Genomic DNA, 144,179 nt, shown 5'->3' on the forward strand with positions numbered 1-144,179 from the left:
TGTGAGTGAAAATTTATGGGTTGTCCTTGATATTTATACAAATGCAGTTCATACATTAGAAGAGGCATTGTAATTAAACAAATGATAATAGACCCTATTGATTGAGGAAATGCTGACAATTATTTCCGCTGCGTTGTTTTGTTTTGACAACAAAATATAAAGAGTGGTATGATTGCTACTTACAAGCCTATTATTTGTCTAACTTTTATTGCAGTGATTTATTATACCTACTTAAGTATTTGTGACCTAAGAAATCTCCACGTTATATTCTCATTCGCTGCTGACTAGATAATGATTTTTTAATTATCACCTTTAAAATGCACGTTAATTACATCGATCGGCCGCCTGGTCATTACGCGCCAGGCGCGTCTTCAGCGTCCAAAGTATTAAATAAGGTGATAAATTTTCAATATCAGTATATTATGTAATATTTGTTTTCTGGCACAAGATACATACATGCCTATATAAATTCAAACTTACAGAATAAGTGATATAATAACTAATTAATGAGGTACCTAAGCGCAAGTTTCTCTAAAGTGTAGTAAAACATTGCTTTATTGTTCACTGGTGTGCTTTAATTTAAAAATTGATAAAACACAAAATATATATTTCGACTGGGAATTGTAAATAGTATGGTTACCCTGATGCCAGTAGTGCGAACCATTGTGCCCCAAAAGAAGTAAGAAGGATTCCCGATTCCAAATTAAATTTTATCACATAATAACTGAGCGGCGTTCGTCCCGCCGAACAGCGCAACACTTGAACGCTATTCAATTTAGAAAGCGACCCGAGGCACCACACTCTCCCCTTTCCCCATCTCGTGTGAATAATAAAATAAAACCGGGGGAAGTATGTTTACAATGGAACACATTATGCGAAATTGGCTGAGGCAGTTTCCCCTTTGGTTTCGCGAACAGTCGCGCTGTGTTGCCAATCGCAGTTTCGGCAACTTTTACGAACATACCAGCTCTTCCATATCACACAAGCTCGTATCTACATTTGTAATATTTCAAATGAGTCCAGATATTCCCGTACTGAATATAGGTATAAGGTGTAAAATAAAAACGTGATACAAACTAACACTACCGAGATACTTAGAATAATTCCACCTATGCACACAAAGTAAATAATATTATAATCTCTTCCTCAGTAGATTATAATGATTTTTTGTAATTACAGATAAATCATTCCCATGCTATTGTATGTTATTACCACGGCTTGAAATGGACCGAAACGCACCAGACCACAGCTCCATTTCATGAAATCCCAGAGATTAGAGAGTGAATCCGTCTCGTGGAAACAATAATCTGACCATATGAGATAATAATATTATGTAGGCTACGAGTATAATACAACAAAAAATTTAACACATTTACTTTTATAAAATATACATAACATTACAAGTGGATAAAAATGTCAATGTTTTCGAAACATTATCGAACGCTTTGGTTCGTAAAATTGTCCATTTCAAGCGCTGGTCACGTCGGGGTCACCGGTTTAAATACGAGTAGCTTGTGAATTTTATTTATTATTACAGTCATAATATAATATGATACTATGGGAAAGGATTATTAGACTAATTTTCCATTGCGATACCGTATTTCATATCGCCAATCAATCTGCTGATCCAGCTAAACAGTAAACATGTTTACCGTTATATGAGTCGCTGAGAAATTATTATTGCGGTCGAATAATTTGATACATTAAAAATAGATATTTGATCAATAATATACTGACAGCTACAGTGGCAATCTATTTTGCAAATGCTTGGTTTTCATCCCTTAACCCATTTTCTTCGCATGAATGATCCATCCATAATATTGATTGTAAAAACAGCATAATTGAAAATTATAGCACTTTAGGTAAATATTGTAATTCTGGACTCTTGATAATATTGTATTTTCGATCTCGATCTTGGAATTTCAAGATAGGTAAAAACGAAATTTCAATGTAGCACCATTTTTTTCCTAATGTGCAGTGACATAATAATATATTAGCATGTTGTGCTATTAAATAAAAAAGGGAAAAAACAACTTTTAAAAAAGGTAAATGCATCGATCATGCACTGTGGCCGGTTTAGGTCCGTGGGTATTCGAGGCGCTCGCTAATGTTGAGGCTCTCCACGATAACTCCCAACGTACCAACTAAAAATATCAATATATATCTTTGCTAGAAACACGAATAAGAATTATTCAAGATGAAAATGATATTATGGAATAATATTAGTGTTTTTTTGTGTATAATAAGTGCGTATATTTAGTTTGACTGTTTATATTACAGGTCTCTTTGACATTACTTATAGGGATTTTGTTATGACTTGGGCAATAATTTATGCGACTTTTCAAGATTTTGTTATAATTAAATTAATATTATTGAATCGGTGATTATTTAAACTATTACTGGATACTTTTTTAATTCTTCTAATTAATCGACTGCGTTATCTGCGCCAAAGAAAATTGCAGCTGGATGAAGCCATGCTTTTATTTTATCTTTAAATCCTTATTTAAAAAATAAACAGAAATAATATAACCTACTACTTAAGTAGTCGCTGTATCTCATTTTCGAGATACGAGTTTGTGCCAGTAAACAGAAGCTGTTGTTGCGATTTGTTGCTCTCCAAATGTGTTTATTGCTCTGGGGTGAGCGTTAACTTTGATAATAAACATTCGCAGTAAATAAAGAACATGCCCTTATAATCTGTAATCATAATAAAGATGACTATTTTTATGACGTCTTCGATAGTATATTATGCACTTAAAAGAATAAGAGCTGCTAATACATTAACCCGTTGTACCTGTCTATTTTCTTTTTTTCGATATTGTATATTTTGAATATTATTACTTCTTGAGGTATTTTTCCGCGTGTCCGGAAACTTATACGTATGCAGTTCGCCGTATCACACTTCACCGTGAAATGTTGTACCGGAAATATATAGCCGTATATTAAAGCCCGCCCAACCTCTTTGGGTCGTATCGTACTGTCATAAAGTTCATGTATACATTAAATACGGTTCTTGTCGGTTTACACTTTACAAGAAGCCAGCAGCAAACAAATATTGAAAATAACCGATATACCTACTGCATTATTTATTAGGTACGGTTAAGTTAGGTTAGGTTTTCATTCTTGAATTCATGAATGTTGACAAAATCAGCTATGAAAATTGAATTAGATTGGAGACCGTATAGTATACGGTAATTTCTCTTCTGTGCTCAAAAGCTCACGGCGAACTGTGCCACGGTGAAATGTTTTACGTACAGTTTACATGTAACCATTTTTCCGTGTCCGTTGATTTGTATGAAAAAAAAATGCCATCAGGTCGAATTGCAAATGGCAGAAAGGTATTCAAGTCGAATGGTTTTTTTTAAATTGATTAGCAGTTTTCCGTATGCATACGCAATGTATAGGAATTTATTAAAAAAACGCATTTAAAAATTATTTTCTTTATTAAACTCATACAAATTTTAAACATTCAGTATGACTGAGTAACTTAGTTAGATAAATACACAACTAAGAACTCAGAATAATTACTATAAAATATTCTTTTCGAATTAATGTTATATTTTAAAATTTGATCTTAGTGGAATATCATTTTTTGCAAATAAATTTAATATCTCATATAAATTCAGTGTATTTCTTATTTTAAATTCGTACACATTGAGCCCTCGACGAAATTCTGAACCATTAAAATGCTTTTCTGCCATTTCTTTAACGGCGCGATTGGTTCGGCCAATTTTTATTAGTACAAAGATTTTCATTACCTAACATTACATGTTATCTATTTTAAGTGGGCATATATGAGTGAATCTAGTAAGTGAAAAACGCAAAAAACTACTTTCCGATAAGCTACAGCAAATATTAGTACTATTTGCTACCGGCTCAGGTCGCATTATTGCTGATATAACAAAAATACCAATATTATGATGTAATACGAATAAAAGTAATAAGCCATGAGATAACAAATAAACACTAAAGGCCAATGTAAAAATAAAAGTCATGTAGACACACAATAAGCTAGATACTCGACAGTGTTATCCAATATCACATCGAGTTTTCAAGAGCTTTCGGTATGAATAGAACCACGCTGTATATCAGAAATGGAGCTTTTCATATTTGACTTTATTGGCCAGATGGAGGGTCAACAATGCATTTGATTGCTGATGCAATGAAATATTTATATATTTCTTCTGTAAAGGGTGTTTCTTGTTATTGAATAAATTGTGTATACGCTTTGAGCAATAAAACGGCTCGTTTAGTTATTATTTGATCGCTTTGCGTATTTTATTTAATTTTTAAAGCGTCCTAGATTTGTATCACGCAGTTGGGCGCTTTGAATAGAATGACAGGGAAGATTTTTTATAGTGTAATAATTATGTTACTGAAATTGGATATAAATATTTTACTGTGTATTGAATTTCATAATACATGCATATATTATGATCCCAATATTAAAGTTACTATAATTTATAGATTTATGAATTAAACTTCTTTATAGTAGGGATTTTGTGACGCTAAAATCCTGATATTAAATGATTCTATATATAATAATTATAATTACAAAATAGATTAAGACAAGCACTTCTCAATAAAATAAACAATAATTATGACAACCATTTAAAATTGTTTTTTTGATTATTTATCGTAAAATTGAATCAAGATTTTCATATTTCAATTTGCATAATAAATAAAAATATTCTCATAATGTAAAATATTATAGATACTATTTTCTTTCGTCACAATAACAAGGTTAATAAAATTTAAGATTACTGTTAAAACAAAAAGTACATACTCATGTCTTACTTATATTTTTCACGAACAATGCATTTATAATGAACACATCAATAATAAAGTCTTGCCTAGTAAGCCACAATGAAAACATAACAGTAATTTTAATGCGGAATAATTGTATAAATTTTGGTTAATAATTTGCATAAGTTCGTAGATATGTACAAATAATTACAAGATAAAAAATACTTTTTATATAAGTACAATGTTTTTAAATTTTCTGTTGAATCATATAAACTTGACTTGGCTAGCTTAAACGACCAAAAAAATTTGTACTTGATAGAAATAATACTGAAATGTCATTTTGACATGTCATATTGATTTCCATAGTAACGCAAGTATATATTAATAATTTAGTTGCTAGGACGCCAGACCCCTAGCAACCGATAAGAGTGGATTGGATTACGGATTTCTTCCGAAATAACTTTTCATAAAAAACAGAATTAACTGAAAATGAATTCAATTCTACTTAAGGATGGCTGAAAGCATTTAAAAAAATTTTGGCATCGTGTTCTGATATATTCTAAAAGTTTAAAATGTCTAGCTAGTCGGGAAGTTAGTTAAAAATCGATTGCAAGATTTGTACCGGACAAATAAGAATACGAGCTAAGAAAAACGTTGTAATAAAATATTAAAATAAATGAAACTGGGAGTATTTTTTACCCAATCAAGGGATTTAAAAAATACTAATCTCGATATCCGGGGATTCAGAAATCTGCCGTAAATCGAAGATCCTAAGTAATACGTTATTAAGGTTTATCAAGAAAAGACGATTGAACTGTTTTATACCTATACACCCAGCGGTAACCTACTGATTTTTATCATAATATAATATGTATTATTAATTTTAATAAAATGCAATTTTATCAAAGTAATTCGCTTTTATTAAAAATATAACTAGACAGCTTAAAGAGACAAAATCACTCACATATAAAACAAATACATTTAAATATCTTATCAAACAATATTATTACAATCACATTTAAGTAATTAAAATGAATATTAATATTTCGATATAATAAATCGTTAATTGGATTCTAAAATCGAAAATAGTAATTGTTAAATAAATTGTTAATTAATTATAACAATAATGAAATGACCAATTAATCACTAACATGCTTAGTATATTATTACAAAATAATTACTTCTTTAACAACAATATCTAACAGTAAGTATAATATTTAGCTTTAAATTTATAGCTCTCTTAGCTGAGTCTAAAAAAACAAAAAAATACGACTGTTTATCACATGATTATATTGTCTGTCCCCTGGGTTTTGAGACTTTTAAGCCCTGAGGATCGTTTGCTTTAAAGACAGTGCCTGAGATTGGTCATCGCTTGACTGATAAAACAGGTGAGTTCCGTTCAACTGAGTACCTACCTGAAACAGCGAATAAGCATAGAAATACAAATAGGTAATGCAGTCACTGTTTTAGTTACTCTTGAGGTATCCAGTGGACTGAAGGAGGTATCTTATATATTATCTACTTGGAGTAACCTAGTATAGGTATCAATAGTTTTATAATTATTGTTTTGTTGGTTTATGTAAATTATATGTACTTATATAGTTTAATTTTACACCCTTTGTCATTAATTTATTAAACTTAACTTTATTATTATTAATTTTTCTCTGTAATATAATGTATTAGTTTTATATAATATATAATTCTAAATGTAATGTAATATGTACCTAACTGTTTGCAAAAAAAAACATCCAAATATCATTATATTGTTATGTCAATTCGAGCAAACAATGGAATAGTATTAATTCTTACAGGTTTTTTTTTAAATAACAAAAGTAATTTAGTAGTATTTTGTTGATATTATGTTCTTTCCAGTTTCGCGTTTAATGCATAATGTCCCTGATCCATTGACCAGCAATAATGCGGGTTTTTTGGTTAGTCAGTGTTTTTGTATTACTCTAAAAGCGCTCTTTAAATAATGAGGTTCGTTATATTGTTTCAAACATGTTTGATACCAATACATAAGCTTGTCAGCACTCCGCACTTTATATCGAGATATCATGATTATTCAACGTACAAAGCATTGCTGGTTTTTCAATGGAAACAACAAAATTTGATAGAGTTGTAGATATAATTTAGTATAAATGTTCATACAATTTTATTCGTTATACATTCTTGTTTCTGGGCAATAACGATAAAAAATCTTTCTATACATTTATGTATAGAAAGCATTTTTGCTTATATCATACTTGTTACAACATAAAAAATAATTATCAAGATATTAATCAATTGCTTTCAAAATAGTAAGGTAATGTATATTATAGGTAAGTACATAATAATAGTTACGTATAATTTCATCATAAAATCTTAAATAAATATACAGCAAATTAAAAGTAAATAACTTGAAGAATATTTTTATCTATAATATAGAATCTATGTATTCTTTCCTTGCATTTTGCCTGTCGGCTAGACGGATAGACATTTAAATCATCTTATTAATAAGGATGTAGGGGAGTATCTTGGCACGAATATTTACGACCTGGCAACACATTACTTAATCAGGCTTGTAATTTGTGGAAATCCCCGAGACGCCGCACCATATTCTCGACAAATGAAATGCTCATGCAAAATGCAAACAAAATAATTCAGGGGACTCCCGATTGCACCACGACAACCCCTTGCGAGTTTTGTGATATTGGATTTCTTACCCTTAGTCCTTAGTGCAGAAGGGGGCAAACTGCGGCCCGCGGGCCGCATGTGGCCCGCCGGGTATTTTGTTGCGGCCCGCCATTATAAATTGTACTTCTGATTACGAATAACTTTTTTATAATTAAAAAAATAAATATTGACAGAGATTAAAATTTGTTTAGCAATAGTACGCGATCCATTTTCAATAGATATTGATAGTGTACCGACAGAGCTACAACTTGAGATTATTGACCTGAAGTGTGACACTGATTTAAGAGAATTGCATCGTTGTGAAGAAATCTCCAAATTTTACAATGCCCTTAATTCAGACAAATTCGAACAACTTATGCAAGAAAAATGTTTGTTATTTTTTGATCAACCTATATATGTGAACAAACATTTTCGATCATGAACCTCAATAAAAATTCTTTACGGTCAAATATCCCCGATGCCCATTTACAAGCAGTTTTGAGAATATCAACTACAAAATTAACACCTGAATTTAAAAAAAAAGGTTAAAAAATATACAAATGTTTCATTCTTCTCATTATTTTTTGTAGTATTTATTTTTCGTGATAATAAATAGTGTTTATCTAAAAATGGTATTTTACTTGCGGCCCGCCGCTCATTTTGAATTTTTGAATTTGGCCCTCCATCCAAAAAGTTTGCCCACCCCTGCCTTAGTGGATAATAATATCGCAATATAAGTATATACATGTACTGTACAGCAATTATATCCTACGTAAAATATACGTAGTGCGTTAAATAATTTAAATTGGGGTGTATATAATATTATGTTTCCCAATAAATTTACTTTATATTTGAAATTTTCAAAGATGTAAAGGAAATATTTTTTTTCAACAATAGAATAAAAAAATATTAGAATTGTAATTTATTGAGCATACTTACATAATTTAAAACAACCTTAAAAACATATATCAGTGTCGAAAGGTGGAGGTAGGCTGATAATATCCGACATAAATAGTGGACACTAATATTTGTCAGTCAAACGCATTTGATTTCATTGAACTAAGACTGCCTACAATGTGTAGATAGTATTAAAATTCAATTGAACCCTGCTTAATCCAAGCAATAGTAGATAATAGTCAAAAATATTCATTGAACTATCTCTAAAAATATGCCATTAAACCATAGTATATAAAAATGTTAAAAAAAACTAACCAACACTATGTGTAGGTAATATGTATTCTTAATTATTCAAAGAAAACAAATAGTATGACTGAAAAAGTATAGCGTGCACTATTAATGTCGAATCTTAACAGCCTACCTTCACCCCTCACTACTGATACATTATACAATAAAACAAATCCAAAAAAATAAATCTAACGAAACCACCATAATTTTATACAATTAGGTACATACCATTCATGCAAAAACTTGCAACTACGCATTTGAGGTGATTTATTGACTATTGACCTGTAATAAATTAAATGTGAACTAAACATATTAAAATTATGTTTTATTAGAACTAGATGGATATATTTTTAGGGGTAAATTCACGTTGAAAGAATCAATGTCGTCGCTTCAAAAACAAAGTCAAATAAACGCTGATAACTTTAAAAAGCGATGTGATGACATGGAAGTGACAGGAAAACTGAGCGGAAACATCGCATGCAAAACGCATAGGGGAAGCAGCGTAGTGCAGCTCGTGTAATAGTTGCATCAGTCCTCCCCTTACGTATTTGACATTGTATCCGACGCCCACAATCCACCCTGTAATGGTCTTACTTATTTGCTACATGTCAACGGTACTTTGGCCACCTATAACGTACCTACTGTGAACTGAATTGGAAACATCCCCAATATGACTACATGGTTAAGGGATGAAAATTTGTCAAAATAAATTTATCTGTGTCATCATCATGCTATCTTGTTTTTTGTACTTAGGCTCAGCATACCAAAAATTTTCTGGTTGGATGCGTCCATTCTGACCATACCAAAGCTTGATGAAATGTGAATAAAGATATTTCAAGATTAATACATTTAATTTTCCAATAAATTCTATTTAATAAATAATAAATGTAATAAGATAAACAACATTCAACCATGAATTATTCAAAAATCTCACCACAATCTCTGAGAGAACTTATCATACTAAATTTTAATGATAAACAGAATCGTACAAAATAATGTAATCATAAGATAAAAGTAGGTAGGTATTGAACGAACGTTAATTTCGTAAAAAAAATATTGATTTTTAGCTACGTACCTACCTATTTAATAACTTCAAAATGTAAATTGTATTAAAAATTGTTGGGAATAGTGGATTGTTTTGAGGATCGTAAATAAGCAACGTAGTTTTAATATACGATTAACTTTATTTATATTCAACTGCATGAATATTATTATACAAAAGATTACATTTTATATGAGCGCGTTACACTTAACCGAAGATAACTAACTAGTATCACGCCGCACACACAGGTGCGGCGTAATAGTGGGAAGTAGAATCTGTCTCCCTCTTACAAACAATAGTCGGTATCTAGCATCGGCGCAGCGAGTGCTCGGTCTCGACTCGTACTTCTTTATTATTATATTGTTAAATATATTATTTAATTATATTGTTATATTATTCTATTAGAGGGCTATCTCTGAACAAAAATAACTCAATTTTAAATTATGTCCCTAGATGTACCTAGTAACATCACGCTCTCAATTAAGAATTTATTGAACAACGTCTACTTAAACTTGCACGCACACAAGTGGAATATATTGATATCCAAAGTAATTTGATTGAACACGGTAATTATTACACTCCCAATTATTGGTGTCACGAGTTACATATTATTTTTGATTGTGTATGTTGACCACAGTTACAGTAGGTTACAAGACCCTATCCCTATTATAATAACCTTTAAATCTCTTGGTTAACACAGTATTTTTTTTGACTAAACGTCACTTTGTTGATTTTTTAACACTTCACTTCGATTTATCTACTCCCGAAAATCTTTTATTTGAATCGAATAGGTACCTATATTCATTAATATTTTCAGAGAAGTGTAATTTTTTAAATACTCATTCCTATCACACGATTTATACCTTTTCGTCAATCTGTCACAAATTAATTGTAATATCATTTAATATTTTCTATAATAATCGACATATTATATTCACACTATTATGATAGTATCATTTATTTTCTTTCACGACACGATTAAAATAAAGAATTTCTTTATTCATTATACACATATTTCAAATTTAGAATTTGCGTTTACATGTATGTTTAACACGTTTTCTTGCTGCCTCGTTCCCTCTTGCACATTTCCATTTGTTTTCTCTCATGCGTTACAGATATGGAAACGTGCATTTCTTACGTGTGATTTTTATAACAAACAAAATATTTTAGATGTACCTATATACGTTAAAGTTCCCACCACCACCCGTCATATATGCACAGCCGTAGATATGCACGGCCGCTTTCCATGACGCTTTAAACGTGTCTGAAAGAAGTGATTTTAAATGTTCATTCCGTCCCGAGACGGAGCCGCACGGGACTGATGCTGCAACCATGCATCGTAGTGCTTAAAGAAGAAAGTTACGAAAGATTTTTTTTGTTTTTGGACTGGCTCTGCTGTACGCTGACGTTAAGCGCCCTGTGTACCCGCATACTGAGTGTCACGAATTGAAATGGATGAGTCTACGGAGGAGTCGGGAGTATCCCGCTCCCCATACGACGCTGCAATTTTCTCGAATGCCGCAAAGTTGTCTTCGGTTACTATCAGATCTCCATGTCTAACATATATAAACAATACACATACTTCTCTATGACAACATCTTCTTGGCTACGTGTTAAAACTGTGAACTAACATGCTCCTCCCATTTTTAACCGCACTTCCATTATAAACTAACAAGCTCCTCCCATTTAGTAGACAACATCGCCTTCTTTTACGTAGCCAAGAAAATGTTCTCGTACAAATAATGCGTATTTTTTTCCAAAATAACGATTGCAATACCAATATTCTTCCAAAAAAATACATTGATGCTATGTTAATTTGACCTAATATTCTCTTTATACAGCAAGTAGTAGTAGAGAATTGAGAGCAAAATGAGACGCCTCCTTAACAATCGAGATCTTAACCTAGGTCTGAGACTGCGTATGGTACGTTGTTATGTGCTCTCAATTCTTTTCTATGGAATGGAAGTATGGACGCTAAACCAAGAGATGTCACGGAGACTTGAAGCTTTCGAGATGTGGCTGTATAGACGCATCCTCAAAATTCCTTGGACTGACCGGGTGACAAATGTTGAAGATCTCAATCGAATTGGGAAGGACCGAGAAGTTCTACGTAGTATCAAAACCAGTAAACTACAATACCTCGGCCACATTATGAGAGGACAAAAATACAGCATTCCCCAACTCGTCATTCAAGCAAAGTCAATGGGAAGCGTAGCAGAGGACGGCGCCGCATTTAGTGGCTTAAGAACCTCCGTGATTGGTACGAGTGCAGCTCCACTGAACTGTTCCGGGTAGTAGACGACAAAGATAAGATCGCCTTGATGGTGGCCGACCTCCGTTAGGGGATGGCACAATAAGAAGAAGAATTAGAGTAGTACAAAATTATCTATTCATATTTTTCTCCCATTTTATATAGGTAATATACATATTTTATTGATTTTATCAGGCATGAATAAGTGCAATTTCCATGACCACATGTTCAAATGTATAAATAGATTCAATTTGCTAAGGATTTATTAGGACAAAAAATGTAGGGTGATTATTGGATTTTGGGTAAAATATGCAACGATCTATTTGCGAGTAGAATAATATAATATATGCACATATTCAAACCAAACCAGATTATCCCACGGAGAAACAGTTTTATTGTACAAACAACGTTATTTAGTACGCATATGATGATTGTTGAAACATGTCTTTAGTTATTAAAAAAAACATCATTAAACTTACATTACTAATCCAGGTCAGTTTATAGTATTTTCGCGTCAAAATGAATTTAAATAATATGTATTTTCTAAAAGATTATTAATAGATAGGGTAATACCGTTGTTGATGAAATAAAGCATATATCCTAAGTAAGGCTTCACTACACTTTTCTCTTCTTATAATGAATATGTCTTATTATTGTTATATTGGATCAGACATCTTTTACCGGTTTTAAATTCATTTTTATTAGGCCTGACTTATATTTGATCACGTATTTTATTATTACATAATATTATATCTGTACGGAAGCTACGTTATGTGCAATGGAAACCTACTAAATTTTTATTACACTTCCTACAAGATGAGGCGTATATTATGAACGTATAAGTAGGGCATAAGATCTGCCGCTCAGCACCATTTACTTCACTTTTCTTGAACTTAAAACTTACAACGAAATTATATTAACCAATGATACTGTAGTGTTCTTTGTGTGGGTTATCACTTTGGGAGTCCTCGATGTGTCGTAGGTTATGGTGTTGAGGACGATAATGGAGAAGTCGAAGATGTATCCAGGAGCAAATTTTATTAGCCGTAACGGTTGGTAAAATAATATGTTACAGCAGTTATGTTACAATACAAAACATGTGATAAGTACAAATCCGAGGTCCGCATCTCGGTACAATCAGATGCTGGCGAAGCGATATAGACTATAGAGACTGCTACAGTAACAGACTGGAAATGTATATTCTAGTGACATTTTGATAAATCATTATTCGTAATTTATACAGTCGAAAGTAATACCTAAACATTATATATTTTTTTTTTTTAAAAAAAACATTATATTCCAGTATATAATTATATTGAACGATTTAAATATAAGTACCTGTGAATTTTATTTATTATTACCGTCATAATATAAGATGATACTATGGGAATGGAAATTCGACTAATTTTCCATTGCGATACCGTATTTCATATTGCCAATCAATCTGCTGACACAGGTAATGAGTTGTTTACCGGCATATGAGTCGCTGGGAATTTATTATTGCGGTCGAATAATTTGATACATTAAAAATAGATATTTGATCAATAATATACTGACAGCTATAATAAATACTATACAATAAAAAAAATCGATAATTTCCGACATGTTTCAAAATATAGTTTTTCATACCATTCAAAGTGGGCAATATTCAAATATTATATTTATTGCAGATCATAGTGAGTAAATAAAATTTTTTCAATACACTTGTCAATTCATCCGCAATTATTTATTATCTATCTCCCATGGGCACTCATAACGTAAAGTCCAGTAAACTCAGTCAAACCACACATGGGTGAGTGTATAGCATCCTCAATCATGAATAACTACTTTCCCTGACATACAAAAGTGCTGATGCTTCACATCGAAACGCAGACCTTCATGATTTGCCTGATTAAGATAGGATGTGGTGTGGGGTGACTTAATTTGGAAGATCCATATTTGAGGTCTGGATGCCTATTAAACATACAATGTATATGTAGATCTCTTCTCTGTCAAGGATCGTGACCACCATGAATACAGTCATATTCTAAGCTCTCCACCCCTCCGCTTTTCTCAGGCCAGAATTTAAGTAGGCCCCAGTAAGCTTACATGGTCGCTCGAAGCACAGATGCCCTTCCTCTGCTTTGCCTACCCTGGAAGCTACAAAAAACCACAAGTGAGTGACGACTCATAGAGGTTAACAGGTAATGCGTTGCTTAGGAGCGCTATATTATTAAGGAGGCAAATGAAGGAACTTATACAAATAATACATATTTTGAGAGCAGTGGCAGTTTTTCATGAAGCAAACAATGTGGTCGTTTCCAACCTATCGTATTTTTGTATTTAATTCATTTATCGCACAGGCAAATTTTTCACACAAGTATGCCTCTATTAATTAATGTATTTCTACACGTAGGTACATAAAACACTAAAGTTTGAGAATTTATTTCATGAAAATGCTCTAATTCTCAGTAAACGGTGTGTAAGATTTTCAGTCTAGACCACGTCGAATAATATATAAAAAAAAAAAATCAGCAGAATGCATCTCAAACTTTATATTGTGAAGAGCCATCCCTTTATCTGGGGTCTCTGGATAATTGTCCGGTGTATAGGTACATAAGTAATAAGTTAATTCATTAATTAATAAACCAACACTGTATTTTTCCGGAACTCAACTTTTCATACTATCCATTCAATTCTAAAGACTTCTAAGCATCTAACTAATTTAGTTTACACAACAAAAGCGTTTAATTTATTTTTCAATTCAACTAGCACAACACCTTATAAATAAATACTGTAGCGAAGCAATAAGCCCAAAACGACATTTTATTATTATTTCTTCAACACACAAAACTAAAAGGCGTTCCAGTACAGAAGAGTGTGTAATCGGTTCGCTCGTCGCGACGGGGGATCGAACCCTATCGCCGCTCCCGTGATATTTAAATTCAGTCCCCGGGGACGGCGGGCATTTAAATAAATTTAATTTTACATAGTTCCCTGCTGACAAATTGTCGAAACCTCAACCTAACCTGTGTGCGTATGTTGCGAGTGTTTATTGAAACTTCTTCCCGAGGGGCAATACTCCTTATACCTACATCTCCATTCACTTACTAATTAAGAAATACCCTATATTTACCCTTTCATTTTTATGACAACCTGATACTTCATCACCAGGACCTTGACAACCTGGAAGGCGTCTTATCTTTCTACAGCAACTATATCCATATATCATTAGTCAAAGTAGATATGATATCCGGCAAGTATTTATTGAAACTACTTACCGATTGGCAATACCTATTTCTCTAATTAAGAAAATTCCCTATACATATTCCAATATTATGAGAGCCTGATACTTTTATATAAATTCTGCATAATTTACTTATTATCATTAGTATCCCAACTACCCGGCACGACTACTGGATTACTGCAGCAACCCTTTCCATCTGCCTCTAAACAGAGTGTTGCATTTTATACTGCAAACGTGTATTATTAATCTCCCCGAGTGGTAATACTACGTACCTATACATATAATTATCTAAACTCATTTTATAATTAAAAATAAGCTATCCATATTTATTTTGATATTATGATAGCCTGATACTTTTTATTGATTATGCACAATAATATTAGTACATCACCATTAGAACCTCGATCCCCTGGGTTGCGTCCTAGCATCCTACAACGACTCTTTTCAATTATACCTCTCCAAAATGTGCGTATAGGTACTGCAAGTAATTACAAACTGAGAATAAAATTCTCTCTATATATTATCTCGACTCAGAATCATCGGCCTATACCTATTTCAATATTATGACAGCCTGATACTTTCATATCAATTATATTCATTCATTAATCATAATCATCACTATGTACTTTGAGAACCCGTAGTGGTTTTTAACTTCCTTATTTGTCAATATTCAAATTGGCCTTTCTTAAATTTGGTACCCTATGTGCACCACAGTTTACATTAGCTTCATTCAGTCAGTGATTTTTTTTATGCTCCATATTGGATCGCTGGTAGCTATTTCTCTCTTCAACGAATTGAGATCATATTACCTAATGCATGCATATTACCTAACCAGCGCAGTCTCCAATCCACTTTACTACACATAATATAACGATATTATTCTTAAGCAAGTGCTTTCTACTTCTAACGGTAAGTAAACATTAGATCTTTATAAGAAATATTTTTTATAATAATATATATTATGTAGCATCCCGGCTTAAGTCAGTCCTTGGCAGGTCTCGGTACTATCAGAAACAAAATCAAAAGTGGTCCCGCGTTGCAACGCAAACGTTCATAAACTAACAATTTTAATAGCTGTTTATTGGAGTTGATTATAATATATATTGTTAATTTATGAATGTGTATGTTACGAGTGTGCATGTCGTCAAGAGACTAAGCCGGAACGCTACATATGCTACTAAAACATCTCAGGGGCTAAGATATGCTCTGGCTACCCCCAATATATTATATTGCCAACACAGCCTTTCCTGTGCTAGGAACGATAAATGAATAGTCTTTTGGAAATACTTTTCCTTTTCATCCAGACACCGGAGTTGCGATATCATTTTTCTGACGCCCATGTCTGTCAAATGATTGTACATACAATGATTTTAGATGACAATTACTTTTCTATGTCTCCAACAAAACAGCTTTAATCCTACCATTGTAAAAATATGATAGAGAAGCCTCTCTCTCTACTTTTACTCACTCGCATGGTGGCAGAGACAACAAGAAAACACATCATACTATTACAGTTCGATACAGTTCATAGTTTTATGTATATTAGAAATATATTATGGACGGTCGTATGTTTTATCTTTCATCACAGTGAGTAAAAATATCATGGCTTCTACGATCATTTTATTTTCGCCAAATTATGATAATTATTATAGGTAAGGAAGAAGACAAAATATAATACTCGTATACTATGTAGTTGGTAAAAACCGGTGTCATTCAGTTATATCTTCAAATCATTCTACTATCATTAAAAAATATTTTATCTGATTTCTTAGAATACCAACATGTACGTCGATAATATCTATATTGAAAATGATCTACATACATGTATTAGATATTAAAATGCAAATGAGTTGACGGAATACTCCACCTTCTTTATTATAATCATCTTCCTTTGGTTTGCTAATCTCTTTGTTAATTTACCATCTATTGTATTTTTACTACCTCCATTGAATGCAAATTATTTCTTCACAACAATTATGGATCTCAGTCTCAATACTTATATGTTACACAAAATCAAAGTTAACCATGCATCTAATTTATTAATTCAATTTTGATTTTATTTCTAATGCCAAACAGTTCGTTACAAAGACGTTAAACATTTTATAAATTCAAATTGCAGTTTGATTTTATTTATAGCGTAAATAATGACACGGTATATAGTTTAAACATCAATTTTTATATTCTATTTTCAAAAACACTTTACATCAGTGATAGACAACATTATTTAATTACAAATTCATTAATTTTAACACACCTTAATACTTCCATAGATGCCAAAAATGGATTACTAATAATTATCTAAATAAGTAGGTAGGCAGGAATAATATTTAAATTTCAAATTTCTGGAAAAAATAAACAATATGCGAACTTAACCGATCACATGGTAAAAGAAAAAATATTAAATTATTTCATACATAATATTATTGGCAGTCTATTAGCTATCTCTTAGGTTCGAATCCTGGGCCTGGCAAGTACACATATTGTTTTTCAATTTGTGTGTGAGTCAGTGTATGGACCTAATAGGTTGAGCAAGTGGCTGACATCCATTTCTCGTAAAAAAACAAAATCTGTTAATACAAACCTCTACCCTGTGGAGGCCCATACGATCCTATTAGAATCGGACATAGTCGGAATTAGCTATATTGTAAGCCTAGTAAAATCAAAATATCTTCTTTAGGAGATATTAAAAGCTAATTATTTAACAACGTCTGTGTCAATGAAAATGAACAACGTCCCAATACAAAAAATGACAATGATTCCTGGTATTTAAGAGGTTTCTAAATTATATGTTGTTTAGACACATATTGTTACAAGTTGATTAGACGTGTTATGGATAGAATAATTATGCATAATATAGAATGACATTTGATAATACTGACGTATTCAATAAGAATACAATTTTTGACAAAAATGTGATTTACAAGTTTAGTAAGATAGACAATCGATATACTATTTATTACTTAACAGTCCCAAACTTGCATTAGCGTTAAAACCTTGAAATAATATTTATTTTCTATAAAATTAATCAATGTTATTTAGATAAGCAATCAGGATAAATCGCATAGTATAAACACCACGTCAGTAAGTAAACAGTCAAAGTAAGACGTTAACAGGTTGCCATTTTCTTTTTTACTTAAAAACTTTGTTTGAAAGAATAGAATATTATTTTTTTCGTTAACTTACTAAAAACGTCGCGACATTGCCCTAAAATCATATTACTCTCTCACGTAGGTACAATAAATAGTCAATATCTTTGTTGTTCATTCATTTCAAAGCAGACAACAGCTAAATTGATATACTTTGTCAACAATAATTTCAAACGTCGAATTTATATTTGATTGACAAAAAGTCATTGTGTCTCAATTAACCGCATTCACCGTGAAATGACAAAATAATAGTTTATCTTTATCTTTTCTTGCTCGTAAATCAATGGTTAATGATCGCTTCATTGGACAGATGTCCGTTTTGATTGGTGGAAGGACTTCATGATGTCAATATTGTCTATGGAAATCATCTGTCCAATCGCAGTGTAAACAACTCATTTCTGTAACAGCTAGAAATTATTATTCATAGGCAATAGACAAAGTATGTTATTATTCCATTAAATCGGAATATAATTGGAATTTATCAACGAGGGTAGGGTTGGGGAATGGAATAGTTTTTTAAAAGTTTTTCTTAAACGAAGAATGGGTAAGGCATCGATTGTCTTCAAGTACCTTCAAGTAACGGAATACTCATGAATGAAATATTGTTCGGAAAATAATACTATTGAAAACTATATATATATATAATAATATACATTAAATCAATATATTTATTTATTTATAAAAAAGAGTATTACGGCATTACAGCTATTGGCCAATGCGCCATAATAAATAATAAATACAAATATATAAAAATATCTTAATTACAAATAACAACTAATATAACAAGTGGAAAAAACAGCATGTTTAAATATTAAAGAAATATGATAATATATACAATTATAAATTTAACCTATTTAATACGTCCACAGACATTATATCTTAATATATAAAAATTAATATTTGTGTGTTTGTGTGTTTGTTTGTACGTATTTAATGCGCAGCCATACCGTTCATCCGATTGCGATAAAACTTTGTAAACTTATTGCTTGCACTTGCGGGAAGAGTATAGGCTATACTAATATATAAAAATGAATGTCTGTCTGTCTGTATGTCTGTCTGTCTGTGTGTCTGTCCCGTATGCGTTCCTATACCATTCATCCGATTGCAATGAAATTTTGGCAACTGGTTGTATGCACACCCATGAAGGTTTCTAAATTAGAAAAATCATCATCTTCTTCTTCTTCTTCATTCTATCTTCTTTTATTCGTATGGTCCCTATACCATTCATCCGATTGCGATGAAACCTTCATCAGTTGTTTTTGGTAACACCCGCAATGGTTTTTGAATTAGTACAACCATCTTCTTCTTATTCTTCTTCTTCTTCTTCTTCTTCTATTCTATATTCTTCTATTCGTATGCGTTCCTATTCCATTCATCCGATTTCAATAAAATTTTCGTCAGTAATTGTGCCAACACCCGCAAAGGTTTCTGAATTAGTACAACTATCTTCTCCTTCTTCTTCTTCTTCTTCATTCTATCTTCTTTTATTTGTATGGTCCCTATACCATTCATCCGATTGCAATGAAACCTTCATCAGTTGTTGTGGTAACACCCGCAATGGTTTTTTAATTAGTACAACCATCTTCTTCTTCTTCTTCTTCTATTCTATATTCTTCTATTCGTATGCGTTCCTATTCCATTCATCCGATTGCAATAAAATTTTCGTTAGTAATTGTGCCTACACCCGCGAAGGTTTCTGAATTAGTACAACCATCTTCTTCTTCTTCTTCTTCATTCTATCTTCTTTTATTCGTATGGTCCCTATACCATTTATCCGATTGCGATGAAACCTTCGTCAGTTGTTGTGGTAACACCCGCAATGGTTTTTGAATTAGTACAACTATCTTCTTCTTCTTCTTCTTCTATTCTATATTCTTCTATTCGTATGCGTTTCTATTCCATTCATCCGATTGCAACAAATTTTTCGTCAGTAATTGTGCCAACACCCGCGAAGGTTTCTGAATTGGTACAACCATCTTCTTCTTCTATTCTATCTTCTATTCGTATGCGTTCCTATACCATTCATCCGATTGCAATGAAATTTTGATCAACTGTTGTGCTCACGCCGCAAAGGTCTCTGAATTGTTACAACTATTTTCTTTTTTCTTCTATTCTATCTTCTTCTATTTGTATGCGTTCTTATACCATTCATCCGATTGCGATGAAATTTTGACCAGTTGTTGTGAGCACGCCCGCAAAGAGTTCTTGAATTAGTACAACCATCTTCTTCTTCTTCTATTCGTATGCGTTCCTATACCATTCATCCGATTGCAATGAAACTTTGGTGAGTTGTCATGCGCATGCCCACGAAGGTTTCTGAATTAGAAAATCATCTTCTTCTACTATTCGTATGCGTTTTTGTCAGTTGTGTGCGGTTTCTAAATTATTATTATATAACATACAAAGTTTGTTGTTTGTTTGTTCCATCCAATTTTGATTTTTTTTTTACTACATATTTATAACATTAATAACGTTTTCATATTTTGGATTCGATTTTAATTTAGTGTTCTTATGTTTGACCTTTACTCCTATTATAATTATTTTCATATTGCCATATTGTATTACACAGATATTTTAATATTAAAGAAATAATTACCTCTTATTATTTTTCAAATATCTAAGATAAATATAACCACGAAGCGACCCCGTGCGAAGCCGGGTACTTTAGCTAGTAGTTAATAAAAAACAAATCAACTTTTATGGTGCCATCAAATAAGCTAATGGCACGATACACAGCATCGTGAAACATAACATCTGTCCTGCGACGAGGTATCTTGAAGACCGTGGAGCTACGAGTGATATTGGTGGGAACATGAAAATTAATATTTGCACAATGATTAATTAATTGGTCCAGGAAAAGTATTATGGCATTACAGTGATTGGTCAATGTAGTAAAAGGCAGTATGTATTGATAATTATTATTATAATTAGTAAAAACATGCAATATATGATAAATATATTTAGTTCTAATAACCATAACATTAATAATATGATTATAATTGAGTGATGTAGAGAAAGAAAGTAGAAACAGATACTTATAGTTGATTACCTCATATAATGTATCGCTAGATTTCAAAATCAGCCAAGTCCATAATGTATGAATAGGAGTAAAACAGCTTTTTGTTTTCTCAAGTACATAGTCTCAAGGGTGAAATTTTATATTCTTTCGATTACAGAATATTTTAAATCAATAAGTTCCACATTTCGATAATGCAGAAATGTTAGAAAGCAGTAGTTCTTCAACAATTCAAAAAAAAGTCAAAAATACCTAAAGGTGGACTTGACTGATTTTGAAATCTAGCGACACAATATATTAAACGTATAAAAATAATTTACTTCACCTCCTAACTGAATAATATAAAGCTTTAGTATAATTACTAATGCATTAAAAACTCTTTACATTTATATTTGGCTTTCAAAAACATTGACTTTATATAACAATAGTCATGTACCTAAATGTTATGAATCAATGTTCAAATACTGTTTTCTTTTTTTTAATTTATTACAAAGTTTCTCAAGGAAACCCGAATCATAAAAGTTTTAAACATTAATATAACGAAGCAATAAACTATTAACTAACTAACAATTAATAATTCATCATTATTATATTATATCACTGGTTTCTAATACTACCAACAATAAGGCTGAAGGATCATTATTTGAAACCAGTCACTGCCATCATTAAATTAATAAAACCTGAGCATAACTTTTTGCGCAAGCAACGAGTGGTCCACTGCCATACTATGTATGCAAGCAGAGTTTAGTATTCTATAATGACTGAAGAGTGTAAGTAAATAAGTTATTAGTTATTGTCGTTTAGAATCGACTGTCACATTGACAAACGTCCTAGTGTATTATGATATTTTTATAAACAGAAGAAGTTTACTTACTTTGACCGTCACTTCCAATTATTAATAACACATAACCACTAAATCAGATGAACTCCAAGCTCTCCAAGATTCGTTAAAATAATCTGAAAGAAATCTGAAACAAAGAATAAGAATAAATGAACATGACGCGTCAGTATGAGCACTGTATAGACAATTACAGGCAATGGCAGGTCATCCATAGACAACTGGAGGGGTGAAAAGTTGGACCAGTCGTGTAATGTATCGGCTTCCTTCTTCAGTGGGCAATGAACCAGTACACTAAACTAAACGACTAAAAGTAAGTTGGCAGTTAATTATAAAAAAAAATATAATTAGACTTAATATTTAAATATAGGTATCACAAATACTGCATTTATTAATTGTTTAATTTCTTACAAATTATTATCGAATGCTTTTCTACCATTAATTATCTAATAGTTTCGGTCAATTTTCCTTCGTACAATGATATATAATATAATATAATCCACAAATCTAGCTGAAATACTAATTGTATTAACTACCTACTCACTAAATCATTACAAGTTAAGTAAACTTTTTTCGTTCAATCGATTACAAAACCAATAAATAACTATTATTTGACCACACACCAAAATGATGACTCACTATGACATACAATACAACCAATAATAATATTTGAGCAATAAATACAGCAAAATAACTTTATGGTCGAACAAATTGTCCCGGTCGCGCCCCTGTCAGATGGTTAGTCTCACCCAGAGACCGGCAGGTGACCGATTCGGTTCCCGGTTTTTATTTATGGGGGTTAATGAAATAATAACGAATACCTTTTCGGACCGCGCGGACGTTCGGACACCACGGAGTCACCACCCAGGGCGAAGAGAATGAGCCTCAAATGTTTAGGCATCCTTCATTTTGTGTTCAGGCGATCGATATGCTGAGTGTGGGCGTATATCGAATTAAAGTGATGTCTTTATTTTTGAGCTACATACAATATACTATAAGTATTATTATGATATAATCGCGTAAGAAAAAAGCAAATTACATTTTACGTCCAAAGTGCAGTATAAATATGGCCGTCAACAAAAGTTGTTTTGGATGTTACCTTGTGAAAAACAACATGTGAATTTTACCAGACGCAAAATATGAGTTAACAGTTTTACTCTGTTAAACAGTGATGGTAAGCTGAATAATGAATACAATATGGTTACATGTAAATTGTACGTAAAACATTATTTCACCGTACCACACTAGGTCGCCATGAGCTTTCTTATCGGAAAGAGATGATCGTTCACCAATTTTATTAGATTCAATATGAACTTTAATTCAATTTTCATTGCATGATTAACCTAACCTAACAAATAATCCAGTATATCGACTATTTTCAAAATGTGTTTGGTGCTGGCTTCTTGTAAAGTGTAAACAGATAAGAACCGTGTTTTATTTAGACATGAATTTTATGTTAGTATTATACAACTCAAAAAGGTTGGACGGTCTTTAATACTTTGGACGCTGAAGACGCACCTGGCGCGTAATGGCCAGGCGGCCGATCGATGTAATTAACACAATGCTTACGGGCCCTTTTAATTAATTTTGTAATTAACGTGTTAATTTGCATTTGAAAAGTAATTAGCAAAAACACAATTTTGTGCGGCCCGTAAGCTATTGGTTAATGTGCATTTTAAATGTGGTAATTAAAAAATCATTATCTAGTCAGCAGCGAATGAGAATATACGACCATATATTTCCGATACAACATTTCACGGTGAAATGTGATACGACGAACTGCATACGTACACGATACACTACATCGACCAAATATATCGCTTCCGGTAATTTCTTCCTTGACTATCATTTTTTCCGTCGCAGTTTTGAGAGGCATTGGAAGAGAGATAATGGAGTATTTTATATGTTTCATTAAATATAGAGAAGAACCCATAATATCTTGCGTTTTGTGCTAAATAAAATCAAAAAATGCACAATGCTGCAAACCTGTCCTGAATATGCAGTCTCTTCGAAATATAGTTACATATTGACTGTACTTATTAGAAGCAATCAGTCATGTAGGCGATTCAGAGAATCCTTCTTCAGCACCATGTAGGTATATAAATTGTATCGGCAAGTATAGAATTTTTCGCCCTCTGCCGGCTACATTTTCCGCAATTCTTATGAATACAATTCAGTGTAACATAGGTACTGTGAGGTCCCGAGACAAAATGCCGCCCATAAGCAGCGCCAAAATTCCGCCCCATTTTTTATACAATATTTTTTATCATCCTTTCATGACTCCAATATCTAAGAAATGTGTTATATGGATACATTGCTAAAATATATATATATTATATCGCACCGTGAGTGTAAAACCAAGGTACCTGCAAAAGACATATTTTGGATATATTAGGGTTTGAAGTCTTCGTTTTGTTAGGACAAATTAATAGAGTTTCTAAAAAAAGCATAATATTTGGTTTATATCTACATTATATTGCATGTTCTTTCAGTTACTTCACTTTTACATTATCAAGTTCACGACTTTTGCAGTTGTTTTGCATTTAATCTCGAAAATGAAAAATTTGCAGATGCATTATAGGTCACCACCTATAATTCAAATATACTTCGCAAATATGCACCTGCCATTGCTAGTCATCAAGGATGTGACGTCCAAGGACAACGGAAGTAAACTAGAAATCGCGAACCCGACAAAAAATCAGGCCTGTTAAGCTTTCTATGTTAATTAATAGGTACATTTTGTTTCTAATCAGTGAGGTCAATCTTTTAATGGAAAGATATTTCCGTTATTACTAAGTTTAGATATCTATTTCTATATACTTACACATAATAAATGATTCTCCTCGATTTGCCGCCCTTCGAGTAACTGCCGCCCCCAAGCGACGCTGAATCTGCCTACCCCCACGGGACGTCACTGCATAGGTATCACCCAAGGGAAGATTGAAAGTAGCCGATACGTACGAGTATCTAAGATCGCAATGCAGAACCACGCGTAAGTCTCTAGATACGCACATATCTTTAAGAGGCTAATATCGGCAACTCAAATTGTGTTGCTAACAGTACCCATACAATATAATAACACATATTATACAAAATAGTAAATCTACAGGAAAATGACAGTGGCCCAGAATAAAACAATTTAAAATACCGTCAAAACACGCTCAATTAAGTCGAGCTAAATTAGCAAGATGGTGTTTATTGCCAAGTTGATCCAGATGGTTAAGCAGAAGAAGTTTCACTTGGTTTAGGACTTAGGTAAACTGAAAATTTGTGGATTATAAACAGGAAAACTATAATTTGACCACAAATACGCCTAGCGTATTGTATCCAATTTCTAAATAATGATATACTATGTTTCAAATATCTGTAAATTTTTGGTCGTACCTAAGTTCAAACTAGTCAGGATTATTTTATGTACTTACCTATATCTATGTGCAGTTTTTTTCTCACAGATCAATTCCGTTTTATCAGCGGTTTATGTTAAGGTGAATCGAGCGATATTTGAATAAATAATAAAGCTACAAATCAATACTATTGTTTTGTAGAAAAAAAAACACCATCTGCTACCATCATGGTTTCAGTTATGACAGCTGATCAACACGCTTCAGTAATCCAATGACAAGGGGGATCAATATATTGGAAAATTGATCAGCACTGCAAAAACATCACAGAATACGACAACAGAATTGAAACTGATGCATCTAACGTACAAAAATGGTATTGGTAAAACTAAAACGATAATAGTGGTTGAAGTAAAAAGCAAACATTATGTTATATCGGTTCAATTACCCTTACTAAGCATTAACAAAACATAGATAAATAATTACATATTAATATTACACGTAGGTACCTACTATATAACTATAATATAGGATACACAATTAAATAACAATAATTGCATCTTCATTAATGGTCAAAACTAATCATTATGTCATAATTATATTAATTTACGTATCATTAATGAATACAAAATAAATAAACACGACATGATAATGTTAGTGATTCATTTCCTTTTCCGACAGATTGGCGCCGATTTTAAAACAATTTGACAGTTAAAATACAATTTCATCTTTTATGTAATTACATGACAATTTAGAGTCATTGTTAGCATATTAAGATTCTTGAACAGTGACGCTGAAAATTGAAATTATTTTAAACGTTACTTTTACCTACTCGTGTAGGTACTGTGTACTAATTTTTAATTGGTTTTAATATAATTTACATCATTTAATATGTATGGGACAAAACAGAATAATGACAAAACAGAACATGACAAAATAGAACATGACAAAACAGAAAATGACAAAGCAAAACATGACAAAACAGAACAATGACAAAACAGAACAGCCATGGAAAAAATGAAACATTAATTTTTGTGGAATCTATTTAGGTTATGTTAGGTCATTATTTCGTTGTACCTAGTCACCCAATCATTTTGAACATATTATAGTGATTAAGATGAGATATCTTAAGCTTGCCGGCAAATTCCCGTTTATTTGAGTCTTTCTACCGATTAGGAATGCATAAATTAGGTACATAATTTGATTTATTATGGCGTATTGAAAATCTGTGCTATTAAAAATCTGTCGACATAATAGAGATAGGACAATTTAAATATTATATTTTTATTTTTCCTGAAAGGTCATGGTTATATTTATAGTTGTTCTGTTTTGTCACGTCTGTTTTGTCATGTTCTGTTTTGTCATGGAACCGTCCTTAAATACTAAACTCACTAAAGTAGGTTATGGTCAAATCACCTGGTTAAATCTTAAACGTGGTTATTATGTATTTTAGTTAAAAGGTACTTAGTAGGGTAACCTATACTATACGGTCATAATATAAAATATATAGATAGCACCGAGATGAAAAAAATACCCGTTGTTTTGTATTTCTAATTTAATTACATACCTATTTTCCACTGTCTCTCCGTTGTATTTCGGTAGTTTTTATTACATGTTTTACGTACAAGTCGGTTTACGTATACAGGAAGCCAGGCGGGAACTGTGCACAATTTTCATAGCCAATTTTGGCAAAAATCGTGAATTCAAGAATGAAAACTTAACCTAACCAAACCTAACCTAATAAATAATCCAGTATATCGGCTATTTAAAAAAAAAAATTGCCGTGACTTCCAGTAAACCAGGGGTAGTCAACCTTTTTATACCTACCGCACACTTTTGTATTTCTGTTAGAAGTAAAATTTTCTAACCGCCCACCTGTTCCACAGTAATGATGATTTATAAAGTAGGAAAGTAACTTTACTTTATACAATTTATAAAGCAGAGTTACAGCAAGTTAAAGCTTATAATAATAATAATTACTTAACAAATACTTTGTCAGATTTTTGCTAAATATGGCAGAATAAATCTTTATAAAACAACCTACTGTAGTTAAATCTATATTTTTATTTATAATTTGCAAACATAGAAGCGTAAAGTCAGATGAAATTACATTTAATTAATTAATGTATTAATGAGATCCCTGAGGCTGATGCTTTTTTGTCACGGGGAATTCTATGAAAACATAATGAAAATGTTTTTAAAACCCCTACCTCCCACCGTGGAAGCTGGAACGCCCACTAGTGAGCGGTAGGGACCAGGTTGACTACACCTGCAGTGTAAACCGACAAGAACCGTGTTTTATTTAGACATGCATTTATCTCAGTACTATACAACCCAAAGATGTTGGACGGTCTTTAATATGCGACCATAATATATTTCCGATACAACATTTCACGGTGAAGTGCATACGTTCAAATTTCCGGACGCGACTTAGTGACTTCATTCTGATTCGAATTAATACTTTAGGCAATGAGAATTAAAACAACAAATTCACGGTATATTGATGTACATATTTATGTTTATTATTATAACGTTTTTCTTAGCTCGTATTCTTATTTGTCTGGTACAAATCTTGCAATCGATTTTTAACTAACTTCCCGACTAGCTAGACATTTGAAACTTTTCGAATGTATCATAACACGATGCCAATGCATTTTTTAAATATTTTTAGCCATCTTTAAGTAGAATTGAATACATTTTCAGTTAATTCTGTTTTGTATAAAAAGTTATTTCGACACCATTATTGGTTGATAGGGGGTCTGGGGTTTTAGCAAACTAAATTATGAATATATACGTGCGTTACTATGGAAAAAATTTTGATCGTTTAAGCTAGTCAAGACAAGTTTATATGGTTCAACTGAATTTAAAAACATTGTATATAAAAAGTTCTTTTTATCTTGTAATTATTTTATTAATATGCCGCCTTATTACTATAAAATATCAACAATGTATGGACAGAAATATTAAGTTCATTCGATAACTTACTATAATATTTGAACTGAAGACATTTTGACCGCAATACAACACTTTATTTTAACTTGCATCTGTGTTGTGTCGAAACCACACCAATATATTATTATAATATAACTACGTAGTAAGTTTTATATTTCACATTTAAAATTTCCCGCTTAATTTTATTTATTCCTTAACATTTATAAATTCAAATTTTTGATATAGCCATAAATCAATTATTTAAATATAAAATACTTATCGTAAGATAGATTATCAATAAATAACAATAAATTATTTATTACGAAATATTTAAATTATCCATTCTTGCTCAATAAAAGCTGCCGTATAGAGATATTACCATTATTGACAAATTATCGTTTTTTGATGTGAATTGATATGCTGGTAGCAATAATGTAACAATTGAAAAGTGAATTCAAAGAATAATTGATATTGTGATTTCTATCACTCTGCATACATTTATTATGAGGGCTTTTTAGACAATTGGGCAAATGATAGCTATGATAAAATCATAAATTTAATCATAGGTAATATATATTTATTTTATTTATAAACATATTATCAATTCAAAACTTTCACTTACGAAAAATACAAAGCAAAGAATAATCTTAGAAAAATAAATCATCCATATATATTTTTCCCAAACAAATACATTGGTACTGTATCACTAAAAATATCTTTATAAAGCGCATTGACTATTCGCGCAGCCCGTGCCTGATAAGCTTTATTTATAATAATTTATATGAAGAGTCAATTTCTAAAACCACAATATTATTACATGCCATATTATAATAGTCAAAATTTATTATAAATACGTGCATATTATTATGCTATAAATGTCAGGCAACTTCACAAAATAAGTAGGTAATGATTTAAAACTTCTAAGACCATGAAAGATATTATAAATATTTCAAAACTTGTAAAACAGAAATTGATTAGTTCAAATGATGTAAATAAGTAGCAATATGTCCAATTTTATTTTGCTTATAAATATCGCAATAAAAGGTTTATTTTCAAATAAAAATTGCCATATTTAAAATCTGCCTTCATGTCTTCACATCATTTTCTTATTCTGTTAACGTATCCGTTTAAATATTGCTAGAGTATAATAACATGCTTCATAACTTTGCACTCCGGCTCTAGTATATCTAATATATTCTAAAAATCTAATATATCTAATATATTCTAAAAATATATTTTTTACATTTTTTTATATTATCTGTCTATTTATTTACTACATAATATATTACGTATATACTACATACAAGTAAATGTCATTTGATCTAACTTTATGCGAGGTAATCAGGCAAAGAGGCGTATCAGTATAGTAAAGAGTGCAAAAAGTGCAAAGTTATATAACTCTACATACAAATATATTAAACCTACACAATGTGTGGTTTAAAAATGGTTCATATGTTTGGCTTAATATGCTGCCATTATATTCACGCAATTTTTGAAGTTAAAATGTAATTTGTTTATCGTTGAATTAAAAAAAATGGTTCTTGTCGGTTTAAGAGAAGCCAGCGGCAAACAAATTTTGAAAATACCTGATGTACCTACTGAATTATTTGTTAAGTTAGGTTAGGTTAGGTCAGGTAAGGTTAGGTTATGTTCGGTTAGGTTAGGTTTTCATTTTTGAATTCATAAATGTTGCCAAAATCGGCTACGAAAACTAGGGTGGTTCCCGCCTAGCTTCCTGTAAACCGACTTGACGTACCAAAAAAATATTTTCTTTTTAATGTTTTATATAAGTACCTACGTACCAGGTAATGATTATTTAACATTATTTAATATAAATTTTTCAGTACATTGTATTAAACTATAACTTTCGTATTCACTCCCCCTTAACAAGCAAAAGATGTCTTAAAATAAAAATAATAAAATGTAATTTAGGAAGTCGGTATGGAAAATGTGTTATTACTTAATTATTCCTCTTTTCGTCTTATATAATGTAATGGAATACACTTACTTAAGAGATCACAGTTTTTTTACCAAAGGCGGCGGCGCCATCAATGCATTTTTTTCATTACAAAAAAACATTAGTTACAAAAACGATGGCGTGCGTTGAAACAACGAGCATCTTCAGCCTTCATTTTAAATCCTAAAACCACGAGACGTCAATGACATCACTTCATATAAACATCTCACATTTTGTGGATTAAGGGGTATTCAATACCACGACATAATGTTACATTAATTATATTCTTCGTTCTATTATTAATTTATTTATTATAATATTTAAAGGTAGTGAGTAACTAATCTGCCAATCAAATTATAATATTCAAGACTTTCAAAAATGTTGTATAAAATCATAAAAGAACTATGTAACTAAGAACGATGGAAGTACGCCGAGTGACCTAAGTAGACCTTACTTTAAGAATTTATAAAAACCACATCCACGTTAACTCCTGGAAGCTGATGCAGGAAGAAAACTCCTGGTATTTTATTATTTATATTAATGTTTAGATACCAGCTTAATTGGTAAAATTTCGTCGACGATTTCGATGGATGTGGGTCCATTATTCACATTATTTTTTTGTAACATGTATGTTTCTGAGGATGTTATTCTGTAAACTTATGTGCAATACAGAATGTTACAGTTTTAAATAATGCGTATTATTCATGAAAAATATACTTAGATAATTATTTAAGGTTCTTGTCTGTTTAGTGGAAGCCAGCGGCAAACAAATTTTGAATATAGGCAATAAACTGGATTATTTTTTATAGTTAGTTTATGTTATCATCCTTGAATTTTGCCAAAATCGGCTATGAAAATTGCCGATGTTCCCATCTGACTTCCAATAAGCAGACTTTTCCAAAAATCACAATACTATTTTGTAAATTTTAAAATCATCATATTTTTTTGTTTCCAAAGGTTTCAATTTTACATTATAATTAAATAAGGTGTAATACTGTTTACTGGAAACCAGGCTGGAACAGCGGCAGTCTAACATAACCTAACCTAACAAATAATCCAGTATATCGGCTATTTTCAAAATTTGTTTGCCGCTGGCTTCCACTATACAGACAAGAATCGTGCTTTTATAACAAACAATTGAAGAAGTTAGTCAGTTTGTAAAACGCGGTTGAACATCTGAATTTTATTTAAAACACCTGATATTTTAGTCTTTTATTTTATAGTGCCTAATCCAAAATGCTGAGAAAGCCTTTAAAATATATTTTGTCTCTTTCTGATCTCTAGCCATACCTGAGACAAACATACGTGGTAATCGTATGACTAAGTGCGTGACGAGATAAGAACATAATGAAATAAAATTTTATTAACCCTTAGTTGCGTTGTTTTAGTTAACATTAAAAGCATAAAACCATTTATTAGTAAAGTTGATGAATTAATGTATTTAGCTATCCATTTCCAACGCAGTGTGCTATTCTTAAACATAATTATAACATATTTTCAAATAGTATTTTTTTTATATAATATTTTCTATTAAGAGATAAAACCGAGTGGCTAGATGAAGATTTATTTTTCGTATTACATTTTTTTTTTGTTTTGTGATTTTACCGAGGCTTTGACTGCGACTCGCTGTCATATCGCCTCTTCTCTTCTAGAAGGGGATCCGTCGATCAGGTCCTCACTCCTATTCTGTTAAATAGCTTTATAATTATTTTGCCTAGCTCTTCCGTCTTTCTTTCTTTCTTCTTTAGACGCCAGTGTTTTATGCACCAGAATCGCTACTCCTCCGTATCCATCCCCTCTGTTTTTTCGATACATCGTGTAATCATTGAATTTCAGATAGTCTAATTCAGACCTCAGCCAAGTCTCTGAGATTAATGCTATTGTTATTTTTTGTCTTATTGAGTAACGTTCTATATCATGCTTCATACTTCTGGCATTCCAATGTAAAATCCTAATTTGTTTTTTTATCCATTTTGTTGCAGAACCTCCCCTAGAATCTCTCCTAAATTTCCTTCTTTGAAGTTTTTGCATACCCAGTCAACTGCTTTAATTATAATTATATTATAATCGTATTACAATTAATATTGATTTTTTAAACCTAAACTAACATTACACACACGATGGATCGATATAATATCATCTCGAATGACATATTGAACTTGAATAGATACTATTATTGAGTGTAGGTACATATTTGATCTGTTTGTGATTTAGGTGATTTATGTATGATTCGAAACATTGACAACTAACAAATGAAATAACGTAATATCCACTAAATTAATACCCCCTTCCCCCACCCCTTTCGAATATTAGGCCGAAACTGACTTCTGATGGTCTTATTACAAGGTATTGGCTACAACTCAGATACGCATTAATATTACGTTTTATTTAAATAGTATAATAAATACCCAAAATTAGCCGTAAGGTGTGTAACAAACATTTTACCAGGTTCTATATTCCGCGAAATAAATATCAAATGAGAGTTTTCGAATTTTGTGAAGCAGCTTAATTTTAATTGTCGAAAATTAACATTATAATTAATTATAGGAAAGTATTACAAACTGTACGTTGTTTGTCTTGATCTTTAAAATATAAATCTCTTCCCTTCCCAGAGTTGTCCCTCATATAGAAATAAATAATGGCATGGTTTATGCGCCCAGTTATTGCTCTTCCGATTGGAATTACAAATGGCAGGTTAATAATTCTGCATCCTGAGAGAAAAAACAATTAATCAAACGATTTGTAATATAGTTATCAGAAACACAAGTAAACACTAGCAATAATAGAGTTGAATATCTTTTCGATATAGTTTGGAAAATAAATTCAAACTAGAGTACAATATCTTTTACATTTTTTTTATATCTTCGTCAGTCTTGCATCCATTACTGGTAATTTTCCAAAAAATCTTTCCATAAATTATACAGAATCCTTCATAGTAGCGACTCACTAACGACTTGGTACATTAAGGGTTAATGTCTCTGTTTCGGTATTTTATATCGTTTATTTTATACCTACCTACGATTCTATATCGATAATGTGGCGCCCAAATAAATTTCGACCCAAATGATGGATGTGTACATATAGATTTAAATGACCTATCAGGGTTTGACCCAGACTGTTTCTATTTTAACATGGCCAAAGATGTAATTTAAAACCGGGCCAATATAGTACCTAAATGAGAATATGTTTTGAAAATCGAATATTTTTGTGATTAAATCTAGTCTAAAAATTCAATATTATGAATGTATTATTTTGTTATGATTTAAAATGCGAATTGAGATTGAAAAATCATAAAAACAGAAAATACAGAAAATTGAATTTACGGTTATATTTTTGAAAAATTCACCCTATGGTTGGTGAATTCATGAATCTCTTAATTAGATAAACGAAAATGTACACTTAAAAATATTGTATAGTATTTACAAGTAGTGGACAAATATAAAACAAAGTACTTACTCAGATAGCAGTTTTCTCACAGGTGAATCAGGGTTCTAATATTATGTAACTGCTTAATATGAAGAAATATACCTGCTCATTTATTCTCAGCATTACATTTACCTTAATTATTTATATTTTTCTGTTTATGGGGGGGGGTCCCCCTCTTTGTGTTCATGCCTGATAGAGTTTACATTCTAAGCCACTTTAATGACGATTGTTTAAATTAAAAATAATAAAGATATTTGGTCTAATTTGAACTTTTCAAAGTGGCTCTTGTACATTTCAAAAATCGAGAGAAGCCATTTGGTTGTTACCTACGTAAATGTATTTTTGTTAATCATGCTAATCCTTAAATGCATGATAGTCTACCTTTTAAAACAAAAATATATACTTTTTCATATATAACGGATATGTGTGATTACGAGAAAAAATAAAAATAAATATTGAATAGTTTTTTTTTCGATATAGCTATTTTCACCCAAAAACACTTTGTAACTACTATAAAAATGCTGTATTATTTTTTTATGTTGAAATTATTTTTAACAATTATATTATCATAAATTTATTATCAATCAATTCACCATATAAAATCCAGTAATATTTTTTTCCCGATAAAAATCTACTTAATATGTTTATGGTTAAAACCGATTTTTTTACAACGTTTTTATTAGGTCATATTCTTGTTTGTGCGGTGGTTGTTTATCCAGTACAAATCTTGCAATCGGTTTTTAACTAACTTCCCGACTAGTTAAACATTTGAATCTTTTAGAATATACCAGAACACGATGCCAATGCATTCTTTTAATACTTTTAGCCATGTTTAAGTAGAATTGAATTCATTTTCAGTTAATTCTGTTTTGTATGAAAAGTTATTTCGGAAAAATCCGTAAAAAGTAAAACACCATTATTGGTTGCTAGGGGTCTGGGGTCCTAGCAACTAAATTATTAATATATACGTGCGTTTCTATGGAAATCAATATGAAATGTCAAAATGACATTTCAGTATTTTATTTATTCTACAAATTTTTTTGATCGTTTAAGCTAGTCAAGTCAAGTTTATATGATTCAACAGAAAATTTAAAAACGTTGTATATAAAAGTTCTTTTTATCTTGTAATTATCTTAACCCCGGTTCGCGTCGTTTGATTACAAATTGTATCAAACAACCACAACTCGCAATAACATCTATCGACATAATTGAAATAATGATTCCTACTTTACCATTGGATACAAAATGTATGGTAAAATCGATTTCTGTTTGTAAAAAAACTAAAACTAAAATTTTTACTATACGTAGTACAGTGTGCATTTAAAGGCAGATTTTATGTGAGATGATTACCAATAAATTTATAAATACATTTAAAAAAATTCAAATTACTTACTATAGTATACTGAAAAATGATCGTATTAAAAATATTCTAACTCGTTTCTCAATAAATTGACAGTATGTATGCAAAATACAACATTATTTATTTTATTATTCAACATCGGACTGTAGTTTCTCATTGTTGCACCGATAAAAAGTTACACGTTATACTTACAGTAGTTGGCCTGTATACATTAATAATATACGCGCATAACTATTGATTATTCTATATTAAAAGCAATATAAATTGCTTAGTGATCAGGAGCACATACGTAATGTTTATTATTTGTATGTAAGGGGCAGTATTCGAGATCCAGTATTTTGGGTCAAGAGTAGCCGGGAGCTGTACAGCCAAGCCCACTCCGTACATTATTAGGCGCATCTAGTCGAAAATCGACATTAAAACTCGAATTAAGTCCGAATTAGCATAACTTAAAACGTCCGGCATGACATTATTCTACACGGGGCGCAGGCGGCCGAGGAGGTAGAGATGCGCTGAGAGGTGTAATTACAATCGCCCATGAATAATTTTATTTGGTTCACATTTTGTTTACAGCTCGAATATACTCGTACATTGTCCATTATTACCGTGTTACCAACTCACGGTCCGTAGCACATGAGATTTTTTCTCCTTCGCTGTTAATAGACACGAATACACGAATATACGTTTTATAACTTTGCACTTTTTTGCATTCTTTTACTATACTGATACGTCTCTTTGCCTGATTACCTCGCATAAAATTAGATCAAATGATACTAACTTGTATTAATCTATCTAGTAATAAATAAACAAACAGATATAATATATGTAAAAAAAATATTTTTAGAATTTATTATATCTTTTCAACCTAGAGCCGTAATGCAAAGTTATGAAGCATACTATACTCTAATCGCAGCCGTCAGTGGTAATCATTAGAGAGCGGATTTGTATGCAACAAAAAAACATGATTATATGCATGCACGTATGCACTTAAGATCAATAAAATATGCACTAAAACCGAAGAAATATGCAGTTAAAAATTGACATTTTTTGTGGGAAAAAATTGTAAATACCCACCACTTTACTCAATATTACTGACAACAAATCGAATAACTAGTTAATAATTTTTCAACATAATACGATATCAGAACAAAAAAACACAAACAATGAATATAAAGTAAATCAATTACAATTTTCAAAATAGATTTTTCACAAGTACAACTAATTGAATAATGAATCCAATGTAAGCCAAACAACATAAAAAAACAAAAACGACACACTTAACTATTCCTAAATACTATTTTCTGTTTTCTGCCCGAAAAAAAATCACAATATTTGTTTCAAAATTATGCTCTGGCATTAAATTTTTCTGCATATGCGGAAAACAACCTCTCGTCCACGGAGGTGATTGGGCAAACTTTATAATAGTGCCCGAGTTGACTTCACTTTTTCTGATAAATTCACAGCTCGGAGATGGCATTAAAAATGCAAGTGCATCTGAACTATCTACCTTCCTAACTTAGTTATATTTCGATAAAATAATTTAAAAAAACTAAAATTATAAATTGAAAAGCTCTAAAATATGCATTTATTTATGAAATATGCACTAATGTCTCAAATATGCTCTAACGTCTCAAATATACATTTACATGTAAGTACAATAAAAATTTATTTTTGGATTCTGTGTATTTCAAAACAGATTTATGTGCAGCTCTCATAGCTGTGCATACACCCTAGCAAAACATGCACTAGCATATAAATCCGGGCCCTAGTAATCATACACTGATTATTGCCAAGTCCACTCTTACCCAACTAATTACCTTACCGCACCTCGTTGCTTTTATGAAAATTCTTCATACCTACCCTCGTGCATTCCTGCGTGCGTGTGTCTGGACTCCCTTCAGATGATTTGACTGTCGAACAGCATATGTACGGCTTATCCCAAATTCCACTCGGTATTCAACTACACTCAAAACCTGTGACCATTAAAAGAGTAGTGGGACACATAATTGATGCAGCTATCTGGGGCATCCAATGTTTGTTTTAATATTCCAATGCAGCATATCTAAAATACAAGACTATACAAGACATGGGGAATGTATCTGTACGAGTCACCATAAGTAGGTAGCTACTTTTTGGAGTTAATGTGGATGTCAGTGGCACCTCCACGATTTTCTTAACCTAGCAATTATCAAAATTATTATGGATATTTGTTTTTTTAAATGAACCCTTCCCCTTAAACGATTTTTCTGTGTACGTGCCTGACATGGAAATTCAGATGAATCCCAGGATCCCAGCTAGGACAGGGAGGTTTGTTGAAGTTGATCGGCATGCACTTCGTAGAAATAAATTAAGTTTAACACTTTTGGTTCTCGTGTATCATAGTGATAATAATATGACGCGAACCCAATGAACATTATGTCGTAGGTAAGCCCATACTTTAAACCAATTTTCTTCACCAATTCGGATTACACCCGTGCCAGTTTTGTAAACCACAGTATTCGCGTGTTGTTCGAATTTTTAATCTTGCCATATTATACCTACTTTTATTATACTAAGTTCATCTGGTTTAATGACTATTTTTTCTTTTGATACAAAGTAACTGTCATTGAATACCTAATACAGTGAATTTGCAATCCTGGAATTTCGCTCGAATTCCCGATTCATAGTTTATTTACTAATGCTTAAACTTTATTAAAATAAGCTAGCCAAAAACATTTGAAACTATAAATATTGCAATAAAGATAAAACAGCAACTTAAACTTTCATTTTTGAATAATATTTTTCCACATAATAGCATCCGCCTTAATCAGGTTTTAAGATTGTATAAGTTAGTTATTTTGTATTTATGATAATGTAAGGATTGTATTCCTTTACTTCGATAAGTAGTCTTGAATCATACATAATACGTGTTTCCAAAAATATATAAACCACTGTACTAATCCACACTAACGAATACACTAAACGTGACATCTTGTTTACCTTCATGACAAACATTCATAATATTATATTATATCCATTATAAAAATAAACAAATCTGAATTAAAACACATTTTTGTTAATCAAATATTAAATCCAAAATATACAAGATTGACTATTGTTTCATCCGGGCTTTGAAATCCCTAGAATGTAGGTTGAATACGATACGATATTCAAGCTTTGGCGATTGCCCAATAATAATATCATGTTTATAACAAATTTGGCTACACATACAAATAATGCATAACATGTGTATACTATAATGAGCTAAGTGCATGTTGGTTATTAATTAGATACAAATTTTGCGTGAAACTAGAGTAGTGTGTTATAATAATTCATAATAAATTGGTGCAATAGCCTTTAGAATAATTTACCCTAATTCGATCATAATTATTATGGTTTGTAATTTAAATAATTATTTATACTATTTGTTTACTATTACAAAGTAGATATTTCATAAAAATTTAGTCACTTTCAACCAATGACATTATTAAATGGACGACGCATTCAATACAGTAGCTAGCAAGTAAACTCGCGCATTCGCATGTTTACGAAGACGTCACGCAATTCCATTACGCGATATCACGCATCGGGAATTTATAGCAATATGACCTTTATTGTGATGGCGTCAGAGCAGTGTTTCTAATGTCAATGTTCATTTGAGCGAACCCGTTCGAGCCGAAACTTTCGGCAGACCCAACAAAAAGCATCTGGAATTTATAGCAATATCACCTTTATTGTAATGGTGTTAGAACAGAAAATGCCATTCGGCAGACCCGACAATAAAGTGAGTGTCATTTTCTTTTCCAGATGATTCGTCCATATATTAATGTCATTGCTTTCAACATACAAATAATAGTTCTTTCACTAGACCTTGTATTCAGCTGTTTATTACTTCTAATTATCAATACTTACTTGGATTCCAGTATCCCACACAGCTGCCGACTATTAATAATGTTTTCGGTAGTGCCATGGCATGTCCACTACTTACGCCGACACGAAAGAAGAAGAACACTGCAGTTAATAACTCGATTGCAAATGCTTTCGACTAGAATCTTCAATTGGATGAAAAAAAAACAATTAAAGATTTTAGTCGGATGCATTTGGTATCAAGTTCGACCTGCGTCAACGAACGCTAACTGCAGTGTCGTGTGTCTGAGACCTAAGCTTAGAGCTATCCCAGATAGACTGCAAGCAACCGCAGCAACTTGCGGCTGCTTGCAGTCAAGTGTTGCCGATTGTGGTTGCTTATGGTACGTGTAGACCGGGTTTTGGAAATACCTTCAAGACATCAGATGAAGAGTTCATATTGATTGAGGCTTTTACGGTTGCTTATTATCGCATTTTTTAGGTTGTTACCGTGTGTTCTTTCTCCTTCTTTTTTCGACAATTCCGACTCGTTGCAGATATTATCATTTTCAAGATATAGCGTCATGGCGTCCAACACTTTTAGCATAATAGAATAAGTATCTCTGGTCATTACAAATGACAAAGTACACAATAAACAACTAAACAAACCTTTTTGACACACGTAGACCAGCGTCCGCATTCATATTTATATATCAGTAATATATATACAATGACATTAACATGGACGAAGCATCTGGAAAAAAAATGACACTCACTTTTTTTGTCGGGTCTGCCGAATGGCATAATCTGTTCTAACGCCATTACAATAAAGGTGATATTGGTATAAATTCCCGAAACTTTTTGTCGGGTCTGCCGAATGGTTCGGCTCGAACAGGTTCGCTCAAACGAACATTGATACTAGAAACACTGTTCTAACGCCGTTACAATAAAGGTGATATTGCTATAAATTCCCGATGCGTGATATCGCATAATGGATATTGCGTGACGTCTAACTATGCACGTGCGAATGTCACTATGGGCGAATTTACTTTCTAGCTACTGTACTGAGTGCGTCGTCCATTAATAATGTTATTGTATATATATGAGTAAGTAGACATATATTTCAATTAAATAAACACATTTTGATTCTTTTACATTTAAATTTTTGTTTAATGTCTATTTCAAAAATATGTTGGTGCGAAATAAATGTGTATCACACATAATATGCAATATAATAACGAGGTATGTTGAACATCCCTGCTCTATGAAGATTATAAACCAAAGATAATCTTCATACATAACAACCGGATCGATCTAATTGTTCGATTAGCATTTTCAATAACAACCCACCACTCTTACACATAGGTATTATAATACTTAGAACGTATTCAAAAATGAAATAAAACAGCATAAGTTTCCTTGATGTAATATTATTTTTTACAAAACAGAAAAACATGAAAACACGAGTGTGTACTAAACACAGTATTAAAAATAACACGGTGATTATTTGATTGTAGGCAGAATATTATTTTTATTATAAGTAAAATAATTATAAACACAAGATTTAGGTATGTAACATTTTACCACGTTTTTATTAGCTCGTATTCTTGCTTGTCCAGTACAATTTTTTTCTTGTTTGTCCAAGATTTGTATTGGACGATTGAAGATTTTTAACTAACTTCCCGACTAGTTAGACATTTGAAACTTTTAGAATATATCAGAACACGACGACAATGCATTCTTTCAATACTTTTAGCCATCTTTAAGCAGAATTGGATTCATTTTCAGTTAATTCTGTTTTGTATAGAAAGTTATTTCGGAAGAAAATCTTAAAAAGTAAAACACTATTATTGGATGCTAATGGGCCTGGCAACTAAATTATTAATATATAGGTACGTTACTATGGAAATCAATATAAAATGTCAAAATGACATTTCAGTATTTTATATTTATTCAGTATTTCTATCAAGTACAAAAAAAGTATTTATTAATACATAGAATTGTCAAAATTATATGATTCAACAGAAAATTTAAAAACGTAGTATATGAACACCCACGGTGGCCGCGCGGCATAAGCGTTGGACTACAAAGCCGTGGGTCCCAGGTTCGAATCCTGGGTCTGGCAAGTACAAAAATTGTTTTTCAATTTGTGTGTGTCAGGGTATGGACCTAATAGGTTGAGCAAGTGGCTGACATCCATTTCTCGTAAAAAACAAAATCTGTCAATACAAACCTCCACTCTGTGGAGGCCCATATGATCCTATCAGGATCGGACATGGTCGGGGGAAAAAAATATAAAAAGTTCTTTTTATCTTGAATTTATTTTTATTGAACATCCATACTTTGAAAACACGACAGAGAATAATAAAACCATTAGAAAAAATCTTGTTGAAAAAATACGACGCCCAGCATTGTTCAATAAAAAATGTAAAATTCCTAAATATTCTGAATTATTCGTTGAATAAAAAAATATTATATAAAATTATTAACAAGTACAAGTACGTTATAACTAAAATTTGAAGAGATCCCGACACCGGTCAGTAATTAGGGTAATAATAATACTTTGATTTAAAATACAAAATCCGACTGTCAAAAAATTAACGCAATTAGCGCTTCAGAGAGTATTGTAAGAACTACAAATTAATCTCATCGCAATTAGGTAGAACGCACATAGCTTAGTTGGTAGGGAACACATTTTTTTTCGACCATGTCCGATCCTAATATGATCATATTATGGGCCTCCACAGAGTAGAGGTTTGTATTAACAGATTTTGTTTTTTACGAGAAATGGTTGTCAGCCACTTGCTCAAACTATTAGGTCCATACCCTGACACCCACAAATTAAAAAACAATGTGTACTTGCCAGATCCAGGATTCGAACCTGAGATCCACGGCGTGATAGTCCAATGCTTAAGCCACGCGGCCATAATACCAGAGGTGCGGATTCGAATCCCACGGAGCGTTGTTTTTTTTTCAAAACCATTTTTCTAGTTGGTATTTATATTTATCTGAAGTGTTTTTAAATTATATAAGATTAAAATAATTATAAGTACTTAATAAATAAATACTTATACTGATTGTATTTGATTTTTTTAAAATCAATTAGATAGACAATGGTTGGATATACAGAAAAAAAATTAAATAAACATATAAGATAAGATCAAAAAATATATATAACACTACTACAGACCATGAAGCTTAATGACAGCAGTATAGTGAAACAGTAGTTCAATAGTAAAAGCGAGACGATCACATTAACACCCAGACTTTGAGAAAACCACAATTTTTTTGCGACCTCATCGGTTATCGAACCCGGATCCCCCGGATGAGAGTCCAGCATCTACGCCCTATACTATGATGATTATAAACAATTTGATTTGTATGAAACAAACATTAAAATTCAATTATCTAGAAACTAATGTTTTGACATATCATCACACTGTTGCTTTCACATAGCGATATGCTCCGCTTAGGGTAGGGTAGTTTACTTACTTATAACAACATACAAGAATTATGAAGTACCTAGCTATTTAAGCTTCGTTTAATTTATTGATTATCTTATCCACATTTTATTTATGTAAGTAAATTGAGATATTTTTAATCTATTATCAGAATACGAAAATAGTAAAATATATTTAGATTTAGGTTGGAAAAGTTTTATGCCAGTATAAATAAGATTATATTTTAAGTTAAAATTATTACAATATTTTATTAAGTTTTATTCAAATCTTTCTTACGCCTACTTAGCCCACAGAAATATAAACTATACATTATTTCCATTATCTTCGAGCAATGATAAATGTTATAAGTATCTCAAAATACAAACCTCGCCCCACGTATATTTTTATTTTCAGCTTGAATACTGTTTCTGATTTTTCTAAACTTGTATAAGTATATGGAAAAACTTTTCCAAAGAAAATCTCTCGTTTATATATTTATAAGGCTTCCTGAACAACAACATAAGAATAATAGAAAACATATTCGTATATTTACCTACGTATGTGGATTTATTTTGCTCTTTACCATAATTTTCTTATTCGATTCCATTCGTTGGCATATTATTAACACTAATTAACAAAGTTTTTCTTTTCAGGTCTGCCAAAATTAATTACAATAATGGTTTGATTTCGAATGTAAAACAAAAACTTATTTTTAATATTAGTTTCTTTTGCAGTTTGTTTTAATTAATATTTTCTTGAGAAGCCAAAATTGTTATATTCTTTTCTAAGTCAAAATTGTTACACTAATAGCATTGAACACGAAAATCTGGGTATATAACGTGACCTTTATTTTAATGTACCCACTGCGAATGGATTGTATTCGTGCCGAGATTAACGAGTTGTTATCATTCACACTCTGACAAAATTGTGAATATTGTGAAATATAGTGAATAGAAATATACTTACTACCCTTATTTCACAGTTTCACACTATACGGTTTTAACCGTACGGAAAAAATCAAACGGTAAAAATCTGAATCGGCAGCAAGTTCACGGTCTTTTCACACGATACGGTTTATGCACGGTTTCTTTTCGTCACAAGCTCAGTTTGTAGTTGAGTGTTGTGTAGTGCCGTAAGATTTAAAACCGTCTAATACGAAAGCGTGTATTAGGTCACGTACACCACTGAGTCATCGGTGTCCGTCCCGGCACCATGAATACAGTGGAATGGCGCCGTTTCGGTTTTTAACCGTCGCCGTGTAATGTGAAAAGAGCAATGCTCTTCTTCACACCAGTAAAAGAATATCACCGGTCGATTTTTTGCCGTACGATCAAAACCGTATAATGTGAAAGGAGCGTTAAAGTAGTATAAAATAGGTAATAAGTTAGTTTATTTTCAAATAGATACATTTAAAAGCACACTCGCACGTCGTGTGTGTGTTTTCATCACAATTTCTGATATTATTTCCATAATATCTTGTTTTAAAATATAAATAGATAGAATAACTTCATTAAAACAAAATCAAAAATATTCCGAATTTAAAAAACTACATAGTTCATTAATGTGTACCAGGTAAAATATCGTCATTTATAGTTTAAATTAAAAAAAAAAACACTACAACTTGGGGAAGCACTGCTTTATTTAATCGGATGGCTAATGTGATATGATATGTATAGGTAATTTTCTTATCTAAAAAAATGTACTTAATGCTATCCACTTTTTTTAGAATTTTTTTAATAAAATTTTGTATTATTGTTACCTACTCACTTACATTCATGTTCACTGCCAAACTAATAAACCGTCCATAATATTATCGCTGTAATCCAAAATTTGACTTCCGATCGATCCAATGGATTGATATTTATTTATCACTTATGTACGTAAGTAGATATTGCAAAATGTTATTTTACAAATTACATCAAAAGATTCAACTTTCTCCATACATCTTCAGTTGGAAACGTCAGGACTCGGGTGTAAGGTTTTGCGATTATGATAGATTAAGACGATACATCAGTGAAACGGCAAATAATTTTCAACTATAGGCGCGACGAAATTTTGGACTCGCTGGCATTCGGAGAGCGAACGTCGAGGTGTGAATACTTCAATTTGTTTCGCGATGGCGACGGTGGTATTAATTCTTAAATCGTGACTATGATTATTAGTATGACTAAAAACGTTACCCATTTACTTGAAAAAGAAAACATGTCAATGAATATATTACTATTGTTACTAATAGAACAATAAACAGAACATTTAATGGACGCATGTTGGATTTAAATGACAAATTATATTTCGTTCGGCATGCGTTATTTGCACCCGCGACCCGCAATCCGCGCATCGCCTAGCCACGATCTTTTTTAGACCATGCCTACAGGTATAACCTTAATAAGGAAATCTTTCTTTATACAATCCAATCGATTTTCTTTGAAGAGTTAAAGAATAATTGTTTTTTTCATTCTCTTGAAAAAAGGACGTCTAATTTTTAAATAGAATACAACACTGAAAATATGTATTTATACATAGATTGACAGTTTTAAATATTACCTGTGTGTTCTATAATATAATTACAACTAAAAAATGTATAGATATACTTACTCAATTCAAATTTTAAATTATAAATTCCTTTGTGATAAAATAGTAATAGGAGATAATTTAATATGAAAACTAATAATAATCAACGACGATTTTGTAGTGATTGGTTTTTAATTAGTTGAATCGAATCGTTATTTTTATAAGACTCTAACATCTCTATTCCGGAGAAGAGACGAACATAAAATTTAAATAATATCGATTCTCCATTGATTTCCGGATACCAGGCTGTCATGCGACATATTTAGATAATGTTCAAGCCGTCATGGTCTCTCATCAATTGCATTACCGCGACAGCAATCTCATAACCAGTGATCCAATAAATAATAACCGCAACGGTCGGCAATCATTACTATTATTATAGGGACATTGTGATGTCGTCTAACGGTTCGCGCGAGCTGGTTGATATCATCAACCACTTTCCGCCGAACCGGTTGATTTTTTTTTTTTTTAATAATAGACACTTTCAATGTTAGGGCTATATTATTATGACGCTGTTTAATAAAGAGGTCGTCAAATATTGTGTGGATTTATATAAGTATAATGATTGAATTCAAATAAAAAATAAGTTTCCAAAAATACTTTATATTACAAAAAATTATAATCTAAAATGATATCTTTTCCCATTGAATCGATAAGTAGGGCGGCAACGCTTGTATTATTATTTTTTACCACGTTTTTCTTAGCTCGTATTCTTGTTTGTCCGGTGGTTGTTTATCCAGTACAAATCTTGCAATCGATCTTTAACTAACTTCCCGACTAGCTGGACATTTGAAACTTTTAGAATATATCAGAACACGATGCCAATGCATTTCTTTTAATACGTTTAGCCATATTTAAGTAGAATTGAATTCATTTTCAGTTAATTCTGTTTTGTATGAAAAGTTATTTCGGAAGAAATCCGTAATCCAATCCACTATTCGTCACTGTTCTGGCAGAAGACACTAATTCGAAAAAATGACATATTGAGTTAGTTATACCAAAATGTTCCTTATTTCAAACTTTACCATCTGGAAACCTTCTTAATAAATAAACAGTCTTTAGTTTAGAGTCATCCTTTTTACGAGTACTTAATAAACTCACATGATAGACCATTTCAAACATTTTAACAACTTCAAAGTCAAATTACTCAAAACTAGTATTCTCCAGTTAGTGTGTTCTGCCATAACAGAGACGTATTATTGCTTACTAAGTGGGTGGTCCTAGCAACTAAATTATTAATATATACGTGCGTTACTATGGAAATCAAAATGACATTTCAGTATTCTATATTTGTTTGTTTGTTGCAAAATAGCAAAAAAATGATTTGTTGACAGTTGCCTTATTTGTCCTAAATTATTAATACATAGAATTGTCAAGTTTATATGATTCAACAGAAAATTAAAAAACGTCGTATATAAAAAGTTCTTTTTATCTTGTAATTATTATATTAAATTTATATCTGAGATTTATCACGAGGAATTGATTAGTGAAAATTTCAGACCTACAAAGATAGTTTTTTTGGAACACATTATTATTCCCAAAAACAGTCTTGTGCTGAGTCTAGTAACATAACTAGTAAATTGCTTTAAGTATACATACCATAGTTTCAAGAAGTGAATAACTAAAAACATTAAATTCTATAAAAGAAATATTACTGTGAAAAGTATAAAAATTAATTTGTATTCAAATATGTTTAAAATTTGTAAACTTTAATATTCACCGCTTTCATAATCCGGCTTTCATCTTTAAGCATCTTCTAAGTGTCATCATCATCATCAGCCTGAATCTGTCCACTGCTGGATGAAGGCCTCTTCAAACTACTTCCACTTCTCTCGGTCCTGTGCATTGCGTTGTCACGTACTTCCGCAGAACTTTATCATTTCATCGATCCAGCTGCCTCTAGGTTTACCTTGCGGACGTTTTGTACTTCTTGGATACCACTGGATGACTAGATTTGTCCAACGATTGTCTCTTCTTCGAGCTATGTGTCCAGCCCATCACCATTTAAGGCTTTTAATAAACTCTATTACATCGCAAACCCTTGTCTGCTTCCTTATCCATTCATTCCTCTTTTTGTCCTTTCACAGGATTTTGTGATCACGGGAAGCACACACTGGTTGAACACTTTGCGCTTTAGGCACAGTGGAAGGTCACTTTTGAAGATATTATTCAGGCGGCCAAAAATATTATAATATTGATTTTATTCAAAATCACAGTAGATACTAGTGTTTTGCACAACTTTCCGAATAAAATCTTCTTTTCAAAATATCTAATCAACATAATAAAATGTGACATCATTTTACTCTATGGAATTAAATATTTTAATCCATTTTGTTAAAAAAACATTATTTAGAAAATCGTATAAAACGAAAACTTGTCATTAGTAAATATTGAATTTTATATTTAAAAATCTATAGCATATATTTTAGCGAACCAGTTGATAAATAATAGTGTCGCTATAATTGTCGTAATATCGAATAACTACGGTAGGTACCTACTCTAGTACCTGGCAGGTGCTCATCTCTGTGATTGTTTACGGATGAAGAGAATATTAATATCAGAAGTGGAACTGATTCGGTCGACGGGGCGGGCAGGTGCGCTGGACGGACCCTAGACTAAAACCTGGGACCCACATCGTCACACCACTATTACACGACACGAAGAGAAGGATGGTATTTAGGACATGGCAATAAAGTATAGATTCTAATACAACTGAAGCGTATATTTTTAATAACGACAAGTCCCCATATCATGGTAGAAATCTAACAAAAAACCATATTCTATGAGTAATTTCATATATTAAGTAAAGATTTATAACTTCCAAAAGCCAGTAAAAGCATAAGAAAATAGTTTAATCCTTTCCACGTGGACGGTACACCTGTTGTACACAAATTAATTTGCCATTCGATATAATTAGCGTGTTATTTAAATAGTAATTAAATGCTCTGCAGCCAACAAGATAAAAACTTTATTTATTGAAATCGATTAATTAAAATGATACAAATGCTACTGATATATTGAATTTTATTTTCCTTATGTGTATCTATTGCAATAAAGGGTTTCTCGGTCAATAAGGAAAGAACGTTGTTCTTATTTGCAAATAAATTAGAGTAGGTACTTATTAGTTTCAACATCGATAACCTCCATTTGTATTTTTTTTATTTTTCTTGATTTTGATTCTTAGGTACCTACCAAATTTCCAACGTATTAAGTAGGTATATTCATTAACTATCAAATCCATCTTAATTTTTTAGTTAAATAGGATTAAAACTGAGGTCGATTCCAATGTCGTTTAGACTCATTAACCGTATTTTTATAAATATTTCATTACTAGTTTTAAACATGATTTTTTTTTAATTTAATAACGCTAAGGACATTATAATATGTCACTATTTGTTTAGTCTAATTATTTACTAATATTCTTGCAGAAAGAAAATATTCTATTTAGAATTCTGAATATGCTTGACAGTTTTATGTAAATAACTCAAAATAAAGTAAAGATTACAGGCTTTGAAATTAACAGCCTCAAATACAATACAATAAAAAAAAAAACTATTACGCTTGAAGCACTAAAACGGCGTTTAACACAGATACTTAATTGTCGACAATTTTATTTTTAAACGGACTCCACAATGCATTGTTACAATAAAACTTGGTTTTCTCTCCAACACCCACATGAACTTTAGGATCATTTCAAAGTTGTGACGATAGTACCTATCACACGAGCAACTTACCAAAACCTTGAAATATTGGAGTATTTACATTATTTTATATTAATCAATGGTTGAGCTTTTCAATTCGTCACCGAACATGACACATTTGCCACCAGCCTGGCTTATCTAATTCCTTCCTTCCAAGCGAATTAACCGCCCTAGTAGTCAAATGCACAAAGCACTGGCTTCTTATACCAGGGATTCCGTGTGTGTTTCTTGGTGTGAAATAGTCTGTAATATGTTTAACTACCAACTATATTAAGGTGGTTGCTATAATGTGAAATTTTAAAAAATCCTGTATGCCAATCACGTCATCATCTGAGACTGATCCCAATACACAAAAACGCGGTTATTGGTTTTAAAAAAAAACCTTATAAATTACCAGCAGCCCATGGATCCTAGATACGGTCCTGTCAGCCGTCACACTGATCTGTCGTACATACCCGGCGCCCAAATACAAAAGGAGAAATGCCACCCGTATGTGGATAATCGATCAACCGTTTTACGGATGATTATCTACGCCGGTGAAAAGTAAACGTAAATAATATACGTTCACCTATTCACATCCTTGTGAATGAGCATTGTTCCTGTAATATGACATGAGTCTTTGAGATATTGAAATAAACATATTTTATTTTATTTAGGCATGTTACATATTGATTGAAAATGGTATACAGTATTATTTACTTAGTAGAAACTATGTTATCATTATCTAAGCGGTAAATATTAATTTCTTAATATTGTTCCTATTTATTTGATGAATATTCTTATGAGGAAACATGAGTGAATCTCAAAAATGCCAGGTTTAGAGTCACATGTTGCATATCAGACATCTAATAATAATAATAAGACATTCGTGAATAGTAACTATTTTTTTCCAAATTTTTGTTTAGTTATCAAATGTTATTTAAAAGTCACGTAAGCGCATATAACAAAGGTTTCAATATTGAAGAAAACATAATAGCAATCGTATGTTCTTTTTTTATAACTACATAAAGTACATATTGTATAAATTATATTAAACTATCTATAAACCATTTTTGTATTTAATTATAAATTGGATAAATTATATTACACATAACGGGACTATTTACAAGAAAGAACTTACAATTGAAAAATTACTCCGTATGGCGTCAGACCGTCTCTCAGATTCGTCAGTGGAGTTAAATACGTCTAGTAAAATTACATCAATTCCCAGTATACATGCCCATGGTTCTGATAGTAAATAATAACAAAAGTGCTAAAACGTGACTTAAAAACTCCATGATTGCACTAGAAATAGAAAAAAACAATTAATATCATTTTTTTAGTATGAAAATCACAATGAGGCTTAATTTAGTAGTTTAAAAAAATTACAGTTTTTTTAAAAACGTTCTAAAGATAATAATATGAACTCAATACCGGAGCGATGCTTTTGAAACTATGGATTCTATTGATTATCTCGGGTGCTTTCTCACAAATAACTCGTCAAATTATTGTATTATGTTGGTTTCCAAAAGCTTCTGAAAAACATAGCACAACCCAGAGGTGATAAGACCACGTGACGTATGCTACTTCAGATACTGCGCCGAACTAGTCACATGCGTATAATGCTGGAGGAGTAACCAATAAAGCGGTTTATGAATGCATCCCCTCAGGGTAAGCCAACTAGATGGCCGAAACTGTAATGGCTGGACACTGATCTGCGGCCATGTTAGATTTAAGAATGCTCGGCCAAATCAACAAGAAGACATCGGCGCTCAATCGTCCAAAACGGAAAAAGATTTGCAGGAGGCCAAGAGCGACTAATCGTTGTAGTACCATAAATGATGATGATGATGGTATTTGAACCGTCATAACCTATCTATCAAAGCTTTCTGTATGTGCATTCCCAGGTAGTCGGTTAAAAAATCTGTTTATAAACAAAGTTATATAGTAATATTATGGTTAGTAAAAAGATTCTCTTATACTGGCCAGTAAAATAAATATAAAACAGTAAAATTATGTACCTACCCAAACCTAAAGTTATTTTTAGTGAATTATTATAATAAAAACGCAATATGCCCTGTATACGGTTAGGTAAACTATGGAGTGAAGTTGGGTAAACTGTACCCGCGGGCAATATTTACCTACCGAGGATATTTCATCTGGCCCGTGTGTAAGCTAAATATTACATTTTTAAATTTACCCAGTGACATTTTTCACTACAGTAAATTCACCGCTGAAAATGTTACACGATGCTTTTTGCGTGCTGTATGTATTTTGCAAAAGTGTTAATTTTACTATGCAAATTTTGATAAGAATATTTTTTTGGCTTGACACAAATAATTACATCAATAACGCGGTTGGCCTGCACTAACAGCTACGCCATACCTTTTCATGTGTATACTTTGGAATAATAAATGAGAAGCAGACTTATTTTTGTGCTCAGAATTTTCTAGAACAATTTCCAAACAGAATGATTGACACAATTTACACGAAACAACTAGACGTCCCCTAATCGTCTTAATAATATAAATATCACTTTGAATCTATTCGATAAATGGGTGGTTCACAATAATTGTGGATGAAGTCTAATTTTCATAAAATTCGATTTTTTTTGTTTAAGTGGCTAGATAAAACTGTTTTATATATTCCGCATAAATATCAATACTCGTATTGATGAGACATCAAATGTATCGAATGTCAACCATGTCCATTTTGACTGTTCGATCGAGTGACGTCCCGTGGGGGTAGGTAGATTGAGCGTCGCTTGGGGGCGGCAGTAACTTGAAGGGCGGCAAATCGAGAAGAATCATTTGATATAGGTATATAGAAATAACTAGCCAAACGGAGTACCTATTTAATAACGAAAGTATCTTTCCTTTCAAAAATTCAGCTCACTGGTTGGAAATAAAATGTAATAATTAGCGTAAAAGGTTTAACAAAACTTTAATTTTTTGTCGGGTTCGCGATGCTTAGTTTATTTCCGTTGCCCTTCGACGTCATTGGTGACCCGAAACGACACGAGCACGGATGATAAAAAATATTATATGAAAAAATGGGGCAGCATTATGGCGCTGCTCGGGGGCGGCATTTTATCTCGAGACGTCACTGGTTCCATCAGCAGTATAAAGAGCTATTTTCTAACAATAATTTTCTAATATTAATAAAGCCTGAATATTCTTTATGTTTCGACTATTTATTTAAATTGATCCATGTACTATCAAAATATAGTAAGTATATATATACAGTAAAAACATTCCTGAATTTTACAAAAGGAGTTTTAACTTTAAGTCCAAATATCTCAGTATCCATTTTGATGGACTTGATCAGCGCCATCTTTAGATTAATAAAGCCTGAGCATAACTTTTTGCACAAGCAACGAGTGGTCCACTGTTCAGTTCAAAATCAGATCCCAGATTGCTTGACATATTGATTCACTTTTTCTTGTTTTAAATTGAATTATAAAAAATTCTCAAATCAAATATATTAACTATCAGTGTTATTTATAAATAATATACATTCCTGTTATTCATCAACTTTACTGTTAAAGTCAGACTAGTCCTTCACATAAAAACCAGTGGTAATATCGATTTCTAAAAAATATGTGGCATTGATCTATGCATTACATTTATAGAAGGAGTGTTAATGCTAGTGTATTATTTATCATGTAACAGCTCATCTATTCAAATCAAACCATTCCCTGCGTGAACACGTCAGACGCGTCAGTATAAGCACTCTATAGATAGAACAATGTCAAGTCATCCATAGACAACAACGGAAGGGGCGGAAAAAGTAGGACCAGTCGTTGTGAATGTATCGGATTTCTACTTGATTGGCAATGACTTGATCCATAATAATTATTGTGAACCACCCAAATGTAAATCGAAATAATTTCTATTCTTGCACGATCCGACTCGACAACTGCAGTCAACGGCTGAAGACACGGGGGCAGCCCACTTCCATACTACCGTCGTGCGTCTGTCATTAATTAACCTCACGATTATAACTCAGACATTATTCATTATTTGAACAGACATTACATTTAGTTACGAAAAAAATATATAAGTAGGTAATTAGTAAATACAATTAAAAAGTAATGTATTGCTTGTTCAAACACAATATCAAATAGTTTGCGGAGACATTTGAAAATAAATAAGAAAATACTTGGAAATACAGTTGTAGTGTAAGCAGCATGCTGAACCAACAAAATTATCAAAGCACATACATAAAAAATACTGTTGAGAAACCACATTAACCAAAAAGTTCTTAAAACAATTTAACAATTTTATTAAAATTCCTCCAATTTTAATTCATATAGAATGAATAAAAGATAAGTACTTAAGTACTTTATACTGTTATCGAATATTTAATTTGAAGTGTAACTTAAAATAAATGTACCTATCTCAATTAAATCTTCTTATTTTTTACCATTCTTACAAATTACCTACGGCTTAGCCAAAATGCTGATATATGAAAACTTCATGCGGCTCGAGTTTTCTGCGATTTCTGATTTTTCCTTCATGCAAATGTTTTCAGATAATAATAAGCCTTTGGAAAGCCGCATTAAGTAAGCTGTAACTTGATAATACCGCATTCAATAAGCTTTATTCATCGCATGCATTTCGAAATATACCTACCTACCTAAGTATATTATTTTATATAATGTATCTACCTAATATAATTGTGTTTGGGACCAATAAAATACATAAATTAATTTATAATGATGAGTTTTGACAATTTATTTTCGTAATTATTTATTTTGAATTACTTAACAAAATATAATTAAAGCCAATGAAAAAATTTGTTAATTTTTAAGTTAACGAACTTTTTAATGAGTTTTTCATCACCTTTAAAGTGGGATTGAAATGCTAGTTTCAATTTTAATGTCACGAAACTTAGTGAAACGGTCATTATAGTCTCTAATAATTAATAAATCTATTATAGCCGAGTATTTTTCCAATGGTTCACAATTCACATTAATTCATCAATAACCTTTACCTTCTAACTGGAGAAAATGTTTACTTAAAATTTCCTTTTGGAGAAAATTAAATCGATAAAGAAATAGCTCATGTGTGAAGGATTATTCAATGTAATCTTATATTAAGTACCCTTTTGTATTTAATTTAAGATTAAAGTTAGCAACATTAATTTGAAGTCATTTAGAAGACTGCAGAAATCGTCGACGATCATATCGGTATCCGAATCGAATAATAATTATTGACGATTACTCACGACGATCGTCAAGATGCTTTATGTAATGTAGCCATTACTTTTGTTAATCCATGCGAAATTTTATGCTTTAAGAGTTAATTCAAATGAAAAATGTGATATCTTGTCAAATTGGCATTAATCAGAATGAAATTCATCCGTCGAATTAATACAACAAAGGTATATATAAAAAAACGCAGAATGTGGCACTTTTTTATAATGTGTGCGCACATAAAAAAAATCAGAACCACGCTTTGTCCGCGCAGGCAGTGCCGGCATTTTTTATGACTCGGACGTGTAAATAGGGACCATAAATAACATTGGATGTAAAAGTAACACTAAAACGCTACTACTGCAATTAATTCGATGCTTTAAACTTAATGACAGCCAGAAATTTTACTTTTGTAGATACGGCTGAAAAATAATGGGCGACGGGATAGGTTGTAGAATGTTTGCGATTAAACTGTTTGATGACAAAATGCCTGAAAGATCAGCCCAGCACCAGGGTCCATAAAAATAATTAAAATCTGTTGTGTCTAATCTTCAATGACTACAAGGTATTGCTAGAGATATTGTCGTCAGACAACGGCCTTCGTAGACCAATGAGTAAAGCATTGGTTTCTCATCCAAAGGTTCCCGATTCGATTTCCTGTGAGGTCACAATATATCATCATTATATATGGTAGGTACTACAAACCTTGGCGGGTAACTGTATCATTCCAAAGCTTCCTGCATCCTGGGCAATCTAACGCCGACACTCTCCAGTTACTTCGGCCGAGCACTCTTAAATCTCCTGTGCCGCAGTCCATCCATCTTTAGCAAATACCTACACTAGGTACATCATTTTCCTCTGCAGGAGTAGATTCTTTTTTAATCACATAAGATCCTGAGACAGTGGCGGTTTTTCATGAAACAGATTAAGTGGTTGATTAGGCATAAAACACCAAGATGTCAAAAGGGTAGCAATGGATTTGCACTCTAGCTAGATAGAAGTCCTATTACACATTCCGTAATAGAAATTTTGAAGGAAGTTCGATTTTTGAATCAATCGATTGTAACGAGTTCATTACTTTCTTCTTCTTTTGGCTGCCCAAAAATAAAATAGCGAGTTCCGATCTGGTTTGAAGTCTGTTTTAGCCTACATAAGCATTTCTTGGCGTTTTACATGATTATTCGTCTTAAAAATGATGGTCATTATACACTATCCAATCTTTATGTATTCAGGCTTATTTTGGGAATATCTTCACATATGTTTTTATACACTGAACTCACTTTTTACACGGTTTTTTTTACACGATTTCGAAATAACACGGTGCAAAACCATCAACTCTGAATGCATGTTGGAGACCAATTTGGCCAGAATGTGTTAAAACATAGTAAATAATTTTTGTTACCTTTGATTTTTTAAAGTATTTTAGTGTATACTTTTTTTTACACGTTTTTTTTTAACACGGTATCGCGTGGAACCTATCTACCGTGTAAGTGGGGAGTTCAGTGTAATCATGTTTGTTTTTAACTAATTGGGTGAATCTGAGATTATAATGGAATAACATAGTAGAAATGAGAAATTTACTTCATAATGAACCTACAATACAATCAGTATAAGATTGTTTTTTGTATAAATTTCATACATGTAGGCTCCATAGCAATAGAAAAAGGTTTTTTTTAATCTTTGGATACTAGATATCTACGAAATATCTCGAGATAGATTACTGAACCATTTGTTTTAAATATAACCAAATGATCAGTACATAGTTGAATATTTTGATGTTGGCTTTGAGAAATCAATTAGGTCATATGTTGTAGGAAAATAAATGGGTACTGTTCGGTTATGAGGAATACAGCGGAAAACACATTTTGAAAATACCCGATATACTGGATTATTTGTTAGTTTGGGTTAGTTTAAGTTAGGTTAGGTTGGGTTAGGTTAACCTAACAAATAATCCAGTTTATCGGCTATTTTCAAAATGTGTTTTCCGCTGTATTCCTGATAACCGAACAGTACCAATAAATTTTATGGATTAAATTCACCACTTTTATGATTTTTAGAAGGGCGTTTAGCCCGAGTCGCCTTTTCTCATAGTTCATAATATGTTTTGAACGGCCGGCCACCTGTACGTAATCATATTTATAAACGTCGTTGTAAGTGTGCTTGTAAGTGAGTTTATTGCAATATGAAAAAGACTTGTTTCGCATTGCAAATCCTGCGCGGACAATAACAAATGGCGTTGTTAATAAATGATCGTTCCTTTAAAATCACAGGCTCTCAAAATATATCGACCAGTGTGCCTCGTGTCTTCCTTCATATTTATTAATTTATAAACGGCACATTCAGATCCGGTCCAACCAAGTGTGAGGCTCCCGTATAGATAGTGCTAATATTACATTTCTGTCCAATTGACGGTCGCTGCTTCACTTCATTCATTTTCAATTTTAAAGTCTTAGCAATAACTAGACAAATCACTAGACATTAAAACAACTTATTTTATTCACCTGAAAATATTGTTTCGTATTTCATCCCTCTTGGCGTCAATGAGTTCATTTTAAATATTGTGTTTTCCTGGATATCTCTATTAGATACACGTCGAAAATGTTCTTGAATTGCGGGGTTGAATTTTCCCGAGGATTCTGTGATTCTACTGCACAATACAAACTTACAATCAAATTATTGGAGTATAAACAGTAAAACAGAGCGCACAGACCATTAATAAAAATATTTATTTACAATAAAATAAAATATATAAAAAATACAAAAAATATCATCGAATAATAAATAAAAAAGAAAAATTAGTTACAATAAAGTCACCAGCATTGTGATAGGTACTATAAAAAAAATATGTTACATACAATAAAAAAAGTTAATTTACTACAATGCTTAAGTGTCTCAAAAAACTGTTTATTTTGCTCTAAAAGTTAACATATCCAAGAGAGGAGCTGTAAAAATATAACACTTTTTGTCAGTTTAGAGTCCCAAATTCCCATTTTTTTTTCTTGCGGAACCCGTAAAGCATTAGAATTATATAAAAATATCTCGATAAGTAATTAGATATTTCAATAAATTGTTATGAATGAAATATGTTCGTTTAATATAGTAGATAGTATAGGTACTTAGTATTACCTGCTTATTATGCTAGTCGAAGACATTATGTGAACACTTAAGCATCAACAATTTCTGATCGACCGCCCCAAATTTTCATAATATAATATAGGTACGCTCACAGATTTCAATATGTGTACCTACGGAATTTCAAACTCTGTGTAGGTACTATCACTTCCCTCCATTTTGATAAGTGAAAACAAACTGTCACTTTTATTTTGTTGTCTGATTTTTCGTCTGATTCGGGATGTGGAGGTGAACAATAACACACCGGAATTTGTTTTATAAACGGCAGGGTATATTTAAGTGGATGTTATATAATAGTTACATTTTTAATAATTTAATTCTACGGAGGACGAAATGTACGTGTTCGCGATTTAGCTGCTTGCAGCGTTCTCCGCGCCATCTTGTATTCCGCTTTCAACGGTTTTTTTCAAGGCGACGTTGCAATATCTCCAACGGTCAAAATTATGGCATTGTTGCCAGCAGATATTCAACATTATTTATTTTCGTAATCAGCGCTTTATTATTTGTTGGGTTTGATACCGATTCGGGCCTCTCCAAAAACACAGAGACATCCCCAAATGGGGTCCATACGGGGGTTCCACAGTACATACAGACGAAATGGATGATTTAAGACCGATGACGAACTAAATAAAAAAAAACTTAACAACAGCTTGCTTAAAGTTTTTAAATAATGAAAATAAAAATACGTAAAATAATGCGTTCACAAGCACGTTGAATTGCTCTTCCGAAAATCATAAAAAACAGGATCACTCTTAAGGAGCCATCTTCCTGCACTTGTATAATTTAAAAAGGTAGAATATATGCCCAATAGTTTAACATTCATTGATAAGCAAATCTTAAGTAGGTACTTTTTACAAAGCACCCGTGCCATACAGGGGCCAACTACACTTTTCCCACTGGGCGCAATTAATCAATGCGACCCCGCGATTGAGCATAATGCGAAACATACAAAATCAAAAATAGTAAAATCCGAATCTGTTGTATAATAAGATTGCTGTTTTTGTTAATGACGCGGTGATTATCAAAAACTATAAAGTTATTTTCGAAGTGCTATAAGTTTTGGTGGTTTTGATGTTGTGTTTTTAAAATGGTATTCTGTTTGGTAGCTCACGGTTCGTCGAGCGCATTAAAAACGTACGGACATTATTTGTGAAGGGAATCAAACTGGGTGATTTATCGGTACGGAATTGAGCACGGTGGATGGCGTCCGTGTGAAGAATGTGCGGATATCGCGAATGTGTTTAATAATATTACCACCAACATTAATGGATATTTTATAATTTAATTTTAAATAAGCAACTTAAATGGTAATTAATCAAAAATATGCCAACATTGCGTCGTAGAGGTACTTATATTTTTTTAATAATATGTATAGGAAATAAATTCCAATTAATTTTAGTTTTGTACTATTCTGGTTGCAACCCGGGTTTCGTCTTTCGGCATCTTCAAGCATTATGCTCAGTTACCGATGGTAATTACACAGTACACACTGACAACGAATACAGTTAGAACCTACTTTTGAATAATTCAGAACTTTATATAAATATATACGATGTGATTGTATTTCTAATTAACTTAGGTACATACCTGTTTTTTTTCTGTCTGTCCATTGTATTCCGGTGGTTTTATTACGTTTTTAAGTGTTATATTTGCATATGAATTTGATGTCAGTACTATATAACCATCAGTTTCCGATACAACATCTCACGTCGAATGTTGATATAGCCAACCGCATACATATAATTTCCAGACACGCCCCTGCACACCTTTGAGGAGTGCATCTCGTTTGTTACGCTACTGTATGCACATACACATGAAAGGTTGATGGATGCAATTCATCCGAGTTCAAAGTCATCACATAACCTATGACATTATAATATTAATAATTTATCATCCATGAAAATAATCATTTAAAAGAGAGGCCTAAGTATCTCATATCTACTAGTGTTTTTTTTTTTACAAATAACTCTTTTTCTTTACTATTTACATTGCGCACAATAATGGCCAGTGAATTTCAGTTTACTCCCAAACGCAATGATTTACTTTATAAGTTTGTGTTAATTAGCAATAGCTTTTATAACAGATAGATTCCAGTGTTTCTCTTCATCTCTTGTTGATACGCAATGATTTAAAGGGGTACCCAATTAAACTCTTACTTTCGTAAAGATATTTGATAATTTTATATGAAATTTCAGTATTGTCGTCTATTGTCGTCATTAGTGTAGACGTACGTCTACACTAACGTTAGTGACACGAATACATAAAACATCCTTCGCATGTTGGCTTCTCATAACTTAAAAAAGGACATACAAAATGTATTGGTAGGTTAGTTTGAGAAATACTGGTAGGTACACATATATATTTAGCAACAGGTTAGGTTACCAAATTTATTATAATTAATATGATTAGTAGTATTACAAAATTTATCATAATATAAAAAGTATCCGATTAAAAATTATGATATAACTGTATTTTAATATTATCTATAATTAAATTAATACATAATAATAATATTGTTAGTTAATAAATTATAATATGATAGATAGTTTTTTTCTTAATTTGAAGTATTGTGTATTAAGTCATGAAGTAATAATATTATTTCTATGGCATTTCATTAGAGTTAACTTTATCATTAATTTGAATACTTAAATAATAATTTATGCCGGCTTATTCGTATTTATCTAAATATTTTTGACAGATTTTAAATTATGCAAGAATCGCTAAACGCCTTCCACTTAATTGATATAGGGGCACATGCAATATATCATAACATTAATTTATTGAAGAAAAAAATCTAACAACTGTTTGATATATTATCAACTCATTAAGATTCGGCGATGAAATGACCAATACGACATTTTTACATAATCTAATGAGCCCGCTCGATAAAAGCTTTCATCGATTCCACGCGAAATTTATCAAAAGTCAATGGCACAATAAAACATAAACACACAAAAGATTTTCACGATATAATAAACTTTATGTGTTTGTTGAATCGAATTTTTGAGATACGTGTGTGTTATATGATCACGGTATATCTGCAGTATGACGCTACTTGTTGGAGGTTTTGACTTAGTTGGTAAAGTGTCGTACACAAAAGAAAATATCTTGTATGCATTGTAACCTTCCTCCATCTCGTTTACGTTATACAGCAATAATAAGCCAGGTCGCACATAGAGACTGCAGCACGTCGAATTTATCACATGAAATTTAATGTACACTTTTGGTAGAAAAAACACATCTGCTTGTCGCGCACAAATTTCCCTCGATATGGGCGCATGCGCAGAAGCTGATTTTTTATTCATTTCGGCTAGTCATTTGCCCACAGTTAAATTTCACGTGAGAACCACTGCTATAGATGCATGCATTCTTATGGTGCTCATTTACAGTAGCAAATCATGACACTTTATGAAGGCTCAGAGCAACCGTATACTGAGCTTCGTTAGCAGATGTTTGTGACGGATACTGGGTGTTCTGTGATATGGTATGACTTTAGGAGTAACTAGTAGATAAGAGAACGAGCCAAGTAGCCTTTCATCACTCTGAGAGTGAAGAAGCGACGTTGGACCTGGCTCAAATGCTGGCATGACCTGGAATGACTTAAGAAGACTAGCGAGCGACAGGGAGAAGACACCTTGTGGTATCCATATGATCCAGCTAAGGGGCGGACGAAACCAGAAGAAAAAAAATATTCCTTAGGTATATGTTTACTGCGTTTTATAATACCTAATGAATTGATCAACCATTATTATGAGAAGCAAAATGGTGATTTACCTATTTTTAAAATGTATTTATAGATTCGAAAATGTATGTTTAAAATGTGTTTCTAAAACTAGCTTTTGGACTATGAATAATACTAAACCATGTATTTTTCTTAAAGTTATTTCGAAGATAACCCGAATCAACTTTTTAAGTGATATGCTAAATAACTGAGATTGAATGGAAGATTACATTGATAAACAGTGTTTTAAATCAGAATGGAACATTATTTAATAGATTTGCGTTATTTACGGGCTCTGCAGGTAGGTAAATAGTGATTTAAATGAAAAGGCCGATATTACAAGGAAAGTTCAGTGTCCGACTTTCAACGGGCGATCAGGTAGCACTGTTTGACAAAGATCGAGAATAAATTACGGCAAATGTTAAATCTTTCGATTTATGATACCAGTTTTTGACTTGTAAGTATTTAACGAACAGGTGTAAGCAAATTTAATTTTTAAATATTTTTTTAAAAATAACTACACAACTAAAGATCCTGAGTTCTTTAAGTATGTACAGGTATGCACCAAGTGGGAGTATTGGGGATGCGCAGAACCCGACCGGCAGGATTTAGGGAGCGTAAAATACCTGGAAATCACATTTTTAATATCTACCTTATCATCATCATCAACCGGGGTCAATCCACTGCTCTCTCCACACTTCTCGGTCCCTACTTCTTTGCTTCCACGTACAACCACCGAACTTTATGAACTCATCTATCCAGCGGGTTTTAGGGTGCCCCTGAGTACCACTGTATGACGACATTTTTCCAGCGATTGTCACTCGCCGAGCGACATATCCAGCCCATTGCCATTTCATCTGCTAGGCTGTTTATTTTGTGATCTTTACGCGTAATGCCAAACATGTACCTTTCCATGCGACGCTGCGCTACTCGTAGTTTTTGAATTTCTCTTGCATTAAGAGTCCATGTTTCACATGCATACGTGAGCGTTGGTAGCACACATTGGTTGAACACTTTACGCTTAAGACACAATGGTAGGTCACTTTTGACGATACCAGTCAGGCGCTCAAATGCTCTCCATGCCAGTTTACTTACTATTAAACATAATATGTTATTAAATTCAATAATATAAACTGAAATCTTTCTAAAGCAAGTTAAATCGACGAATTAACGCAAAATATATTTTAATGTAGGTACATTTATAATAGTAATCATATTTAGGTTTTTTTTAATGACCTTGTTTAATGATAACATTTAGTTAAAAAATCGCCCGCGGTGCAATTTTCGGTCGTTTTATTAGACATCTTTATTAAAAAAAGACTAAATAGTTCGCCACGATCGCTCTACTGCGCAGGCGCAGATCGAAAATAATCTTATGACGTGTCAATGACATTGAGCTATTTTACGAGCTGCTTGTTGGCAAATTTACAATCTGCCTATAAAATCGCCCAGTGTCATCATCGAACAAGATAACAAGCAGATTGTAAACACTCTACCGAGAAAAGTTGATAGCCGGCCAACTTTACACGCTACACGCCATCGTGTGGGCCTACTGCGTCTGCGCAGTAGAGCGTAGTAGCGACTTCGGTAAAAAACGAACTACGTTCTGTCAAAATAGTCGCTAGCTTGTTGGCTTCTCAGCGAATGGAAAGTTCTGTGTGTCATCATCATAATCGCAGTTGCTGAATCGCCCGCTTTTAAATTCGCCAACAAACAGCTCGTAAAGTAGCTCAATGTAATGTCGTAAAGTAGCTCAACTGTCGCATTGGAAATTTGGAATCTTCCAATCGTGTTTGATTTATGCACGCAATCTTGCCAACTGCAGGATAATACATGTTTCCCCATACATTTTCTTACTGTGCACAGTACATCCATGCAGTGTAAACGAGGTATTAGTTTCATTCATTCATTAGTATGACGGTAGGATATACGCTATTTTTAAAGAGATATTCACAGAAACATATGCACATTCACTAAGACAAATTCACATTGACTAGAAATAGTTATCACTAGAGAGATCGATGAAGCCATAATCCATAAAATTAAAAGGTTTTTTAATTAAATTTGTCATTTTTTAATCCATAAAAACGACACGTGTATTTGATGAAATCAACTAATTTCACTGTCCATTAATATATAGGAGGGTTGACACAGACTGTGCTCTATTTATTTCTAAAAGGCACATTAATACCCACTTCTTCTTAATATAAAGACCATCTATATTCATCCGATTCGCTAAACCTTATTTCTATCGAATAAGTAGTAAATATTTACTATTTACACAAAAATAGATACGTAAAAATAGTTACTCGAGAAAATGTGGTGTGGTGTACGATTTGCTATTATTCAATAAAATGAAAAATAAAATTGTAGTAGGTATGTAGTAGAAATTTCAAGTTTGATTTCATAATCTAAATAAGTTAATGATGTTTTACTTACATTTTTGTTAGATGGCAATGCATCATAATATATCGACACATAAAATATATTTTTTAAATTCTCAGGTCACCCAACAATTAGTTTTAATATTATTTGCAGTAATCAATAAACATAAATACGTTTTAAAAATAATGCTTTCTGACATTAAAGAATTGATTGTCATTTTGTTTGCAATTGACAGAAGATGGAATAAGTATTCGTTTGTTTTTTTTTAAACTTCTATAAAATGAGTGGATAGTATACTACAAGTGACAGCATTTGCGATCCTCGTTTGTTTTTTTTGAATCTTGTATAAAATTTGTGGCTATTAAATCAATGCATTTTTAAATTTGGAATGGTTACATATAAAGATAAACACAATATGTCGGAATATACCCCTTCCAAATTTAATATAAGTAGGTATAATATTATGATTGTTCACAGTTTTCGATCTCTGCCAATTTCCATGTCTCCTATACTAACAAGACGATAATTCTCGCAAGATATATGATGCTACTAAGTCCCAACTTTACGAGACTAGCAAACGGATGTCAAATTAAGGTGTTTCATTAAAATATTCCAACTTTTTAAGCCATCCGAATCGTATATTTATGCGCAAATATCTCCGACTTTACGATCTACTTTGAGTTCGGGAAGTTACCGTGTCTTATTTTAATGCGCATTATTGCTCAATTCTGAGTCGGCCATCAACAAATTTTAATATCAGCGTAAATTTAATTGAAAATATAATCGTAAAAGCAAGAAATTCAATATCTCCCTAGGTCCGCGTAAATGAGGCGTAGGTATTATATGAAAGATAGCAAGCTCCGCATTGCGACAAAGACTAAGCAACGTGGAGAGTTTATATATAAAATATGTCAAGTAGATACACAGGCGAATATATTTTTATATTTTTGAAATTCGTACAAGTTACCGCTCGGTAAATAATGCTGTTCTATGAAAATTTTATCCGTTGTAAATACTTTTCTGCCATCTGGAATGGGTACACATACTTTCGATCATAATGTATAGTTACGTGCGAATTTAATGTAACAACATTTTTTTTCAGATCTCATCAGGCACTCATATTTTAGGATCAAGGGTTATCTATATCAAATAAGCTGACAATCTAACTGTCTTTTATGTGAATAATTTCTAATAACTTCACAATCTCAAATTCTGTCAAAAATGGCTTCAGACTTTCACGGTTAAGATTTGATTGTATTTGATTTTTGTGATATAGTGTTTATGATATTACTGACATGATTTAAGTTTAGTAAGTATTTAAAGTTTCTTTAGAAAAGGTGGTAAAAAATACTGTGGTCAAGAAATAAATAGTCAAGAAAAGACTGCAAATTTATTGACAGTACGCATGCAGTTTACAAGCAATGGTTGATAGTTGGTTTTAATATAAAAGTGGACATTGTAATATCTGTTGACGGGAAACCAAATATGAGTTTATATTATTTTTCCTTCCTAACAACTGCTATCAATTTAGAAGCAAAGCACTCAGCTCCACTTCAATTTTAATAATAAACGAAAATATTGTCTTAGAATAATAATTGAGATAATAAATGGTAGGCTTGATTATAAGATAACAATCAATTAAAAATAAACAAGCTTAAGCCGTAATTGATGCTATGAATATATATTTTTATATTGCGGGAAAATGGTTTATCATTAATTTCCTGAAATCTTTCGTAATGAAAAATAATATACAACCTTTTTTCCGTATCTACCAAAAACTCACAACAAACCGCCGACTACTTACCTACTACGATGTTTTTCATCTGCTTAGGTAGGTACTTTAACGTGAAAAATAAGAGCTCCCTGCACCATTTCGTATTTTCTTAATATGTCTGGTTTCAAGCTTACATAATATTATTATAATTCGACTTTAGAAAGTAAAAAAGGAGGTAACCCTCAGTTTTTTTTTAAATAGGTTTTATTGGATAATAACATTGAATACGACTAAATACACGCCGTATCCAAACGATATTAACTGCAAATGCTGAACTATTATCTATATTGAGCTTATTTTTTTTAAAGACGCAAGCGACGTGGGAAAAGAGACTTAACAATCGTTTTTATTAGGGCACCCGTAAACGAGCATCAAAAATTGCAGATTGCGATACAATTCTCAAAAAAATGATGCAACTATTGCCCAGTTGCTGGGCAATGTATGACCCGTCATCAGTGTCGGGCAAGTGAAGCTGATGTATTTTGTGCGTTCACGTGACAACAACGGCCGGCAATGAAGTTTCTGCACCATATAAAAAATAATCACATACCTAAACAAATTAATCCAAAATGAAAGAAGGATTTGGATCGGGTCCTACTTTTAAACAAGCGTGAAACAATAAGTAATATAAACCAGGAATTAGTTATTGATAATTATTTATTTAAAAACTTTAAAAGAATGTAAAAATTTGACGTTTAGTGAAATTTGACGTTTGTTCAGCTTTGTAGTTGGACTTTTCATATTATGATCATTTTATCGTTTGGATTCGATGTTCCATAGGCTCCGGACGTAAATAAACCTCATTAATAAGCTCCAATACCCTGTCGTTTGTCCATTTATTCATTGTACGTAATGTGAATTGACGATTAGTAATAACACCATAATGATATTAATAACGACACGGCGAAAAATTATAATAATGAATTGTCAAATCGGCTGTCACTAATGTTTTTATTGTTGCTAGAGGTGAGATCAAAAACAGAGACGCACATATGCAGAAGAGCGAGAATGAATTGCCGTATTTTCGATTGAGTTCGATATTCGATATATCGACCAACCATGCTGCCAGAAACAAAGGCAATAGATGTAAAGTTTCGGCAACGTAGACTACTATATTGTCGTGTTTTGGGGAACTATTAACGGCGACACAAATTGCCGTAAAAAGTGGCTCGTTTACGGGCCCCTTTAGATTTTCTTTAATTACTTCAATAATTAATATCAAATTGGCAACATAAAACACCAATTCATGCAAAGGTTGACTTATGTATTATATTTTATCTTTGACCGAAAACTATAACAAAAACGTTTTTGTGCAACCTGTAAAATTTGATTTGTGTGGGTTACGCATTTTTCCTTTCTAAAGTCGAATTATAAACACACAAAACACAAGGTACAAATCTAGAGAACGGCTATTATGAAAAGAAAGAGGCAAAGAGAGATGTTGAAGAACGCCAAGACCCACTTCAGGTTGTCGTACTCCTAATTTGTATGATTATGAACGAAGATTATCAATTCAAAAGTAAAAGAAACTAAATTATGTATTTTGTTGTTAACGATAATATAGGTGAATTTGTATTAGTTACGTTGTGTCCGTTTTAATGTCCGGCATAACTTAAGGCTTTGGGGCATACAGGAAAACACCAGGGAGCGTACATGCTTCCCTCCCTTTGTCGTTATTTAGAAAATATGCGCCAAACCTTTTTATTATTCACAAGTAAAACATACACCCACACTATCTGAACCAAAAATCGCTTTGAACACAATTTATTCATTACACATTTTAAAAATTTAAATGTTTCTGAGAATGACAATATATTTCACAATAGTAAATAACCGGATCTCATAACCGGATTATTGATTGAGTTTTACATAAAGAGTTAAAAACTTGAGGTACGAATACATCTTTGGGTATTACAATTCTTTTAAACAATGTCTTAGCCCGGTTGCACATACACACTCGTCTCGACTACAACACGTCGAATGTTTAAATCGAATCTTTTGCTGTCATTCACAAAACACGTCATGCAACTTAATATAATACAGTACTACAGAACAGATTAATAAATAAAATTCCGATAGGCTATATACCTATACAGTACATTTTGACGCAGGGTTTTGAATGTGTGATTGTCCTACGAAAATAAACTACATATTATAGACGTGCAATAGTGTGTGTTACAACCTTCATTACACCAATATTAAATGAGCATCAGTGCATAAACCGAGAGCAGTTGTCAGTATTCGACGTATGATGTATTCTTGACACGTGTTTAAGTTTATCCCGTATTATTCCATACTCGAGATCGGTTGCCTGCTTCTCCACACCTATTTAAGTTCCTATTATTTCTGAGTTTTCTGTGGAGTAGGTACATAGCGTCAGTGTAAAATTTTTGGTAAAAAACATCATATGTAACAGATTCTATTCGATATGGGCCAGAGGTAGAATAACAAAATGTTAGATCAGCTGCCAGTTGCAATGAGGCATTTATTTGCTAGCCACGTGGTGTCACTATCCCGGCATGTTCCCACCTGTGTGCGCGCAGAGAGATGCAACATTGCCGCCTATTTTGATTTATGACCATGTCGCAGTCGACACAATTTTGTATGTGCATATAACAATTTTATTAAGAATTGAATTTATAAAATTTGGCAGGTGAGTATGATACCGCTCGCTAATCACTATTTCTTGCTTGAACTGTAAGTTATTTATTTTTTAAGTAATTGTATGCCATTTAAAAAGTTGTAGTGAAAGTGCACAATAATTGAGGAAACTTTTCTGGAAACTTAAAATGGAAACGGAAATAAGCTTAAAAAAATATTTAAATTTGGAACATATTCTGTTATAATACTATCATCCGTACTTTCGAATATAATGAATATATTGTCATTATTATGGGATGTGTTGATTTTTTAATATAACTACATTACATGTGATGTTGATAGCCCTTATTATTTCCATTTGATCATTAGCCACTATTCAGTATTCACAGATGGTCAATAGGTCCATACGTATTGTATTTTAGACTGTAGACTGTAGAGGACAGTCATTTAATACTATAGCATCATTTTTTAAAGATTTATTTTTGTTTCAAATAGCCATGTTTGTCCTTGTTATATGACTATAATTGAAAATCTAATATGCAATAATTCTGCGAGTATTTTTTGTCCGAGAAAAACATCAGCCCGACAAAGCTTTTAAAAAAGGTATCCAATGATCTTCTTATTATATTATTGAATTTAATAGGTAGCTAACTCATAAACCCCCACGACACCCACGGTGGCAGCGCGGCTTAAGCGTTGGACTATCACGCCGTGGGTCTCAGGTTCGAATCCTGGGTCTGGCAAGTACACATATTGTTTTTCAATCTGTGTGTGAGTCAGGATATGGACCAAATAGGTTGAGCAAGTGGCTGACATCCATTTCTCGTAAAAAACAAAATCTGTTAATACAAACCTCTACTCTGTGGAGGCCCATATGATCCTATTAGGATCGGACTTGGTCGGGAAAAAAAACTCATAAAAATTAAAAAAAAAAAAAAAAAAGACTTTTAATTTGTCCGATAGAAATAATTATAATATACCTATAGGGGTTGTCGATGTGAGAGCCAATGGTGTTGTGACGAGGAGAGATGAGAAGTCGTTGTCGTGATTATGAAGGGTGTGAGTTTATTTAAATTGCGTAAGTACAGGTGTACAATTGTTACAATAATGTGAATCACAGCACAGAGCGATGTGCTTCGGTCGAAAACTTACAATCGAATAATTCTCTTTTTATCAATCATATTCATGACGTACTGATTATTATTTTATCAACTTATAGTTATGTAATAATTAGGCTATTAACTAACTAAGTGAGAACAGATATACAAAGATTATTGTCGCGGTCATTGATCTACAACGTTAGCTATAATTTGATACCTACATGGTAATGCCTATTAATTCGATTTGTAATATAGTAATATGTAATATCGCCATAAGTACAATAATTATTTCCAACCCAATTTTTACCAAAAAAACTATGGTCACCTTACCTATAAGTAATTATTTTCTTATGTAGGTATGTTATGATATGGTACGGTGTAATAGAGTGATAATTTAATACTATCCAATAAAATACAGTTATTATATCTATAAAATAAACAATCCCAAAGTGATGGCATCGTATATGGTGTTTAATTGTTTCGTGCATTAACCCACGGAGCCGCTCAATAGCTCCGTGGTTCATATATGGATAAATTTATATTTAATATAACACAAACCACGCAAATTCCATGCGGCACGTAATGTTCAAACATAAATAAATTAATTTCACTAAACACAATACAAAGACTCGATGAAATTTCATTAGCCCATTTCGGGGGCATTTTACACGCACGCCCTGCAGCCAGCGGCTCCCCAAACTGTTGGTCGACTCGATTTAATGTGACGGCAAAGCAAGCCGAAATAGTTTTCTCAATAATATGAAGAAATATGTTATAATGGATACTGTAACTAAAATTCACAAAATAAAGCATATACCTACACTGGTAAATTCTACCTCAAATCCACTATGACTTATTACCATCATGATAATACATAGGTAAGGCTTACAAAACAATAAATTATTATGAAAGGGGTAATTTTACTTGAAAAAAACCTAGTTTATCTTTATAAATTTTAAATTTCCCGATTTTTACATTTGCAAATTTTACATAAAGTTTGATCGGTCGAGAGAAGCATCCGAATTTCTTGGCTGCCTACCTGAAATTAATCAGCGAACGTCCGTTTTCAATTATTTAGGGTGGTAAAAATAAATTAAGTACTTTAACATGTAAAGCTATGCCGATATTCTTATCCGAAGACTAGGGGAGATATTTATCAATACATAAAGCTCCACTCTCTGGAATTAAGTTTAAAAGTCAGATTTTAAAATTTTAAATAAGTTACTTCATCGTACTTTTTAATCAACTACTTTCAAGGATTACTATTCCAATTAATTAAAAACCCTATCTCATTATGTCCCAAAATATTTTTGACTACTCTGAGCCCTGGTTACATTACAGAATCAACCGGAATCCTAAGTTTGAAGACCTCTGCTTTATTACAGCGGCACAGCACGCACCTATAATGCTTGTGTTTATCAGAATTGTGAGGCATTTTCGGTTGGGTAATTATCACGAAATTTACGGCACAAAATCTGTTATAAAGATGTCCGCATTTTTACGATCGACGTCGCCCGGACTTAGTGGTCACCTTTCGGCTCGCTTACCTGTGAATAGTGAACACTTTATAAGCAGCCGCAGCGGTCACTATTTTTGAGCTTTTGTGGCAGTTTGTGGCGCGATAAACTGTTCTCACACTTTGGTAATTCAGAATGAAAATTCCAAGTGAATTGATTAAAATTCTTAAATACTTAAGAATAGCGCATACTATAGTCGATCCCGAGCTAAAATTCTGATCCCGAGATTTCGGGATTACAATTTGACAATCCCGGGATTGGCATTTTTTTCCATTGTTAATATACATTTTTTATATTTACAAATGACATTGATAAAATCGGTCAAAAATAAATCTGGTATAATTTATACTATTTAATATTAATATATAATAATAATCTCCTATATATTATCTCCTATATATTATTATCCTAAGAGATTTTGGAAAATACGTCAACTTTTTTATTTAAACACCGTTTTGTTGATTATTAAAGGAATTCACTTCAATTTTTGGAGTCCCGAATCTACTTCCATTTGAATCGGGCACAATCTGATAAAACTCGACACAATCACAGATACTATCGTTTTTAAATCGCGTTTTACATCCGTCACCATACATTTTCGCATCTTGCCTTTCGTCTACCCCAAATCGATTATAATGTCGCTTAATTCTTTCTATATAATCAATATTGCAAAATATCTAAATTAATATTCCACAAAATTATTCAAATCTGTAAGTAGCACATTGGCGTACGAACAAGAAATAAATACATATTTCCTCACTAATTACTACGAAAATATAATCTAAAACCACGTCACTGCTATTTATCTGTCAAACTGAAATAATAGATGATTGATTTTCAATTGTTTTCTTTTGTGATATAAACAAGTTCATTTGACGTGTCAAAATTCAAATTTAGAATTTGCAGAAATAATCGAAAAATGTGACATTTCTATTAGCATATTAAATAATCAATTTAATCAAGACATTTATTGTTAATGTTTACGTTAATTGCATAATAAATATAATATTTTAATGTCTCTATAAACGAGCATAAAAAAACAATAGTCAATCACTTTCAGAAATACGTTTCCTATAGATATATTTTTGCCCATATTTAATCCGAAAATTCCTGGCTGTCACAAATCACACAACAATGTATTAATAGGTACGTCATTGCCTTGCCTCTTCACAATATTCGATGAGTTTATTTAAATTTAATAATAAGGCCACATTTCAACGATTATCATCATGATCAAAGATTAAAACTAAATATAAAACTACGTTGATTAATCAAATTATCCTAAAAAAATATTGACGGAGCATCATTTACGCATGCATTTTTATTTATTTTGAACCATAGACAAAATACTTTTATTTTAGCTGTCATATTCATAGACAACGTAGGTAGGTAAATTAAAAATGACGTTTACTATACGTAATTAATACACAAAGTTTTTACAATTTTATTAATATATAGTATTTATATAATGTTGAATTAAACGTTTTATTACACAATATAAGAAAAATTCATGCTTTATAGACAACTAAAAAAGTCAATTATGATCATTTCATCCCATAATCGCACTATGAAGTACCTACGTCATATTATTATCCACTATTTGCATCCATGTGGTTACTATATAGAAGAATCAATGTGTGTCACTATGCTTATTAGGATTCCACTGCTGGATGAAGGTTATTCCAAAGAAAAATCCATGTTTTATACAAAAATAAAAAAGTTAATTATGATCATTTCATCCCATAATCACACTATGAAGTACCTACATCATATTATCTATTATTTGCATTCATGTGATTACTATATAGAAGAATTAATATGTGTCACTATGCTTATTAGGATTCCATGCTGGGTGAAGGTTATTCCAATAATCCTCTTGGTTATATGAATTGCTATATCTATCAAAATTGATGTACCTACCCATTTATATCCTCATTATCACCATGAACCAGGATCAATCCACTACTCGATGAAGCCGTCTCAGAACTAATTCCATTCCTCTTACATACATTGCTGCATTTATCAAACATTTTTATATAATAATAATATATTCATTTCGTCGTTATCATAATTAGACCGGATCAATACACTGCTCGATGAAGGCCTCTCTAAGCTGAGTCCACTATTTTTTGTTCTATGAATTGAACTGAACCGAATTTGTGAAATTGCGTTTCCATGAAATCGAATTATTATTACATGAAATCGGCAAAATTTTGTCAAATTCATGAAAAATGCAAGCCCGTTGCCTTATTCATGAATTAGGCAAATTATCTGTCAAGTACGTGAATTCGGCAGGGTATAGAATTCTTAAACTGTCAACATGACAGTAGAAAAAGTAAATTTAATACGGATGGTTTTATTAGTTATAATTGGACATAATATTATAATATTATTATTAGGTTCGGTTAGGTTTTGTAATTCTGAATTCAACTGAATATCCATTTTAAGGTTACCTAACACCTGTCAACAAACTAACAAATTTAATCATACTATCACAAACAAACAATCGACTATTGCCTGATACCCAAGCACAAATCAAATCGCGAAAATACCTTTTAATAAAATTCTCCCGTTATCATATTATAGTTCTAGATTTTTTTGGGCATAGTAATTGGAAATGAACGTCATTGTAGTTATTAATAGGCATATTTTTATATAATCAATAACATTTGACATCTGGTTAGTTTGATTATTTGCAAAAAACACCACCGGAGCGCCACTATCTATATTGACCAATGCATGAGCATTTGACACATTTGGTTTAGTTGGAAAAAACACCACCGGATCGGAGCGCCAATATCTAATTTGCCCTATGCATGAACTAGGCAGAAAAATTACTGCCGAATTCACGCACTCGACAGATGTTTTGCCTATTTCATGAATAAGGCAACGGGTTTGCATTTTTCATGAAATAGGCAAAATTTAGCCGATTTCATGTAGGTAATACGCAATTTCACATGTAGGCGTAACATATACATACATATATCTACCTAAATATTTATAATGCCATTATCATAATCAGTTTGGATCAATACATATATAGACGAAGTCCTTTCTAACCCAATTACTTCCTCTCAGATCTATGAGTTCCTTCTTTTATCAACATTTGTTTCGATATTAACGTCCCGCATCGGGAAACATTATATAAAATGTTAATTCAAAATTTGTTTTTTTAAATATTATCTATAGCTGCAAGCATTTTTTTAGACAATTAAACAAAATAATTTAATAGTTTTATGGCTCAAGGGGATACGCGTGAGATTAATATTAACGTTATGTTATTGAATCGCAATCAAATTACCTGCTATTCTGCTAGGTCTAGCAGCCTGGGATGGTGAATCCAGAATAGACTCTGCATATGACGCCAAATTTATATCGAAAGTAACGACTTGCAAATTGTAAAAGTGAAAAATCAGCGATTTGTCAAACGGCGCCGTCTCTGCATACCTCACAATTTTATTAAAATTCAATACCATACATTAGGACGCTAAGCTGTCTGCAAGACCTAGCGAGACAGACTGGCGAGAGCCAGCTGGCTCAGCTAGTAATTTATAATATTTTATACATTTATTGTTAATATTGTATACGTTCAATCTTGGAAATGCATAAGTTTAATGGAGTAAATAATATTGTAATATAAATAATAATGTAAATTTAATATGAGATTGCTGTTTCTGATAGTAAAGCAAATCATGGTGTACTTTTGGCCTTTCCGCTTCACAAATCTAATTAGTCAGCCAAATATGAAACTGCCGTAAAACGTATGAGATCATGGTGGAATTACTTTGTTAATAGTGTGAAGCATTGTTTTTTTTCCAATCTTTCTCATTTTTATTAATTTATGTGAAAAAATAAAATGAATCGGCAACTTACACATGGGTATAAATCAAACTTAGTTTATTTCTAATGTAGTTATTTGTTATTAAAACATTTTTTCTGTTATATTTTCGTTTTGATTTTATTTTCCATAAAAAATGATAAAAAATCAATCCCGAAAGTTCCGGGATTATGTTTATCAATCCCGGGATTTATAGATATCGAAAATAGCTCGGGATCCCGGGATTGGAATCCGTAGTCGAGACAGTCTTCAGTCAGACTTGTCTATGTCGTGAATTATGAGACTAAAGAGTTTTGACTAGCACATAGCACACACTACGTCAAATTGACCGTCTTACGGCAAATTTCTTGGTTAGTATGAACGTGGCCGAGGCTGCAGTAACTGCCCTGAGCATCCGAGTATTACGGATACATAAACGAATACGACGTGATTATTGGGTGCATCCTATATGTATAGCCATATAGTAATCTGATTTTATATATCGGTAATATTCCGTTTAAATAGACCCTACTTATCTAGTTATGGTTGAGAAAATGCTGACCATCGCTTCCGCTCCATTGTTTTGTTTTGACACCAAAACAAGTGTGTCACCCTTGTAATGTTGAGTGGTATATTATCACATATGTACGTACATACAATAATACAAAATTATATATGTGCATACTAATAATTATTTGCCAAAATAATAAATAAGCCACGAGGATGTAAATGTTTCAAAATGCGTGCCCAGATACGATGTAAATAAACGATAATCGAAACATTGTTTTAGTTTTATAGGGGCACGTATTTTTACGCGCTATAAAATTCAATCAATCTGCATGCGTTGAGAGCATACTTTCATACACCTATTATAATTTTTGCGAAAACATTGTATTTAACGATTAACATAATTTTAAAACACATTAGATAAAATACTAGATACCTACTAGAAAAACCTTTTTGAAAAACCTGCATTCACTGGATTTGCGCCAATGTGCTTTCCCAATTGATCCATGTGCGTCATTTCTAATTACGACGAAATTAACTCATAGTTTTTATTAGTTAGCTTCACAAATTGCGTTAATTTTCGCAGTAGGCTTTTGTATTTTAAATTAAACTATCAATTACCTTAAAACTAATCAGGATCTCCCCAAAATTTTGTTATAAAGTACTTGCACTTACTAATAATTAATTAATAAACAATTTTTTCATTCAGCTCCACTTTAATGGTTGTTTATTAAATGTAATCTGTATAGATGAAGTTTTATACTCACCAACTTTTTTGGAACTATACTTAGTATGTACAAGTAGCATTATGAATATTCACAATAATATAATATACTTATACAAATAAATGTATTAAGTATAATGTACACTCTTAGGCTGCGGTTAGCGTACAGACGCTCATGCGACTCGCGTTGAAGTCTAGACTAATTATCCGCTCCAAATGTTTTGCCTGTCCAACGTAGGAGCGTCTTTTACCAGCGGCTTGAGCCAGTGGCACTTCACCTTTTCAATATAAATATTTATTTAATATATTTAATGAAATTGAGAACCTGAACAGACTTATTTGGATTATAACCAGAAGGTATTGTATGATCTTTTTGTAGAATACCCACTTTGTTTGTAAACTTATATCGCTTAACAAATGCACGTTACAAACATTTGGAAGTCTACGCACGTATTCACCTGCACACATTGTTATCAATTAAATGTAGTCTGGGCAGCCCGTATCATACAAATGTATGAGATTTAACCAAAACAACATTCGTCGAGACCACACGGCGTTACTTTTAGTGAAACAACATCTATAGACACGTCCACGCTCGCATGTTTCTTTGTGCGTTTGCATACGTTTTCTATTCGTGGCGAAATACAAAAAGGTGCACATTTGTTTAAAATATTATCTATGAATTATTGTTTTTATACAAATGTTTGCAAAGAATTGATATGCAACTTTAAAACTGTTTATATAATGTTTTTTTTTATTTATCTTGATTTGAGACTTGGCATAACTCGGCACTTGGTGGCGGTTCCACAACGTTTTTAGTATTTGTGAATTTGTTATCAAGTAAGAATTATTGCACCATCCATTCTGCCCTGAGAGAAGCTGAAGATCGAGAAGGATGAAAAGTCTTGGTCGCTCAAAGGATGACGAAATTCAAATTTGGTCACGATCCTCAGCCATGAGTGCACGATCAAGAAGAAGAATTATTGAGATCATGTCGGCATATTGAAAGATCTCGACTACACACGCCTACGTAAACAAGTGTAATTTTATAAAGTGTTCATTTTATTATACACGCAAAGTTAAATATTAAAAATATTATGTAAATAAACATAAATAATTTACATAGCCCGACAGTCACTAGATCAAAAGTGATATACAAAATAAGGTTAAAGTATATAATTTCCCACACAGAAGCCGGATTTTTTTTATTGTGTATGTAAAAATCCCGTATTTCACAAAAACAGTGAATTTTCAGCATACCAAACCAAACCAAACCATAAAAATTCCGAACTACTAAAAAAACAATAAGAATTGAAAATTTTGAAATGTTTAGTAACGCACAAGCGCATTTTTTGAAACGTGAATTATAATATTGTATGAAATCTGGTATAAGTTAATTAAATATTATTTTATTCAGAATTACATAATATAATAAAATAATAAAAGGTTTCATAGAACTGACCACATATGGTTTTGAAAAGAAATATAACGCCGTGCAATAAAATAAGAAATTTATCGACGTGCCGCGTATTATTATTAGTCTGTATTATTATTATTTTATCCGTAACACAATAATTTTGTCGCGAACAATATAAAAAATAATAATATTTCATTGTTTGTTCCGCATAATTAAAAAAATACACTGGAGGAGGTAATATGATAATAATAATGTCTTCAATAACTCAATTATAGTAGGTAAGTATTTGTATTTACTTAAAAATAAACTTTTTCCGAGACCATTCAAAATCACAGTATTTTGGACGTACCTACTATACCTATAGACATTTTTTATATCGTACATAGTGCGCGGACCAAATACGCCAAATAGTTCGGCTGGCAAAGAAACTTGGTTACCTACGAGGAACGGTTATCAGCCATTCGCCGAATTTATTGGAACCTTGCTCTGTTAAATGTTTTACCTTGTTATCAGCTCGCATCCAATCATAAACATTTAAGTTATTAGCAGTTACTTATTTTTCGTTCTATTTCGCTCAGAATAGGTCAAATTTATTCAGAGATGCGAACGAACGACATATATTTTTAATTTACCACCAATTTCGTCCGATATTTGAAAACATGTCTCACAATAACTTTGTATTTTGTTGTTTTTCAAGAATATATTGCATTTTTATAATATTAAAAAGTTTTAACACCTTGATATTGTCTACACTTGCAAGTTGAAAGTTGTGGTCTGTGATACCAAACATTAGTTATAATATTTTTTCTTATGTTGGATGACGTTCCTATTATGTATGTATGTATGTACCTACCTATGTGAAAAAGTGACGTCGAGACAGCCGTGTTTTCAGTTAGTATACATATTGACTTCAAACTAGAACTACGTATTTTCAGTACCTACCCAGTTAATAATATTAAATAGTATGTCTTTATCAAATCATTCTTGGATGTTATGTCATCTCGAAAGGAGTTCGTTTTTCACGTATGATATCTTAATGAACAGAACAAACATTCACGATTTGAACTGTGAAAGAAAAAGTGTAACATAAATACGTACCTACTTATGTACTTCCATAGTTACCTTGTATTTGAAGATTATTTGAATATCGAGCGTATTTTTTGCACTTCGTTCTTCGGTATCTGTTGATATAACTATACGAATGAAACCATAGTATATGTGCATACCTACTGTTATAACATTCCTTTGTATTTTTAATAATAATTCATTATACATATTGGAAACAATATGCACCACATACAATAAAATATGTTTTATTCAATTAATAATACACCTACACAAAGCGGTTGGACCGGGGATGATGGCGATGGGGCGAGGGAAATGGCACGACCTTGTGCTTTCCTTGCACTACGATGATTGAGCCTGATAGTGTTAAAGTAAGAAATATTTATCACAGTTCAAAAACATAAAAAAATATATTTATTGGGAATTCTGTGCTCCGTGGCCATAACTCAAAAACTCCTGGATGATGTAATGATTGATGAAAATCTTATAGAACACAACTTATAGAACAGCAGCTTATTGGTACCAATTTACTAAAGTTTCGTCTTCTTTTTGTGCTCCGAACATGTGGTCCCCAACCAACCTTCTTCCAAAAAACAACTTTATGTTTTTCATGCTTTGAAATCGTCTTCATAACATAAATAGATTTTTTGTACTAGTCAGTTTCCAGATATGAATTTCAAAAAACGATATTACGATTATTATTTCAATATAAATCAAATCAAGGTTAATGTGTATTTTAAATCTAAAACTAACTTAAATAAATTTCATCAGTCTACCTATATCAGTGGCGGGTTTAGAGACTTGAAAGGCCGATTCACTGACTGATGTTGAGGTCCCCCCACAATAAAGAATACTACCAACGTACCTAATAAAAATAACAATATATCTATTTCCCTATCCAATTATTATTGAAGATAACAGTGATGACACATAATATTAGTGGTTTATTTTTTGTATGTACAAGTACATGTGAGTTGGAGGAATTCTGCATCTCTGCATTCAACATCTTCAGGCAATATGTAGGTAATCTTGATTCAATAGCTAGGTAATAAGCTTTTCACCTACTTTGTTGTATTAATTTTATTAAGTATATAAGATATAATTAACTGCATTTGTTGATAATGTTTATTTACCTTTGGTGAGTGTGCATAGTACCTGAAGATGCCGTAAGTCAAAAACCGGGTCGCACAAAACGACTCAAATGGAATACATAGTACAAAACTTAAATGGATTAGATAATTTATACCTGTAATATTAAAAAAAAAAAAAACTTTAAGTATAGGTACATGCTAGTGTAATTTATAATACTATGGGTTAAGTAGGTATTTTTCTTCAAATAAAAATGAATAGCAAACTAAGACGCGCGTAAAACACAAAATGTTTTGTGATCCGAATTAAATATAGCAGCGGCTTCCCAACGCTACCGATTGCAGACGTTTTTGGAAGTCGGGCAAACGAAGGGCGAGGGGAACAGTCAATTTTGTTTGACACACCGCTTATAAGCCGCTGGAAACGCTGCAAATTCGACGAGCGGCCAGACTGTCTACCGCTCACTCTCCGCGCTTTCATGGTGGTCCCCATACATTTTTCGGCTCCGCTCGACCAGGCCGCTTGTAGGCTAGCCAAGGGCTTAGAGTCCCAAATGCCCTGCAAGGACTCTAATCCTCTTACCGTCCGATAACAACTGTTTCGTTCACATTTTATTTTTATTGACTCGCACGAAACTAAATATCTTAACGCTATTTTATTAGACTAGCTGAGCCAGCTGGCTCTCGCCAGTCTGTCTCGCTAGGTCTTGCAGACAGCTTTTCGTCATAATGGCATGGTGTTGGATTTTAATATAATTGTAAAGTATGTATAGACGGCGCCATAGTTTTGCTGATTTGTTAGTTTTGCGACTTGCATGTCGTCACTGCCAATTCAAATTTGGAGTCATATGCGTAGTCTATTCTGGAGTCAGGCCTTCACAATATTACCTGACACCACTTCAGGCTGCTAGGCCTAGCAGAACAGCTGGCAATCAACGATTGCTACCATTGACATTTTAATTTTAATACATTATATGTGTAGGTATGTGCATTTAAATATGATAAATAATTATACATCTCATTCATTCGAATATACAGCAATATTATGTGATTATTATTAAAAGCGATCCAATATATCCCAATATTTTTCTCTTTCGGGTCCCATTTACATAATAGAAAAAGATTAGTAGCATTAAAAACAAATTTAAACATTGTTTTGTTTCATTGTCTATAAAAAATAAATGCTTGCAGCCATAGAATAATATTTAAAAATCAAATTTTGAATTCAAAATTAACCTTAACCAATATAGTTTCCCTGTGCGGGACATTTATATCGAGACAAATGTTGATAAATAAGAAACCAATAAATATTATATCTGAGAGGAATAGACCAATTTTGATAATAATAGGAATTTATAAAACCTAAAAATGTGGAATCAGCTTAAAGAGGCCTTCATCCAGCAGTGGATTAATGACGATATAAATAGGTTGGTATATAAAATCACAAATTTAAAAAAAATATAGCAGTTTGTATGACTAAGAAAAGTAGAATTAGGTTGGCATAACCTTCATCCAGCAGTGGATTGATCATGGTCGATGATGATAATGACGATATTATGAATGGGTAAATATAGTATCAGCAATTTTGATAAATATAGCAATTCATATGATCAACAGAAATACAAACAACTTAGAAAGGCCTTCATCCACCAGTGGATTGATTCAGGCTCATGATGGTAATGGAAATATAAATAGATATAATATCACCAATTTTGATAAATACAGCAATTCAAATGACATAAAGGAGTAGAATCAGGCATGGGAGGCCTTTATCCAGCAGTGGATTAGTTCAGGGCGATGATGATAAGGACGATAGAAATAGGTATAATATCACAAATTCGGTAAACCTATATAGTAATAGAGTCAGATTGCGGAACCCTTCATCCAGCAGTGGATTGATCGTGGTTGATGATGATGACGATATGAGTATGTAGATAAATATAACATCACCGATTTTGATAAATACAGCAATTCATATGACATAAAGGAGTATAATCAGGCTATGGGAGGCCTTTATCCAGCAGTGGATAGGTTCAGGTCGATGATGATAAGGATGATAGAAATAGGTATAATATCACAAATTCGTTAAACCGATAGTCGTAGAATCACGTTACGGAACCCTTCATCCAGCAGTGGATTGATGATGATGATGAAATTCAAGACTATAAAGAATACAATCAACGTAGAGAGGCCGTCATTCAGCAGTGGATTTATTAAGGCTCGTGATAAAAATGGCATTATAAATATAGATAGTATAATATCACTGATTTCCATGCGTAAGTAAGGAGTAGAATAAAGCTGAGGAGGCCTTCATCCTGCAGTGGATAGGTCCAGATTGATGATGATAAGGATGGTAAAAATAGGTAGATATTATACAATATCACACATTTTGTTAATTATAACAATTCGTATTAATTTATTTCATTGTTTGCAATGGCAACTTAATATGACTATATCTATGGAAATTAGTAGCCTAGGTAATTATTCAATAAAAAAATAGTGCGTAAACAGCCACAAAGAAGTATTTAAAAAAAATCAAATTTGTTATTAATTAATAGAAAACTCATCTTACAATAAAAATGTCTTGATTGAAATTTTCTGCAAATTCTAAATTTGAATTCTGACACGTCAAATGAACTTGTTTTGCGAAAGAAAACAAATGACAATCTAAGTCTATTAGTTTGACAGATAAAAAGCAGTGACATGGTTTTAGATTATATTTTCGTAGTAATTAGTGAGGAAAGATGTATTTATTTCTTGTAGTACGCCAATGTGCTACTTACAGATTTGAATAGTTTGGTGGAATATTAATTTAGATATTTTGCAATATTGATTATATAGAAAGTATTAAACGACATTATAATCAATTTGAGGTACACGGACAGCAAGATGCGAAAATGTATGGTGACGGATGTAAAACGCGATTTAAAAACGATATTATCTGTGATTGTGTCGAGTTATATCAAATTTGTGCCCGATTCAAATGGAAGTAGATTCGGGACTCTAAAAATTGAAGTGAATTCCTTTAATAATCAACAAAACGGTGTTTAAATAAAAAAGTTGACGTATTTTCCAAAATCTCTTAGGATAATAATATATAGGAGACTAGCTGAGCCAGCTGGCTCTCGCCAGTCTGTCTCGCTAGGTCTTGCAGACAGCTTGGCATCCTAATGACATGGTGTTGGATTTGAATACAATTATTGTGAAGAATGCATAGACGACGCCATAGTTTTCCATTGTCACTGCCAATACAAATTTGAGGTCATCCGCGTTGTTTAGTCCGGAGTCTGTCCTTCAGAATGTTGCCTGATACCACCTCAGGCTGCTAGGTCTAGCAAAACAGCTGGCAATCACCGATTGCTACCACTGACATTTTGATATAATATGTGTATAGGTAATATGAATGTTTCGTTAAATCACGTGCATTTAAATATGATAAATTATACATCTGAACCGCTCGAATACAAAGCAATATGTGATTATCATGAAAATAGCGATCCAATATAACGTGAATATTAATCTCCCGCGGGGCCCATTTAGAATAGAAGAAGGTACATAAGCAATGTAAAAAATTAATTTTAACATTATTTTGTTTCAATGTTGGTGCGGGACATTCATATCGAAAGAAATGTTGATAAATAATGAAGCAATGTATACATCTGAAAGGAATAAATCAATTCTGATTAGAATAGTAATTTATAAGACCCAAAGGTATGGAATAAGCTTAGAGGCCTTCATCCAGCAGTGGATTAATCCAGATGATGATGATAATGACGATATTATGAATGGGTAAATATAATATCAGCAATTTTGATAAATATAGCAATTCATATGACCGACAAAAATACAAATAACTTAGAGAGGCCTTCATCCACCAGTGGATTGATTCAGGCTCATGATGATAATGGCATTATAAATATATATAATATAAAATCACCGATTTTGATAAATACAGCCATTCAAATGACAGAAAGGAGTAGAATCAGGCTAAAGATGCCTTTATCCAGCAGTGGATGGGTTCAGGTCGATGATGATAAGGACGATAGAAATAGGTATAATATCAGAAATTCGTTAAACCGATAGTAGTAGAATCAGGTTGCGGAACCCTTCATCCAGCAGTGGATTGATCCTGGTTGATGATGATGATGATGACGATATGAATATGTAGATAAATATAATATAACCGATTTTGATAAATATAGCAATTCAAATGACAGAAAGGAGTAGAATTAGGCTAGGGAGGCCTTTACCCAGCAGTGGATTGGTTCAGGTCGATGATGATAAAGACGGTAGACATAGGTATAATATCACAAATTCGTTAAACCGATAGTAGTAGAATAGAGGTTGCGGAACCCTTCATCCAACAGTGGATTGATCCTGGTTGATGATGATGATGATGATGATGATGACGATATGAATATGTATATAAATATAATATCAGCGATTTTGATTAATACAGCAATTCATATGACGGAAAGGAGTAGAATTATAGGCCATCCATGGACTGAAGCCGAATGCGGTTTCAAACCGTCTGCCATACTAAGCTTATCTTTTCTGGTCTTGGAAATTTATTTCCACAAATTATATTATAAGCATCTGATCATATCCGTTTATACCATACACTTACACTTACAAATTTAGTGAAAATATATTTTCATGAACAAAAATCATAAGTTTAGTATGGCACACGGATCTAAACCGCATTCGGTTTCAGTCCATGGATGGCCTCTTAGGCTAGGGAGCCCTTTATCCAGCAGTGGATTGGTTCAGGTCGATGATGATAAAGACGATAGAAATAGGTATAATATCACAAATTCGTTAAACCGATAGTAGTAGAATAGAGGTTGCGGAACCCTTCATCCAGCAGTGGATTGATCCTGGTTGATGATGATGATGATGATGACGATATGAATATGTATATTGGTTCAAAAAAAATAGTATTTATAGCCATACTTAAAAAAAAAGAACACTATGTGTGTAAACATTTTTATGATGACGTTACATTTATTTTGAGGTTATGGGTACCTATTTAATTTTTGAGACGATGTTATGAATTAATTCGCATTTAATATCTCTCGGGAACATGATTAAATCAAATAAAGTATGTGTATCAGTCGATCCGATGTTTGTCAAAAATGAATTTTAATTTTAAATTATATTTATATCCAGGCTTTAAATAATTTTCATTGGTTCAAAAAAATATTATTTATAGCCATACTCTAAAAAACAAAAAAAGAACACTATATTGTGTGTATACATTATGATGACGTTACATTTATTTTGAGGTTATGGGTACTTATTTAATTTTTGAGTCGATATTGTGAAATAATTCGCATTTAATATCTCTCGGAAACATGATTAAATTAAATAAAGTATGTGTATCACTCGACCGATTAGGAATTGTCTGTCAAAATGCATTTTAATATAAATATCGCACTCAAAAGTATATTAGTACTACATTGTTGCAAACCTGTAAACGTGACAGCCGTAAAATATTATTTAAAAAGAATCAAATTTGGAACACCAGTGGCGGACGTGCCTGTTAGATTTTTATTTACGTAGTAAATTGTACCAAAATTATGGTTTTTTCACCGGAAAAAAGTGCGCCAATGCCTACATTACGATATTTGAATAAAAATAATCGAATCTGTTTGTCAAATAAAGGATTAGAAGGTCTTAAGCGACGTAGACGTCATTCTGCGAGGTGTAAACAGTAAATATGGCGATTGCATACGGTGTGTAAGAAAATATCGGATATAAACGTCACGTACATGTAAAATCATGGAAAATTTCTGAAATGTGTTCAATTCAATCGGTAGATGAATCGGTAGCGCACATTTCGAAGTGAAGATGTAAAAATAACAATAAAATGTCGCTTAAATGAGCTGTTGGTGTATTTTCCAAAATCTCTTAGGATAATAATATATAGGAGATAATAAAATAATTTTATCTTCTTTAGTCTATCGTCAATTATTGAATATAGACAAAATCTAAATAATGACTTATAAACAAATGGTAGTAATTCATGATAAATTATATAAATACTTTTCGTATTACTTACCTGTAGAACATATCTATGAGTTAATATAAAATAATATTGTGTGTCAAGTTTTCTAACCAAAATTACCTACACAAAACACCCACACACTAGCGATCGCCCACGATTTGGAATACAAAACGAAAAACTGTATTGATATAGGTACACAAAGAAAAAAATAATTAGCAATATAAATTGTTAGAATTCCAGGCGCACGTTTATCTACCCTTATAGCACCTGTACACATGCATGTATTTACCTGCACCAATAGTGTGTATTTTAAACTATCCCGATAATAATTATTTACACGTAAAAGTGTTCACTGTCTCGCTAATCTCATTCTTCAAGAGTAAGCAACACGCGATGTTACCATTGTATGATAAGTACTATTTGACAGGTCATGAAAATCGGTAAATCTCAAAATGAGTCTGCACGGTGTAGTTCGTTTTTTTACCGACAGATTCGCCACTATCGTTTTACTGCGCAGGCGCAGATATCGCACTGCCAGCACAAGCAGTAAATCCATGCACGTGTAAGTGTAGTGTTTCTAATTATTGAGACAGAATTTGCCCGATTTCTAGTAGGGCGCTTCTAGACCTGCGTCTCACCCTATATTGTTGCGAGTGCGTTATTTTGGAGAAGTTTCTTCTGAGATATCGAGAACCAAAACGAACGTCTACTAAAAAGCCACTACGTTGGTGCAAATAATGCAATATATCATAAGTTTTGTAAGGTATAACCGAAGAAATGAACAGACAATTTTATTTTTAGTATATATTATATTATATTGTAATATGTGTATAATTATAAAGAATATAGTGCCCATTCAAATAATTATATCTACATATTTGACTTCGAATTTTTTCTCAGAACATAATATACAACTGAATAGACAGTAGCAGCAGTGAACTAATCCATACATATTATTATAGTTTATATCAGGGGTAGTCAACCTTTTTATACATACCGCCCACTTTTGTATCTCTGTTAGTAGTACAATTTTCCGCCCACCGGTTCCACAGTAATGTTGATTTATAAAGTAGGGAAGTCCCTTTGCTTTATAAAGTGTATAAAGCAGAGTTACAGCAAGTCAAAGCATTTAATAAAAATTACTTACCAATTACTTTATGTCAGACTTTGGCAGAATATATCTTACTGTAGTTAAAGCTATCTTTTTATTTATACTTTGCATAAATAGAAGCATGAAGTCTGATGAAATTACATTTAATTAAAACATAATGAAAATGTTTTTGAAACCCCTACCGGCCACCATGAAAGCTGGAACGCCCACTAGTGGGCGGTAGGGACCAGGTTGACTACCCCTGGTTTATATTATCGAAAAGTTTTTCGTCTCATATATCGTAATATTAAACTTCATGTGTGCTAAATATATACGTTATTGAATATACGTAACTCGGAAAAACCTCATGAACGCACCTAATATAGTCACTACCGTTAACTTCAATTACTAATTGACTGCTCAATAAATTCACAGAACTGTATTCATATATTTAGCTCAGGTTTGCGGTTTATCTCACATTCCTAGTTTCTGTATGTAACTGGAGATATCACAAAAACCACCCAAAAAGTGAGCACTTAGTTCTTACTCACCTAGTCACGTGACAGTTAGGCCGTTCTCATTACTGAATACGACAAACTGACATATTAGTGGCATAAAACAAAAAAATTATATGAAACATTATCGTCACATCCAATATTTTAAGAGTTTATTTAACTTTAAAAAAACCTAAATAAGATAAAATCTTGCACCGGGTGACATTCAAACAGACGTCGTTCGCTTGCCAGGCAAATTTTCTAGTCATTGAACTTCAAACTTAAATGCCTACCAAATCGATGTCGTCCAATTCATATAATTATTCTGTGGATCTTTTGCGTTGTCTAACATGCACCTCAGGAGAAGGCAGACAAGAGTACGCCATGGATAGAAGTCGCAAAGCAGATGAACTGGCAGTGGCCTGGACAAATCGCTGAACAAATGCCGTCATACAGCGGTGCCCACTAAACGAATACAAAATATACGTAGACAAGAGTACGCCATGGATAGAAGTCGCAAAGCAGATGAACTGGCAGTGGCCTGGACAAATCGCTGAACAAATGCCGTCATACAGCGGTGCCCACTAAACGAATACAAAATATACGTGGAATGTAAGTTCTAGAGGCCGAGAAGAGTGGAAGGAGCTAGAGGAGACCTTCATCCAGCAGTGGATCGACTCCGGCTGATGATGATGATAATAACATAACGTGTTTTAAATTGTGTTGTGAGTTGTGACTACCATCTTTAAATTCATATTTAAATCAAGGTATTGGCATAACATCATTTTATTCATTTACCATAGTTGTAAGGTTCTGGTAATTGCAAATAATGTTTAATTTAATAGTTTAAATAATTTAATACACACATGATTTAATATTGTACATTCTTTATTGAAATGATACGTTTTAAATAAATCTCTAATGTACCTACTAGGTATATTCAACCACTTCTATGCACCGGCTGAAAACGATGGAGTTATGGGGAGCCTTTCCTCCACAAAGGATTCGATCACGGTTAATGAGGACGATGATGACTATAAAAATAATGATAATATACCAGCTACTAGGTACTGGAAAATATTACTAGGTGATAGTGCCAAATGACATAACATTTATATACTAATTTGTATACTAATATGTCAAACTATTACGAGAGAATCCTATCATTTGTTTTCTTTCACGACCCGACTAAAATAAACGATTTCTTTATTATTCAAATTTAGAATTTGCGTTGACGTGTGGGTATATTTCTTTCACTTATCCCCATTTAATAATTCTTCTCCCTCTCTCCTACAAATTTATATATGTTTTTTCTCATGCTTTACAGATAAATAAAGACAAATATAATAATATATAATGTGATTATGAATAAGTTACTTTCATTCATGAAACCTATAATATGATAAATCGTATCTAGCAGAAGGTCAATATGCCCTTATATTGTGCGGGAGCTTTATATTATGGCTATTAAACCCTTTCCCTTAGTCCACAGTGTATGAGAGCTTTTTGGTCAAAAGTCGTTAGTATTCTATAGTAGGTGACGGTTTTATTTATTTCAAGAAATAATGATTGTGGGACCATCAAATTCTTTATAGTTAATTTCGATACGGTCAAGCATCTATCTGCTTAAGCCTCAAAAAGGTTTTGGTGATAGGGTGCATACGCTCAGTGAAACATATTATGCTTAAATATTTAATTATAATATATCGATTATTTTTAACATACACACAGGCGGTGGGTTTTCGAGTTCGGACCACCCCCCAAGAATCGGAAAGAAATACAAATTACTTACGTAAATTGCATATTAATTGTTCATCTTTTTCGTCAGGAACTCATGACTATGGGTCGTGACTCGTGACCCGGATGAAAATGTAAATTGTAAATCTCCTATCTGCATTATATGACGCGCAAAGCCTGTGCCAACTTGACGATCAATGGCACCAATAAATTGGTGCAGCTACCTGAAGGGCGATTCACGAATGAAGCACTATGACCGGTGCACAACGTAAACGCAAGCCTACTTCAACGAAGTATATTAAAAGTCGACCGGTAGTGTCGAGTACAGTATGCAATTGAAGTATACACGCTTTGACGGTAGAGGCGCTAGAAACTCTCCGTTTGACATTTATTAAACGTCAGAAATTCGTACGTAGTATAGAAGAGGCTGTCATTCTATTTTATCTATCTTTTACATAACTATTACCGCTGAAAGTATTATTTTGTGTTTAAATTCTCATTTAAATATTTATTGTGATTTTGTAATACAGAAACACACATGTTTGTTTGCAAAATACAACGGAAATTCCGTGTTGTAATATTGTTATATTGGAGACGTAACTAGCTTGTTTAAAGATTAATTGGCTACGTACTTCAACAATGAATGGTTTAATAATGCAACGTTAACGGTAAGTACTGATTAAATATGAAGTCATTACCAAAATGGATAACAATGTTATTTAATTTCCATGAAATTCAGAAGAGTTCCGTCATAACATGTTTACTTTCTATCTTACTCTAACGCATGGACATGAGGTATAAGCATGCTGAATGCTTTCTCACTCGCAATTAGCCATTTCGTTCGAAGCTCTATACACACAATATCTCCTGTAAAACTAAAAAATTTACGTACTTCGATGACGTGTTTTGCAGTCCTTCATTCGTGAATTGCCCTCTTGGACCATCCAATGTTTGCTTTAATATTCCAATGTGGAATATCAAAAACACGAGACAGCGCGGATGACACAAATTGACACTAGCGACACATGCGTATTCGATAGCCACTTGTGGATGCGACTGCTCGTAATAATTCTCAGATGAACACCCGTAGTTATACCTGTACACCAGGTATTTATCACTAGATACAAATTGTCTGGGTATGAAGAATGTTCCCGAAAAAATGCGACATTCTGTTGTTGACGTGACGAGAATGTATAATTACCTACCTAGTAGGCGGGTTAAATGTGGAAGATAGTGGCACATGCTAGATTTCGTTTACGCCACCCCCTCCCGACGCTTTAAGAATCAATGAAAAAATATTGTGGATGATTTTTCAAAATGGACCCCCATTTGGCAGAAATTAATTGACATGAAGGCATATTCTTAATTTTTTAACTTAAGAGCGGGAGTTTTTCATTAGTTCAAATTTTCTTATATTCATTCAATATGGTCATGTTTCGCCTTATCTTTGGTGTAAGTATCTTATATTTAATAAGTATTTTCTCGGCAACGTACTTCTAGGTATACTACAAAATAACTGTTAAATCATTTCAAATTATTGTGTTCGTATTTTATTAATTTTTTTTTGATTTTTATAAATATTTATATTCAAAAAAAAAAATTAACTAATTGGTTTGGTCACCACCTCCAATACAAAATATCAAAGTGACTTCGTATTAGTGTCAGATTTTTGAGACAGGTATTTCAAACGAAAAAGTTACCTGTGAGAAATATATCGACCGTCAGAATTATGATTGGTCTTTACAAATTCGAAGCATTAAATTTAATTTTAAAATAAAGCTATAAAAGTCTCTTCGATACTACTTTAGATATTAGAATTTCCTGTGAACGATTTAAAAAAAATACACCTGCTATTCTCTTAATTCTAATTTATGTTCATAATTTAATAATTTAACTTTTTAAAAAATAGCGACATGAAGAGTGTTGTATTTTCTTATATGAAGGATTAAACTTAATTGTTTTTTTAATCCTACAAAGGCAGTGATGTTTACTCGCTAAGGTTTTTGACCCCTTTGTTATTTTGTCTTATAATATTTTAATATATTATTTGTTAATTTTTATTATAGTGAAACTTAGATTATTAAAATAACATACAGATATTGCTAAACGAATGAGCAGGGCGGGGGGAGGGGGGTAAAAAATGTTATGACGATGGGTGAGGGGGATGTAAATACCGAAAATTGTGTGACTTCATTTATGGATAATCTTAAAAAAAAAAAAAGACATTGCTAGGTATCACAAAAGTTAAAATATGTGTGTTTTTTGATTTCCATAAATAGTAACATAGGTGGCGAAGGGAAGTAGGCTGTTAAGATTCTCTTCTCGTTGGTAGATACTTAATCATAATATGCACAATTAAATCATTATTTACGTGTGCATATTTAAATTCTCACCAAGTATTAAATAATAATATAATAATTTAAATATATATTTTAAAAGCATCTATAATTCACAACGTCTATTTATTTTCGAATTTCATTCGATTGCGTTGCGCCCAGTTGTCCCGGCGCCGAATCGTCCTACACCCACTACATACTACCGCATGCGAAGGATAGCCCCTATGTATCTCTTAATCCTTGTCCACATGGTGTCTCCCCGCCATACGCGGCGACTGCATGTTGACAGCTCAATGAAGTCACATGTACCTTGACCGCGCACGAGCAGTGGCAGGCGGCAACTACATGTGGACGGCTCAATGAGTGCACATGTACCTGGAATGCACGCCAATTTTTACGCTCGAATCTCGCCACGAGTGCATGTAGACACCTCAATGAGGTCACCTGTACCTCGACCGCGCGCGACAGTCATCACGGCGCGAGTGCGTATGAATAGCTCAATGAGGTCACATGTACCAGGAATGCGGGCGAGTCAAAACGCGCCATGTGAACAAGGCCTTATGTGTGCTAATATAATATCCAGAGAACTCAGAAATAATGGGAACTGAAATACATAACGGGTAAGGCGATAGCAGGTAACCGACTCGAGTAAGGAAGAATCCGTGTTAAACTTACACACGTGTCAAGAATACGTTTTACGTCGAAATTGCTCTTGGTTTATGCATTTACGCTCATTTAATGTTGATGTATTACACACACTATTGCACGTGCATAATGCGAGCTTCATTTTCGTAGGACACTCACACGTTCAAAAGCCTGCTTCAACACGCGGCGTGTTGAATATAGCCTATCGGTATTCTATTTATCCTCTGTTCTGTGCTAATATCAGATAAAATTAATTTTTACGACCTATTGAAATCTTTTAATTATAATTTTATTATCAATTATTGATTATAAATAAAAATGTAACATAAAACAACATGTAACAAAATGGTTTTGGTTACGTGTTCAAAGGCTGTTTCGATCTGTAACTTTCGTTTTCTTGAAATTAACATATTTTAGTGAAAATATTGCGTTTAAATTGTGTTGTCTCCATAAAATAATAATTAATAGATTTAGACTATCATGTTACATTAGAACATTATTTTAAATTAATACGTCTCTGTATTATTTATTATTCTGTAGACCTCCCGTTGTTTGGCGAACATTTGGAAATCTAAATACAGGATACATAGCCAAAGTACCATGTAACATAATACCCTAATAAAGTAAGAGAAATTGAATTTTCGCAATATATGTTTCATATTAAATTATTACAACGAAACTTACGTATTATGTTATTAATAATATTTTATTATAATTATTCATGTATAAAGATGAGATGATGCCAGTGACTGGGCGACTTTATTAAATCAGTGACTAATGTTAATAAAAAAATATATATAAACTGCCCGCCTTATATTTTTTGAAGCATATATACATATATAGTTTATACTGTCCTACTAAGTAAAAACACTGTCTTTTTACTTAACAGGGCAGTATACTGCCCTTCTAAGGAAGAAGGCAGTAACTCGCAAAATTTGTGAAATTGAGTTATGAATGCCACCCGTTAGGTAATTTTGAAAGCTTCATATTCTGTTCACTTTAAAATCAGAATTATCACTAAAATACCGTTAAAATCCTTAGTGAAAAAATGGACATCTGCTAAAATAATACAAATTTCTTAGCAAAAAGCCAGTAATTGGACCTATTTATTGCAGTTACTGCTTGTTTATTATTACTTTATTTGTATTTTAACATCCTACTAATAAAAATTATCACCATTTTTTATTAATTCACAGTACCTACTAAAGTTGGAAAAAAAACACATTATGTCATTTATCTCGAAAGTGTATGAGAGTCAGCTACTGCCTTCTTCCTTAGAAGGGCAGTATAGGTGCCGAACTATTATTTAGCAACAAGAGATTTTACAAGATTTGGGAATGTAATATTATTAAATTGTAGATGCATAATTTGCTAATACCTCATTTATTTACCCACTGAAAATACTTCACGTAACCAATTGAACGAGTGCATACTATCTAATTACGACGAAATTTACTAGTGGTTTTTAAATCTTGAAGCACTTAATAAATTGCGTTAATTTTTGGCAATCGCTTTTGTATTTCAAATTAAGGTCTCAATTATCTTTATTACGCCAGTTAGTAATAAATTAATTAATTAATTCAATTAATGGATTACTCGTTCAACATCTTCTTTTTTTACAACATAAAATAAGTAAAACAATTTTTAAAATAAAAATACAGAATGTGAGTTAATAATTCAATAAGTAATAAAATAAGAAATAAAATAAGAAAAGATATAAAAAAAGGTAGATGGAAGCACACAGAGTGAACTTTGATAGACCCTATCTTAAAAACTTATAAAACAACGTCCACCTAAATTCACCCTCACGTAAGTGGAATATATCAATATCTGATGCGATTTCATTAAACATGGTTATTGCCCTCCCAATTGGCATTACTAATGGTAGGTTAGTTCTGCACCTTGGGAGAACAAATAACGGTTGCCCTCGATTCCTAAGGTAATTATTAGAGACACAGAAGCCAACACCACCAAGAATGGCAGAGTTCACATTTACGCCGCGTATAAGTCTGAAAAAATAAGTAGCTAAATAAAGATCCCTTCTAAATTTAAGCTACAGTATGTAAGCATACCTAAGAGAAAGTCAGTCGGATAAAGCCACAGATAATATCCATACAGCCGAAAGTAAAGGAGTCTCAAAAATTTATTTTGGACTCTCTCCTCCATAAGGACGTACTTCAACTGATGCGGGGTCCAACCGACAGACCCACTCTGAAGTTTGCTTCTAACTAAGGAATTATAGAGATTTTTTTTAGTACCGTAACATCTAATTACTAAGTTAATTTCCACTTTTCGCAGTCTGTCTTTATGTCACTTGCGCTAGGGTAACCACCTGGTCAGGATCTTTGGTGTCCTGTCCTGCGGTCTGTCATTCTCTAATAAAGTAAACTGAGTGACCCTGTCTCAAGAATTTATAAAATAACGCCCAGCTAAATTCTCTTCACACAAGTGGAATATTTAGTTAATGGCAATAATTTAATTCTACTAAATTTTAATAGAACGTAATTACTGCCATCACAATTGGCATTACCAATGATAGAGAACATACATATTGTTATACTCCCGATTTATGATAGTTTTCATCAATCAATTATATCAAAAATATTATATAATTATAATCATATATAAATCTATCCACGCTAAAAATGAAGGCAACAATCAGCTGACCTATAGGTTATGTTTAAAACTGTAAATTCAATAACTATTACATAAGCATGATTCAGTTTCATGTCACGTTGGTTTTTAAAAGGCCAATTTTTTTAATGCATTCTTCAATATCAAATATTCATCGTCTTTCAATTAGTTATTCTATTGGCATGTTCAATACTTTTTTCAGGCACTCAAACATTGTAGTAGGTAATAACTTTGTTATTCATGTTATATCGACGTATATGTAGAAAGGAAAAATGGCTTAATCTACACAAATCAAATTTTACAGGAGGCACAAAAACGTTTTTGTTATGGTTTTCGATTAAAGTTAAAATACAAAATAGACATAACCGTGAAGTGCATTATAATTACTAATAATTTGATTTTTATATTCCTAATGTGATATTGACACCCACGATGGCCGCGCGGCTTAAGCGTTGGACTATAAAGCCGTGGGTCCCAGGTTCGAATCCTGGGTCTGGCAAGTACACATATTGTTTTTCAATTTGTCTGTGTCAGGGTATGGACCTAATAGGCTGAGCAAGTGGCTGACATCCATTTCTCGTAAAAAAACAAATCTGTCAATACAAACCTTCACTCTGTGGAGGCCCATATGATCCTATCAGGATCGGACATGGGCGGGGGAAAAAAATCTGATATCAATTATTGAGTTAATTAAAGAAAAACCAACAAATATGACGGTTAAGCCACTTCTTTCTTCTTTTTTTTTTTGAAATTACCAGTTAAATTTAGATAATAAATCGGCGTTTGCAGCTTAAATCCTTTGGACGCAACGTGTATTTAGTCATTTACAACGTTATTATCCAATAAAACTTATTTAAAAAAAACGAGGGTTACGCTCTTTTTTCTTTCTAGAGTCGATATGTACCTACTCAGCTTTTATTAACATATATTTTGTTTTTACCCAATTGTAATATTTTATTATTATAACTTTTCTAACCTACTGTGTTTATTTTTATGAAAATATATAGGTGTGTTATTTTCATGACGTGTATCTGAAATGTTACCCAATTTCTTTCTGAATAAATAACATAATAATCAATTAGTTATTCTTTAAAAAAAAATGATGAAACATTTCTGATAATATATTATCAATAACTTTTATAATAGATACATCATAAATTCAAAATTATAAATAAAATATGCAAGAAGAAGACAATATTTTAATTTCTTTTAGTAAAAGTCTTCTGCGACCAATACTAAATACACTTATTCTAATTATGATTAATTTTATTGCAAATCCTATGATAAATCCTCAATAAATTCATCAGAAAAATTAACATAAAATCTCACCAAACTTAATTTGAATGATAATATATAAATTAAAATAAGATATCTAAACGGCAACGAATAATATCATGATTTCAAGTAGCAAAAACAATTCCAAAGGTCAATAAGCCAAACCGGATATCAATGACGTCATGGTCTAGGGTTTTTATAATGATAGGCAGTGGACCATGATTAATGGCGAGATAACCTCTTCGCCATAAAAATAATCACTTTCAGTAGCCATCATTTTTTTTTATCTATTTTACTCTTATCATAAGAATATTCACCACTACCTACACATTTCGTTGTTTTCTATTTTGTTTTAGTATTATACAACTTATTAGGGTTTTATCGTTATGCGGTAGCTTGAAAATGAAAACCGCAAAGGAGGACGGTACTTCAGTGAAACGGCAAATAATTTTCAACTATAGGTGCGACGAAATTTTGGACTCGCTGGCATTCGGATAGCGAACGTCGAGGTGTGAATACGTCAATTTGTTTCGTGATGGCGACGGGGGTATTAATTCTTAAATCGTGTAAAGATGACTAAAAACATTACCCATTTACTTTACAAAGAAACCATGTCAATGAATATATTGTTATTGTTAAGAACATTAAATGGATGCATGTTGGATTTATATGACAAATTATATTTCGTTAGGCATGCGCCATTTGCACCCGCGACCCGCAATCCGCGCATCGCCTAGCCACGATCTTTTTAGACCATGCCTCAACTGAGGTATAGCCTTTCACAGCCAAGCTGCACTGTTTTCGTTTGATAGGACATGGGCCGGAATGTACATCCAGGCAAGACCATAAAGACGCTAAACACGTCGTTTGGGACTGCCCGCTAATGGGATCTGAGTGGAGCTATTTTCCAGGGTCCGTCCACACACGGGGCCGATCGGCCACGCCGACTTGATATCAATGAAGGCCAACTTTGAGGCATTTTAAAAATTTGCTGCATTATTTTGAGGACAGAATGATTTCGATTTTCGATTCACTTTCAATTACTGACTCCTCTGCTTCGGCAGAGTTCGGGTGCAGAGGACACTTCATGCCAATAAAGATAAATGACGGCAGAGCAAGTCAAGATTCTTTTTTATGTTCTAAAACTCTTTCTTTAAGCACCAAGGTGCATGGTTGCTACATCAGTCCCGTGCAGCTTCGTTTCGGGACAAGGTGTGGCACTTCAATCTTTTCATTCTGTCACGTTTATAACGTCATGGAAGGCGGCCAAGTACAAATCGCGGCTGCATATACATGGCGGGTGGAGATGGGGTAACTCAAAGCATTGCCATTAATCCCATAATAAAAGATAGATGAACTCATAAAGTTCGGTGAATGTAGGTACGTGACAGTGACGAAAGGGACCGAGAAGAGTGGAAGCAGCTAAGGGATGTCTTCATTCAGTAGAAGATCTATTATGACTGTTGATAATATTTAAAAAAAATATATATATACTAAAATACTAAATTATAATAATCTTTCTGGTATATACCTTCTGTAAAACAATTCTTAAAAATAAAACTATCTTTCTCACTAGGAAAACAAAGTACATAGGTAACCTATATACTTTGTGTGTATTATAATTCTGATTTTCTATGATCTTTGAACTTAATATGTTAAGTAAATTATCTCAATATTACTTGTTATGAATTTAATGTGTTTTGAAAATTTGTACATAATAAATGGAGTATTGTGCTTAGGAGCGACCCACACGCACCGTAAATTACTACATCAAAAATGCAATATCTTAGGACAGACAAAAACCAACGTTGCAATCTCAATCGTATCCCATTTATCACAAGTTACCGCATTTCAAACAGGGAATACAAAAATAAGAGATGTGCGTTTTGAGTGTGGCTGTAAGAAGTTACAATTCTCGAGAATGGAGAAGTATTTTATGTTATTTTCAATATTTATGTTTTTCTCGCATTCATAGGTATTGGAAATATTTCATGACCTGAAACTTCACTGAAAGCCTTCAAGGTTTCGCATTTCTATCTTATTAAACTGTTCTATGGTGTCAATATTCAATGTGTGTGAGCTTAGCCTTTGTCGCTAAACTGCAACGTTTCTTAATGTTAAAATATATACCTACATATATATATTTACGGCATTTACGTATATATTAATATTTTCCAAAAACATACTCGTACTGTCCCAGTTTTTTTCTTTAATACCAAACAAGTTTGAAATATAAAAAATGTTCTCACATCACCAATGTTTTTTATCGATTCCGATAGACATAAGTATTCCTACGTAAAAAAAATAAAACACAGTTTCGGTGTCAAAGACCCTGTGGCAAAATCTTGAATTTCCCAATAATGTTTTAATGACTAAACCCTAAAAATCATTATATATTGTATCTTGGACATTTATTGGCTACTTTGCAAATCTAATACATCACTTAGAACTTAGACATCAGTGGAGTTGGAGCGATAAACTTTTTAATATCCGTAAATTGATATCTTTTCGAATGGCCGCGTTATAAAACACAAACACAGAATACAGCCAACCCAAAGTAGCAACACAATATTAATTATTATAGAAACATTTTTCTGCCCAATATAACAATATGTTATAATAATACTGTGTAGAAAAATTAATCGGTAAGATTATCAAATTGCATCAAAAAAATTGTTACACCGTGAACTGTCACCGGAAAAAGATGGCGGTATAGCATTAATATAAAAAAAAATGACGCGTTGTTCATTGAGAATTGCAGACAGTAATGCTAAAATTTTATTATAATATTATCAAACATTTCATCAAATATTTGATAGATACAACTTGATAGAGAATTTACCTCGTGAAATTTTTCATATTTTAATAATCGCTTATGACTCGTGTATAGTTGTCTTAAAATATAGATCTTTGGGTAGTTAATTAAGTTTTTCATCTCCATATTTTCCTATTTTACTATTGAGACATTATCTTAATTCTCCCTCTTTAAAATAACCATTTTCTTTGTATATACCTGTATAATCATTTTAAATAAAAATACTATTGGGACCAACGTAGACAAAAACTAGAGTGATTTATAATATTTACGTTTTGTATTATAACATCAATGCAAATCAGTTGATGGTAGTTAAATTTACATATTTTTTTCTGATCAAGTGTAAGTAAGTATATAAAATTATATCGAAACCCATTTATGGTTTTTGACTGTAAAAAGTTTGTTACAAACAAATTTACAATGCGATAAATTAATCAGTACTCACAGTAAGTTTTTTTCAGTCTAATCTTAACACATTTATTAATCCTTGTTTTTTTATTTTCGTCAACGTTATCAAATTCAGGATTGAGTGTCACTAATTTTTTTAACCAATTTAATACGCACTTAACAATATTACTTTGATTGATAAAATTGCATCAGAACTTTTGGAAGAGCTGTATAAATATGTTTTCAATTTATAGATGAATATATATTCTGATAGACCGGTTATAAGCCCACTGTTTATTTATTTTCCTACATCTGTAGTCCGGACATCTTCCTCTAAACATGCAATATAATTTACGACCTCTACATGTTCACATTCCAAATACAATGCAAATGTCTTTGTTAAACACCAATAAATCTCTACCAAATCAATATATTTTTTAAAAACTCTATGCTGAGAATTTCTCAACACGTGAGTGAATAGGTAGATACGTACTTGCCGTTGGAAAATCTCAGACGCTATAATCATGTCTAGGGATGTAAGAAGGTATAGATACCTACTTAACTTCCAATACAATATCGGTAACTATCGATATATATTTTGTTAATATCGAATTGCGTATAATTATTTATAATGTAAGATTTTCCAGAGAATTTTATTGGGTATGAACCAGCGCTCGAAATGGAAAATTTTACGAACCGGAGCGCTCGATGATTTTACGAAAATATTAACATAGTTATCTAAATGTATGAGTATTTTATAAAAATAAGTGTTAGGTTTTTTGGTTTATGGCAGATCTAGTTCAGACGGTCAAATTATTTTCCTACAAGATTTTATTAATTGGAACGGCGCTCCTGTACGTTCCGGTCCATTTCGAGCCCTGGTATGAACTGAGAAACAGTTTTTCGAGAAATTCATGCGATATTAGTAATTACAAATATCTATCTATGCCTACTTTTAATCTGATAAAATAATAATATTGCTATTTTTTTTCAATTAGTTATGAAACCAAGTGTCATTAGTATTTTTTTTATATGACATCAGTGGACATCACTGATTATGTCAAAAAAATAAATTAAATTACATAAAATGTAAAAATTTCATACATCATCATTATATCGCATAAATTATTTTGACAACCGGTCATTGTATGAAGCAATAAACCTTCATATTATGTGAATTCTTTAAAAGTCACCAAACATTTTTGTGATATTTTTTGGTATTGGGAATGGATATTTTCCGTTGTACCATTTTGTTTGATGTTGCAAATCACGAAGGTTTTCTTTTTATGCCAGGGTTTTACAAAGTGGGCGATACCGCCCCCTAGGAATCACTGGAACGATCCAGGAGGCGGTAGTAGCATCGAAAGTAATAATTGTAACATACCGTTAAATCCATAGTGATTTCTGTACATATTATGCTATTTTAATTAATACACGCAAAACCCACGATAGCCACGCCGTGGGTCCCAGGTTCGAATGCTGGGTCTGGTAAGTACACAATATTGATTTTCAATTTGTATATAAGTCAGAGAATGGACCTAATAGGTTAAACAAGTGGCGGACATCCATTTTTCGTAAAAACAAAACTTACTCTCTGTGGAGGAGGCTCATAATATGATCTTATTAGGATCGGACATGGTCGAAAAAGAAACGCTAGTTATACCGATAAAGTTTATGTTCGTTGATAAGTTATAAGAAACAAATATTGGAAGGTGAGCATGTCGGCAGGAATATGTGCTACTGACAAAAATGGAGTCGAACATTGATGAATTGGTAGCAGTGCACCAGGGTTCATACTTCTCATTATAATCATTGTAATGTTGTTTAAAAATTTTATTCTAATTGTGTTGCTACATTTCAAAATCAGCCAAGTCCACCTTAAGGTATTTATGATTTTTTTGTGAATTGCCCAAGAACTATTGCTTTCTAACATTTCTGCATTATCAGAATGTGGAATTTATTAATTTTAAATATTCTATACTCGAAATAATATAAACTTTCACCCTTGTGACTGTGTTTTTCTTCTCTTTAAAAGCTGTTTTTCTCCTATTCATCTATTATGGACTTGGCTGATTTTGAAATATAGCGATACAATTATGTTTCATTCTCGTAATTTTCCGTACCTATTTAATTCAAATGTTTCTATGATTAATTTCATAATTTAAGCATCAGGGCATTTATTTGCAACATCTTTATTTACTATGGATCCGTATATAAAAATAAAGATACATAATATAACGTAAATTTATCATTGTATCTTTCTAGTTGTCTGCTTAAAGTACGAGTAGATAGATTTCTAGTGGGGGGTATCAAATATTTTTTTTCTGAGAAGCCAAATAAGTTTGGGAATCAGTTAGAATCTAAGCGATCCGCTTCCTATGATAATTTTCGTATAGTATTACGTTTATGAGTATGTACCCTTATTTTCGTACGATGTATTATTGTCGTTAGGCGAATAAGTATATCTGACCAAAACGGTTTTGTCTAGACTAGACAGGCAAGGAAAAAAACAAAAAAACATAACTAGACATACTATAAAGTAAAGTGTACGTATTACATTTCGCCGTGTCATAGTATAGGAAACAAATAGCGCGTTGTTCGAGAAGCATTCGATATTGAAGTTCCAATTTTATTAGATTCAATAAGAACATTAATTTTATATTAATTTGTATTAAATACCTAATAATAACGCTGTCATATTTATCAGGTAACTAAAACCTTATTCTTACATACACGTACTTGGTAGTGTACTTTTGAATCATTCGGAATTTTATACAAATATATATATACGATTTGATTGCATTTCTATTTTTCTTACATGTCGTTTTTCTTCTCTTTCCCTTGTTTTTCAATGGTTTTTTTACGTATTTCTAAGTGTTCTATTAAGAAATGAATTTGATCTCTTTGCCATACAGTCAACTGTATAATTAATTTTTCGGACACGCACTTAATGATATCTAATACGTTCGATAGCCGAATAAACTTTGAAAGTATTGATAATAAAGATAAGAAAGTGAAAACAGCTGGACGTTGGTGCTGGAGGAAGATGCCCCGAACTCCATAGACGGCTAAGCGTATAATCATATCTATCAAAAAAAACCTCATTCAGGATAAACTCTTGGCATTATGCATAACAATAAACAATACACATAATCGGTTTTTTGACCATATTGCCCGTACGAACACCAATAATATGGAGAAACTTATAGTCACCAAGAGGGTTATGCTTTATACTTATAGGACGAAGAGAACGTGAAGGGATCCCGTCGGCTTAAAGCAATAACGCTGGGGACAAGTAATCATTTGCAATGCCACCACCGGGGATTTCTGGAAAAAAATAAAAAGTATAGTTCGAATCTTTGTAGATAGCGCATCAAAGAACACCACAACAGTTTACGTCTCAACCATTCTTTTTGAGAGTTGTGAAGTCCGTTTCACGGAAGACTTTTGATAGGAATCCATATTACGCTGTTCGACGACACAAACCACCAGACATTGCGTTTCATCCCGCCGCATGCATCTCGACCCTTACGCCATAGGAAGTGTAGGAGCTAACCGGTTGGGTCGCCTGCGCGGGACATAGCAAATTAAAAACGCAACGACCCGTGGTTATGTCGGCGAGAGTGATATGATACATACAATCAACACTGATGAATAGTTTCATAACCACAGCCCATAATTTACATTATTATATTTTTTTATTATTCTGTAGTTACAACTCAGTGATTAATGTGTAGGTAAATAAATCCCTACATATTTCTTAAAGGCACATTTTGTAAGCACGTTTTACCTAACCATTCATAATAACTTTACTTTATTACGGTATCATAACTTCCATACGTGATGTTATGCTGTAAATACAGGTAGTAAAAAAATCCCTAAGAGACCTTTGCCATTAAAGATTGACGTAATACAAAAATGACAAGCGGTATATACCTACAGCTGGCTACTTACATTTTAATTTATTGATCCTTATAAAATATTTAAAATGTGGGCCTCTAACGATGTCCTGTGATCCACTCCGCCGGATTTTTATTGTTACAAGTTCAATAAAAGTGTAACAACGGAAAGACTATCCTTAATGGTTGTATTATACCACACCTCCTCAACAAGTCGTCTTATGTTTTATCTATTGTTCCTCATAATTAAATATTTTTATTTAAATAAGTCATTTAATAACCAAAATCCGCTTAGAAAGACATTGTCATCAGTCAAGCGGAAACTGGTCATGATACTTATTAAATTAAATATTATAATTTTTATTTTATTAAATATAGTGTATTTCTTCTTCTTGGTAGTTCCTTCATGGCTAACGATGGTGACCAAGTTGAAATTCCGTTATCTTCGGAGCGACCAAGACTTTCCACCCCTATCAATCCTCTACTTCTCTTAGGGCTGAAGGCTGCCCTCAGTAAGCTCTTTCACGTGGTCGCTCTAGCGCGACGTCACTCTTCCACTTTGCTTTCACTGACTACCCAAATCCACCAAGCTCCCTGGGTAATCCAAACAATATGTTAAAAAAATTGCAAAATGCGTCTCAAACATATTGTGTTAAGAGCCGTTCCTTTATCAGTAGTATCTGGAAAATTGACTGTCTCATCCTGTGCTCTCTCCAAGAAATACGAACCATGCGGCGCTGATACCACATTTCGAAGGCATTACCTTCCGCCCCTTGCCCTCAAGGTCCATGACTTGACACTGTACAAAAATATGGAAAACACTAATGTTTGCACAAGCATGATTTTTATGGCAATGGATACGTCCTTTTTTTATCTCTGCTTCACATTCGCCTTTATGTCAGCTATACAAGCTCGTCCACTGTTTATGTTTAAAATGTCTTTACATTAAAAAAAAAATGGCATTAGGATTCTATCCCAGGGAGAGGTATAGTTATACAAATTTTTTGTTTGTTAAATAACCAGAACTACAAATGAAAATGGATTTGAAATGAAAATAAATTTCGGGACACAATTTACTTTCCATTAATTTTCATTAGACTCCATTTTCCAGGTCCTATATCCCATTACACGGGCGAAACGACGTAGTTATCCATATAAGTAGGACACTTTGACTGAGGCAAAGTTTTTTGACATTTTATCCAGCTACACAAAAAAAAGGTTGAACAACGGTGAATTAGTGACAGGGGGGCCATAAAATGCTCCAACCCTAACCTTACCTCTCGCACGCCACTGACAGGAAATCAATACACAGTGACGTCAGAAGAATTCCAGAGCGCTTTATATTGTATAAAAAAAACATTACCATAAAAAGGGAAGACCAATTAATTTTGCAAATTTTATTTTTTATCTTATTATTCTACAATATGTAATTAATAACTTTTATCCGAATAAAGGTACCTATAGATTATATGATAAGCATCGGCGTGTAGCGTCGTGGGTCTCAGGTTCGAATCCTGGGTCTGGCAAATACACATATTGTTTTTCAATTTGTGTTTGAGTCATAATAAGATCATATAGGCCTCCACAGCGTGGAGGTTTGATTAACAGATTTTGTTTTTACGAGAAATGGATGTTGGCCACTTGCTCAACTTATAAGGTCCATACTCTGACTCATACACAAATTAAAAAATAATATATGTACTTGCCAGACCCAAGATTTGAACCTTCGACCCACGACGCTATAGACCGACGTTGAAGCCGCGCGGCCATCGTGGGTAAAATATATGTTATAACACAGGGAAAGAAGGGCAGGTTTTATTTTCACAGATATGTAAAAAGGGTTTGATGACCTGTTATTCTATTCTCCGTTCAAATGAGACTAGCAAGTCTTTCAATGTTTTTGGATCTCTAGTATGAATTTATATTGGGTCACACATTTAATTGGTTGACTGTTCATTACAAAGTTTGTGTTTGGCATCCCTATTTTTATTAATGTCAGCAGTTATTTACTACTTACATAAATATAAAATGTACAATAAGTAAGTGCACGTATATATTATAATAATGAGAAATAAATACAAAATACACACCTGCTTACTCAGGTACATTTTAAATTTATAAATAAACAACCCCATCTGCAAATATCTCAGAATTAGGCTAGATTATTGTGTAGCGTTCTTGTGATATTTTGTTGTTTAGTATTTCGTGAGGTGTTTGGGGGTATATTTTGTGATTATTTCATCTACACAGAGTTCCGAGAGCCCATTGCTCCTTTACTAGTATTAAGCAGTCGTAGATTTGAGACCTATAATATCTTATATGCTTAGGAAAAACATAAAATTATCAGTATATGAGTGATAATAAATATTTAGTTGAACACTTCTGCCACTTGCGAACATCAGCAGGGCATCGCATCGTTAATGTAATAAGCCCCTAATTACAATTTAGTAGACCTCTCATAATTCATTACCATCTTTTTATTATTTCCCTAATAATATCCTCAACTTAACAAAATGCCTGTATCGAATGCCATTTGTTCCGAAGTCAACATAAATCTCTAGCAGCGATATAATTTACGACGTGCCACGCACTGGCTTAATTAAAAACTTGTTTCCGTTTTTATTGTAACATAAAAGTAATTAAAAAATTATAACACATAATTTGGTAGTGCGCGGTGTTGCCAACCTAGCGTCCGGCCCACTAGCGGGCGGCCATATTTGTTCTAAAAGCGGGAATTTCGTTAAACGCAAGTAATTTAATGGACAGGCTGTAATTTTTTTACATCCCGTGTTCTTAATAGAAAAAAAAAACTATCATGAACACGGGTGAAATTTAAGTGCGTTTTCGAACACAATTAAAACGTTAACGTTCACAAAACAGTTAAAAATAATCATTCATAGTAGGTATATATAGCTAAGCAGGAAATTCTTTCCCATATACTAGATACAAGTAAGTAATAATTAAATATTTGAAAAACTTTAATAAGAGGTCATCCATGGACTGAAACCGTATGCGGTTTAGATCCGTGTGCCATACTAAACTTATGATTTTCGTTCATGAAAATATATTTTCACTAAATTTGTAAGTGTAAGTGTATGGTATAAGCGGATACGATTAGATGCTTATAATATACTTTGTGGAAATATATTTCAGAGATTTTAGAAAAGACAAGCCTAGTATTTATTGCACACGGTTCGAAACCGCATACGGTTTCAGTCCATGGATGGCTTATAAAGCTGTGTACACACTGTGAAAAAGTCCACATTTCCAACATTACAGGAGAAACAAAATTGTGACAAAATTTTCACCCTTTAAAAATTTGGTATATGTTAATAATATGATTTAAAATACCTACATTTCTTATCTTCATGAGAGGTACATATTGTGTTCCTGCCAGATTTAAAATATTTTTTTGGTTTTTAGTTTTTTTAGTACAAAAATAGGTATTTTAATACGTTCCTCCTATGACATTTTAATATATTTCTTTGCTAATTAACATGTTACAAGTTACTTATATGTATCACTATGGAGCACAGAAAAATAGATACATAACAAATGGTAATAATTCAATTTCACCTAATTTAGACTAACCGTAACTTACCATTTATATACGGAGTTGAAAACCTCATAAAATATATATTATAATAATTATAACTATTAAGTTGCCAGTATATTATTTATACTAACGACAACTACATTTTTATTCTTTTTTTCCAAAATATAATAGGCGAGTCAAGCCATGTTGCCGAGTTGCCGTTGTTGTGATGTTATCTACTTGTGTATGTACAATCTTTAATATTTCATCATTAGCGTTTTAATGATTTTCTAAATTACTTTACGTTTACTTTAAATTAAAATTCTAATGGATTTAAGTTTTGCACTATACACATACACAAATATATATATATATACCCAAAACCCCGATATTTTACATAACAAAATACAAATAGTTTGTAATTCTGAAATATATTAAACCTGCGCAATGTATTTTGGATCCAAATAATAAGTGGTATTGTTTTCTCTCCCTTCCTCTTTCTATATACTTACCCTTCCATTCATTGCGAACAAGGGTGAAACGAAAGGTTGAGAAGCAACTTTTAAAAATAAATCTTTCGAAAAAGGTGGTAGTAGTTCGCCAAACAATTTAAATTTCATAAGTAAAGCTAAACAGTGGACGAGTTTGTATATCTGTTATCTGGGATCTACCATCAGTGGAAAAGGCGGATCTATGGCTGAGATAAAAAAAAGCACACACATATTGCGAAAAATGCGATGACACATCTTAACACTATATGAAAGGATCGGGGTATTTTAATTGCCACGAAAATGATGCTTGTGCAAACATTAGTGTTCTACCCATGGCCCCCACAAGGGAGAGGCTGACAGGGCTCTAGCCTGAGGGCCCGGGCTTAGGAAGGGCCCGGCGTGGTGAGTCGACCAGATAAGTGATATAAAATACACATCACAAATTCTCTCTAATAGTAAAAAATGCTATTTTCCTTCACTAATGTTATTATTTAAATTTTTATTTGTGTATCGATACTCGACAACTCCATAATTCAATTGGATGTGTTAAAATATTAAAAAAAAAAAAACACTAAAAATATACACATTAATTCTACCGCGTACACCATTTGGAAAACGCTACTGTGGAGCGCTACACTGCTTTTATCCTTAGCGATAGATAGGGGGGGGGGCGCCAAAGTTCCTAACCTGGGGGCCCGCTTGAGGATATGGGGGCCATGAATACGACCCAAAGGTTGGACGGTCTTTAATATACGACCATATATTTCCGATACAACATTTCACGGTGAAGTATGATACGGCGAATTGCATACGTACATATTTCCGGACACGATTGATTATTGTTATACTTTTCGTCTATTATAATCGTTTACCTTTGTCAATAAGCAGTCTTCGCCACTGGTATAAAGCGAGGTGTCAAATATATGTGGTCGGAATATAGACATGTTTGAGATTGAAATAATAATTGACCGTAAAAGTATAGCAATAAAATATACTCATCGGCGCTGCTGCATTTAACTCCCAGTGGCGTAGGAGTTACGACGTCACCTGTAAAAAAAAAGTAACTGTTTATCAGACTAGTTTTAATTTAGAGCTGTCAAATTTCACGACCGCGACGTTAAATACAAGCGTGAAAAAAAATCAATAAAAATAGTTGAATAAATTTACCAACATATTAGGAGACATAAAATTGTTTTAATATCCCCAGTGCAAACGGTCCGTCAAAATATTGAAAAAATATTATTTATCGACTGTGGCAACGCCCCCTGACATTTCTGAATTATTTTAATTTATAAATTTATTACGCGCTGTCTTTTATTTTTTGATATATAGAAGAAAAAACTTCGCATCTTAGTAATGAATTCATTGGCGATATATCATATTAATATGTTAGTTGGGCCGTGGGTGGAAACATACGTTTGCAAAACGTTAACGAATATTTATTTTTCTCTACGTCTTTTGCAACCTATACATTGTAAGATTTCGAAATAATTCCATAATATTTGAGATCAATTTCTTATATGTCCAAAAACATTATTATAAACATTACTTCTTTCGTTTCTTATAAATTATCCAATCAATTATATCCATACACGTAACATTTCCTTATATGTTTGGCTTATTATTAATTTTGTCTGATACAGTTAAGGCGTGCCTTGACATATATTTTGAAAAACAAATATTATATTACCTACTGTATGCAAAATGAAATTAGAGATACGTTTAGTCACTTCTTTCACCAGAGATAAAATTTACAAAATTAATATCGGGTAATCTTTGCTAAAGAATCTCCATATTATGATGTTTATTCAACAATAATGCACTTCACTTTTTTATAGTGGCGTTGAATACGAAATTACAAATGGGTGATTCACTATAATTATGGATTACGTCCAATTTTATATGTTTAGTCAATATGTTTCAGTGGCTAGATAAAACAGATTTCTATATTGTGTGTTAATATCACAATCGTAGCTCTACAATTTTCCACATAAACGGCAATACTAGTATTGATATGACAACAAATTGAATGTGAATCATGTCCATTTTGACAGTTCCTTCAGCACTATAAAGAGGTATTTGCTAATATTAATAATGCCTGAATATACTTTATGTTTCGACTATTTATTTTAATTGATCCATGTACTATCAAAATAATATGGTAAGTATATAGGTACAGTGAAAACATTCTTGAATTTTTTAGGTCCAAATATCTCAGTATCCATTTTGATGGACTTGATCCATACCTACTTATTTTGAACCACCCAAATATTAGTAAGCCCCCGGTTATGGGGGCTCACATTGTAGCTGGTTCAGAGACGAGAACAGTTACTTTCTGTGGTGGTGGTAGGACATGTGTCGCTTAGGGGTGGCAAATGAAGAAATTAATGCGATCATTACAACTTCTAAAAGCAGTGGTGATTTTCCGTGAAGCGGGCGATACAGTCGCTTCGTTAGAAAGTACCAAGGTCATAGTTAATTTAATATTAAAAGGGGGATTCCAAACTTGTCAGAGTCTCAGACCTTTACGTACATAAAAATACCGCTGTTTGAGAATATGTTTCGTGGAAATGCTGTCTGTAGATGATGTGTACCTATGTATTTTTTTAAAAGAATTTGGTTCAATTTATCTGTTTATCGAATTATATGTTGTATAATGGCCAAACAAAAATAATAAAATAGGTATCCAAGGTATGTTGCTGCAATTTTGCGTACATTTGAGATTAAAAATTTAAAGGGTTGGCCTAAGGGCAGCACTTTGCCTGGTGACGTCACTGGACTAATCTCGCAGCCCTCAACCCGCAACCTTATAAACCTGATGCAAGGACACAGTTTTGATCCAAAAGAGATCTTGGCTGCAACTACCTAGGTAAATTAGAGAATATATGTATTGAAATTTATCAGAACGTCATAATTATAAACTATCCCACGTGAGAGCAGGAAAAAAAACTTTAAAACAGAAGCTTCAAGAATGTGAAAAGCAGCATGCCTTGTTGTAAAAAAATATTCGTTTGAAGAATAAATATTATCGAAAGGAAAATAGTTATATACTTTTTTTCTGAAGACGCTTTAAAATGAGCTTTTTTGTACATAGTGGTACTTCACCTATTTGATGAGATGTACAGTAGAATATCGAGCGCTTTTCAAGGGTTGGTGAAAAAAAACCGCCGACTATGTTATTATATCGAATACAGAAAAAACAAACAGACTCGAGCATTCATAATATTATTACAAGCGCTGATTTTTTACGCTTTTGCGTATGGTTATATTGCCCCATAAATGAGTATGTAGATATAAAACATATAAAAAATATTACATGAAATAAAATTTATTCGCATTCACGTGAAACAAAAGGAAAGAGGCTTTCACGGAAGCTGGCCACGTAAACAGTTCCGTGTTCCGCTCCCGAATCTGAAGTGGAAATTCTAATATAAAAAAAATGTTCAAACGCAATTCATAAGCTCGTTTTTCACGGTGGTCGTAAAGAACACCAGTGCCAAAGGCAATAAAAGATTCCCTTTCGCCAGGCACTTTCAACTGGGGACCGCGTTATAAACCTTCCAATATTTTAATTTAAAATGTAAATCGGGACAAAGGCAAGATCCTCACAGATTTTTAGATTTTTCTTATATCTACTTTTATCGCTTCTTACGACGCCAGATGTCGGGAGGCCCGATGGAGGGCGATCCGATGCTACATGGTGTACTCATTGGTCAGTGGTGCAGTGGACCTCACCCACTTCAATAATATGTTACTCCTAAACCGTCACGTGAATAAAGAGAATTATGTCGCTGTCATTTTTAACGTAAAAACTAACGAAACTAGTAAAATGGACGTAAAATGTTAGGGAAGCTCGAGGAAGGAGGAATGTTTAAGTTTATCACATATTTTTCCACGATTAAGACTTGTACCTTCTTATAGCCACACCGAAAAGGTAACACTCTTCCACTATTATTTTTCATTTTAATCAACAGACATGACACATCTAACATTTGTTACCTAAACATCCCTACGATAGAGTAGTGGTATAGTATATGTTTCTCACTCAATAAATTACAAGTACATATCCCACGTCAAATGTTATTTTTCAATGCATGACCCAATATTTTGGCCGAATGGCTTACAACTATCCCGTCAATATGACTTCTATTATATTGCGCTTATATTTTTCACATACACGTAATTCATGTGTTGGATTACCTATTTGTATATTCCAAGCTTTTTGCTAATCACACATATTATCTGATAAATATAAAGACGGTACTTCAGTGAAACGGCAAATAATTTTCAACTATAGGTGCGACGAAATTTCGGACTGGCTGAGAGCGAAAGTCGAGCTGTGAACACGTCAATTTGTTTTGTGATGGCGACGGGGGAATTAATTCTTAAATCGTGTAAAGATGACTAAAAAACGTTACCCATAGTAATTGAAAAAGAAAACATGTCAATGAATATATTATTATTATTAGTAATAGAACAATAAACATGACATTAAATGGACGCATGTTGACTTTTTATGACAAATTATGTTTTGTTCTGCACGCGTCATTTGCACAATCTTCGCGTCGCGTAGTCACGATCCTTTTAGACCGTGCCCCAGCTGAAGTATAGCCTTAAAGAATAGCGCCCAGCGAAGCAACCATAGATTTTTTTCAAAGCTCTCTATTTTCGTAATTTTTATAACGCCTGGCTTGGAATAAGCGATGTGATTTATTCACTAGTCAAGGAATAAATGGTGAAATCGTCTCTGCCAAGATCATTACCGAGCCAGCGAAGTAAAAAATTCTTTCTCATTAGATATTAAAAAAAAGGCATCTATCATTCCTGATTGCAGTTGATCTAAGGCAGATTGCTCTCCATGAGACATCGGGAAGTAAATCTTTCAACGCAATTATTATTCATTACCTCTCTATAATGAAATTTCTGATGGTTTATGACATCGTTATTACGGCATCTGGCAGCAGTTAGTTATAAATCGGACCAACATCAAAAGGATTTTTTTCTAATTGTTTTTACAGCATTCATAATGAAAATATAAATGTATAGTAATTATAATATAAGAGTAGAAATGGTACCCTAAGCGATAGTGCCCATAGAATGCGTCGAGCGGGCGAAGTCGGCGTATGAAGCGTTTATTCATAACCATAATCACACGTCTCTTGCCGCTCATTACCCTTCACCTATGCAATAAGCGGCCCAAGCAGCACAAAATAATTATTATTACAGCGTCTCTCATAACAAAGCAATAAAAATATTATATTATTTCGGGGCTTGTAATTAATATTTACGACGACATTATTCAACCAGCGAAATATAGGTCATGCAATAAAATTAAACAATGAGATCTTTGTTATTAAATAATGACTTCTCGCCCGTCGATCGACGACGCCGTCCAGAGCGTGATTTTGCTCGCTGTGTTCAATGAATGGACTCCATTGTATTTTCTTTCATTCGTATCGCCGAGAAGCGGTGATTCGCGAAAAAACGATGATTCATGCGGCGGGCGCGTATAATGCGTCGTCAAATCCAGTGGGCGCTGGCGTATTTGATTACGTTGTATTTTCGTTGATTTACGCGCCACTTGTGAAATTTTGCGCGAGAGCCACACTTGCTGCGTTAAGTGGGTTTTACGCCTAAGGCGATACTTTAGTGAAACGGCAAATAATTTTTTCAACTATAGGCGCGACGAAATTTTGAACTCGCTGGCGCTCTGAGAGCGAATGTCGAGGTGTGAATACGTCAATTTGTTTCGTGATGGCGACGGGGGTATTAATTCTTAAATCGTGTAAAGATGACAAAAAACGTTACCCATTTACTTTAAAAGGAAAACATGTCAATGAATATATTATTATTGTTACTAATAGAACAATAAACAGAACATTGAATGGACGCATGTTGGATTTATATGACAAATTAGATTTCGTTCGGCATGCGTCATTTGCACCCGCGACCCGTAATCCGCGCATCGCCAAGCCACGATCTTTTCAGCCTCAACTGAGGTGTAGCCTTAAGTAGTTGTGTAATGTGTACGTATCACAGCAACTAAGTTGTTATCATTCACTACTTCAAGATACCTTCATAACTTACTTAGGTGCATACTTACGATGGCGCTATAGACCAGCCAGGTCCATAGCCGACTGCACAACCATCTTCCAGGAATCTCTATCCCGAGTTCTCTATTTCTCCAATAGGCCAAACTCAGCTTCTCTGCGTCCTCTTGACTTCGTCCCAGGGTCTGAGTACCTAGTTACATGAACTCTATGGATACCCCTAGATACATCGAATATAACAACGTGAGCGTCCCATCTGAGTCTTTTCGTCCTGAAGACATTGACTATAAATATTGGGGTTAAATTGTTCGCAGAGCTCAGCTTTGTGAATTTATTTCGACATATTATTTCACATTACATAATATTATCGTCACTGTTCTGGCAGAAGACACTAATTCAAAAAAATGACATATTGAGTTAGTTATATTTACCAAAATGTTCCTTATTTCAAACTTTACTGTCTGGAAACCTTCTTAATAAATAAACAGTCTTTATTTTAAAGTCATCCTTTTTACGATTACTTAATAAACTCACATGATAGACCATTTCAAACATTTTAACAACTTCAAAGTCAAATTACTCTAAACTAGTATTCTCCAGTTAGTGTGTTCTGTCAGAACAGAGACGATATTATCTTTAGAATAATGCTCGATATAAATAAAAAAGATTTCTAGTTAAACATATTTTTCTTTTCAACTTTTATTGTTATCGATGTTTTTTTAAATCAAAAATAAAATACATTAAAGCAATAAAGTATATTACCCACTTGCTCAACTTATTGGGTCTGGGTTCAAACACATATTGGAAATACTCGGGAAAATACGGGACTCACGGCATTATAAGCCGATACGTTACCGAGCGGTCATCGTTAATGATAATACAATAAAATAAATACAATAAGATGAAACAGTTAAACGTATGCAAATTTTGTGACAATTTTTTTTATTTATTTTTATTTATTCGATTTATTTTTATTTTAGATGTTTTTAGATACGTTCATAAAAATACGTGAAAACGTAATATTGTCAGTAAATTTTATTGAATTGCATGCTTCGTATTCTGTTGCTAGATGTCTTTAGTAGATCTACTATATCACTATTATTTACCTTAAGTAAGCGTGGTAGTGAATTTATAAACATAACTACCTACATATAAACGATATTTAAAAAAAATATATAATAAAAGCTGTATTTAATAATCGTGCAACTTTTCTCTTTTTCAGTAATTTTGTGAATTAATAATAATATATTAAAATATGAGTGGCTTAACCGTCGGCTTGCAATGTCGTGGGCAGTGGCGCAACCAGGATTTAATATTGGGGGGGGGGGGCAAGGAGGAGAATGTAAATTAGTTCCATAGGATCTTTTTCTTCTTCACAGACTAATTTCTCGTTTATCGGCCTTTTGTCTATTGCACTCGGTGTACCTACACCATGGTCCTCACATCCTGAAACGGGCCCTCAGGCTACGATATTTGGCGGCCCCCTACCTACCGCTAAGATTAAAGGCAGTGTGAAACACTACATTAACGTTCTTCAAATTGTGTTTGAGTTCAAATTAAGGGTACTTATACAGTGAATTATTGGCGATTTTTAATACATCTACTTTAATAATGGAGCTGTTGAGTATCGACACATAATAATCAAAAAATATATTGCGCTATTATATAAGTAATTGAAAATGTTCATGGCCATGAAGTATAATAGCGGCGCAGGCGATTTTTTTTTTTTTGCTATTAAAGCTAATTTATGATGTGTGTTTATCTCACTTATCTGGTCAACCCGACACGCCGGGCCCCCCACAGCCCGGGCCCAAAGGCTAGAGCTCTGTAAGCCCTCCCCAGCCATGACCTACACCACTCCGGAATTCGGGTGGACACCGAGAATTTTTTGACAGTTCCATTAGGGATTGTGTTTCTAAAAAACCTGACATTAGTGTTTCGAAATTTTTGTGTTAGCAATTAAAATCTAAGAATTTTTTCTAAAAAGGGTGATGGAGAATTATTATAAATCATTTTTTTGCCGTGTCTTTATTTGCTTAAGCCCAAAGGTATAGTTTATTGGCTTTCAATTTCAATGTTTAAAATCATTCTGATAATTTTCATTTTTGGGGGGTGCCAGGGCCCCTTGCCCCCCCCCCCTCCCTGGGTGCGCCACTGGTCGTGGGTCCTGGGTTAGAATCCTAGATCTGGCAAATACACATATTGTTTTTCAACCTGTGTTTGGAGACAGAGTATGGGTCTAATTCTAATAGGTTGAGCAAATGGATAACATCCATTTCTCGTAAAAACAAAAATTGGTACTGTTCGGTTAAAGCGGATACAGCGGTAAACGCATTTTGAAAATAGCCGATAAACTGGATTATTTGTTAGTTTGAGTTAGCTTAGGTTAGGTTAGGTTGGGTAAGGTTAGGTTAGGTTAGGTTAGGTTAGGTTTGGTTAGGTTAACCTAACAAATAATCCAGTTTATCGGCTATTTTCAAAATGCGTTTTCCGCTGTATCCGCTTTAACCGAACAGTACCCAAAAATTTGTTAATACAAACCTTCACTCTGTGGAGGCCCATATTATTATGATCCTATTAGAATCGGACATGGTCAAAACTCAAAAGATAGAAGAAAAATATAAAATCGTCAAAATAATACAGGTATACTAGGTTCAGTTAGGTTAGTTTAGGTTAGAGTAGGTACTTGCTCTTATTGTTGAAAAACTAAAAGCTTTGCAATATTATTATGTAATTGTAAATATATATTTATATATGGTACAGATAAATGTAATTTATTTTCTCTTGACGTATGTGGGTAGACAGACTTACTTTTGAATCGACGATATATTAACATCCTGAAGAGGGTGCGCTGTTGGCCACAGGGGCGGAAAGGGTCTTTGAGGAGCAAGTGGAAAATGAAAAGACGCAAAAAATTACAAGTCAGTAGCAATAATTATATATTTTGTTATTTTATTAGCCACTACGTATTTTATCTAGCATATAAGGCACTAGCTTCTCACTTGGTGGCTCCGGATTAGAAACCCAGTGAAATCACAACACATGTAAGTATGTTATTTTCATTTCTTTTATTACGACGTTTTTATTAGCTCGTATTCTTGTTTGTTCAGTACAAATCTTGCAATCGATTTTTAACAAACTTCCCGACTAGCTAGACATTTGAAACTTTTAGAATATGACAGAACACGATGCCAATGCATCTTTTAGCCATCTTTAAGCAGAATTTAATTCATTTTCAGTTAATTCTGTTTTGTATGGAAAGTTATTTCAGAAAAATCTGTAAAAAGTAAAATACTATTAGGCTAGGCTAAAATACTACTAAGGCGGTCCTAGCAACTAAATTATTAATATATACGTGCATTACTATGGAACTCAAAATGAAATGTCAAAATGGCATTTCAGTATTCTATATTTGTTTGTTTGTTTGTTTTTTTATTTACTTTATATCAAGTACAAGTTTGAGCATATTAAGCAAGTCAACAGAAAATTTAAAAACGTTGTATATAAAAAGTTCTTTTAATCTTATAATTATTTACTACTAAACTACTGTTTCATTATACCTACTTGTGTTATTGTACCTCATGGCTTGCTGTAGTGTTAAATAATATATTTTTTATTATTATTATTATTATTTAAAATACATTTTCACACTACAATTCATCAATCAATTTAATTTTATTATTATATAGTTGTTCTAGACACATATTTTTCGGGAGAGGCTGTTGAAATAGAAGTAGACATATTGATAAACTATGATCAACGTATTTCAATTAGCTTATCACTCTGTCACTGAATTAAAAGCTTCATATTTGACATGTCAACGTCTTTTTCAATAAAGCTCATTCAACATTCAATTATGCAGAACGCCTATAGTACCTACCTTACTCTACATCATAAAGTTTTCGGTTAAAAATCTTTTCAGATTTTCCTACGGCCAACTTACAAAGCAGCGGTTATAAAAAGAAACGAGTTACATGATAAACGAATGCAGAAATTTTAAAGATTTCCTCCCCAAACTTGGCACATACCTCACCCTCTTAATGAGGCGTGAAATGCCCCGGGCTTCCTCCACTGGGTACTTTTGGGACTTTCGGTGCTCCGGATTCTTCCAAAGTAAAAATGACGGCTCGAGCGCTTTGTGGAAAGCTCTGGATAAACTTTTAAGTCGATAATTTCAATTTGGCGGATTGATATATACAGCCATTTAACCAGGAAACTTTATAAAGTATAGATTGAATATCACGTCTGACGACTACGAGCCATTTGCATAAAAATATTTTGTTATTTATTAATTATAATATTAAAACTGTGAATTTAATTATTTTCCATGGAAACAGTGCTGATACGAACTAGGTAACATTAGAAGTTGAACGAAACAAATAATATACCTACTTATAATTCTCCTCTTAATCAAATTTATAGTATTCTATTATTATCATTTCTATTTTTACAGCGTTTTTCTTGGCTCGTATTCTTATTTGTCCGGTGGTTCTTTGTGCGGTCCAAATCTTGCAATCGATTTTAACTAACTTCCCGACTAGCTTGACATTTGAAACTTTTAGAATATATCAGAACACGATAACAATGCATTCTTTTAATACTTTTAGCAATCTTTAAGTAGAATTGAATTCATTTTCAACTAATTCTGTTTTGTATGAAAAGTTATTTCGACACCATTATTGGTTGCTAGGGGTCTGGGGTCCTAGCAACTAAATTATTAATATACACGTGCGTTAGTATGGAAATCAATATGACATGTCAAATACAATTTTTTTGAGCTAGCTAGTCAAGTGTATATGGTTCAACAGAAAATGTAAAAACGTTGTATATAAAAAGTTCTTTTTATCTTGTTTTTCATTTTTATTTCACAATTCAGATATTAAATAATTTTATTGTGTAATATTTATAAGAAACGTGTTTCTCACTTTTGGAAAAGCGGTATAATTCTTGATTTAACTTTTGGACGAATCAATATTGCATTATAATGATTATTTTTACGAAGGAATTAAAAGAACATATACTTAAAATTCAAATGATGAGCAGTACAATATTAGTTACCTTCTACGTAGGGATGGCCCTCGTTGTCCAGGTTTCTCATCCGGGGGCTCCGGTTTCGATTCCTAGTGGCATCTTGCCAAACCCTACAATCAGAAAGCAAGGCAATTTTCGCACCTACATCCAATGTAGCTTTTGGTGAGTGTGTGTTATTCCATAACGTAGTCGATATGTCAATGTGTTGGCTTTATTGATTTATTTTTAAATACATCAAAACAATTAGTATTATCCAATAATTGTGCTAATAATGCAATTCTAATATTATACAACAAGCCAAGTTGAATTTTATTCAGTAAAATGAAAGTAAATACAACAGTCCAATGTTTATTAACGTTTTACATCTGATAATACAAAATAATAAAAAAACTTATGTTTAGTTTGGCCTATATTTAGTCATGGCATTTTTTAATATCAGTTTTTAAAAAAAATAGGTTGTATGGACGACATAGAAATGCGGATTTTTCTGGTGATATCACAATGTTATTATAATATTTAGGTGGTTTTCTGAAAGCCTGGGTGTTTATGTGATCATTTCATTCATATTACTATACTATCATTGTATATCATAGTCTGTTTTAATGTCAAAAACAATATATTATATAGGTAGGTATTTATAAAAAAATATATTAGCTATTTTGTATAATTATTATATTGTGAATGTCATCACCAGCCACTTTTGATCCACTGCTGGATGAAGGCATTTCTTTGTGGTCTCAAATCTTCTCAGTCATTAGTTTTTCATTGCGATCTTCGGCAAAACTTGATTATCTTATCGGGTCACCATTATTATGTACATACTTATGTATTATTTTTATTTAGATATATTGAATTATTACATTACTTATACATTATGTTACAGTAAACCATCACACATTCATTATTAACTGTTTAGAAAATGATCCAACAGGCAGTTATTTAGATTTCGGAAAACTAATTCTTTGTTAATGTGGTGTTACCATGTTCGATCTAAAGAAAATCATATGTGCCTCCATAGAGTGAATGATGCTTTAACCACTTATTCAGCCATTTAAGGTCCATTCTTTGGGTCCAAACACACATTGGAAACGACATGTAATTTTGTTCTAGACCTAGGATTCGAACACGGGATCCATGGCATTATAAACCGACAATGTAACTGCGCGGCCATCGCGGGCGTTAGTTGTCTATATAAAATTTAAAAATGTTCTATTTTGATATATGTAGATATATACAGAAAAGTTTATATTTTCCAGTAGTAGATACCTACATATACGTGAAGCGTAATTAAGGCTTGCCGTTTTTTGAAAAGCCATTCTTACTCGAACTTTTAATTACTCCCAGAAAGTGAAAAAAAAAAACATTTATTCTTTCAACGCCGACAAACGCCATACTGTATTGCATTTTCTCTCTACAAAAAAAATGGAAAAAAAACGTATCTCTAATGTATATAATATGATATACAGATATAGTATCGACAAGGCCCTAGTCACAAGGCAGACAAGAGACCCTGATTGGTTTAGTTAACAGTCGGGGTGGTTTTCGATCCTCGGCGGCGCCGCGACGGAGGACGTGACTTGAATCCAGCCGTCGTAGAAGTCGATCGCCGCCATTTTTTACGGCGCCAGTTGCGTTGAGCTTTTCCAGCCACCTACGTGAGTTTTTCATCCCCTTAACTAGCGGGTATCGTGGACGTTAGTGCCATGCCACACCAGCGGTACCCGACGCACTTTAGAAACAATGAAAACAATTAACTTTTCCATTAATTATAATACTCGAATATTACTTACATTTACATTCTTTATATGATTTCTTTTTCCCTCTATTATATAAATGATTTAGAAATTTAGTGGCGAAATATTATTTCACTAATTGTATTAATTGTAACTCTCTCAAAGAAAATATGATAATAGTCTACTACCATTGAAGATTGAAACGGAGTACATAGTTTTACCTTTCCTTATCTTGTACCAATCTGTAATTTTAGTGTAGAGACAATTTCTGAAACCTTAAGCCCAAAAGTGTAGAGGTTTCCCCTAGCGTCCACTATTCTACCTTCTATTTTTGCTGGGACTTGTGAATAAAAAAAATGTTGGTTAATAAATGTTTTGGACACCCATAACCACATATTGCCTTAACTTACAAACTGTTATTTTATAAAATCTATTAGTATACCCTAGTATATTTTAGATTAAACATCAAACTTTGCTCCACACAATTTTATTAGTCAAAATTACAAATTTAAACCTGAGACGGGACAAAATTAAAATGTTACGGGACAGTAAAGAAAAGTCTGAATCTCTGAATAACAAGATATATCAAAATAATCAATAGTGGGGGGGGTTCATCATAATGGAATATTTGTAATAGCTCCAATGCGATGATTACGTGCATGGCCCCACATCCTGAAGCGGGCCCCCAAGCTAGGATCTTTGGCGGGCCCCCCTACCTATCGCCAAGGTTAATCAAAGACAGTCTAACGATATACAGATTTCGTATTCCAAATGGTGTTTGACGTAAAATTAAGGGTATTCAGTGTATATTTTAGCGATTTTTATTGTATTTTTGAATGCACTCACTTGAAGGAATTATCGAATATCGATCAACAATAATAAGAAATTTCATCGCATAACCAAATATTTTTAAATGTTAGTACATACATAAGCTCGACGAGAAATAGCGTCGCAGGCAACATTTTTTTATTATTAGTGATATTTTTTTATGTCTGCTTATCTCACTTAGCTGGTCGATCCGCCATGCCGGGCCCCTCTTAAGCCCGGGCCCCCAGGCTAGACCCCTGTCAGCCCCTCCCGTGTGAGGGTCATGATTACATACCTCTCTCTATATTGTAGATAGTTGTCAGATTGAGGTTTATGTAAGTTTTAAATTTTGAAGAATTGTATACAAACGAACAGAAAATATATGTTAAAAAATTAGTATGATACGGTGTTTAATGGAACTTATTTTCTCAACTAACAAAAGTATCAACGTTTCCAAAAAGAAAGTTATGCACGACTCACGCTTTTTAGATCTATAAAAATGATTGTTGACACAACTGAAAAAATTGTGTGACTTGAGCGTGAGTTTATTGTCTGGGTCCCACGTCAGTTGAAGTACGGCCTTATGGTGGAGAGGGTCCAGACGAATTTGTTGAGACTTTCGGCTGTATGGATATTATCCGTGGTTCTACCCGACTGGCTTTCTCCTGTATGATTACATACTGTAGCTTAAAGCTTATAAACGATCTTTATATAGCCATATATTTTTTTCTGACCATTAAATTGAAACTCTGCCATTCTTGGTAGTATTGATATGTGTATCTCTGATAATTATCTTGGAAATCAGAGATATCCGTTGTTTGTTCTCCCAAGGTACAGATTCAGTATCTGCCATTAGAAATGCCAACTTGGGGGGCAATATCTATGTTCAATCAAATCACTTCGGATATTGATTTATTCCACTTACGTGAGGTGAGTTTAGGTGGACGTTGTTTTATAAGTTTTTAAGATAAAGTCTATCAACTTAGTTCACTTGGTGTGCTTCCATACATTTTTATTTTTGTTATATTATTATTTATGTAGGTACCTACATACTCTGTATTTTTACAACGTTTTTCTTAGCTCGTATTCTTATTTGTCCGGTGGTTCTTTGTCCGATACGAATCTTGCAATCGATTTTTAACTAACTTCCCGACTAGCTAGAAATTTTAAAATTTTAAAATATATCAGAACACGATGTCAATGCATTTTTTAATACTTTTAGCCATCTTTAAGTAGAATTGAATTCATTTTCAGTTAATTCTGTTTTGTATGAAAAGTCATTTTGACACCATTATTGGTTGCTAGGAGTCTGGGGTCCTAGCAACTAAATTATTAATATATACGTCCGTTACTATGGAAATCAATATGACACGTCAAAATGACATTTCAGTATTATTTCTATCAAGTAGGTACAAATTTTTTTGATCGCTTAACCTAGTCAAGTCAAGTTTATATGATTCAACAGAAAATTTAAAAACGTTGTAGGTATATAAAAAGTTATTTATATCTTGGAATTATTATTTCAATATTGTTAACACTTATGTTTGTCTGTCATGTCGGGAACACTTTGTATTTATAATTCCTCATTATAATTATGTAAAATAAATAAATTTCAACTTGAATTTGAAAAGACTTCTTTATAAATGTGAAAAATTATTTGTTTATTTAATTAATCATAATATGAGTTATATAAGTCATTACGTTTGGATGCCTGATCCCTGACATATCAGCCTCAGAGCAGTCAATCTGATAACAATTTAGTTAGAGTAATTTTGTGTGTACGCTAGGGCTGAAGCTAAACGATTTTGTTCGAAGGGAGATAGATATAACGTCAATTTTTCCCACCTGCGCGGGAAATTCATCAGATTTTTGTTCAACTTTACTTACGCAAACAGTAGACAAACACACCCGTATCAATCTGGCGTATCAACGAATTTCGAATTATCAAAGTTTCATACTAATAGATATATTAATAAAATATCACATTCGTAAAAAAAATAGAAGTTTCGTTTATAAGTAAAATAAAGCATAATAATATACTTAAATACAAGAGAAGAATTATCACTTGAGAATACTCACTAATAAAACAATGCTACATTGCTACATATTCGCCCATGGTGGCCCGTTGGCATATTGCGTCGTGCGTCTCAGGTTCGAATCCCGGGTGTCTATGTTGTAACTTGTGACATGTAGTCACCCGACGACATGACATAATTGTGACGTAAGCTCAACACACGCATCGAGGCGAGCCGCCTAATGCACACGGCTCACCATAGATATTATTATGCTGAAACACCCATTTGTGTATGGGGACAATGAATAACGCCAGTATTAGAGTAGCGTTAATTTCTAGAATGCAATTGACTCATTCCGGTAGTACATCACAATGATGTCATATGACGTCATGTCGACCGGGCGGCTTCAACTCGCAAGTTACAACATAAGGCCCATGGGTCTGAAAAATACACATATTGTTTTTCAATTTGTGTATGAGTCAGAGTATGGACCTAATCGGTTGAGCAACTGGCTGACATCCATTTCTCGTAAAAACAAAATCTGTCAATACAAACCTCCACTCTGTGGAGGCACATATGATCCTATTAGGATCGGACATGGTCGAAGGAAGAAAGACATTGCTACATTGTAATTCATAATTCATAATTCATAATTCATAATGGGTTCATTTACAATCCGCATATACTGGCAAATATTAATTTTCATGTTCCCACCAATATCACTCGCAGCTCCACGGTCTTCAAGATACCTCGTCGCAGGACAGATGTTATGTTTCATGATGCTGTGTATCGTGCAATTAGCTTATTTGATGGCACCATAAAGGTTGATTTGTTTTTTATTAATTATATAATGTTTGTAGACGTTTTAAATAGGATAAATTTATAATTGTATATATTATCATATTTCTTTAATATTTACACATGCTGTCTTTTCCACTTTCTTGTCATATTAGTTGTTATTTGTAATTAAGATATTTTTATATATTTGTATGTATTATGTATTATGGCGCATTGGCCAAAAGCTGTAATGCCGTAATACTCTTTTTTATAAATAAATAAATAAATAAATAAATAAAAAAAATAAATAATCTTAATTTAAATCACGGGTATTCATATATTCTCTTTCTCTCACTCCTGCGATGTTACGCGGGGTTCTTCGTGGTTAATTTAAAAGGTAAGCTGGTTAAGGAACTAAAAATGGAAATGGTTTATGCTTCCCTTTTAAAATCTTAATGAAATCATACGACGAAATTTTACGACACAATTGACTCTGACCTATGGTGCGATAGAGACGTTGGGCATGCCTGATATACTTAGATGAAAGTTACCTTCAACATATTTGAATGATACTAATATATATAAATAAAAGCTGTTAGAGTATCCTCCACGTAACTTTGCAATTGTACACAGTGAAACGATTTGTGTGTAATACGCACTGCGTATAAGTGTATTAGTAAATGCCAGGCGCCTGATTGTCTGATTTCATCAAATAATTTTTAAAAAAATCTATTTCAAATTTCAAGGTTACGTGGAGGGTAGTATACTTACCTACTATTTATCGCATATCTCGTAAGTGAAAACATAGTCATTTATCCCCTACTTTTGAAGTAGGTACCTACTGACAGCGTTCGCTGGTGTCAATACAAACAGACGCCTGATTGAGTTATAATGGTTATATCGACATAAAAAATATATTTCACTATAACAATTGTAATTTTTATGACACCGATCACCTTGGCAGACGATGCATTCTTTATTAGTCCTGAACAGCCTAAAATATTTAAATACTACCAGGCCCCTACACACAAAAATCTGACCCCTTATCCATGATTCTGCATACTCAATGTCAAATCAGATTCTTTATTAATTTATTACTTCCGTTAATTAGTATATTTTTGTATATTACTTGTAACGTGATTTAAAACTAGTTCAGTATAGAATTGCTAGTTGGATGCTCTGAAGTTTGCATCAGAATGGACATGTTAAACATTTTCATGCATGTATTAAATTGTAATTTATTATTAAGTGACCGTTTTTTTTAAAAAGACATCCGCTAAATGATGCTAGTAAATGTAACTACTTAAAAAAACATAGATACCAATAGACACACATTAAGAAGTTACTATGTTAATTTTTTTTAGTAAAAAAAAAGTTTTCAGCCTGTTCTCAACAATTGACACTAATTCGGCTAACTCTGTGCCACAGTCTTAAGTCCAGTTTTGTCAGAATATATTTGTTTTAATCTAAATTACAATATCTTCCAAACGCACGGCACTGCTAATTACAGCTCTTAAAAATCATTCTGATATAAAAGGTTACATGTAAGTTGTACGTATGCAGTTCATCGTGAGAGACTTATTCGTGCGCCGCAGTACGTGGAACATGAGTTCGTATAACTATAACATGTTATCAAATGACGAGTTCTTCGTTGAACATTTCACCGTGGAATACATTTGTACGTATCTCACAAAATGCGGCGATAGTTAGCAAATAGTACTGTTCCAATTAGATTAACCCTAACCTAACCTAACCTAACCTAGTAAATACATCTCCACATGTTGTAGCATACGTACAAATATACTCCACGGTGAAATGTTCAACGAAGAACTCGTCATTTGATTAAATGTTACACGAACTCATGTTTCACGTACTGCGGCGCACGAATAAGTGTCCCACGATGAACTGTTTACGTACAAATTTCCTGATACGGATATAAAAATAAAAAAAGACTTAAAACAGAACTCGCAGATTCTCTTAATTAATTAATAGTCCGGATTATTTATGTTCTTCGATTATCCACGATCCCGCCGCTTCATACGGATAATTGGGAGTATGCTGTATATGTAATGGATGTTGCAGAGGTTATTTAAATAATTGCTCTAATTTTATGAGAGTACGATAATAAATATGTTTTTCCCATCGTGCATGCATATCGATAATACACAATGGCGTCTCATACATTTTTTAAATTTTTATTCCATTTCACATGGCTTCCTCATTACCTGTCGTAAAAAAAACAATAAAAAATAATAACGTATCTCCTAAAAATATCTAATCACAAAACACCTGTTATGTCATAGAGTTATTACGCTGACGGCATCTTTCTTTTTCGATACACTTTGCTTTCATGAAAGCTTTTTATAAACGATACTTCAGGAAAGTTGAGCTCCAAATCTTGTCGTAACTTTTGTACAGATTTTTTAACTCTTTCGATTTAAAAGTTAATACACATCATACAGATACTTTATTTCTGACGAATAATGCGCCCACGGTGGCCGAGCAGTAACGTGTTTGGCCTATAATGTCGTGGGCAGTGACGTCCCTAGACAAAATACCTCCCCTGGACAGCGCCAAAATCTCGCCCCATTTTTTTTCTACAGTATTTTGTATCATCCGTGCACGGTGTCGTTTCTTGTCACCATGGACGTCGAAGGGCAGCGGAAGTAAACTAGACATCGCGAACACGACAAAAAAATACAGTCAGTAATTAATATATTTTGTTTCTAGCCAGTGAGCTGAATTTATTAATGGAAAGATATTTTCGTTATTACTAAGTTTAGGTAGCTATTTCTATATATACGGAATGATTCTCCTCGATTAGCCGCCCTTCCAGTAACTCGCCCTCAAGCGACGTCACTAGTCGTGGATCCCGGATTCGAATCCCAGGTATGCAAAATTCATTTTTTTTTTCAAATTGTGTATGCACCCAGAGTGGATAACATCATCATTTATATCGTGATATGATTGTAGAGGATAACATTATGTTTACTAAATTATTATAATTTACTAGTGCACCCAAACCCCTACCATCTCATCACTACACGCCACAGAACATAATATAAATTAGATAAAAACGTAAAAACCATCGCAATGAACGAAGGTTTTGAAGCAAGGAACTTTATGACGTTTAGGTCATAAAATCCAAGATTACATAGTGCGCCTACTACCCTCAAATGTTAAATGCACGTTACATTTACATGACAAACTGTAATGCATATTATTATGATACCGACTTAACTATCGAAATAACATATTATTTAACGCGTGTTTAAGTTTATCCCATATTTTCCACACTTGAGATCCACATAAACCATACCCAGATGATTAAGCTAGTTCCCATTAAATTTGTGTTCCCTATGATATGCACACCAATGCAATGTTCTATTTTCAATAATTAATTCATGACATTTTTTAGTTTAACATTTGATGCAATTCCAGATCAATTTTAGTATGATTAGATTGGTTATTGTTATTATATAACAATTTTTTTTATAAACAGTGTTATTGATCTGCAATGAAAATCGACTTTCAGCTAATTTAAATATCAGTCTAAGGACCTAACCTTTTTTCAGCTTCAGTGTTATATTCCAGGACAATCTATAAAGAATCGTGTCCGGAAACTTGTACGTATGCAGTTCGCCGTATCACACTTCACCATGAAATGTTGTATCGGAGCATTGATATACTACTAGATGAGGAGTTCCCATACAAGTGTCATTTTAAAAATGAACCACAAAAGAAGATATTATGAATATCGTATTATAATATTTCCTTGTAGGTATAATGCGTTAAGACCGTTAACATGGATTCTTGAATTTCACCCGTATTGCCATGGCTGTAAAACTAAATTTGCGTTCTTGGAATAGTGACCCTAAGGGCATCATTTTAAGAAGCATATGATTCATCTATTAGTATATCAATGTATCGGAGATAATATATAGCCGTATATTAAAGACCGTCCAACCTAATTGGGTAGTATAGTACTGACATAAAATTCATGTATAAATAAAACACGGTTCTTGTCGGCTGACACTTTACGGAAAGCCAGCAGCAAACAAATTTTGAAAATAGCCGATATACTTGATTATTTGTTAGGTAAGGTTAGGTTACTTTTGAATTTTGTCGAAAAAAGGTGTAAATTTTTGAAATGCAGAAAAGTATTGGTCATTCAATGCGTACCATATTTTTTTCAGAAATACTATAATTTTGGAGGCTCTGTACTATAATTCCACTTTGAAAATATGGCAACATTGATCCAATGTAAAATAACCGGTTCATATCATGATTGAAGTATGGTATTTCTATTTTTTTATCATTATTTGCACGTGCATAATATTTGATTTTTGCTCCATAAAATTATAGACTTACTATTTCAAATCAATATACAGTTATTTAAAATATATATTATCTATAATCATAAGTCACCTCTACTGTGGCATACAATATGATTCCATCGAGTTGAATATGCCATAAATAAAATATTTATAACAGTCGAATTGAATAATAGATTTTTTATTACAGGTTCGATAATGAAATAATAACATCTAATATTTTCCTTCAATCCGTGTACAAAATTTTTAACAAGGAATATGCCGAACGGATACGGCAAAACGACATTTTTTTTTTGTTTTCTATTTAATAAAATTGTATTAACTAAATTTCATGTCGTTATAAAAAATAAATAATAAATTATAAATATCATTCACTATGCTGGAAAGCGATTGCTTTTTATTCGTTTTTCCAAGATCCTTTTCAAACAAGAGTGCCACGTGGGTTTTCCGCTGTAGGTATATCAAGAGGTGTAGAGCCGAGCCACGTGTAGGGTAGCTTTCCGGCGACTAAATCATCCGGGTCGTGCTCCTCAGTTATGAGATCTAGAGAGAAAAGATGAAAAATTATGTTATCAAACAATTAATACATTCTTAGAAGTCAATATGCTTATATAATAATAGTTCCTACTCGTATGAAAATGAGTGCTTGCACGTGGTATCTGTCAAATACCATGTTGATAGAGTGAAGATGGGTTCCACGACTACTTCCGTATATACTGTATACCAGGGGTTCCCAAACTTTTTTTGCAATGGAACATTTCGCAAACCCGGAAATTTTGACGGAACACTTAGCTTATTTTTTAGGTTGGGTAATTCAAACTAGTAAAAATTAAAAAAAATGTTATTAAAACATATTATTTATTTAGTAATTATTTTTAAATCTAAAACTATTATATAAAACATTAAAATATGAATAAATAAAGTACTTAATGACATTGATGATTTTCAGTCCTTGAATTGCATATCTTCTTGATATCAGATACAATATTGGTACCTAAGTTGCATTCTAATATCTGGTGTGGCGTCGAGCCTATTCCTGCAATTTGACTTCGTTGCAGCATAAAAAGAAAATCCTGCTTTGCATAAATAGGTTGTAGAAAACGGAATTAAAACAATAATAGCTTGTTTTGAAAAATTGGGGTACTCTCTGACAAACTCGAAATCATTTATAGGCTGACCTAATTAAATCAATTAAATGTATTATTACTCAATTAATATCGGCTGTGCTACCCGCTTGCTCGCCTTTCAATATGAAGTAGATTCTTTACTTCACTTATTTTAGTTTTACTTATTTTACTTCTACTTAGTAGAATGTATTGCAGTGTATAAAATCTTTCCAAATTGTCGCGGAACATCTATTCAGGTTCAGCGGAACACTGGTGTTTCGCGGAACATAGTTTGGGAAACCCTGCTGTATACTATCGTCTCAGGTAGATGGATCACAAAATAAACTGCATTTTTCATAATATTGTGTATTTATACCTCCCCCACCCGGTCACGTTTGGCCAAAACCTACTTATCAGAAGGCAATTAAACCTTATTTCAAAGTCATTTTCTAATATCAGTTTTAAAATAAAACGTAAAATATTATTTAATTTTGCTCCATTGCGCGTGTGTGGGAGGGATTTGGTATTAAATTCTATAAGAACAGTGACAGTGTTCGTGCCAAAGGCTACCGCGACGTACTGATTTCCGTTACGAGGGCATGGAACTGTAGTCTGTACAGTCGGCGTTGAAATGCGGTTGTCAAAAGCTTGCTATAATGTCGATGTAGGCGCGAAAATTGCCCTCCGATATGAACGTTTTGGCAAAACGCCACCCGGTCAAATGCTCTTCTTGAATTTCTTCGTGAGGCGTCCTCGCTTTGCAAACGATCGCTGTGTCATTTGTGTTTTTTTATTATTTTACAACCATACGTCTCAACCGTTTATATATTTTAAACGCGAGAATTACATCGATCAGCCGTCTGGTCATTACGCGCCGGGTGCGTCTTCAGCGTCCAAAGTATTAAATCTCGTTAACCCATTCATTAATTCCTTACTATCAGAAACAGCAATCTTATATTAAATTCACATTGTTATTTATATTACAATATTATTTACTCCATTAAACTTATGTATTTCCAAGATTGAACGTATACAATATTAACAATAAATGTCTTAAATAGTATAAATTATACTAGATTTATTTTTGACCGATTTTATCAATGTTATTTGTAAATATAAAAATTTTATATTAACAATGGAAAAAAATGCCAATCCCGGGATTGTCAAATTGTAATCCTGAAATCCCGGGATCAGAATTTTGCGTCGAGATTGGATTCCCTAGTTATGAGTGAAGAAATGCTGAAAATCATTATCAATCTATAGTTTTGTTTTGACAATAAAACATATGTACCTACATATTATAGTAATACTGAGTGGTATAATTTATACACGTTTAGTAGATTTTGAGTCGTCGCCATTGAAAGTACCTTACTAAAGTTTCATTTTGCAAGCTTTTTTCACTTATCTCTTATTTCGTCTCACCTTTGTACTATTTTCGACGATACACACGTCATCCCACCATTCCAATAATTTTCAATAAACTCGCAATTTTGTCGAAAAGACGGCGCGTAAAAAAACGATGACTGATTAGGCTCTGCGATAAGGTCTATTCGTTACCACCTGGTCACGTCATTAAATGAATACAAATAGCTCAGAAAATGAAATTGTCAACGTTAAAGTCACCCGCCTGTGTGGGCGAAATGGTTGAAAATGATTAAAGCAGCGATGCCCAACCTTTATTACCATTATTACAAAAATTCAATATTTATTTTAATTTATGTTATATACAGTACAAAAATGTTTAGTATCGTCAACTTACGAAGCGGAAAGGAAGCGAAAAATAGTTTTATTTTAATACTCAGCGCCGAAAACCAAATTATAGAGAGAATAATCAACATTCGTAATTAAATTAAGTATGTGGATTAGGTAACTACCTATTATATAGGTAAGTATCATACATATTAGGGTTAGCCGTCACTCACATCAAAACTCATCCGTGTGCCGAACAAACCTTCCGAGAACCAAGGTCCAGTGTTGCTTGTGAAGACCGCGCACATTTAATATGACATCCATAGACTGAAACCGTATGCGGTTTCGAACCGTGTGCTATACAAAGCTTATATTTTCTGGTCATGGAAATGTATTTCCACAAAGTATATTAAAAGCATCTGATCGTATCCGTTTAAACCATACACTGACACTTACAAACTTAGTGAAAATATATTTTTATGAACAAAAATCGTAAGCTTAGTATGGCACACGGATCTGAACCGCATACGGTTTCAGTCCATGAATGGCCTCTTTACCTAGCGACCGTCACGCGTAGTCTTCGAAACGTATAGATATTTGAATGCGGTGATCAACGAGCCCGTATCCGTTGAGGAATGACCAATTCGTATGTGTTTGTATGTGACTTCGACTCTTTGACTCGAAGCCCGAGAAGGATGCAACTTGTGGATTGCAACAGCTAGATATTTATCAAAGAAACAGTCGCATTCGACTAATCTGAAAAGCTCCATTTGGCAAGATGTGTTTTGTTTTTTGTGTTGAATAACGATGACGTCACATCGACGTATTCGACACGTTTTAGGCGAGAGGAGTTTTTATGTGAGAGCCGGCTTACATGTAAGTTGTACGTATGCAGTTTGCCGTATGATACTTCTTATTGAGCCGTTATCCTTGAAACATTTGTGTTCGTTTAGCATTTAATCAAATGACGAGTTGTTCGTTGAACATTTCACCGTGAAGTATAATATTGTACGTATGTTACAAAATGCGGCGCTAGTTTGCAAACAGTAATATTCCAATTAGATTCAATATGAATTTAATGAGATGTTTTTGTTGGTTTTAAATAATAATTTATTGATTCAACTCATCATTTTGATTAAATGTTATACAAACACATGTTTCAAGAACGACGGCTCACGAAGAAGTGTCCTACGGTCAATTGAATACGTACAAATTTCCAGACACTGCCTATTAGAAATCATTGACATATTGCGCTGAAACATACTTTTTAGAGTTAGAAAAACACCAGAACCATTTTTAGGTATATATTTGTTAAAAAAAATGTGGAAACATAATGGTAGTTAATGGGTGGGACTCGATTGTGCATTCATCGAATTCCGGTTAATGTGCTTTACCAATTAAGCCTATAGTCTATATATATATATAAATAGTCTAAGATATCTACTGTATGCTGAAATTAATTAACTATACGCCCAAGATGTTATCTCAAATTTAGTCAGTATTGGCGAATATTGTGCAAATTTTAGTTTTAAGTACCTAGATAAAACAAAACAATGAAGAATATAGCATTCGTTTTTTTTAAATAAGCTAAAGGGGTTCGTAAACGAGCAACTTTTTACGGCAATTGTGTTGCTGTTAATAGTTCCCCAAAATACGAAAATAGGTCTACGTTGCCGAAACTTTCCATCTATTGTCGTTGTTTTCTGGCAGCATGGTTGGTCAATATATCGAATATCGAACACAATCGAAAATACGGCAATAATTGCTAGATAAATCTATTTCATTCTCGCTCTGCTCCATACATGCGTCTTTGTTTGACCTCACCTGTAGCAGCAATAAAAACATTGTAGTGACAGCCGATTCGACAATACATTTTTATATATATTTTTTAATATGTAAGATCGAAGCCAAACTATATACCTAATGATCCTAACATGAAAAAGCTAACTATCAAAGCTGCACAAACGTCAAATTTTGACATTTTTTTAAAGTTTTTAAATAAATAATTATCAATAACTAATTCCTGGTTTATATTACTTATTGTTTCACGTTTGTTTAAATAGGACCCGATCCAAATCATTTTATTATTTTGGATTTGTTTATGTGATTATATATATGGTGCAGAAATTTCATTGTCGGCCGTTATTGCTTTATCTCTAGTCACGTGTACGCATAAAATACATCAGCCTCACTTGCCCGACACTGATGTCAGACCATACATTGCTGGGCAATAGTTGCACCATTTTTTGACAATTGTACCGGCAATCTGCAATACGGGCCCCTTAAGTCGTGGAAGATTCCTAATTTATACTTTGGCAGATTACTTATTATGAAATAATATGTTTATATTCAATATGAAAACATAATTATTAATACCTCATATATATAATTCTCTATTTCTTTCTTATAATCTTCTATTTCGACCACTGCAAATTTTATGGTACGAGTACCATCTTTGGAAAGTCGACGTTCTATATCTGATCAATATTTTTTTTTTAAATAATCAATGGTTTTGTTGACTCGCCCAGCCTACTCGAAAGGGTGGGTTTCCATTTTCCATCAAGATTTACGCGAAACCAAACTTTGTACCATTTCAGTCGTAGCGGTTCTAATTATGCACAAAACTCTTTTATTCGGCGCTCTTGTTTAAATTATAATATGTATTTCTCCACCGTTGATCCTTTTAATAAATCACCTGTTTCATTTAAACGCGCTATCTCCAAAATTTGTATAAATAAATATATATATTTTTTTTTATGTTACTTTTTTGTATATAATTTAATTATTAATTATTCTTCCTCATTTTTCTCATGTAATTTTCTTATGTAAGTTCTTTATATTTATGTTATTCTTAATCTCTATCTTATTAGGCTTAACTATATTATAATGTATATATGGAAACTTTGCTGGTTGCAATAACTTTTCATTATTATATTTTAAATTTTTGTAATCAATATGTAACTGTTTGTTTCCTAAATAAATAAAAAACATAAAAAAATAAAATAAAAAAAAGAGAAAATATTGACATTCGTCAGATTCCAGTCAAATAATCATATACAGTAACGAATGATACATTCTTCAATATTGCGTATTATTCATTTAATGAAACATAGTTTTTACCTATGATACATTATTTTTCATAAAATCACGATAAAATTTTAAAGTTATGATATAAACAAATGAAATCACACATTTCAGTGAAAACCTGGTCTACGTAATTATTATTTGAATAAGCTAGATTTATTTTTGTATAAGTAATATAATTTAGTCCGTAGGCCGCAGTAAGCGACATGGCGGCCTATTGTTTCTACACCACTGGTTTAAATTAACTGAACTGACCTGAAAAGTGTATTTTCGCACTACACTGTTGGCATTGAAACATTTCTTTTCTTGTTAACCTTTTTTTTCAATAAAAAAATATTAGCATTTATAATCTTATTTATTTTCGTGAAAATTCATATACTTATATTATATGTTACTAGGGATTCCAATCCCGGGATCCCGAGCTATTTTCGATACATATGAATCCCGGTATTGATAAACATAATCCCGAAACTTTCGGGATTGATTTTTTTATCAGTTTTTATGGAAAATAAAATAAAAACGAAAATATAACAGAAAAAATATTTTTAATAACAAATAACTACATTAGAAATAAGCTGAGTTTGAATGAAGTTTTATTTATACCCATGTGTAAGTTGCCGATTCATTTTATTTTTTCACATAAATTAATAAAAATGAGAAAGATTGCAAAAAACAATGTTTCGCACTATTAACAAAGTAATTCCACCATGATCTCATACGTTTTACGGCAGTTTCATATTTGGCTGACTAATTAAATTTATGAAGCGGAAAGGCCATACACCATGATTTGCTTTACTATTTAAAATCTTGCTAATCCATTCATTAAGTCTTTGCTATCAGAAATAGCAATCTCATATTAAATTCACATTATTATTTATATTACAATATTATTTACTCCATTAAACTTATGTATTTCAAAGATTGAACGTATACAATATTAACAATAAATGTCTTAAATAGTATAAATTATACTAGATTTATTTTTGACCGATTTTATCAATGTTATTTTTAAATATAAAATTTTTATATTAACAATGGAAAAAAATGCCAATCCTGGGATTGTCAAATTGTAATCCCGAAATCCCGGGATCAGAATTTTGGCTCGGGATTGGATTCTCTATATTATGTTACACTCAATCTTCATTTTGGGCTATAATTATCGCTTTCAAATGAATTAATATATCAATAATATATTGTTATGTTTTATGTTAATTATGTGTCTGGTATGTTTAAAAGACATTGTGTATACACTGTATATAGGTATATAATATATTGCGCTTGACTCACCATATCAGTAAAACAACTGAGTATCAAGAATATTTCAAAGTTTTTTCGATGTTTTATTAGTTTTTAATGTCTGAAAGGTTATCAAAGAGACATTTTTTTACATTGTAAATGAAGATAAATTGCTTTTAACAATAAAACTTTACGAATGATATGTTCATCATTTTTTATATAACATTTTCATATAGTAAACATGACATCTGCACAAAAAGTAGTTGGACTAAAATTTATGATAGTATAAAAAAAATATCACCTCTGGATCATTCCACTATTCTCTGTCCTTAGTTCGTCGTTATCGATTACTTCCGACGAAGTTCGTTAATCCAGCGGATTTAACTGCAGCTTTGTGCTTGTGTAGCGTGACTTTGGTACCACTGTGCATGTGTCCAGCACTTATCCACTTGAGCAACCTGTCCACCCTGTTAATATTTCATCAGCTTAAAAATCAATATCACATCGCGTATTTTTTTCTAGCTTCTTATCCATTGGTTTATTTTTTTATTCTTTACGAGTTATGTCCAACATGCACCTTTCCGTGCCAGGTAACGCTACTTTTTTTTTTTTAAATTTAAGTATCTTAAATTGAGTATGTTGAAAGAAAAATACACAACAGGCACTCTCTGAAACGTTTTTTTTTTTTTTTCTTTATTTGGAAGCAATTGAGCTCTTCTCTGAATGGAAGGCTATTCTGCTTTACAATGGTTTACAAAAGTATACATACATTTTTTTTAACGACAGGCATAAATAGTTACATTATTAATGATACAAAATTACATTTTTGTTACACTATACACTAGACATTTACGTTACATTTTTGGAGAAATTCATGTACAATTTTCATAACTGAAATATTTGGTTTTGCCAGGAGCGAATTAATCGTAAAAGGAGGGTATAACCTGCATCTCTGAAACGTTTTAAACCAAATTCTGTTTTTTTTTTAATTAATGGTCAAAGAAACTAATTTTCCTAAAAACCTATCAGAACTATGTGATCATTTTCATACCCATATCTAAATGTGTCAGTGATGGAGAGAAACTGTTTTGCTTTTAACCTACTCAATTAAGGATCCAACATCCAACACACATTCAAACATACCAAATTTAATACTAGCACTAGGCATGTAATATACATTTTTTTTTGAAATCATATTTTTGTTTGAAATAAAAATATAATATAAATGATTAGGCACTACTACGTATTACATACACTAGTTTCTTTAACAATTTCTGCAGATAAATTTATTGCACGGTTTCTTCCTTAAGTCTTTCTCATGGATAAATAATAGTACCCTAGTAGTAACACCACTCCTTCGAATAGTAAGAAAGGTATAGTAACATTTTCTTACATCTAATTTTTAATTTCTACCATAAAATCAGTAACGGTATTTAAAAAACACTATTATTATCACAATCTTTGAACCTCACTTGACACGTGTCAATATTATTCAACGATCAAATTAATATTAATTACATAACTATTTGAGAAAAACAAAGTCATATAAATCATTATTTGTGGATTCGGCATAATTAATTATAAATTACGTTTGTATCATCATCAGCCGGGCTCAATCCACTGCTGGATGAAGGCCTCCCCAAGCTTCTTACAACTCTCTCGGTCCTGTGTCGTTCGCTGCCACGTATTCACGCCGAACTTTATCAGTTCGTCAATCCGGCAATTAGGGCGACCCTGTGGCCGTTTCGTGCCCATTGGGTACCATTGGATGACGGCATTTGTCCAGTGGCCGTCCTTTCGGCGAGCAATGTGCCCCGCCCATCTCCATTTCAGCTGTTTGGCAACTGGAAAAGACGTGCGGAGGACCGTTCCGGCTGGAGGACAGCGGTGGAGGAGGCCAGGGCTCGACTTGAGCTGTAGCGCCATCGAAGAAGAAGAAGAAAAAGTTTGCACTATTTTTCCTAAACTAGTATGGGTTGATTTTGGCAGGGTTTAAATATAATTTTAAAAAAAAACTAACTAGCACCATATACTCATTGTAGTCATTCTTCAACGAAAACAAATAGGTTTGACTGACAAAAATTTGTATATTTATGTATGTCGGATCTTAACAGCCTACCTCCACCCTTCGCCATTGGATCATACGCATAGCCACTTGTTGATGCGACAGCTCGCAACGACTTACAATTATTGAACTTAATGTGATGTAAGAGCAGAAATCGGTGGTTAATGCTTGCTGTGGACTTTCTGAATTCCGTATCCAGTTGCATCCGGTTCCTATGCATAGTTGCCGTATCTGCACGCACTATAAACCTCTACAGTAGAATAATCAGAATGTTAAGTAGTGTAAAAATAATAATAAATAATTTAAGTCTTAACTCTCTGCCTACACATTATTTGCCTAATGCATTGGCGTGCGGTTATGAGATTGTTTATATCAATTAAATGCGTCGAAGACACGCGACCGTTCCGCCAGCCACAAAAGCCTGAACAGATTTAAATAATTAATTATCGGTAGAAAAAACCTCATGATTCTTTTTTCATTTTCTATCAATATAGCTAAAACACTTGCGTGCAATTTGATCGTTCAATAAAATAATTTATACCGAAATAGTACATTATGAATTTCGTAGCGGTGAACGAAATAATAATCAATGTTCTTTCCTATACATTTTTAATATTACCAACCTATAGTTTTTTTTATTTCTTTCGTATGAAATATATGATAATACAGAAAACACACACATGATCAAGTGATCTAAACATAGTCAGTAACCAGTGGTCCGCGGGCTGCATAATATAATATAGTAATCATACTAACACAAAATGCGAAAAAGCTAAAATTCAGAAGAAGCTTTATGGCGATAACCATACCTCTGACCGTCCCACCCGAAGAAGATAACTATCCGCATGGGAGACGAACCTAGTCTCTGACGGTCTCGAACATGGTCCCCACATCCTGGAGCGGGCCCCCAGGCTAGAATCTTTGGCGGACCCCCCTACCTACCGCTTAAGTTAAAGATAGTGTGAAGATCAACAGTTGTGTATTCCAAATAGTGTTTGAGGTCAAATTTAGGGTATTTTTTTAGCGATTTTTTGTATTTTTTAATACCTACACCCACTTGAATTATGGAGTTATCGAATATTGACAAATAATAATCAAAAATTGCATCGCACAACCACATAGGTAGTTTTAATTGTTACTATGATCTATAAAATAGCGTCGCAGGCAACATTTTTTTAACTATTAGTGTAATTTTGTGATGTATGGTTATCTCACTTGGCTGGTTGATCCGCCAGGCCGGGCCCCCGGGCTAGAGTCCTATCAGCCCCCCCTTTGTGGGGGCCATGGTCTCGAAGATTGGGTAAAGCCAGGAGAGCATCTTTCACCCGGAGCCAGTCTCGGGTATCGTACATGGAAAGCCCTAAACAGACTGAGAACCATGGTAGGGCGCACTAGAGACAACATGGTGAAGTGGGGGTTCTCCGATGACCAAACTTGCGAGTACGGTGAAATACAAAGTATGGACCACCTTTTTTCATACAAGGGTTGCCCAGTAAGCTGCAATTTCGACGGGATCCTACAAGCCGAGGAAAATTGTGCTGCCTTCGCCAACTTCTGTAGCTATTGAAGATCCGACACGACGAAGAACTGAAAATGCGATCCGTACTTATGCAGAATCATTTAAATAATAAATTTTATTTATTATTATTAAACTGGCGCTAGGGGCCGTTCAGGTCCATGGCCGACTGAACAACGTTTCTCCAGGAATCTCTGTCCAGCGCTCTCTCTTCCCAGTTGACTATCCCCAGCCTTTCCGCATCCGTTTGAATGTTGTCCGCCCATCTCCGTCGAGGGCGGCCAAGAGGTCGAGTGCCAGCTGGTGTGCCTTTGTAAATCCTATAGGGAGTTCTAGATCTTTCAGATCGTACAACGTGGCCCGCCCATCTGAGCCTTCTTGACCTCAATAAGAATAATAAATTTTATACAAATTAAAAATTATAAATGCTTCTATACCTATAGCTAGTCATCTACATACATGAATATAATTATTTCCAACAAAATTTATGGATATTTATAAAAAAGCAGCGCGTTACAAACGTTTTCAAGCCTTTTCATTTAAATATCAATGATGTACCAAACTAACTACTGCTGGAAATTTTGGAAGTACAATATAATGAAAAGATAATGAGGGAATAATCAATTTCCCGAATAAGATATTAGGCATACTTGGCAGCACATTATTTTCTGTGAACCATGTTGAGCATGATTTTGAGAAAGAATAAATTTTCTTCTTGAGCGATTGTGCAACATCTGCACGCGTCAGTCCGTATTTGCACCTGAGTCATCATCATCATCAGGGGCGCGACAACCCGGTATGGGTCCTGGCCTCCTACAACAGCTCCTTCCACCTGTCCCTATCCAGTGTGGCCGCTTTCCAATTCGGTACCCCCAGAATACGGCAGTCACTGGCAGCTCCATCCAACCAGCGAATCTTTGGCCTGCTTCTTTTTCTACGCCCTATTGGATTGCTGGATATCACTCTCTTTGCCGGTTCATTGTCATTCATACGGTTCACATGACCTAGCCATCGCAGTCTCCCAATCTTAATTGATTGAACTGCGCTGAAATCTTCGTACAGCCCGTAGAGTTAAGCATTATATCTTCTCCTCCAATTGGTGCCGTCTCTGATCGGTCCATATGGACGGCGGAGAATTTTTCTTTCAAAAATGTTATGGGCTCGTTCATTTCGCAGAGTTAATGTCCAGGTTTCCGATCCGTAGGTGAGCACTGGCTTTACAAGTGTCTTGTAAAGAGTGCTTTGTAGCATTTATTCGCAGACATGATTCTCTTGTTGATTTCTTCTGTAATATCATTATGTCGAGTTACAAGAGAACCAAGGTATATGAAACTGTCGACCGTATCAAACTTGTATGCACCAATATCTAACTTATTTGCACCTGAGTGGTTTAGATAATTGGCCTTAGGGAAAACAGCCACATGGCTCAGATTCGTAGGGAAACATGCAGTGGTGTATAGATTGTTATCATCTAATATTTTTTTATTCGGTTACGTTTTTATAAATCACTTTTTTTATAACGAAGGTAACCGACCCCTGTTCTACAGTATGGCTCAGTAAAGTATGCATTCCACGCATCAGTAGTCATAATAATATCTGGACCCGAGAGTTCACGCCTCAACTATAACTTGACGCGCGAGCTTCGCCCTACTGTAGCGATGTGAATATTGTGAGCTATTCGTTCTTCAAATCACAACATTTTTATTCGTATTAAAAAACGAAATTACATTATAAATAAATTACAAGATAAAAAGAACTTTTTAAATACAACGTTTTTATTATTATTATGCTGAATATGTTCAAACTTGTACTTGATATGAAGTAAATAAAAAACAAACAAACAAACAAATATAGAAGATTGAAATGTCATTTTGACATTTCATTTTGATTTCTATAGTAACGCACGTATATATTAATAATTTAGTTGCTAGGACCACCCCCTTAGCAACCAATGATAGTCTTTTACTTTTTACGGATTTTTCTGAAATAACTTTCCATACAAAACAGAATTAACTGAAAATGAATTCATTTCTGCTTAAAGATGGCTAAAAGTATTAAAAGAATGCATTGGCATCGTGTTCTGATATATTCTAAAACTTTCAAATGTCTAGCTAGTCAGGAAGTTAGTTAAAAATCGATTGCATGATTTGTACTAGATAAACAACCACCGGACAAACAAGAATACGAGCTAATAAAAACTTTGTAAAATGCATCCATACAATAATTAATTAATTAAAATTTGTATGGATTGACGTAACAAATCACTTAGGTACAAAAATACCAATATTCATCACATCATTATACAAATTACTGTTAGATTATGAAAATAGAGAATGACAAAAACATTACCCGTATAAGCTAGAGCCAGCGTAATAATGCTTCAAAGAGGGAAGTGGAGGCTTATTTTTCCAACCCTATTTTTAATAATAGTTACGATCACTAGACTATACAAACACTGAAAAAAAACTGGGTATAATAATATGTTTTTTTTTATGTAATTTTTGTTTAGTTACCAATAATGTCAAATCTTTACGTCGGAAATAAAAACGCTTTTCTGATAAGTACTCCTTTTTGAAATGTAGTTGTTTTGTGAGCAACTAAAACTTTCCACCTCACAGTCATCTTCTTCTTCTTCTAGCTTCTCTCAGTAATTTCTCTGATGTTTTCTTTTATTTATACCTTTTTTTTATATCGCAAAATTATTTAACTATTCATGAAATCATTTCGTTTTTGACTCTGTATTCTGTACTTGGAAATTAAATCGAATCGATTGATGTAAAAGAAATATTTGCGTATATTTTTTCATACCTCAGTAATTTCAACTTTTAGCTGCGTCAAACTTAGAGGCAGGATAATAACTCCGCGTCACATGCTTTATTTGTTTAATTATTGTATTTGTATATGCTTTACAATATTATGTGGATATTTGGACGTCCTCGAATGAGTTTTTTGTAATGAAAAATTGATGTTAGCCACATACTTAACATAATACGATAATCTGGAACTAAACTAAACGTACTTATATGTAAATTTTCCAGACTTGCAGAAGCTTTAGAAGCGAACATTCTATTACTAATCTATCGAGAGCGCGTACATATAAATAATACTACTCATGGTCCCCACAAGGGAGGGGCTGACAGGGCTCTAGCCTATGGGCCCGGGCTTAAGAGGGGCCCGGCATGGCGGATCGACCAGCCAAGTGAGATAAGCAGACATAAAAATATCACTAATAGTAAAAAGAATTTGACCGATCGATATTCGAAAACTCCATAATTCAAGTAAGTGCATTCAAAAATACAATAAATATCGCGCTAAAATATACACTGAATACCCTTAATTCTACGTCGAACATCATTTGGAATATGAAACCTGTAGATCGTTAGACTGTCTTTGATTAACCTTGGCGATAGGTAGAGGGGGCCGCCAAAGATCCTAGCCTGGGGGCCCACTTCAGGGTGTGGGGGCCATGATACTACTACTTCACCATGTTCGATCCTTAGACGAGCATATGGGCCTCCACAGAGGTTTGTTTTAATGTATTAATGTAGAGGTTTGTCTTAACGGTTTTTTTACGAGAAATGTTAGCCAATTGCTCAACTAAGTCCATACTCTGACTACAAACACAAATTGAAAAACAATATGTGTATTTTCCAGACCCAAGATTCGAACCTGGGACCCACGACATTGTAAGCCGACGCTTAAGCCGATCGTCTATCGTGGGCTAATTTAATATTAAAATTATAATAAAACGTGACAAAAATACTTGCACGAAAATAATGAGAAATAAAATACATTACAGATCTTTTCTTGAGTTTCGAGCCTTAAACAAATATATTATTGTCATATTGCTTCTTTGATATTGTTATGTCTACATTATGTTGAATATGTACCAGATATAAGAGATAGAGGAGGCTTGCATGATATGTCAGAATATCGATCGAAAGCCTTTAAAGGATAATTGCACAATAATCCTATGATGTATAGCGACACCGAACCACCAACGGGAAATCTAAGTATGATAAACGATAAGAATGTGTGTGTGCGTGTATCTACAAGAAATAAATATGGTGACCGATGACAATAATATAATAATTAATATTGGACCATTGTATTTATAAAGCGTGCATTTGCAACGTACTTTCATAAAAAATTACGGTATTTATATTAGTCATTAAGTTATTACATTACACGCTCCATATAAGTTTAGTTCTGCGAGAAATCTCGCGATACTTATGTCATCCGTATAGACCACGTATCCCCAACCTTTTTCTAGTCGTGTCACTTTTTTTATAATGGCCAAGTAACCTCACGACTGCTTGCCACTTTTGCATAACAAAGCATTTATAAGGTGAAGAAGATACATTAAAAATAATCTCGTGGTGCAGTGCGTAAGGCGCTGGCTTCCATCCAGGAGTTCTGGGTTCGATTCCCGGTGTGGTCAAAATATATTTACATAATTTCGTCTCTGTTCTGGCAGAACACACTAACTGGAGAATACTATTTTTGAGTAATTTGACTTCGAAGTTGTTAAAATGTTTGAAATGGTCTGTCATGTGAGTTTATTAAGTAATCGTAAAAAGGATGACTTTAAAATAAAGACTGTTTATTTATTAAGAAGGTTTCCAGACGGTAAAGCTTGAAATAAGGAACATTTTGGTATAACTAACTCAATATGTCATTTTTTCGAATTAGTGTCTTCTGCCAGAACAGTGACGATTTAATATTATGTAAATTCCTCAAGCCTGGGAGTTTTACCACTATCATTGGGCTTCACGGCCTGTTGTGGTGTTTAATAAAAAAAAAAAAAAATAATCATAATTTAATAACATTTTAGACATAAACATTATCAATATTTACATTTCATCTCAATGTGTTAATAATATGTACTTATATATAAACTCGCAATCCTCGCATATTGTCTCACGTTACCTACCATTTTATCTTTTGTGCATGTAAATTATCAATTATCGCATTTTTATTCTCTTTTTCTAGTCTCAAAAAACAAGTCGACCAAAAACAATCTTCTTCCACTATTAACTGACTTTTTTATTGACAGATTATTTGTTGCACTTTCAATAGTTTTATCCTAAAACAATTTTTAACATAAGTCACGTAATTAAAATTAAAGAAATAAATGGGAGAACATAATGACAGTAATGACACAGTATTAAATACAGACCCCTTATAAAAACTTTATGGAATAACAGAACCACATTGTACAAACGAAAAAGAAAGTGTATGGTTGATAGTGAATTTAAAAAAAAATCTCTGATTTTTTATCGTCAATGTTATTCGAGTGTCGATTTCCTAAAATTCTGTATGAAGAAGGTTCATATTACGTAGATAGTCGCTTAATCAAATATTGTGATACTGAATAAAAATAGTCTAGGACAGGATAAGGATTAAATTTGGCGCTCAAGTCAATATTTTTTCAGTTTAATTTTTAATGCCTTTGGTACCGCGGCCCATGGACTGAGAACGTGTGATATATAAATATAGTGTCCCAGATAGATTTATATATTTACTATAATAATAATCACTAGGTCCACTACGATACAGAACTACCAACTCCGTTTTTTAATACTTGGATAATTAAAAATGTTTATTTTAACGACATATTTGCCAATATAATCACTGACTTTAGAGGGAGCTGATATTATGGTACATCAGTATCAAATATCAAAACGCAGAACGACACTCCTCTGCGGGTTTCCGGCCTGCCCGTCGAGCAGGTGTCCAGGTTCAAATACTTGGGTGCCACGGCTGTCGGCGATGCTGGTATTTCTAGTGAGCTGGGAATCCGCATGGGTGTGGTGGGATTCGCATTCAGCCAACTTGGAGTCGCATGGAGGTCAAGGCTGTGTTCTGTGAAGTCCAAATATCGTTTGTTCAACGCGTGGGTGCTACCTGTGCTCCTGTAAGGCTGTGAGACGTTGCATCTCACTAAGCTTCAAGGGTCTCGGCTTTTGAGCTTTGAGAATCGATGTCTCCGCCGAATCTTAGGGGTACACTGGTACGACCGCGTCACAAACACTCGAGCTCGTGAGCAGACACAGCAGCCTTCAGTGATTGAGGTAATCACGGAGAGGCGTTTTACGTGGCTGGGACATGTGAGTGCGACACTACGTATCCTTGTGGCCTAACCTCAAGGGTTTCGTCATCGTGGCCGGCCCTCGCTCACCTTGCAGCGGTGCTTCAAAAGCGATCTACGCGTTGCAGGTCTTGAATGGCGGGAGGCGCAAGAGTTTGCGATGGATCGAGGGTAGTTGTGCGAACTTGTGCCTGCACTATGCCCCAATGCTGAGTCGTGACAGGGTGAAAGAAGAAGAAGAACAATAGGACCACTCTCATACTTCAAACTTTGCCTACAATCATCTTTCGTGGTTCATTCCATATACTACAAAATGCGAAATAATGGCGTGGAAAGCCACTTACCTCAATAATATATGGAAACAGGTAATATGGTAGGTTTAGTGAATCGATAATCATATTTTATCGATTTAAAAGATTTCGCTTGATTTACGTGCCGCAGTTTCGCAAGGTGCGCGCGAGATCTTTCGATTTATGTGTTTTATTTCAACCGGTTAATATGCTGCTAGGGAAATGACAAATAAAACGATTAAGATGTCGGTTAAAGACACTCAGATAAATTGAGTAAGAGGATTTTTTTAAGGAGGAGTAAGTTTATTTTTCCTTGCAGCCACACAAAC

The sequence above is a fragment of the Rhyacophila brunnea genome, unplaced genomic scaffold (assembly GCF_057557595.1).
Source record: "Rhyacophila brunnea isolate RB1 unplaced genomic scaffold, BYU_Rbru_1.0 scaffold_14, whole genome shotgun sequence".
Classification (NCBI taxonomy): Eukaryota; Metazoa; Arthropoda; class Insecta; order Trichoptera; family Rhyacophilidae; genus Rhyacophila; species Rhyacophila brunnea.